Source organism: Gadus morhua, chromosome 11 (genome assembly GCF_902167405.1).
Source record: "Gadus morhua chromosome 11, gadMor3.0, whole genome shotgun sequence".
Taxonomy (NCBI): Eukaryota; Metazoa; Chordata; class Actinopteri; order Gadiformes; family Gadidae; genus Gadus; species Gadus morhua.
In genome coordinates this window covers 23225460-23330459 of record NC_044058.1, presented here as the reverse complement: position 1 = coordinate 23330459, position 105000 = coordinate 23225460, and the positions used below count along the sequence as shown (strand labels likewise).

The 105000-nt window shown below is 43.9% G+C and overlaps 3 protein-coding genes across 4 annotated transcripts; 2 read left to right on the top strand and 1 right to left on the bottom strand.

Annotated features, from left to right (window-relative positions):
- The first annotated feature begins 9640 nt into the window (after positions 1-9640).
- sntb1 (syntrophin, basic 1) lies at positions 9641-40298 on the top strand. 2 transcript variants are annotated; one of them, XM_030370329.1, is made up of 9 exons: positions 9641-10683; positions 15062-15311; positions 20790-20907; positions 23123-23212; positions 26601-26737; positions 29782-29981; positions 34823-34908; positions 34949-35071; positions 38301-40298. In XM_030370329.1, exons 1-9 carry the CDS (start codon positions 10110-10112, stop codon positions 38391-38393), a joined length of 1671 nt encoding a protein of 556 aa, XP_030226189.1. In that variant the 5' UTR covers positions 9641-10109; the 3' UTR covers positions 38394-40298. The 2 variants fall into 2 exon arrangements, with proteins under 2 accessions (XP_030226189.1, XP_030226188.1); XM_030370328.1 differs by having other exon boundaries at positions 9642-10683; positions 34823-35071.
- Positions 40299-45261: 4963 nt separating this feature from the next.
- Positions 45262-72052, bottom strand: mtbp (MDM2 binding protein). Its single transcript, XM_030370810.1, has 23 exons — positions 71782-72052; positions 71101-71181; positions 70913-70986; positions 70111-70262; positions 69912-69970; positions 67636-67780; positions 65615-65729; positions 63670-63777; positions 58590-58684; positions 58115-58181; positions 57516-57633; positions 57217-57396; positions 56740-56841; positions 54800-54946; positions 54241-54334; positions 53895-54059; positions 52633-52728; positions 51026-51319; positions 50411-50571; positions 48957-49069; positions 47791-47904; positions 46249-46314; positions 45262-46133 (listed from the first exon to the last, which is right to left on the bottom strand). Exons 1-23 carry the CDS (start codon positions 71846-71848, stop codon positions 46080-46082), a joined length of 2667 nt encoding a protein of 888 aa, XP_030226670.1. The 5' UTR covers positions 71849-72052; the 3' UTR covers positions 45262-46079.
- An 8919-nt stretch (positions 72053-80971) lies between these two features.
- On the top strand, positions 80972-103005 carry deptor (DEP domain containing MTOR-interacting protein). The gene is made up of 10 exons (XM_030370437.1): positions 80972-81317; positions 81539-81631; positions 83996-84174; positions 84905-85028; positions 88556-88734; positions 92225-92404; positions 93003-93140; positions 95032-95102; positions 96046-96150; positions 100127-103005. Exons 1-10 carry the CDS (start codon positions 81304-81306, stop codon positions 100253-100255), a joined length of 1212 nt encoding a protein of 403 aa, XP_030226297.1. The 5' UTR covers positions 80972-81303; the 3' UTR covers positions 100256-103005.
- Positions 103006-105000: the final 1995 nt, after the last annotated feature.

Genomic DNA, 105000 nt, shown 5'->3' with positions numbered 1-105000 from the left:
GCTCCCAGGTGTGAGTTTCCATGACAACCCCAAAACACCAAGACGTTTACCTCCACTACAGAGTTATTTGGGTGTGGCATGAGCATGCAGCATGGATTAAATCATGTAGCGAGAAGATATAAAGTTAGGAACTAAATAATTACAAGGGGATTATATGTTTGTTTCATGGTTTTTATATACACATGGACTTGTTTAGGGTGGGATGTTCCTCACAAATAAGGATATGAAAAGGATATGACATTTTGATTTAACTTCTTCAAGTTGTTTGGGAGCAAGAAACAAACAGAAAAACACAATTGTAATTTACTGTAAATTAATGAAATGTGCTCAAACTTTCAAGCCTAAATGCCTTTAGGTCCTTTTCTTCCAATGATGACAGGAGCTGTCCAGAAGAGGCAGTTAAAAAATATATAATTAAAGTATCTGTGCTCAGATAGACCTCCATGTAAACAACAAGCCCTTTCCCGACTCACTAGCAACACTCATAGTTTTGGCCTGATAATTCTGCTTCCTGCTAATGGAATGATCGCGCATCATTCAATCTTTATACTAGATGCTGCGTGTTTCCAATCTAGAAAAATCTTTGAACAGTGGTTTTCGTTCACAGGCATCTTTGTCTATAGGTTAAACAAAAACAGAAAATCCCATTAAAAAAATGCCTAATAGTACTCATCGTGTTCTAATATTCAAAATGATGAGAATACAAGGTCGTTTACCAGGGTTATGCGCAAAGATGTATCCTAATGAACAATAAAAAGTACTCGACCACAAGTTAGACACTTTCAGCCACAAACTAAAGAAACCCAGCCAAATGTCCCTGTTGTCTGAAATAAACATTGTTTTAATCCCTCTATCCACTAATAAGTCTATTGTGGCTCCACTGAATGAGAAAGTTAAATTTAGGGGGACTTGAGTCTACCAACTATCAATCAGTCTATCAATACTCCATCGAGCAACCCAGGTTTGATTCCGACCAGACGTCGTATGCTATACATGCCATTCTTTCACTTTTCCAGCCCACTATCCTGTATTCTCTTTGCTGTCCAGTCCATTGAGTTTATGTTGAAAATAAATTGTTAAGTTGTTAGTTATTTGCACTGATCAGCAACTAAAATGTTGGATTTTGGGGGTAATGCTGGCCTACTTCACAGGTGATGCAGTTGGCAATGGAAGCCCATCTACTGAAATGAAATTCACGCAGCAACAACATAGCACCAAGAGAATCCAAAGAGGTAGCGCCATATTACGATCTTAATTGTTTTGCATTTTTTGTCTATTCACTCTGAGGTACCAGACTCTGAGTCTGATTGATCTGGGATAATCTGGAATAAACTAGCCTAGTCTGCGAGCATAATGCCTGCTTTTAACCCCCCCCCCCCCCCCCCTTACTTTTCTGACGCAAATTTTCCAGACATTGCCCATAAAAAGGCAAAGGTCCCTTCAAATAAACACTCTTACATTACACTCTGCACCTCCAAGGGACATTTCAAGAGGAACGGGTGGGTGTGTGCATGTGTTTCTAGAAGTACTTGTTAATGTATGAGCCCCTTTAAATATCTTTATTTACTATGGATGTTGCTATGCCAACATAGTGTGACGTATGTGTGTGTGTATGTTGGAGAGTGTGTGTGCTTGCATATGCACGGTTAAGACCTAACACCAGCACACACCATTACATCATATTTCATAATCATCCTCTTATGTGCACATGCACTCACCCCGCCCCCCCCCCAAATAAGCTCTCACAGTAAAGAAGTGCAAAAAAAATAGAAAATATCAGCCAAATATTATGGGAGGAAAAGGATTGCACTCCTCTGGTTAATTTAAACTAAAAGACCTTCAAGATGAACAAAAATAATAAACTCTCAAAAAAGCTGCCCATTTTTTGGTGTGTCTGCAATTGGTCGTTGCTGTCTGCCCAAGGGTAACGGCACTCAACCACATCTACTGAGTGAGTGAAGCATTGCAAAGCAGAGAAATCTGCTTATATTACATTCTTTTAATATTGGCTACCAGATGATGCAATTCCGACACAATATTTACTATTAAATCCAGACAAAGGCAAATCTAGCTCTTTACCAATCTCCCTGGCCTGGTTTCAGGTCAAATCCCCGACACACGCACACACACACACACACACACACACACACACACACACACACACACACACACACACACACACACACACACACACACACACACACACACACACACACACACACAAACAAAGATATTCAGATAGACACCCATAAACACCCACTCTGAAACACACGCACACACACGCACACACAAACACACACAGCCACAAACACACAGATGTGCAGATAAACATCCATAAACACCCACACATAAACACACACACACACACACACACACACACACACACACACACACACACACACACACACACACACACACACACACACACTCTCAAACACACACACACACACACACACACACACACACACACACACACACACACACACACACACACACACACACACACACACACACACACACACACACACACACACACACAGACACATAAGGTTAGGGTTAGGGTCAACACCAAGGCAACAGGGTATAAACAGGATGAGAGATGACGGGGGAAGAGACGAGGAGTGAGAAAGAATAACAAGGAAACAGAGAAGAAGAAGGGGGACACCTGAAAGACAAATGGTGACCAGAAGGGGAGTCACAGATATCCGTCAGGTCCACTTGTCTCTCTGGGTGGCCCTGAGGAGCCAGGGGTGTTTCATGTGGACCTTTTGTTTATGCCACCGCTCTCCCAGGTCCAGGTCTCGAGGTTTGTTTGGATGACAGAAGTGCCGATGGCAACCTGCAGAGATAGCTGGTGTGTTTCCCAGAGTCCTCGATGGACAGCGGTAGATTCGTTTTCGGTTCGTCCTTAATCTGCGCTAATGGAGTGCGGCGGGTGTGATTAAGGTTGTCCCCACAGAGGGGTATCTTAGTATTAAATGACACCTTGGATGGATGATGATGAGCACTGATCGCCGCCTCGTCACAGACGGGTGACGGCGCTATTAAAGTTCTGATCAACGCCTCGACACAAGCACACACTTTGAAATCTGTGTTGGTCCAAGGACACGCACACAAATTGATGATGGCATGTTTGTTACCCATGAAGAAGGAGGTGGAGGAGGCAGAGATAATATGCTTACCAGAACCTTTCAGCTGTTAGAAGGTATTTTTGTTTGTTTGTTTGTTTGTTTCTCTGTCTGTCCCACACACACTTAAACTCTCTCCCTCTTTTGCTGACAAACACAACCACACACACACACGCACACACACACGCACACACACACACACACACACACACACACACACACACACACACACACACACACACACACACACATTCTCTCCGTGACATCAACACCACACACACACAAAAAGACACACAGACACACACACTCGCACATTCTCAAATACACAATTACACACACCCGCACACACTAAAACAATCAAACACACACATGCCCTTCTTCCTTTCTAATAAACACCACACACACGCACACAAACGCACACACACACACACACACACACACACACACACACACACACACACACACACACACACACACACACACACACACACACACACACACACACACACACACACAAACACACAGAGTCCCAGTGACACCTCCAGGGCTAAAGTGGGGGTGAGGTCATGCTTCTAGGAAGGGATGGAAGCAGTGTCCCACCAGCTGTGTGGCTGGTGTTGCTGTGTTTGGAGGCCAGAACCCGAGGAGATTCTCCATCTGAATTCAGCAGCAGGCTTTCTCAACCTTAACGGACCCCAAACTGAAACTGCTCTGCTGTAACCATACAGACCGACAGAGAAGGCGGAGTTCAACCGGTACCAGAAATAAAGATCAAGGGGTTGAATTGCAGAGTTCAAATAAATTACATTAGGAATTAGTTTGTACTCATAGTTTCATTGAGTGAATATTCTATTTAGAGGGATGGTGGTAATGATTCCAGATTGAATAGAAAATGTCATATATTTCCAATTATCTGTGGGTAACTCGTTAGACTCGTTAGACTTCTCTTTTTCGGATGTTGATGCTTTTAAGCCAAACAGTTGGGGGGATGTAGAAGCCTCAATGGCCTTCATTAGTACTTGAATTCACAACCTCCTACTCTTAGTTTACTTACTCGCGCCTTAACATTAAATACGATGGGAACTTGTTAACAAAAGAGGATTTGTTTAGAGTGGTAGCAGTGCTTTTTTTATCAACAGAAATAAACAAACATAAAACATTTAGACTCTTCTCACCGGTTGTAAAAAAAAAAAAAACAGGAAAAAAAGAAGAGAAAATAAAACGGTGGTGAAATAAATACTGGTGAACCGCTGATAGTAGGACTTGGAGAACAGCGATCCACCTGAAACATTATCCCAGAGCTCCACAAACCCGTTCTGGCACAGACCGGTGGGAGAAATGTCAGCGGAGTTCATTGACAGGGGGTTACACAGGCCAGACTGAAGGCATACCGGGATTGCATGCCGCTCATTGAGAAAACCAAAGTGTTTACTGCCACTGCAACGGGGGGGAAAGAGAGAGAGCGAGGGAGCAGTGAGGAGACAACTGAAGAGCGGTCCAAACAGACCACAATAAAGCACAGATTCCAAGTGGCCATGTTTCTATCGAAGTCAATAACTAGTTCACAGAGGACTTTTGAAAAGACTGAAACGCAACCATCTGCCCACTTGCAAAGTCCCAGCCTAAACATACACCGTGGTTTACCCGGTCCCTAAGCTTCTCCTTTAAACATGACAGAATGAGGAGCTCCATTATGAGGTTAGTGTGACCTCATACTACAGCTGCCGGTGCGATAATGAAAGGAAAAACTCTGGGCTACTCGTAAACAGAGACACAAAGACAGACACACACCTCATCTCATGGGCAGGAACGGGGTCAGTGCCGGGGACCCAAGGTGGCTGCCTGTATGCATACCAAGGGATTTCTCGTGGCGAATCTCTTCTTAAATGCCACACAAGGCATGGCACACCAAGCCAAAGAATGTTTTCGGCGTCGTCCAGTATTTCACGAACCGTGTAACTTGAGAAAAGGAATCGTATGATAGCCTAGGGGGCTTCAAGGTCCACTGCCGCACAGAGGAGACTCATCTGCCAAATCTGAACATATTCATAATCCGAAAATACACGACGAAAGTGTTTTGTGTGGTTTGTTTGTATGTAGTTTGTAATTTTTTTTATAATTGTTGTCGTTTTTATTTACAATACAATAAATTATCATTAAGAACGTTAATTAATTGTTCCAACAAATTGTATCTGGCTTGTGAAGAAGAAGAAGAAGAAGAAGAAGAAGAAGAAGAAGAAGAAGAAGAAGAAGAAGAAGAAGAAGAAGAAGAAGAAGAAGAAAATTAGAAGAAGAGGAACATTTTAAAAAATAAGTGGTGGAGAAGAAGAAGAAGAAGAAGAAGAAGAAGAAGAAGAAGAAGAAGAAGAAGAAGAAGAAGAAGAAGAAGAAGAAGGAGAAGTAAAAGAAGAGGATAAATGTCTCCTTTGGCTTGCATCCTGGTCCCCTAGATTGAAGGCTCATGCAACGCTCTCCTCTCCTGGCATAGACCAAGCTGTTTGGTTTTCCCCTTTGCAAGATTTCATTCACATCTGTTACCATGGCAAGCAGCAAACAATACACACACACACACACACACATACACACACACACACACACGCACGCAGACACTCACACATACAAACCCCATTATGCAGTACAGCTGCGAAGTACAGTAGAACGTCATCTATATATGTGCAGAGTGAGCCCTCTAGTGGGCGATAATAATCAAAACCAATGGATCTCTATCTTCAATTCATGTGAAAGAATCGCAACTCAAGTAGACCATGTGCTCTTTTAACAACAGACCAGATCAGTTGTTAAATTTGGTCAGTTGATAAACTGACCAGATTTTTGATAAACATACGTTTTTCGGTCAAACAAGGGGTTTATGGACATGATTGATTTGAAAAAGCCGAGAAATGCGCTCAATAAAATGGATGGGTGAGGCAAACAAAAACATAAATGCCTGTTTTCCATAGGCAATAAAACCATCGAGTCATAAGCATGAGCTACTGATAGTACATCCTTTATGTCCATAGAATAACATGGATTTTCTCCTTACTCTGTGTAAGAAGAAAAGAGGGACATATAGTCAAGCTGTGAGTCACTGCTAAAATTGAAGATGTTACAACTTATTTTTGCCTTGTTAAAAAGCTATGAAAGGAGAGGATGCAGTCATATATTTTTTGTAGTTATTGCCTCATCCACTAGATGGGCTATTTATTTATTTAGAGCCCTTGTATTCATTGATTGCGCTCCAGAACATGAATTAGTTGATCGTATCCACTATGTGAAATGAAGTTTCTAGTTTCATTCCCCTTTGTCAGTTTTGATTATGTCCTCTCTGTGATTGACAAGCCTTGCCCGTTCCTTATAGCTTAGTTTATTCAGTTAGTAGTTTTGCTACCTAATTTCGCATTGCCTGTGTTTCTGTTTTCCTCTCTGCTTCTTCTGCATTCGTGTCCTAACTCATCACCCACCATACCTTTTTACTACAGGTTTTAGTAAGGCTCATCATGGCTCCCCTCCGGCCCATCGTACATCCAGCACATGGTTCTCCAGCCCAGCCCGTGTATTAGGCTGTGGTGGGGCTGCCAAACGTCCTGCCTGTCCCTCTACTAGGGGAGCCCAGCTGCTGCCTTACAAAATCTCGATTGTGTGCTGTCCTGGCTCCACAAATGAGAAACAGGCTCCCCGTTGAGATCAGGACAGCAGAAACCCTACACATTTTCCGTCACAGACAGAATACTCATCTGTTCAGACCGCATCTGGCACATCTCTTGTTTCTATAATGTATAGCATGGGAAGCAGTTCGGCTATTTTATTCGTTTTATGTCCTCGTACGTTTTGTACCATTTCCATACATTCGATGTAGGACTATTACACATTTTCGGTTGCATCTTAATGATGGAATGCACTTGATGTAAGTTGCTTCGGACAAAATCGGTTGCTATAAGTGTAATGTAGTTGAAACATTATTTCTGTGTAGCTTAACTGTTTAATGAGGTGCTTCAGGTGCACGTTCAGGCATCGTCAAAGTCCCCCGTTGCTTACTTTCATCTAATGCATACTTTATAGTGGTCTCCTCCCCTCAACATCAACCATCTAACAACCAACCAACCAAACAAGGAACAACTTGCGCTGAACCCACGTTCCTACTCCACAGGGACGCAAGTTCTGCAAGGAGAGCAGAACCAAATATTGGGACCATGCCCTTCATCACTGTCCCATGTGTAAAAATGATGACCTGACGTTGAAGTGAATAGGCCTACTTTGTCTCTGAGACATCGAAACAAAAGCCAATAGGACCGTTTAGGGTGTTTGTCGCTAGGGGAGGGCTGGTATCTTTCCATGATTTGGAAGTAGCTCGTATCGACTCTTTCACAGGCGTGCAGATTCACTGTGAAGATCTTTCCTTTCTTGATTTGATGTTTTATTACAAGGGGAAGATCCCACAAATAGGCCTACATTGGAAAACCGACATGCCGTGTTTATGTGTATAGGAGAATATTGGTTTGCTTGTGCATTACAAATATTTCAAAATGTAAATAAATGCACACAAAAACATACATCACCACTTCCCCTTTGCATCATTCATCTCCTGTTTGTATGTATACGTATGGAAGAGATATGTCCATTAAGGAGAGATCAAAGCATACTTTTTGTTTTGGTTGTATGAATTTTACATTTGATTTGCTTCATAAAATGGAGCAATTCACAATAAATGCTCTTGGATACTGAAGTGAATGGCCAGCTTGTGGAAACTCCATTCAATTCAGTATCCAATGTCTGACAGAGAATCACAAACTGTTATTGTCCTTCTCTTCCTCTTGTATAATGTGGACAGGTAAATAAAGATTCAGAAAGGTACCTTATAACCTTTTCTCTATTTCTGTTAGTCTCATTGCAATCATATTTTTCTTTTTGAAGGTTGTTACCAGTACAAAGAAAGTCTATCTATTGGATGAGTCATTTGCATATGAAAGTGAAATAAATAAATATTCTGCCTCATTATATGGTAAAGCTTATTCTTAGCTTTGTTTTTTTTTCTAAGTAGGGCATACACACCTCTTTCTCAGTCTGTCTTATTACCTGAGTTTTATATTTTTCAATCAATTAAATTTGCATTCAATATATATTCAGTCAGATACACTCAATAATTGCAATTATTCCTATTGTTTATGGATTCATATTTTATGGTGCACTCGTGCAAATATACAATTATCCAAAACTGCACAATGATAAAAGTCGATAGTAGATTTCCTTGAAGAGACAATCAAAATAATTCGGTCACCCCTACTTTGTGGAAGGTCAAGCATGTCAAAAACTATCCTCACCAGTAGATGGCGATCCCACACAACTGAACGGTCAAGGCTGAATTGTATATTTTTCTTTCTGTGTAGGCATACCTGTTCCATGGAACACATCACATCTTTAGAAGTGGCCTTTCTCGCCTGTCATTAATGTATGACAGTTAAGTTTTTATTAGGGTGTCTTTTTGCTTTTATAGGGATGATTTCCTTTAGGCCTATAAGACTAAAATAGGAAAACTCTATAAATACAATAGCAATCTCCAATTGCTGATAGCAATCTTCTGAATCTCATACGGGTATGGCTTACTGTTGAAATTACTATTTCAACTTTGCCTTCTTTAAAGCAAACGACTGGCATCATTTCAACTAAACAGCATCAAGCTCAAGAGCTTTTTAGAAATTAAAACTCACTCAACAAATGTTGGATTTAACCCAATTAGGCCTATGGGCCTATCTGTTTAGAACATATATTTATTCTGGAGGAGTACTATATGTAAGAGATAATGTACAGCGAGTCAAGTTTAAAAAGTATTACTTTGCTGCGTTGTTATAATAGGCCTAATAATATGCCATTTGGTTGATGTATACAGTATTTATACATGGTATCATGGTATCATGGTATCATTATCTTAAAGACTATAACCATAAGGTATCTTCCAGAGAAACCCACAGCAAATAACTATTCAACCACAATTAAGCGGTTTCCTCAAACCTCTGCTACTACACACAAGTCTGCATAAAGCATGCAACCACAGTTTTTGAGTGAAGAATGAGAAAGCTGAAGTTCCACACACACACCTGATGTTAATCGAGAATAACTAACAAGTATGTCGATTACAAAAGTGCCACAAACAACGAAATACTACATCGCAGTAGCATTTCGTTTTTGGTCCAAAAGGCAGTAGCCTAATATGCAAAATCTGCTAATCAAACACTAACACAGAACACCCGCAGAATGCACTTGCGCTGAACATTGCAGGCATGTATTTTTTGGCATGTATTTCCGATCAGGGCGATACATAGATGTCAGATAGATGGATTGATGCAGCCTACATAAAATGTGCATGATAATAACAACAATGGGTACATTCAAATATTGCCCGGGGGCCAGATATCGTCAGGTCTGTTCTGTGTGCTCCCGAGCAACATTACCTGTCACGGCGCATTCCTTTACGCGCGCCCCCGTACCTACTCAACGTGCACGTGGATAAATATTGACCCGCACACAGCATGTAGAGAGAGGAGAGTTGGACAGTCACAGAAGATGAACATATAGGCGCTCGTGTGTCTATCAAATACTATTATTCAACATCGCTGTCGCCCATACATGGACGAAGCAGTTCAATTGTCGCCCATACTTGGATAACTACATTATGCCGTCTGTTTAGTGTTTTCATCGCGCCGGGTCCTTATTATTTTGAGTGTGTGGCGGAAAAACAGAAAAGATATGGATTACTGAAGATGGGATCGGCTAACGGAGGGGAACTAACTCCACCCAGCAGAGAGGGTTTGGGGCAGGCGGACCCGGCGGTGCCACAACACAGCTGACCATTCGACACTCTTGGCAAGTCCTCCGGAAAACTTCGGTGGGGCCAAAGTCCACTTCGGGGTGTGAGCCAAGTGTGTCGCACTGTACCGGATAATCACACGCGAGTTCTTTTTTTTTTTTTAAAGGCTTACTGTAAAGATGGCGGTTGTACTGACGACGGGAGTTCCAGGTAACGGCCGAGTTCAACAAAGTGGGTTTCTGGAAGTTTTGGTCAAAAGGAAGTGGCACAAAGTTTTGGCACACTTGAACGAGGAATCCCTGACTCTGAGCTGTGAGGAGGGGGACACCGGTACGACCGACGCCGTCCGCGCCAACAGCCTCATTAACGGATCTTATAACGGCAACAACAATACCGCCGGTCACCCCGGCGACCCCGGCACGGAATCCGACACGAGCCCCGAAACCGGGACCGAGCGGGACGCCCTCAAGGACCTACCTGAGCAAGTGTCTGAAGCAATAGCCAACCAGAAGAGGTGCGTCAAGGTGACCAAGCAAGAGGTCGGCGGGCTCGGGGTCAGCATTAAAGGCGGGAAGGAGAACAAAATGCCCATTCTCATCAGCAAGATCTTCAAAGGGCTGGCCGCGGACCAGACCCAGGCTCTGTACGTCGGGGACGCCATTCTGTCCGTGAACGGTTCGAACCTGCGGGACGCGACCCACGACGAAGCCGTTCAAGCTCTGAAGCAAGCCGGGAGAGAGGTGATCCTTGAAGGTATGCGGTGTGTGTATGTGTGACAAGGGGACTGTCTTTGCTGTTGGTTTATATGACAGATGGAGTTGGATCTCCAGCATGTAGAAACAACGATATATATATTTTTTTTTTTGTGTGTGTGTGTGTGTGTGTGTGTGTGTGTGCGATATAGAGCAGTATTATATGTGGTTTGGGTGGTCAAATTGATAGGCTTATCTAATGAGTTATCCTAATGACCACCTAATCTCTTTCTTGTTGTTTTACAAAATATCTGGCAACAGTTGCAAGGAAGACTCATTTTTTTATGTCAAATAATGTTCTGGTGTGTGTTTTGAGATCATTAGAGTCGCCACAAACTCTCAGGATCTCAATCCCATATTCCATAGCAGATGTGCTCCATTTACAAACAAATAGTTATACACGGATAAGGTTTAGGGCCAAGAAACAACCAGCATTCATCTACCAACGCAAATGAGCCAAGCTGGAACATACATTTCCTGTAAACTGACAGGAAATGACTCACTATCGGTTCTCCATGGTGAGCCAACCACTGATCCTGTTGTCATATTGTATGTGTGTGTCTGTGTGCATATCTAAACAGACATGTACGCACACACATACAGTCACCGGTGGTCCAGTCTAGACTCCGATGCCCTGCAGTGAATTCCAGGTCCTACTCATACAAGTAGAGCTAGGACTGAGCTTTGTTTTGCATTTGTATCACAGAACCAGAGACACCGGCACCTGTTTCTAGTAAATCAATGTTCATGCACCACCTATAATCATCTGATGAGGTCACTGAGAACATTTAAATGCTCAGTGACTGTTTTCTTGAGTGTTTCCTCATAGGTATTAGATAATGGCACCTATCCGGCTGGTCTCAGCAGAACTGTTCCATCCCGGTGTTTGTAGATAGACGGCGTGCTTTGGACCCACTTTTAGCTGAGACGGCAAATTTCTGTCATATCCAAAACACATTCATGGACAGCAGTTGTCATAACACTTTCCCCAATTATCGCACTGCTGATATGGCCGTGCTCGAGTGAATCCAAAACTTCACCAGTGGCAATGAGGTCTCTCGTAATCATGTCACATTGGTTATCTTGCTTTAAAGGCCAAATAATTATCCAACTACTTGGAAATCACTGAGCACAAGTGGTTGTCTGCTCGTGTGGAATCACAAATTGATTATATGATAGATTTTCTGATCTAGAAAAATCTACCTTTTCATTTAACCGAGTGAGTTTAAATGAAAAAGTTGATGCCACCAATCTTCCCAGGAGGATATATTATGTATCTATCTACCTACCTACATTGGTGTCTGTCCACCTACCTACCCGTTGGCCAAGAAAGGTTGCTGCAATCAGAACCAGCTCCTCCCCTGAAATGTTGTTGTGATTGAGCTATAGTGGTTATTCTTATTCTCTCCTCCACTCTCCCCAACCCAACCCCTCTCTCTCACACTTTTAAGAGAAAACTCCTAAAGTGAAACTTTTCTAACCCCTATGCATGCACACAGCGGTTCCCCTGTTTCCCCCGAGGCCCAACAGGGTTAGACCTGGCTGAGCATTATCAGTAGGAACTGGCCCTATCTGTCTGCCTGCCCTGTAAGGTCCCCAAGTGGCGTCTACTCACACTATGCCCTAGCAAACGTGCTGATGATGCTGCAAAACAACCAATATTTTGTGTGTGTGTGTGTGTGTGTGTGTGTGTGTGTGTGTGTGTGTGTGTGTGTGTGTGTGTGTGTGTGTGTGTGTGTGTGTGTGTGTGTGTGTGTGTGTGTGTGTGTGTGTGTACAAGCAAGCAATTTTAATGCCTGAACACTAACCGTACATTATTTGTATAAATTATTAACACCTCTGATAAACAAAGGGAAGATAACAAATAAAGTTTTTTTAACTCGAGCAAGTGTGTGAAGAAATGAAGCTCTTCAATGGAACTCTTATTGGCTGTGACTCTGGTATTGTCTGGGATTGTATTCAGCTTTAAACTTTTGCAATAAGCAATATCTCTGATGATATACTCTGAATGACTTAATACATAGAAGGAAACAGGAGGGACGCCTTTGGGTTTGTTTAACAACTTGCGTGTTTCTGTGCAAATCTGGGGTGGAGGGCGAAACCTTATTTAAAGCTTTCTATCCTTCATAATTGTGCAAATAAAGCTTTAATTCAGCCCCAGCTCTGAATAGATGGTGGAGTGGTCCCAAATCCCACCCTCTCTTCCCCGCCCGAATTTTGATATATATATATCGTGCAATATTGAGAATATGTTTGGCTCATTATCACAGAGTAGGCAGCAGCAGTTCATGCACACTTACTCCCATTCCCTTAATGAAATATCAACAGACCCCAGAGGACGTGCGCACACAGCCTAACGGGCATGCAGACCCCACCCCATCGGAGGTCTGCCTCCACGGGAAAGGAAAGACTGAGTCTCCTTCATGCAGAAATAAGCTTTCTATGCCCCCACTGTAGCCGACTAGCTGAGCCTGCCTATGTATTCTTTATGAACAAGTTCTGTGAGAAAAAAAAACATAACTTGCACAGCAGATTCAATGAATACCTTCTGTGTGAATTAACTCATTCTTCCTTTGTTAAATTTTTGTCTTTTAAAGACGTTGATGATTTTAAAAGGGAAATAATTTCTGCCTTTTCTCTCCCAGACACATGTAGTCATGAAGTCCATATGTTATTAGGATTCCAGTGTTTGGATCCAAGTACCGGTTTCGGGCCCTTCATCGTGTGTGTGTGTGTGTGTGTGTGTGTGTGTGTGTGTGTGTGTGTGTGTGTGTGTGTGTGTGTGTGTGTGTGTGTGTGTGTGTGTGTGTGTGTGTGTGTGTGTGTGTGTGTGTGTGTGTGTGTGTGTGTGTGTGTGTGTGTGTCCCCCAGAGGAAATTCACTGGGCCTTATCTGTATAGCAGACTCCCTTTCACTAGTCAGTCTGAATTCCTCCCCCTGCGCTGTTTGTGATTCACTGACCTTGGTTTGTTCATCACTTTCATGTGGGAGGCTCCTCCAGTCCATGTAGCCACAAACCATCTCCTCCCACAGTCCTTAAACATCCACCTCTTTAGTGATTCTTTCTATACACACTGGACATCTAGTCATGGCCAGTCATTAGGCATTACATCACATCACATCACTCAAGTTCACTTTCCCCATGATGCTCTCTTTAAATACTTTTCACCCAATGGCAAGGTGTGCGTGTGTCTCCGTGTGTCCTGCGTGTGTGCGCGTGCGTCGAGTTGTGATGGAATGTGAAACCGGAACGCGTCGTTCCTGGGGTTCGATTCAGGACACACTCATTCATTGTTCAGTGGCCTTGGTGCATCCTCACCTTGCTGTCCCCCTGTCTCTCTTCTGCGGGTTGGCACTGCAGTCACAGCCTTGTTTTATACGGACTGCTGTGGGAACTGACTCTCACTACTGGGTTGCTGCACGGATGCCCCTGCTGCCACCCAGAGGAATAGATTACTCGCTGGATCCACAAATGCCACCGGCATTATGCCAATTATAACTGGCAACTACACTGGGAAATGCCAATTAAACAACCGGGGCATTCTGGGAGTCCCAGAGAATTTAGGGCAACAAAACAAAACAAAAAAGGACTGCACTCTTTAGTTATTTCCTTCTTTTTTTTTAATTTGGCATCCTTTCCGAGTTCCCGTTTCCAGATATGGAAAAAATAGTTCATTCTGGTATAGATTTAATTTTCCAGGTTTTGAAGATTAAAATTACCACCTAATGCACTGAGTAAGCTAATTGAACTAGTTTGTGTTCAGATCAAACTGAATTCTAAATGATGTTCTTTAAAGAGGGATGCAAACCCTACAAAGATGTTCCGCCTTCCTCCGTGCACCAGAAAGTAGTCCTACTGAATGTTGTGTGGGTTCAGAAGATGTGAACGTGTCTGTCAAGTCTTCTATCTAGGGCAGGCTTGAATACAGATGTACGTGTTGTTAATCAAGTGTGTTGACTAGCGAGAAGACGCACACAAACATGTTGGAAATGTTTTCAATAAAATTGAACCTGGCCAATGACCTTCTGTGTGACTGTGGTTTCCCCCAAGCCCAATTAAATCACTGTAATAGTGCTAACCTTCAGAAAAGGCTTTTGCAACATTGAGGTTGTGGAAATGATTTTGATATGATTTATGATTTGTTTATTTTGGGAAAGTCATGTGTTGCATAATTAGATGAAGAATGGAGCGTTTTCCATGCACTCGAAGTGAGTTTGGTATCGAGGAGAAAGTCTGGACCATTTTGAGAGGAAAAGGGGTGAACTTTTTTGGAAAGAGTTCAGAACATTTGGAGAAGGAGAGAGTTTTAGGCAACAGTCGGTCACTCTCAAGGAAAAATATGAGAACTTTTAATTTGAAGCTTCCTTCTCCTTTCCAGTGAAGTACATGCGTGAGGCCACGCCCTACGTAAAGAGAGGCTCCCCGGTGTCGGAGATCGGCTGGGAGACGCCCCCCCCCGAGTCGCCCCGGCTGGGCTTCTCTCCGTCCTTCCAGACGCCCCCAGGTGCCCCGCCCGGCTTCGCCCCCACACCGCCCCGGTCCCTGCCCCTGCAGGGCGACCGGCGCTGCATACCGCTCAAGATGTGCTACGTCACCCGCTCCCTGACGGAGGTGGACCCCGACAAAAGGTGGGGGGGAGGCACACACACGCACACACCGACACACACTGAATCACAGACCCTGTGTTTTATTATTGTCATGATGCGTTCTCCAGTGGGACGTTGGCCTGGCATATATTGGATTTTTGGGTAGAATGCTTTCCTTCTGTAGCTCCGTGTTCTGTTACTTCTCCTCTGTCTCCCCCGTCCTATCCCCCTCTCCCCCTCTCTCTCCCTCCCTTGTGTATTTGTGTTCCCATTCGGGAGGTCTTTGTTTTCCATCACTAGTTAACTGAATATGTCCATCCGTACAAATCTGATCTTCTCTCTCTCTTGGCCTCGTGCCCTTTTGTGTTTGGTTTTCCTAAACTTCATGAAGTCACTTGACAAACAAATACCCAATTAGCATGGAAAGGTTACAATAACAGTATTCATCAAATCGGGGATTCATCAAAAACATACGAGACGGAAAGTGGATGAAATATTGGGTTCTTTGTATTGCTTCTTGCAATTCGGGTTGGTTTCTGATCCATCCACTGTTCGTTCACATCCCTCCTGTTCTTCCCAGCCATTTGCAGAGTGAGTGAGTGTTTGTACTTGCTTGCTTGTTGTGTCTGGGGGCATCAGAGCTTGCGTGCGTGTGCTTGTGCTTGTGTGTGTGTGTGTGTGTGTGTGTGTGTGTGTGTGTGTGTGTGCACCCGCGTCCTTGCATACATGTTTTTTTTGTTGAAAGAAAGGCACAGCCTTTAGATAGTTCAACTTCACGTTTCCTCCAAAGCTATTGGTTGACAGAGACCGCATCAAAGTCACGTTGCAACAATACACAGCAGACGCTTCAAAGTTACATTTCATGCCTGGCACGTCCGGGATTTGTTTAACACTTTAAATGTGCAGCAAAACAACGTAAACGTTTGCCGCACAATCACACACAAGCACACAAACACAAGTCAGGACTTGTGGGCAAGATGAGAAGGCTTCTCCAGAGATGCTGTTGGCATCATTTATGGCAAATGTATTTTAACAGAAGCAAAACCAGGAAATAAACACGTTGTATTTGTGCTGCATTCTTGCCAATGCCAATTTATATGAGTTATATTGTTTTGTTGCTGGCAAGGAAACACAAACTCCAGCTCAAGTAATATTTGGGGAATTTGAGAAGCAAGATAACATTTGTTAGGATATTTTGCAGCACCTGGGGTTTTTGTCTGTTCTGTATACCGTGAGTCATGTGACTGAAGTGACTACACCTGAGTGGAAGGAAATGGTCAAATACTGAACTCAACAATAGTGTGCAAATGCCGTAGAGCAAGGCTTCCAGTTATGAACTCAGTATCTTTGTAAAACATGAAGATAGAATTCCTATTTCCTAAATAATTTATAAAATTCATCCGACTTGTATCTTCTTTAGATGTGAATGCCTTGCTTTGGTTTAATCTGTCCATCATTCTATCAAGCAAGTTATATTTTGGAGCTTAAGTACAGAAAGTAAAGATAAAATGGATAATTTTTCTTTTGCCAAGGAACTTCGCTGTTTAAGACCAGTATTGGTTTCGTCACCGTGTTTTAAATATTGTTTAAGGTTGTTTCATTTACCAGTTGACTACTCGCTTCCATTTATTATGTTCTTGCTGTGGTGTTATTATTCACATTTAATCTTCGCTGTGCTAGGCTACAATTATGTCCAGTCAGCGTTCCGTTTGGTCAATGTTTAAGAGATACCTCACTCAGAAAACACAAAAAACAACAACACAAACCCTTAGGCTTTTGATGTTCGCACATCTTCATGTCAGTATCCTTGAGGGACAAAACTAAACTCGACTTCAACTTTCGGCGTTCACATGTTCGTGACACATTAGCCCCAACCGATTCATCTTAGAATCCGAGCCTTTGTATTTGATTCCCGTGTTTCATTCAACATTAGCCAGTGTTGGAGTTGGAGCGGTCAAAAGGGCGAACTCGCTCGGTTGAGCATGTGAGCCTCCGAGAAGGACATGGAACAAGAAAGGAAGCGGGTGCTTGTCTCTCCGTTGCTATAATTAGTAATGTTCTGCATTTCCCTGTGGAATAGCATCTTCCTCAGGGCGGCAGATGTCTGCGAGCACCCACGAGCATAAGCTGACAGACAGCTGAAGACAAGGCTGGGGTTTATTTTGGAGTGCAGAGGAGCTAAAGGAGAGAGGGCCAAAGCAAGCGGGGGAACTACACAGAAGAAAAAAGAGAATAAATAAATTAGTGGGAAGCTTGAGAACAGGATTGCAGAGGGGAAGGATGAGCATGGATAATATTGACATGAGAGGCAAGACCGAGAAGAACCCAGAAGAGACAATAAGGAAAGGGAAAGAAGTTGTGTTTTTTTTACGTCATTTTTACGTTGGGATAAAGTCCTTTCTATTAAGTTACTCATCGTTGGGCCAAGAATCTTCTTTACACTTCCACGATAACTACCCAGCATTGACGTCATTGAACTTTTGTACGGTGCCTTATCTAAACAACGATGCCACTGTTTGACATTTTCTCATGCTATTTAGACGGTTCAGTTTAGAGCTTACTTAAGGGTAAACATAGCCCAGAGCTTTCAAATACTGTAACCAGAGGTTGCTCCAACCTAGAATACTACAGCACCGTGTACAGCAGTCCCATTCACATCACAGTAACTCTTGAGTATCTCTGGACAATATGCTACGTTTTGGTGTATCAAACGTAGTGTAGTGTAGTTATGTTTTCACCAGTGAAAGAAGGGGCGAGTAGAAGTTGCAAAAGCACAACACGAGCAAGGACCAATAGCCCCATAGGGAAAAGATGAGAACACAGTTCTGATGTGGGTTTGACGAAACATCAAGGTGTGCTGGATATCGAGAGGTTTCTGGGCTGAAAGGACATGTGAAGGACGTGTCGTCTGAATGAAGTCCTCTATGTAGTCTAGAGGGTTCTGTCGATTCCTAAACGGCTTCCTCGCTGTCGTTTTTCCAGTGCTTCCTTTCAAAGCCTCCTGGGTCTGGCCCCCACCCATCAAGCAGTCGAAGTCCCACTCGGGGACAAGCACCAGCATTGACAGCCCACAGCACACACACACACACACACACACACACACTACAGAACTCCAGCGCAGACATCCCCCAGCCAAGACTGGTCCAGCCTCCCCCCCCCCCCACACATTGACTCATTTTAATCTATTTTTAGCCCGGGAACACCTGGAGCTCGAGAGAGAGAGAGAGAGAGAGAGAGAGAGAGAGAGAGAGAGAGAGAGAGAGAGAGAGAGAGAGAGAGAGAGAGAGAGAGAGAGAGAGAGAGAGAGAGAGAGAGAGAGAGAGAGAGAGAGAGAGAGAGAGAGAGAGAGAGAGAGAGAGAGAGAGAGAGAGAGAGAGAGAGAGAGAGAGAGAGAGAGAGAGAGAGAGAGAGAGAGGTCTTCCCCACACAGTAGAGGGAAAATGGGATGCACGTGAATTGTGTTTATCTTTTCCTTTTCTTCTTCCAGAGTCTTGGAATAATTACACATTAAAATATGAAGGGGGATGGAGGTTTGGGGAGCATGGAACAGCTATTACTTGGTTGGGTATTTTTAGCATCTGAGTCAGCCGTTTCTTTAAGTGTAAGTAAACCCCACTGTTCGAGCGGAGACTTCTAGGGAGGGGAGGTGCCCGGTGTCCCCATGGCCGGGACCCACGGTGACGTGGTGATATATTTCTTTAAGCTAGGCCCATTGTTGTATATCTAATGCGTGGGTGGCGTTATACTATAAGTGTTAGCCCTTCTACCAGATGCAGACATCAACATCAACCGCTGCCCAGACAGAGCTCCGACCGTCCACACACGCCTCGCCACCGGTGTCCCCTTCATCCTGAAGTCAGAGTGCCTCTGAAAAGGCACTTCGACGTCTCGAAAAGAAATCAACTTCAGTTTGGAGCAGAGTGCAGAATGTTCACAAACTGGTTGGTGGTGTTGGCCGAACCTTAGGATTTTACCGCTGTTTTCTCACAATTCTGGTCTTATTGAAGTAAATGTGGTAAAATGGCATATATTACCATGATGAAGATCATGTAAGACGTATTAATGCTTTTAAAAAATGTATTTGCTTCAAGGTTCAGAGGCCCTTTTTGAGAGTTTATCCCCATAGCAACAGAGAACATCGCTGATGGCTCCACTCCAGAATGTCAAAAGAATGTCTTATTTTTTATTGAACCTTAATTTATCATTTTTAGTTTATTAATAAAAACATTTTAGTTTTAAATCTCAGGAAGATTGCGGCATAATCATTGTCAACACTGTCAGTGTGTAGAATGTATCGACTGTGTTTGACGATTACTAGGAATAAAGGGAAGAATGATTACCTTTTAAGGTGATTTGTCAGGCCGGACCAAATTAATTTACAGTTAATTCCTGTCTTGGTCGCTCCATATTAGATCCTTTGGCAGTGGGTCCAGGTGTTTATCTTGTTGTTGTCAGGTTTTAGTAGGGGTATTGCCCTGAGGTTTATACTGGTAAAAAATGATCCCCTATAAGTCTCGTGGATGATATCTAGAAGAACACCCATTCACTCTTATTTGTGTTGCTCGCATCCCCTAACAACCGTGTTTTTTTCCATGAAACTTTACTTTCCTTCAATCGAGGCGAGTCTGCATGTAATTCTAGTTCTTACTGCAGCAGGCATTAGTATGCTGTAGTTTATTTAGCTGAATCCTGCTGAAAGAATATATTTATTCGCTACAATTGCTAATATCTGGCCACCGTCTGTCCGTGAGTGTTTTGATACTGCGCTACTAAATAATCAGTTGGCGTCTGTAAGACATACACATATGGCTCTCTCTGATTCCCTGATAGAGCCTTCTGCTTTTGTCTGATTGTAACTGAAGAGAGGTAGAATATATACTATTGTAAGAACCACCAATGGATGTTGTACATTCATGTATACTTGCGGATGATTAAATTGCAATACAAACCAACTAAACCCAAAAGCAGAAGATAACGATCAGTTTAATCGTAAATGATCATAAGTAGACTAATGTATAAAAATCCCAAAGCCCTGTCAGGACACACAAAAATACACCGAAAACAAGGTGCTAATTAACATCAGCTTCCTACCTCGACACCACACTGACAACAAGCAATTACTTGGGTGGCAGGTCTTTCAGCGCCATTGCCCCCCAACTCTGGAATTCCCTTCCTCAATCCCCCCGTGACTGTCCCTCCTTCCCTCTTTTAAAGCTCATCTCAAGACCTTTCTGTTTCAAGAACACTTCTCCTCTTCCACCACTGCATAGCCCCTTGTATAATTTATTATAATTTGTATATTTGTTGTTGAACTTTGTGTTGTGCTGTCTTGTTCCGTATGTGCTCATGACACTGTAAAGCGACCTTGAGTGTGCAGTAAACGTATTAATATTATTATTATTATTATTTTTATTATTATTATTATCATCACTTCTCATGGGTCAAATCACACCGTCTGGATGTGCACATCGTCTGAACTGCACATGTTTTGTTCGTCCCTGGTTCTGCGGTCGGCGGCAGGCACGTGGAGCTGCACTCCTCAGACGCCCGCCATACCCTGGTGCTGCGCTGCCCCGACCGGGCCACCAGCCAGGCCTGGTTCTCCGCCATGCACGCCACCACCGCCGCACTCACACAGGTAGGCTTCCACAGAGGGCCGAGGCCTCCTGAAGACACGCCACCGTGTGTGTTTGTGTGTTGCATACCTCAGACCTTACCCAAAACCACCCCTCCCTTTAACTCTCCTCTCCTCGCCTCTGTTTATGTTTGTTGGTTTTGTGTTTGTGTTTGTCCTGCCTCTGAAGATCAAAGCTGCTTTCGCCGCGGGCCTTTCTAATCACATCCGCTTACGGGATGTTATCGCTCGTTATCTATCTAACAGATTAAAGAGTTCGGTTTGACTGCGTCAGGCCGAAGGGTTTGATATATTCACAAGCTGGTGTTTAAATGGTTAAATAACACATCCCCATTCCTCCATTGTCGTTTCCTTTCTGAGCTGTCATTCGGTCATTCAGTGACGCGTGGATGCAAATGGGCCAGTATAGTGCGTGATCACTTTAAGTAAACATTGTTAATAGTTTGCAGTTGCAATGTGATCATAAGATAGGGTAATGCTTTCCATTAGTGACCTTGTTAGTGTAATTGCACATGTAATAAACAATGCAACGCCCCATAACCGCATGTACTTAATTTGTAACGTTATGGACCAGCCTAACCCAAACCTACCCTAGAGTGGAGCTCGTTTCTTTGGCTATTCCTTATCGTTACCCCTTTACCACAATGTGTGTATCGATGTTCTGTGCTGTTCCGTAGAGTAGATACTTTTGCATGATGTTACATTGCTTATAAGACAGTACCTGCATGCGTACAACTACATTGTAATGGAAAGTGTTGGTGTAAACCTTAAAATATTTTTTCTTGTATGATCCCAAACCCTATGAATGTATTATTGTACGATCTAGGGATGCACCGAATATTCGGCCACCGAAAATGTTCGGCCGAAAATGGCCCAAAACACCGAACATTATTATAAAATAAAATTAATAATAATAATTTTGTTTTACTCATTTATTTAAAGGTATATTGTTCTTAAATTCTTGCTATAAGGTCTGCTGGAATGTTAGAAAACGTTCAGTATTCAATAATTTTTTTTTATCAAATTTGTAATTGATTTTCTTTTATTGAAAAAAAGTTTATAAAGGACATTTAATTGTTTGATTTATGCAATGGTGAAAAATTAAAGCAAAATGAATGAAAAACAGCAAAAGCCACATTCGGTTTCGGCTTTCGGCCAAGAATTTTCATTTCGGTGCATCCCTAGTATGATCCCTACCCTATCCATGTATTATTGTACGATCCCTAACCCTGTCCGTGTATTATTGTACGATCCCTAACCCTGTCCATGTATTATTGTACGATCCCTAACCCTATCCATGTATTATTGTACGATCCCTAACCCTGTCAATGTATTATTGTACGATCCCTAACACTATCCATGTATTATTGTACGATCCCTAACCCTGTCCGTGTATTATTGTACGATCCCTAACCCTGTCCATGTATTATTGTACGATCCCTAACCCTATCCATGTATTATTGTACGATCCCTAACCCTGTCCATGTATTATTGTACGATCCCTAACACTATCCATGTATTATTGTACGATCCCTAACCCTGTCCGTGTATTATTGTACGATCCCTAACCCTGTCCATGTATTATTGTACGATCCCTAACACTATCCATGTATTATTGTACGATCCCTAACCCTATCCATGTATTATTGTACGATCCCTAACCCTAGCCATGTATTATTGTACGATCCCTAACCCTAGCCATGTATTATTGTACGATCCCTAACCCTATCCATGAGTAATTGTACGATCCCTAACCCTATCCATGTATTGTTGTACGATCCCTAAACCTGTCCATGGATTATTGAACGATCCCTAACCCTATACATGGATTATTGAACGATCCCTAACCCTATCCATGGATTATTGTACGATCCCTAACCCTATACATGTATTATTGTACGATCCCTAACCCTATCCATGGATTATTGAACGATCCCTAACCCTAGCCATGTATTATTGTACGATCCCTAACCCTATCCATGGATTATTGTACGATCCCTAACCCTATCCATGTATTATTGTATGATCCCTAACCCTATCCATGGATTATTGAACGATCCCTAACCCTATCCATGTATTATTGTACGATCCCTAACCCTAGCCATGTATTATTGTACGATCCCTAACCCTAGCCATGTATTATTGTACGATCCCTAACCCTAGCCATATATTATTGTACGATCCCTAACCCTATCCATGGATTGTCTCCCTATGCTAGCGGGGCCTGGCGGAGTTCGTCCATAACGCTACAAGGGCGGGTGTTTCAGGCAGCAAGGAGATACGCCACTTGGGGTGGCTCGCAGGAAAGGTACAGCTTCTGGTATCTGTGTGCGTCTCAGGTGTCCAACCACATTTTATCACACATGCACGCACGCACGCTCACACTCAAACTAACCTTCTGTGATTGTGCCTTCCATACAATGAATACCTATGCAGTTACTTAGCAACACATTCTTAGCATAATGTTTAACAGACGACCCATGAACTTTGAACTTTAAAATCCTGAAATGTAATTGGCTGAAACGTTGCTACAAAGGGCAGCTCTTGTCCTTCAGATGAGCTCAGCTCAATGCAGGTAGAGTGATCAGTGATCCATATAAGGCCGTGACCTTATATGGGATGTGCATCATGATTAACAACCGCAAACGGCATAGTAACAGGCTGTGAAAAACCTTTATTCTGACATATGCGTATTATATGACACATATGTGGTTGACTAAAGGCGCCGATGCAAACATACATACCATTTGGGCAATTGTAGCTGGGCCGATGACACCCATATGCTCATTTTGCTGTTCAATTTAATTGGTTGCGATAAAGATAGAGTGTTCAAATGATAATAGAACATATTAGAATTTTAAGGAAGTCATCATTAGGTGTTTGTTTTGTTTCCTGTTTTCAGGCTTGTTTTCAAAATCTCTGTCTCCAGGGTTCCACTGGTCCACGGCCCAGTATTGGTTTAAAGCCCGGTGGTTGAGAAATCACTGCTCCCGTTAGTTGGTATTCACGGAACTAACCTCCCTAATGAATCCTGGATAAAAGTGTCTGCCATTGAGGATTACCGTATTGCTCGTCTGGTTTCCGTGGTGATCTCTGTGATGTCTGGCGGCCAGAGTTACAGGGGATGATTATTATTTTAAGTAATGTTAGAGAGTAGAGAGTTCAGACACCCCAGAGTTTAACCCTGTGTGATCAGCTGTCACGTCTTTCTTCGTGGTGGGGTACACTCAGCTCCTGGCAGCCGCTCAGAAGATTGGCTCATCTTTTGTTTATTGCCTCTTCCCGACCTTATGTCATCATTACTCAGCGTCCTTCAGAATGCTCGCTTCGTGGACCTTGGTATTACTGTCTGCCTGGGGTCCCCGGCCGTCCCTGGTCCGTAGCGAGTGTGTTGCAGCCGTGTGATGCCCTCTCTGGTGGGTCTGCACTGAACCTCCCCAGCTCTCCATTAGAAGGTCTAGGCTTTCCTCAGAGAAGCAGTGTATGAACATGATGGAGGAGCTGTTTGTTCACTTGTGTGCAGTGTTCATTGTGTGCAGTGTTACTTTTATAATCTCATAATGTTTCCAACGTTTCTTTGTGCGTGTGGGCATGTGCGTGTTCGGAAACCCGGGCAGGGAGATTAGGTTAAACGTTAGGCGTCTGCCCGTGTACATAATTGCATTTGCGTGCCTGTATTTGGTAAACATTGTGTCAGCGTTTAATCATCTGCTGGCCCGTATAGTAAGACACAAAGTCATATAAGGGCATTTCCCTGTTATGCTGCGCTTAGCGCGTTCAGTGGCTGTGGTATCTTAGTGTCATGGCCCGCGGGCACAATGCAGTGGATTTTCCTTCCGGCCGGGGTTGGGGGGGGGGGCGTGGGGTGGGTGGTGGTGGTGGTGGAGTGGGCAGTGGATCACTTCCCACTGGTCTTTGTTGTGTCATTCAGCTGTTTGGATGACATCACACATGATCGGGTGGCAGCAGCCACTAACGGCTCTGCCTCTTAAGGGCTGAGGAAATCCCGACCATTCTTCACAGTGAAATTGGAGATTGCGTTGTCCGCCGGCCTGCAGATCCATTGATCTCCAATGGCCCTCCAAGGCCAATGCAGCAGTTTCGTATCAAGGAGCTGCCTTTTACTTTGATTGCACCATTAGACTTGGAATGAGGCTACCATGAGGCTAATTCATCAAGGGTTGATGAAGGGCATCTACTACAAAAAGAGGATTTATCTTTCACTAGTGAGTGAAGCCCTGTTTGGGATTCAAGTTCAATTGAATTTGCACCCATGTCTCAACCAGGAACTAGAGTTTGATAATGCAGAGTCAATATTCTCAGTTCCTCTATTCTTTGCTGCACTATTTTAAGCCCAGCGATGTTGGACGAAGGTCCAGCAGTTCTCTACAGTCTAGAATACGGTCAGGGAGAGTAGCAAAACCAAACTGCTGTAGTCTAAGTTGACAAATGTATGGTCTGTTGAAATGCTCCCAAGCATTGTCGAAGACCTTTCTGAATACGTTGTGAGTTTGTAAATAATTTTTCATCTTCCGTCTCAAGGATGGCATTATCCCCGTTCACGATCAAACACCGCACAAAGATTACCTACCCGGGTAACTGCCTTATGCACAGATCCTGACAAATCATGACATGCGAAAGATAATATTGTTCCGATTCTCAAGAGAGTGAGAGATGTATTATGCATCGGAATGAAATGAGAAAAAGCCCCAAAGTGGGTCTCAATACTTTCCGACACCAGCAGTTACCGCTGTGTGTATCAATGGAACAGACCCTCGGCACCGCCCTGCTTTGTACTGGGCCGACGGGCCCTTCCTCGGCTGTCATCTCTTGCTGTAGAACCCTTTTAACAAGGCATATTTCAATAGTGGATGTGGGCAGCGCCGGAGCAACTATATAATGTATTGCGACATTCAAGTTTTAACACATTTTTAAAAACAATGTGCTTCCTCTCACTTTCTCTCCCCATGGCACATCCCTCTCTGCCACCATGGATATATCTATAGATCATTATTCATTTATGATACAATAAGAGCACTTGGTTCATCCCTGAAGGGGAATGCCGGGGCTACAGCAGCATAGAAGTCGCAAATGCAAAGTAGTCTGGAAGTCAAGGGGCTTTATTAACAGGGGCAGAGCTAAATGCCTCCGGACACGATTGGATAGTCGTACAACCAATCAGAGCAAAAGGTGTGATGTAGCTCCGAGCTGAAATTAAACTTTGACCAAATCCAGTCAAAAGTGCGGAAAACGCAGGATTTTTTTTTCAAGAAAATAATATTCAAGGGCAGTTGTTCCTCTTTTAAAGAAAGGCTTTTAGATAAACGGTTGCGATTTGCCTTACCCGGGCCTGGTCAACCGGAGTCTGTCAGAACCGAAGGGGGACCGGACCATCTGCCAGAGCAAATAAAATACCAGCCCGCAGAATCTTCTTGTTCCCAGGCTAGCATAAGTACATTGACACACACACACACACACACACACACACACACACACACACACACACACACACACACACACACACACACACACACACACACACACACACACACCCTAATAAAAACTACACTAAAACACAACAAAAAAGTATTTACATGCATTTTAACTCTGCTAACTTGCATGAGTCATACGATGAAGCATATCATGTTTCACTCTGGGTGCGTGTGTGTGTGTGTGTGTGTGTGTGTGTATGACAGACGGAGAACGAGAAGGAGCAGTGGAAGCCCGTGCTGGTGGTGGTGACGGAGAAGGACCTGCTGCTGTACAGCAGTCTGCCCCGGAGGCCTGAGGCCTGGAGAAGCCCTGAGCACACCTACCCACTGTTAGCCACGCGGTGCGTACAGACAGAGAGACACACACACACACACACACACACACACACACTGGAGAAGCCCTGAGCACACCTACCCACTGTTAGCCACACGGTGCGCACACACACAGACAGAGACACACACACACACACACACACACACACGGAAACCCACACAGACAGAGACACGCAGACAGAAGCACGGAAACCCACACAGACAGAGACACGCAGACAGAAGCACGGAAACCCACACAGACAGAGACACGCAGACAGAAGCACGGAAACCCACACACACACAGACAGAAGCAAGGAAACCCACACAGACACACAGACAGAGACACACAGAAACAGAGAAAAACAGCGACAGTTTGATTAGAAATGAGATGGGCACCAGGTGCATTTTAAATTAAACCTTCAGGCCAAACACAGTTTGCTCAAGTATGTTGTTGAATAAAGAGCAAGTGAACCCGGCTGGAGTTCTAACACTGGGAGATTTAAAACGGGTATTTCTGTGTTTCGACCAATGGCAACTATTTTAGTACAGTCATTGTGTACGAGCGATATAGTGAGGGTTTTTAAAATGAAATGCGCCAGTCACCGTGGTGTTATACTGAGAAGATATTAACCCTCTCTTGCACGCGGACATCAAACTAACCCGCTGCCCAGACGGAGCTCCAAGCATCCAAACGCACCGAACCGTGATACCATAGGTGTCTGGGAAGCCTAACTCTCTCTCGGTCAACCACTGCCCAGAGAAGGCTCCACACTGCGACTAACAAGGTCATCACAAAAAGACTGTTACCCACGTACGATAGAAAGTGGAATTTTTGCATAGTGTTTTGGGGAGACACCTGTTATCTCTAAAATACAGTTTTATTTTAGTAACCGTGACAAATTGGCATACATTAATATGTGCACGATGATATAATAAGTAGGATATTATGCTTTGAACCATGTTCAAAGCAAAAAACAAATACAGCAGAGTGTAAAGTCGTCTTTTCAGAAGTGATTAATGTAAAACCATTGCATTTCAGCCATGGTTTGAGTGTCAGGATCTTTACAGGACAGAGGTGGCAAGACAGGGAAAACCTACCAATGTCTCCTAATCATGACTGTAGGCCTACCACATTAGGCAAATACACACACACACACACTCCTCCTCTGTTATACACAGGTCTACTACACAAACAGGTTTATTGAACACATGCACCTATACGTAAACCATCAGCCTCAGGCACACACACACACACACACACACACACACACACACACACACACACACACACACACACACACACACACACACACACACACACACACACACACACACACACACACACACACACACACACACACACACACACAGAGAGAGAGAGTTAGGTCTGTTAACTGTTACATACAGAAAAAACACATAAATCATACCTTAAGCAAATATACACACACGCCTATTCTCTGTTTGCTCTCTCACACACGGACACACGGACACCCCACAATACAAACCTACCAACTGTTAAACATAAGAAACCTTGAATTGTCTTTCGTTTGGCACTGATGGACTGCATATTTAAAATAAAACACTCCCTATCTTCAAAGAAACATGGATTTACTAAATCCTAAGAATAAAGGAAGGAACAATAAACAGCTCAACCAAAGCATCCCATACAACTTCCACAAGGCTTCAGCGAGACTGGCAAATCTTTAAATGTCTAGTGATGTTGAAAAAAAAATAGAATATACTTAAATATAAATCCAGAGCCCCTTTTCCCGAGAGCCGTGTTGTATCATATCTCAGAGAGCTACTTTGACATGCTGGCTCGCATCAGTTGTTGTTGGACAGGACACATAGCGGGTGCTAGGAAACAGCTGTTTGCAGGATGAGGTCATGTCTCTGTCATTATTTACTGCGTCTGCCATCCTACAATGCAATCCATTGTTTGGTGGGATTTCTCCACCGGTCTCATGGTAGTCCTGAGCAACATTTGATAACTTTGGAAACTTTGCTTATTGAGATTGTAAATCTTCACTCAATTATCGTTATATCCGTTTTTCGAATAAATTTTTGGGATTTGTGTATTGATCTCCATGACGTTGATCTTCACCGTTGTTCTGTGATTGTATGTCCACGTAAATGCGCTTTGGCTCCAAGGTATTTCTTTTGTATTTTTCCCCCACCGCCCCATTCCAAGCAACCCCAGAGTTAATTCTAAGCCCGGTCTATTCACGCTTTCTGCACACAGACAGGCTTTTATATACTTATACTAGTTGTTAGGTTGCTTCTGCACAAAACATGATTTGGACCTGTCACTCTCTGTTTGTGTTTCATCTTCTTCCCCTTTTCATTCTCATTCTTACGCGGTTATGGAAAACTCCAGGCAGTCAGATTAAAGAACTAAGTGCCGCTCTTTCCAAGTCTAGTTGGAAGAAAAGCGATAAAATCTCCTCTGCCTTCAGGGTACAGCTCGGTTCATCTTTCAACATGGTTATTCGGTCGATTACAGATAATTGAGTTTCGATTGCCTCGTCGATTGCTACACTTGTGTCGGACACTGCCATTGTTTTTGAAGTGCAGCAGACAGCGGTTCAGCGCTTCTCGCTTTGTCGGGACCTGAGATAATGACCCTTAGTCAAAGCTTCCCCCGCACTCACTGCTCGATCCACATTACCCGCTTGGAGAGCTGAGTTGGTGAGGACAGATCCTACGGGCCAGGTGGTGTTCGTCGAGAAACTTCAGTGTGAGAAATCGAATCTTAAGCGGGAAATGGAAACATGAACCGGCCAGATCAGACCGTTCTCGCGTGTCTAACAGTCCCCCCCTTCAATAAAGCTTCACCGTCTTCTCCAGCGCCATCCTGCTCAAGGCTCTCCCACACAAGTGTGCATCTGTGGGGCGCCACGCTGGCACTCCGCCTACCATTAAAGGCTCAGTCCTCACCGCAACGACCCGGGTTCGATTCCTGACCGTGGTCTTTTGTTCCTATACCTTCCTGTCTATCTTACTCTGCAATAAAAAAGGATAAAACCTTCAAAAATAAGTGTGCATGTGTGACGTGTGTGTTTGTGTGTGACAGACTGGTCCACTCCGGACCCGACCGGGGGGGGTCGCCCCATCGCGGCACAGAGCTGTCCTTCGCCACCCGGACGGGCACGCGGCTCGGCATCGAGGCCCACCTGTTCCGGGCCGAGACCACCCAGGACCTGTCGGCGTGGACCAGGCACATCGTGACCGGCTGCCACGCCTCGGCCGAGATGATCCGGGAAGTCAGCACCAGTGAGTGGTCCAGCCGCTGGGGCTCCTACCGTGTACAGTGTGAACTCTGTTCTTGAACCGTACAGGCGTAAAGAACGGGGACAGGAGTAGAAGGAGACCTTTTGGGTCTTAAGGGAATATTGGCGAACATTTCTGTGTTGTGTTGGGGGAAATTCTGTTAAATGCAATGGTTTCTGGCTAAAACCTCTTCTCCGGATTGGTCGTTTCCTATTGGATGCCCACCCTAGCCCAAGCGAGGGTAACGTGAGTTTTTAACGTTTGGCCACGCCCCCTCGCACTTGCTCCTATGGAAGCCATTGTGTCTGTTTTTAAAAACGCTAAAACTGTCACCACTTCTTGAATCGATTTTGTTTATTATTTTATTAGGCAGAAGCACTGCTCTAATGGGGGTTTACTTACCCTTAGAGAATGGACAATCATCTTTAGATTGGAGACACTTTAAAATTGCAAGGCAATATATACACTACACTTAAATGCTCTCAACACAACAATACAACCAAAGTTTGGTACAATTTACAACTGCAAAAAAACAAGCATTTCTGAGCCATATGGAGAATGTGGACAAAACATCAGTTATTTGCAGAAGGGGATTTGGGGATATCCTTCTATGTGTACGAGTGTCTTAAGTCTGCTTGTGCACTGCAGTGGAAACTGGCAGTCCCGGTATCTTTGACAATATCTTCAGTCTCTTTTTCTCTCTTTGTGTATGTGACTCTCTCCCTTGCTATGTCTTATGCTATGTCTCTCTCGCTCGCTGTGTCTCTTTCTCTTTTGCTATGTCTCTCGCTATGTTTCCCTCTCTTGCTATCTCTTTCCCTTTGTCTCTCTCACGATGACTCTCTCGCTATGTCTCTCTCTCTCTTACTATGTCTTTCTTTCTCGCTATATTTCGCTCACTATGTCTCTCTCGCTATGTCTCTCTCGCTATGTGTGTCTCTCTCTTGCTCTGTCTCTGTCTCTCTCTCTGTTTCTCTCTCTATGTCTCTCTCTCTCGCACCCTCTCTCTCTCGCACCATGTCTCTCTCTCACCATGTATCTCTCTCACCATGTCTCTCTCTCTCGCACCATGTCTCTCTCGCTCTCTCTCTCGCACCATGTCTCTCTCTCACCATGTCTCTCTCTCTCTCTCGCACCATGTCTCTCTCTCACCATGTCTCTCTCTCGCACCATGTCTCTCTCTCACCATGTCTCTCTCTCTCGCACCATGTCTCTCTCTCACCATGTCTCTCGCTCTCTCTCTCGCACCATGTCTCTCTCTCACCATGTCTCTCTCTCTCTCTCTCTCTCTCGCTCTCTCTCTCGCACCATGTCTCTCTCTCACCATGTCTCTCTCTCTCTCTCTCTCTCTCTCTCTCTCTCTCGCACCATGTCTCTCTCTCGCTATGCGTGTCTTTTCTTCTTAGGACATTGTTGTTGTGGCAGCTCTATTGTCTCCCTACGGTCCCACATCTCTATCTATAATTACACCTTCCCGAGTCACCAAGTCCTGGCTACGCAAGAGTGCAGCAACAGGTGGCCCGACCTTCTCAATGTTTCAGGATGTGATACATAACAACAAAATGCTCTCCCCAAATTAAAAAACAAATAACAAAAGTGAGTCTGTTGTTGCAAACTGCTTGTTAATAGCTCTGGAAGCTTGCCCGCGTCTTTGCGACTAGCGTAGCGTAGCTCCTCTCTCGCGCCGCCAGAGCTGATTTTTAAAATGCACAGATTCAACAGCAGCTGCTTTAGAACAAACAATGTTTTGCCGCAAGTACGTGTACAGGTTAGGTCTGAGGGAGCGTTTTCCCAACCGGCGCTTGGGAAGATTTAGACCCGTAAACATCGAGCATGACGCTTATTGTGCGTAACGAACACAACGTGGTGGAGACGGATCGTGAAATAATCGCCATGTATCCTTAAATAACTTTCTTTCCACCGGTCGTTATGGCAACCCACTTTCCTCCTCTAACCTAAAGTCGTGTTGTGCTCTCCGGAGTCCCTTTGCAATCACACTTTGTTTACCGAAGTCTTCAGCACAGCTTCTCCCAAACCCTTACCTTCACCACCCCCACCCTCAGCTCCTCCACCTCCTCCCTAACCTCCACCAACATCACATCCTCACCTCCACCACCACCCCCACCTCCTCCATCACCTCCACCACCAACTTCACCTCCTCCTCCTCCTCCACCCCCAACCTCACCTCTTCAAGCTCCACCTCCTCCACCACCTGCACCACCACCAGCCCCGCCCCTGTCTCCCCCCATTGTGATGATACAAGGCCCCTAGTCATTGCCTAGTGTGTGGGTGTGTCACACACTGCATGTGTGGAACTGTGTTGGTGTAGAGAGAAAGGCAAGGCGACTTTATTCAAATAGCTAATTTCATACACGAGGCCGGCTCTGGTGGCTAGTGTATTTGTGTGCCAGTCACACACAATGGATGTCAAACATAAATATAGATTGATAGAAAGATATTGGACATCCATTGTGTGTTGGTGTGTATCACGCTACAGCCATCCCAGCGTAGGGCTAGGAGACGATCAGCTGTCTGCTCCCGTTCATCTGTATTGCATTGATCAGCGGTGACATTAGCACAATGAGGAGGAGCTGGGAGGCTGAGGGGAGGAGCAGAGATCTGTTGTGTGAGGAGATCTGTTGTGTGAGGAGATCTGTTGCGTGAGGAGATCTGTTGTGTGAGGAGATCTGTTGTGTGAGGAGATCTGTTGTGTGAGGAGATCTGTTGTGTGAGGAGATCTGTTGTGTGAGGAGATCTGTTGTGTGAGGAGAACTGTTGTTTGAGGCGATCTGTCCAAAATACTAATTATCAACCCCTAATGAAGCCTAAACGTGGACTTCAGGGATATAAAATAAGCATTCTGGAACTACGATATCGTCTTATCTTGATAGCCAGTTTTAAAGTATCAATTAATTAAGATGAGCAGATATGGCAATATCGAATGATCAAATCTGAGGTTAGAAATTGAGAATAGGAAAACTAGCTTCAGTTTTAAATGTCTGTATACTTCAGTGTAATGACCCTCAGTTAGGCTAGCCTGAGATCGCCGAATTGCAAACGGCAATTAATCGATAAACCTCTCTGTTCATTTTCGACTTCCACAGAACATCACAGACGGGCACAGACCAAAATGCCTCTGGACACAATCAGATAGGCCTACTACAGCAAGTCATAGCAACAGTTGGACGTTTTAAGAATGGTCGGTTGAATTCATGAGCACATCATGATATTTAACAATTCTTTTGTAGAATTACCACTAGTGATCCCGATGGTACATATGTCCTTATTTGCAAGCACTAACGTGGTTGTCAAAGTGCGTTAGGACATTGTTGAAATGTTGTAAAGCAAAAATGTTTCTGTGTCTCTTCAATCCATCTCCTGTTGTATACGAGGAACGCTGTGTTCTCTAAAGCCTAGAGCAGCGCTTGTTTGTTTAGATACTCTCAAGGAGCAAAATGTTGAACAAATACTTCAAGTTCCTCAATTACCTTGAGGAACTGGAGACAAGTATCACTTCACTGGGGTAAACGATGGGTTTTTTCTAGTTGTGTACACACACACACACACACACACACCACACAACACACGACACACGACACACGCCACACACCACACAACACACACCACAACAACAAAAATGAAGATGTATCAGATAGGGGGGTAGAGAGTGAGAGAAGGCGTGTTCATGTGGTGGGAGAGCGATGGTGTGGTGATGACAGCTGGGCTGTGCACATGTCGATGGTCCCGGGGAACAATGCTGCAGAGTGAGAATGGCCACGAGGCTCCTACAGCGAAGAGAGAGCCGTCGGTTACACAGAGATTGCATCGGCCCGCACTCTGCAAGACCAAACAAGAAGACTGAGGTTACTGGAGGAGCGTGACAGAGACTGTCCGCCTCTATTATGAATGACACCCAAAGCACAAGGAGCATAAATTTCAGTGCATATTTCTAGTGCGAGCCGCAAAAAAGAATTGGAATCCTATTGTTTTTAATGGTGCAAACCGCACAGAGGGCCGACGTGGCGCCGATGTGGCGCCGATGTGGCGTGGCTGTGCCATTTCGCCCGCTTCATGAGGGACCCAAGTCTGTTTTTGCATTTCAATAAAATGCCTTAATTGCCTTCTGTGTACCGACACGGCCGTGGGCTTTGGGCTAGATGTTGCAATCTTGAAGGGGTTGTGTGTATGTGTGTGTGTGTGTGTGTGGGGGGGGGGGGGGGGGATAGGATGGTAGCCTACCATGCCACCCTACCGAGGCTTGCCTTGCATTGGTGGTCGCCTCCAGAGTCCAATCCATCAATTGAAACTCGATGGGGTCATTGTTTGGGTCAATCTAACCTTTTTTCCCAAGGTGTGCTCCACATGTGTTTGCTATTTTCTGTTCAGTGTAAGAATGGAACTGTGTTAGTTAGGACGAAGAGGGGGTGGAAGTGTCCCAGTGTTCATTTCAATACAGCATGACGTAATAGGTGGAGATTGTATTTGCATCACCTGTCCCGGGTGTCTGTCAAGGTTAAGTCTGGTCACATGACAAAATCCAAATTGTGGTAATATTCACACTATACCGACATGTTCCTCACAACGCTGAGGGAAAAGAAATCCTTGAATCGAGACAAGCGAGAACAACTTCGGCCCCAAGAAAAACCACTAAAACATGCGTTCGGGGCGTCCCGGTGGCTCACCAGGTAGAGCGCGTGACCTAAAGGACCCGGGTTCGATTCCTGCCCGTGGTCATCTGCTGCATGACCTCCCTTCCATCTCCCATACCTTCCTGTCTCTCTAACCCTCATCATAAATCACAAAAGTGCACAAATGAATCTTTAAACCCATGGGGTGTCTTCCAGGCTGCCTGTACCAAGGCCAGGAGTGTCGCCTGGTGGTCCACTACGAGCAGGGCTTCTCCGTGCTGGCCGACCCCCCCGCCGGGCCTGCGGGGGGGGGGTGCAGCGGCGGCGGCGGGGGGGGGGGAGGAGGAGGAGGAGGAGGGGGGGCGGGCGGCGCTGCTGGCCTACGCCTTCGAGAAGCTCCGCATGTCGTCCGACGACGGGATCCGCATGCTGTGCCTGGACTTCGGGGGCAAGGAGGGGGAGATCGTGAGTGTCCGGTCACCTCGGGAGTTGGTCCCGGGATTCAGAACACTGGCGCCATATAGTCGAGACGTTTATTTTTTTACGACCCATTTTTGCAACCACTGGAAAAAATGGGTCGTACAAATTAGTTTTGAATATATTGTGCCAGTGTATGGGGTGTTTGTTGGGGGATGCCACGTAAAGGCACCATGCATCGTGACCACAATGTATTGAAGAATTAATTTGTGCGACGTATTGCAGTGGCTGCAAAAAAAATGGGTTGTACACATTTAGAACGTTTGACAAATCGGAAAAATAAGCCCCTTCAGGGCGAACCGGGCCCCTGCTTCGCGTCGGGGCCCTCAAGGGGCTTATTTTTCAAATAATAGGGATAGCGTTCTATACGTTATCCCTTACATAAACTACATATTTGCATATCTCTCAGAGTGAGCTGTTACTTGATTTAATTGACGGGAGTAAAATAAGTAAATAGAAAAAGTAATCGGAAACTATCAAGCTCCACCAATTTAGGAATATTCTTTTTTGAATAATTTTGGTCTGGCAAAGTTGACTGGGTTGGCAAACAACGGGCAACATTTGTTAGTTAATAGTTGCTATTCTGCATTGGTTTAATAGGAATGGAGCCATAACCATGTCTGGAGACATAATTGTCGCTTTAACACCAGTGTGATTATGCATGTCAGGTGTTTCATTACAGAAACAACACATTTAGTTTATTTGACAGGTTGATGAAGCCAAAGATTTGATCTGTTTGGGAAAGAAGGGTGTTGATTTCGTTTTACTCTTTTTTTCGATTTTAGAAGGGTTCCTCATGCTACATTATAACGAGTTAGTGAAGAAATGTAAACCATCCTATTTTTTTTTTTATTACTTTACTATGAGCCGTGTGCGTGAGTGTGTGCCCCCACACATAGTCAAAACACCACAGATCTTCAATTGTTTTAGATTTCAATTTTGTATTCTTAAAGGATTTTAATGGTTTACAGCAGGGGACTTCAATGTTTTCCAGGCCAAGGACCCCCAAACTGACGGAGAGATGGAGCGGGGATCCCCTACTTATATATTGTATAAATTTGTGTTTTATATTAATCTGGTCCTATAGTGCCATGCATAAATGTACCTTGTTATTTTGCATTCAATACTAAGATATTCAAATAATACACAGGTTCATGTATTCATGTTTTTATTTTAAACATGTGCGAGGTACAGTGAGTAGGGTGGCCATGCCACTGCCATTCATAAACATAACATAACATAATAAACTGATACCTGCCAAGATCAACAATGTCTGTCAATTGCATGGAATCATGCATAAAAGCTATTCAAATAGACATTTTTAAAACATAAATGTTGAAACGAAAATTAGAGATGTTTGTTAGTGTCTTTCTTATCACTCCGCAATAGTCCGGTAATTGATCAACCCCAGTGTGTCCGGTTGCTAAGCGACGTCAACGTCTTTGGCAGATTATTTCTCTGCTGATCGCTTATTTTCCCGATAATGGCCGGCGTTCTCTACTTTATCCCTGACATAACAGCACTCTCTTTCTCCCAACAGTCTTGGCTGCGTACTCTCATCCAAGTACGCGTTGTTTGCGGCGGAGGAGGGGGTAGATTAAAAGACCGGACGAGAAACTGACGTCACATTGCTATCCTCAATTGAAGGAGCAGGCAGAGAAAAGCTCTCTCCTGCTGGGCTTTCATTAAAATCAAATGCATAAAAATGTCGCAGCAAGTCCTGATGTGTCAGGTGTGCGCGAGGGACATACGAACGTACGCTTACCACTTTTATAAATGCCAAATATGTAGTACATCCGGATGGATAGTAATAGATCTATTCCGATTAGAAATCTGATCAAAAGTGTCCGTGTAAACGCGGCTAGTGTGTTGGATACATGTTAATGTGTACTTTAAGACATTTCAATATGTGGAAAAAATTGCGGGGAGAATCTCTGATCAGCCAAACCTTTTGCGACCCCCCCCCCCCCCCCCCCCCCTCTGCGGACCCCCCTGGGGTCGCGGACCCCCTGTTGAAGAACTCGGTATTAAAGATTAAAACAAACAAACACACACATGCATTGTACATACAAAACCACTCGCACCATCAGCAATTCCACCTGCCAGGCATGGATGATAGTTTAAATCGCAAGGTCATAGCTGTGACTTCATCTAAATTCACATCCACACACGCTATACGAGTGCAAACAAAGCGTTGTACGTAAAGGCGATTGTCAGACTCTTCAAATCGCAAATTGAAAACGGCTGTGAGATAGTGATGCAAAGAGAAATGAGCTTCTTCCTCTAAGCAGGCACGAGATCCATGGTCTCTAAACCAGAGGTCTTCAACAGGGGGTCGCAAAAGTTTTGTTTGATTCGACATTTTTTTTTATATTCCCCCCGCAATTTTTCCAAAATTGAAATGTCTTTAAATACACATTAACATGAATCCAACACTCTAGCCGCGATTACACAGACACTTTTGATTCGATTTCTAATCGGAATGGATCTATTACTATCATGCGATCCGGATGGACTATATATAAGGCATTGTACAACGCCGGCCATTATCGGGAAATAAGCGATCAGCAGAGAAATAGTCCACCAAAGACGTTGACGTCGCTTTGCAACCAGACACGTTTCCACATTTATGTTTTAAAAATGTCTATTTTTATGCATGATTCCATGCAATTGACAGACATTGTTGATCTTGGCAGGAATCAGTTTATCATGTTATGTTATGTTTATGAATGGCAGTGGCATGGCCACCCTACTCACTGCACCTCGCACATGTTTAAAATAAAAACATGAATATATGAACCTGTGTATTATTAGTTAGTTATTATATCTTAGTATTGAATGCAAAATAACAAGGTGCATTTATACATGGCACTATAGGACCAGTTTAATATAAAACACAATTTTATACAATATATAAGTAGGGGATCCCCGCTCCATCTCTCCATCGGTTTGGGGGTCCTTGGCCTGGAAAACGTTGAAGTCCCCTGCTTTAATATAACCTGGCTCTGACTCACTTGGCTAATGCTTGACTTATCTGTTGGATTCTCTGTATCATTCTGTTCCTCTCTGTGCCCCGTGTGGGCGCCTTTGTGTTCAGCGCAGTACGCGCCGTTCTGTTCAAACCGTTTTCTTTAAACATTGATCTCTCGGATGGGCCTCCCCGCATCCCTGACCTCCTTCTTCTGCCCTCTCCCCTCCTCTTGCTTTGTGTTCCCAGCAACTGGACCTTCACTCGTGTCCCAAGCCCATCGTCTTCATCCTCCACTCCTTCCTCTCCGCCAAGATCAGCCGCCTCGGGCTGGTGGCCTGACCGCACCCTTCATATCAGAGGCCGCGGTTTGATCGGAAACGGAAGAAAAACGAAAAAGAACCACAGAAGTGACTTATTGAGAACCTCTCTGGACCAGGGGGGGGGAAGGTTGTGTGAGGGGAAGTCCACGTTATTATTTCGGTCTCGGACCCGTAGGATGTCGTTCTGTCGACCTCAGTCGTTCTGCTCTTCCCGAGGCGGGAGCCGACGCTGGGACCGATGGGTGGGCGTGCACCTCTTTCCCTGCGGAGCCAAGAGGGAGAAAGCAGGGGGAGGACAACAGCCTGTGGAAGTGAGGACGTGAGACCCCAGGGTCGCGTCTCTTCCCAAGGAGAGGAGCCGTGGAGACGTGACCGACTGACTGAGTTCACATCCACTGTGTTAAGGGTTCCACGACACAACTTGGACTTTAAGTGGTTTACTTTTATTTTTTTATTTAGAGAAACCGAATTTGTGTCTGTCTTTTTGGCGGGAGAAAGACTTGATTGTAAAAATGTATCGTGTACAGGATTTAATGTGAAGAGTTTGTTGAAATATTTTATATTCCAAAAACTGCAAACATAAATTGAATAGCAATGGATGATGATGAATAGTGATGCAGAGTTTCTCCTGAAATTTCAAGTAAATGTAGGTATTATCATTAGCCAACATCTGGCATAAATGTTTTGGATTTGAGTTATTATCGCAGGGACGGTAATATGAGAAATTGTTTAGCAATTAACATTTTGTGACCTTACAAAATGTTAATGATAAACATTCCCTTCTTTCAGCGAGGCACAAATTGCTTCAATAACCTCAACATGACATCTGATCAAATTAAATTGCTGCCAGGTTTTTTAGCACCAAGTTTATCTGACTTGGGGCACACAAGTGAAGTACATTTTGAAGTCTTGGCTGATTTATCATTAACCTTATTTAAATCACTCCGATTTTAGCCTATAGTTTTCTAAACATTCACCAATGAACCAATTGCAGGAAGTCTTGGATTATGCCTGGTATCGGGACTGCTCATTGATTAACCATGTATAATATTATTGATGAGAAATAGAAGAAGAAACCTTAACTATGCATGTGGCCTAGTCATGGTCTGACTAGACCTGAGGAAAGGAGAATGTGGAAGTAATTTCCTAAAATGTTTCCGACTGTGTTTGACTTCTGAATAATGAGTAATTCCCAAGTATGGTGCCGTCGTATTTCAAGTATCGTCCCTGATAAAATTCCAATCATAGCAACACTGTCGGTGCGCAAAGGGGCAACGGTCAAACTAGTTTCTTGAAAATGTGTGACAGAATAGTGTTTTGTGTCCTCAAAATATCTGCTGGCCTGAACATTCCTTGTGCCTTCCAATGGCTGTCCAGAGAATATTTCTGATATTAATATTCCTACTTAAAATGTGATGTCACAAAGTTGTAGCAGGTTCACCAGAGGTCAAAAGGGCGGTGTATGAGAGCGCAGTTTCAAAGGCAAGAACACAAATGATTTACGGTTTATATTTTGTTAACTCACAACTTTATTTAATGCCAGACAGATGTATAACAAATAAGCATTTTACGTTGTCAAGTCCCACCTGGCAGCGGGAAGGAATGGCACGGCTAAATGTCGACTCGTACCATTCATCACAGATCTGCTGAATAACAGTGGCTGGCGAATATACGAGTTTCAAAACGATATTGTTTCAATCGGATCATGGCGCGCTCTGAGACGCTCTGAGACGACGTTAGAGGTAATTGGATGTCGTTGGCAGCTGTTGTACCTTCATTAAGGATGTTGAAACCTAGCGTTTGATCCAAGGCTTTGCACAAAAATCAAGTATTTATCAAATGCCTGATTGTAAAAAGTTTGTCACTCATTGCAACCAATAATTAAAAAACATGCTGCGGCTAATTGTTTGCCAGGTGGAAAAGAGTTGTTGATCTGTGGAAAATAATGTTGTTTATTTGCCCTGAAAGAAGATTTCTGAAGGAAGTGCAATAATTGTACTTTTTGGGGGGATTATGCTGTAGGGAAAGAATTGTGTGCGGGAGTGTGTATGTGCGTGTCTTGTAAATGTGTCTTGTGTGCGTGTGGGCGTAAGTTGAACACTTGATTAGATAGGGTAGGATAAGCCAACTCAGCAGACTGTCCCCGGTCGAAAGAGATGGAGGACGAATGACTTTTAAGTAGACGATGACCGAAACAATCCACATTGTTACTTGATCACAATGAAACAAGGAGATGGATCAAACCTTCATGGATCAAACCTGGCATTCACAGATACATGTCGAATGTATCTGTGAATGCCACACACACACGCACACAACTCAGTGGGGAGCTTGCGTAACACAGTTATTGTTTCTGGATGATTATGTACTTTAATCATATCGTTGAGGGTGCAAAAAAAAGTGTTTACATACTCATTCAAATGTCTATCCCTCCGGCTCCATTCCATTCATTCCTCTTGATAACAATGGCTTCTGCTTGTGGGCGTAAACAATCACGCACACACAGACAAACTCACAAGGCAAGTATAAGTGCACACCATGCAAGGTATTCCCTCAAACCTTCTTGTCAAGATGACGCATCAGCAGAAATGCAGATATAAATTAAAAGTAGCATTAATGTTGCAGTTTCCTGTCCCAGTAAGAACTGTCTAAAAATCACTCATGTTCGATGTGATATATATCTTGTAACCTTTTACACACACACACAAATAATAGGCTACCATTGACTACTTTGGCCTACATTGTGCTGAAAGGACAGCAAAACTACAAATTGCCTTTGTGATTGGATCGCACTCGTTTTTCATTGTCCTGCAATTGATTTCATTACCAAATTTGAAAACAAAATTTTCCTCCAGGGGACAGCTGACGTGCGACAAGACCACCCGTTTGGAACACTGATGCTGGGTTGGCAACGAAGAGCGTGCGCATTTAGTCCAAACTAATGAAAGAGAACATCGCTGTGCTACTGAGCCAGAGAGAAATCCACATCCAAACACACCAGAGATCAACTCTGAAGCCTCACTGATAACACACACCCATAGCCACACACACATCAGTGTTTTCTATTGAGACGGGGAGAATAGGACTGTAAGCTTCTCAATTGGTGCATTGGGTAACTGCCAAATTGGCAATTAGCATAATAGAGTAGTCCATGTGTGAGTGGTTGTGAGTGTCTGTGTGTGTGTGTGTGTGTGTGTGTGTGCGTGTGCGTGTGTGTGTGTGTGAAAGGGGACACTTCAACAATACCCAGAGTTGTGCTTGTATCTACTTCCCCTCAAAGGGTCTCCGTTCGTGTGTGTGTGTGTGTGCGTGTAAGTGGAATGTGAATGAATGGCGTTTGTTTGTCCTCTGTCTCATGCTGCATTCCTCCTCAGTGACAGGTCCTCACAAGTCCCTAACACGGCGGGAGAGGATGTGTGTGTGTGCGTGCGTGTGTGTGTGTGCGTGTGCGTGTGTGTGTGTTTACGTAAGGTTCAATCACTGTATATCATACTCTTATCTCTATAGTCACTTTCATGTTCAGCCCCCATGTTGTGTTTTGAAGCTCCTGCTATTCCAAAGAGAGTTATTATTGTTGGGTCGTTTATTGTTTAGGTTCCTCCTCGTTTTACTACCTTCAAGCAAAGCATGCAGAACAGAGGACAGCCATCATGCCGTTGGGGATTCATTACTTGAAAGGTTTTCACCGGCTTACAGGCTTTGCCACCTTACCAAGTTCATCCCAAATATCTAAAGAGGATGTGAACAATAGATACTGTCAAAAGCTGTAATGAATCTCGGGTTGAAGATTTGAAAACTAATTAGGGTCTTTGTCAGTCAAATTATTATTATTATTTTTTTTTCACACTTTCTGTATTGTTTTCACCGTATGTGCAATATGGTAAAAAAAAAAAAAAAACTTTCAGAATGCGGTGCTCGTTATAGATGGATGTATAATTAAAATGATTGAAATGTATGTATGCATGGGAAAGCTAAAAGGCCAAAGCATAAATCATTCCCATGGGTCCATGTTAATGCAGGTGATGTAGGCCTCCTAGTCAGCTGCCTTGACATCTCCACTCTCTTAACTGCGAGGTCCAGAGACTCAATACGTTAGAATCTTCTTGAAGGAGGCAATCCTAAAATTAGCTCTAAAGAAAGATAGAAAAAACATAGGACGCTAAGAGAAAAATGTGCCTGCAGGCTAGAAGCGCAATCCCAGCCGATTTAGGACCATTCCGCCAAATCCTACACACTGCATCATTTGTTTGTTTTCACGCTGGGTGGGTTAAAAAGTAATTTTGAAAGACTGCTGAAAAGACACCAAGAAATATTTTGCTTTATTCATGCCAAGCTGAAGGATGTTTGAGCAAAGACCTTTCTATATTATATTATCTATTATTCTGCATAGCCGGCTCAGTTCATCTCCAGAGAACCCTAGGGACCAATGAATTATCAATTGACATTATTATTAATGACACACATTATTATAACACCCGACCCTCTATGCACATGCTCAGTAGCCCCTCAGCCAATGACTTGTCTTGAACCCGCAATCCTCTAAAAGTTTAAATTTTAGAATTCATCGGTATACCTTTATATAATAACAATAATGCAGTACAATAATAGACTCACTGGGTAGCACCATGCAGCGAAATAAGATCAACTTAGTATAGAGGAGGGGCTGGTCTATCATGTTTGATTAGAGCCCCGAAGCAACAAACTGCCTTTATATATGTGTGTTAACATATGTGAGCTTGGCGTGTGTGTGATAACAGGGGTCCGGACAGAAATAATAACAACTTGTAAAAAGAGAACGAGGAAAACATGGAAGAAGTAGACACGTGTGAAGACGTGTTTAAGGAGCCCAGCTGAGGTGCCCTTGTATGAGTTTACTCCACGTTGAGCCGTCTCTCTCTTCCTCGTAGTGAAACACAGCCACCGCGTGTCTTTTACAGCATGGCTCCCCGCCGTCTCCCCAAAGCTCTCCCCGTCTCTAATGATCTCTCACTGGTCCCCTTCACTTCAATCTGCCGGCAATACGTAGCTCAGCATTTCAGAGGCACTCACTTATATATTCCCTTTTAAATTAGGGTTTTATGCAGCCTTCTTAATTTTTCATTGCCATCCTTTTGCAGTTGCAGCAGCAGTAGAGTCGGAGTGATTAGTGGCTATGGCGTTAGCAGCATTGGAGCTACAGAAAAGTGAGAGGTTCAATGCTCATAATCCTATAAGGATTTGTCGAATTTGGCTGTATGTCAAAAGCAGAAAAAGTAATGGGTGGAAGATCTTATATTTTGTATTCTTAGTTTTCTTCCAAATGTATAATTCAGTCATTTATTTACTATGTTTAGGATTCGTTTATCTAGCAATATGCCTATTTCAATGTTGAACATGATATATATCATGTTACTTTTTTCCTTTTTGCTTTAACTCTATGAAATCCCCATTATCAGGAGTTGCCTTTTCCGTGTGTTGAACCCCCAAACCAAACCTGAGGCCCTGGTAAAACAACCAAGGGCCAACATCATAACATTGGTGTCATAAGGCTTTGGTCAGTAACACTTAACAAGGATGCATTGATTAAGCCTTAATGAACATTAGTTAATGCAGTCATATGCATTAACTAACAGGTAATTAGCAGTAGACTCATGGTGTAGTAATCACTGACTAATATGTTCGTGTTACCTTACAGATGAATAAGAGACACAATATGTGGGTCATATTGTAAAAGGTTAGCCTCTGGTCTTATGAGGCAGATTACAATTTTCCAGGCTGTGGTTGTCAAGTGGCCACGGTCGAGTCGCCACTCGGCAGTGAGATCTGACTCGGGGAGAGATTATCTTCTCCAGTTTCTAGTTTTTCAGCGGCAGACGCAGGTAAATCTTCTGTATTGTTTGTTGATTTCACGCTTGAGCTGACCCTCCGTGTCGGGTGTGTTGTATTATCCACCAACATAGAAGGAGAGGAGAGGAGGGACGGAGAGCCAGACGATCAGCATGCAGACACTGTGCTGCATATATATACAGAAGATTACACAACCTGTCTTTATGAGGAGAAGGATTTATGTTACACACTCGACATGTGCACGCACACACACACACACACCCTCTCCTGCCGTGTTGGGGACTTGTGTGAGACACACACACACCTATCTCTGACTCTCACAATTTATGTTACACACTGAAGATGTACACGATTATACTTCATAACACTTTGATAATACTACTAGTCGAGACACACACACACACACACACACACACACACCTTTGTGACTCCCACGATCTGAAAGCTTTCAAAGAGATGACAAGATGAGAAAGTATCGCTATTTCTCGTACCTTCTCTTCATCACTCTAGCATAATCCATTGTCTGAGCTTTTTTTTGTTGCATGCCTGCTCTTACTGCCAGTCACCATCATCTGAAGGTGAGAATGAAAGATAAATCCCAATATGGGTCAAATGACCATGAATCCCATTAATTTTACAGCACAAGTCAAGTCTGGGATCACGGTGGGTTTAATCAGGGACTTTATATTATCTTTATGGTAAGACTGGCGAAAGGCTTCACAGTCCAACACAATCAGTGCTATGGTAATGCGGTTATGAACATAAATGTTAACAGATGGATTTAAAAGAGAGGACCCCGTTATCTTATAAGGTCTTTCAGAGGGGGATGGAAAACATCCATCTGAGGAACATTATTTGTTTCATACATGGGGAACAACTCTCCGCAATCAGTCCCATGCAGTACGAATGTATCGCTGGGGAGGGCTGAGGTCACCTGGTTCAAACAGCTTGGAGCCACAATATGCATCAGGGTATGGAGAGATAGCACGAACAACGCAGATAAACTGATGACAGAAACGAAGAATGAGAATGAAAACAAAAATTGTTTTGCTGATAAAGACAACATTTAAAAAAAAACATTTTATTGTCGCCTTGAGGAGGGATAAATATGACACATCTGTTAGGATAGAACATTTAGAGCGGATAAAACCAGCGGAAATAACATCACAAATAATTGATAAAATGCTTTTGAAAAGCGAAAATAAAGACGGGGCATAAAAACAACACAAAACTAACAAAAACCCTGGCGGAAAACACAAAGGGAAAACAAATAATGGACATTGATAATAATGTTATAGTCTCCGGAGTAAAATAAATAGCACACAATTAAGGTTTGCATTGATTAAAACAGGCAAGACAAAACACAAGACAACTTTAAAAGGAGAACTTAAGAAAATGAGGCAATTACTCCCAATGGCTCCCTGCTGGTGCCATGAGTTACCGTACCACAAGATGAGTCTGTGCTGTGTGGTCATGTTTGGTCCGACTGCCATTCCCTTCAAAGTAACACATAAACACTACTGTGCGGAAGACTCGGAAATACAGTGGTAGAAGTTTCCGAGTTTAAGGTAGAAGAAGCCAGACCCTGGCCGGCTGACCAGACTTAATGAAAGGAGAAGCTGACCGTCGACGTTATCAAAGGGGTCTGGAGAATTACTCAACAGAAGTATTGTATGAGTCCTTGTTGTCGGGCCTCTCTTACTGAGAACGAAAAACAGCAAACGTCCTTAACGACACAAGTGGGTACGTTGTCGACGCAACGCCGCATTTCCTCCGACGCGAAGCGCTTGGAGGGGGCGCTTCGAGCGTCCCGTTGCCACGGTGACGGATGGAGCCCCGTCTTTGATGACCTTTGAAGGCTAGTCGTACGAAATGTTCTCTATTTCCCCGCTTTCTGCTTCTTTGAGGTCTTCTCCAGCTCCCAGTCGATAACCTACAGGGGGGGGGTGGTTCAGTTCAGACCAGAGGGTTTGCGGTTAGAGCGCTGCATAGGGACGGCTCAGTGACAGAGCTACCGGGACCAGGCCCGGGAGGGACGGAAGGCCTACCTGTTTGGCGTTGCTCTTGGCCGCCTTCTTCATCTCGTCGTGCAGACCCCGAGACGTCTTCAGATCCTTGGAGCAGAGAAGCACTTGTATCAGACGCAGAGCTTTGGACTATTGTCTTACATTGTCATTTGATTCTAACTATTCTGGATGTAGTACCAGTTTCATTTTAACTATTCTGGATTGAACACCGGTAGCCTTGTTGTTTCCAACGCACGTTTGAAGTGTACACTCTAAGCTTGAAGGTTAGCTTGCCATGGGTGTCAGTTTGGTTTGAAATGTGCTGGGGACAGAGACGCATTGGGAAGGGCATTTTCAGAAGTGCTGGGTACAATGAGGATGCACTCTTTTTTCTCTCTTTAGTGCCGGTAATGAAAGGTTCTGAAAGACAGCATAGCCATGTAGTCAATTACTGAGAAATAAAATTAATACAAAATCTGTCTGGCTCGTTCTATGAAGAAAACTTTAAAAAGTTTTCTTCATAGAAAACCCCCCCCACACACACTTATTCCAAAATTCAAGCAAAGCAAGAATGGCCAAAAGTCAATTTGTGTCAACAAGAGACTGACTCCAGCGACTATCAATTGCAAGTTAAAACAGCCGACCACTTGAGTGGAAAAAACACAAAAGACCTCGCCACAGCACCAGCAAATCTTAAGCAATCAATATTGCATCTTACCTTTATTTATGTGGCGGTGGTCTGCAGATGCATCCCGTGGTGTAGCCTACCACATCCATTTAGTTCAACGGGGATATCGTTCTGATACTGTCCATGGTACTAGCAGCCTGCACTGGTGTTTCTTACCTATGTATTCAGGCTAAAATGACTTGATTGTCTGATGCCTCATCATTGCATCCCAGCCAAAGAGTATTGGTATTATTAGTTTTGGCTAATTGCAGCAGAGGTTGTACTGACATGCTGCTGCAGTTTCCCCCTCAGGGATGGAGAAAGTATCCATCTAATCTCATATAACCACCTGTGTTTCACCTGAAGCTTTGCCTTTACTTTAACCCTTGGACTTCAAACTCTTTGTCTTTCTGAGCATCCATCCAACAGCCTTCAAGGGGCATTCAATTAACTAACTTTACTTAAAGGTTAGTTTACTCTAACCGTGGATATACACGACCTTCAGTTAGTTGCCCAAGAAGCGATGATGGCTTTATTGCCCAACCTGAATATGTTGTATTCACCGCACAGTGTTTTGTCCATTTACCTGTCCACCACCGGCATAAACGGGCTCAGTTTAAAGGCTTGGTTATGGTCCCACGTTGACGCAACGCAAGGTGGTTTATGGATCCATTATGTCCTTGCGGACTCTACTTACGTCCACCGCAAGGGCTTGACGTGCACCTCCCCAAATGTGTAACCTTGGGTCGAGGCGACGCAGCAGAAAAGGCTGTCATTGGTCCGCTCACTAAAAACCGACGTCAAAGCGTCTGCGTGGTCATTGCGTCGGGTTGACGTGGAACCACGACTGAGCCTTAACTCAAGAGGGGAAGCGGAGCGAGAGAGAGAGAGCGCCGGCGGGAAGTGAGCGTGCAAACCTTGAGGTAGAACTTGGAGATCTCAAACAGTCTCTTGCTGCAGGCGCTGAAGCAGGGGTGCTTGGCGGTGACACCGTGGGCCTCGAGCGTTTTAGCCACGACCTCCATCAGCATCTGGGACGCACAGGGAGACGACAAACACACGCCACATCAAACAGGCCGTGTTACTCAGGTTTACACGTCGATGTGTTGACACAAGAGCTTGACGTCGTGTTGGGCACAGTGTAACCCCAGCCTTATCGCGACTATCACTGGTGAGTGGGGGGGTCAAGTGCAATCACTTGTATGTATTGCAGGGCCGACCGCGTTCTCTGCGCGGTGTGAGTGCTAGACTCCAACAGGGGTCGTTATCGAAAAACATAAAAGGGATAGTGTTTTTAGAAAGAAAAAATAACATTTCAATGCGTCACTGAAACCTGCAGACTCAAAACGCTGCAATTTCTCTCGACCAAAAAGGGTCACAGATTCCTTTTTATCTGCGTCCAAAATAATCTCATAGCGCCGCATAATTCGTTTTTTGGTTGCTCTTTTCTGAACTCATGTCTGGGTGATAAGTGTGTTTGCACAATAATCAGCAGAACCCAAGGTCTTCCACGTCTGCCTCCAGATTGTGGAACCGCATGAGGAGCTAGTGTGTGTGTGTGTGTGTGTGTGTGTGTGTGTGTGTGTGTGTGTGTGTGTGTCATCTTGGCAGCTGTGCGCCATCGTTCACAAGTCACTGATGTGGGCCGGCCTTTTGTCTCACGCTCGCAAATCCTGTTCTGTTTAGCTTGAGGGGACGCAGTCCTGATGCAATTTATTCAGTCCGCAGAACATCGAATCCTATAAGAAATGCACTTCATTATGCCTCGGTGTGCCGGAGTGAGTGTTACAGTGCCACCGAGCATCAGTGTTTAATGTGTGTCTATTTGAAAAGGAGCAGGACCTGAAATGTGCTTTATATCCTGATCACCAGCTTGACAAGAGAGCAGATTTGGAAGCAGAAAGAAAAGGCCTCCCTATGACAATGTGCGACTTGTGAGGAAAACTCAAGGGAACCATCAAACATTTCTTTAGAAGCAAATTAAAACACGGTTCTCCAGCGTTAAAACTCCATAAGACACACACGTTGTTCATACAGATATCCTCCCCCCACGCCTCCCTCCCTCCCCCCCTCCCCCCCCTACCCTGTGGTGCTTCTGGGAGCGGGACTCCTTGGCCTGCTGCTCCTGGCTGTGGACCTGGAGCGGCCCCTGGTGGTCGGGTCCGGTAGTGTCCGCCGGCGCCGCGGGAGGCTGGCCTGAGGGGGGACGGAGACGGGAAGGAGGGGCAGCCGATGGGGTGTGAGCGATGGTCAGTCAGCATGGGCAGTCTCGTCTTCCATAGGTCCCATACGGGTTACGTGGTTTGTTGGATGAGACGGGTACTTCGGAAACTTTTGTTTGTAACCGCGGCAGTAGAGGACTAAACGATATATCGGATATAATAATGTGAGTATATGAGTACAAGGCAAGCCACAACTTAATTCGAATAGTGCATGGCGAATAAAATAATATGTTAATCATCATAAATATTGATGTGGTATTTCTATTAGCGTCTTCTTCTGAGCTCTTTGGTGGGTGAAAACCACTTTCTTTGTGGCCCCGTAGGCAAGGTCTCAGCGAGGGGGATTTTAATCTAACAGAGACATCTTCTTAGGTTTAAATAAACCCCCAAATCTCTGTCGGCTTCTGAAGTGCAAAGAAGGCCAGCTATAAATGGCCTTCCCTACTCGTACTCTGTTGTACTACATTCGGTCGCGTTTCGCAGTATTCAAGCCAGCATGCTTTATTGGCGATCCTTCCCCACAATCCTTTGCTAAAGCAGAAGATACATCACATCACCTGAGCCTACGACAACGTGTGTGCTAATCGGTGAAAGCAACGGTAGTGTGTCCCAATTGTACGCGTACTGTGTGTGCAACAGTGCGTACTTTGTAAGAGCTGTAATACATAAGTAGCTGCAATACGTATTAAAAGGACTATATGCGCGGATAAGAGACACATCTACAGTGCATTGCGGGTGTAAAGTCTGCTTTCTGTAGACCGCCGCTTTTTCACATTTATAATGAAAAAGGAGGCTTGGTAATAATTTGTCAACACTGATGTAAGCCAGCAAGGTCTTCTTCTGGAGCGTCGTTTGGTTAGGGGTCAAAGGTGAAACGCTTTGTCCACAGCCCATCGACCAGTAACAACCAAATGCATTAACGGTTCGTAGAAAAGTTAGAAAATCCTGTCGTACGCACTCAATTCTGAACGAAAAAGTTTGGATCTCCAGCATTCATATCTTATTTTCATGGTCAGAGCCCGTTTGAATTCCCTTTTATGATTACTCTGCTATGAAATATTTGAATGCAGAGGGATATCTTTCAGCATTTGAGCATTGAACTGTAGTTACATCAAGTCACATCAAAAAAGTATTAATTTGTATAAAGTCAAGTCACGCATTAAAAATAAATCTTAAAATGAAATGGAAGTTATAAGAAATATCAGCAAACAGGAGAGAAGTGCTAAACCTGTAGCATGTATGTCCAACATACTGCCTCATTTTCTTTAATAAAATGTTGAAATAAAAAAATGAAATCCCAGATTATTCTCTCTACCTGAAGATGGACGACTGGGGGGAGGGGCCAAAGAGCTGGGTAGAGTGGAGGCAGACTGGGACCTGATTGGCTGCTGCCTCAGTGACCTCACCGAGGGGCGTGTCCCACTGCTGCTGCTGCTCTGGGAGCACAGAGAGTCACTGCTCTCTGACTTCACCAGCCTGGGGGGAGCGGAGGCGATTAGCACCGCGATAACACAGAGGAAAAGTCTTGATTTGACACACACACACACACACACACACACACACACACACACACACACACACACACACACACACACACACACACACACACACACACACACACACACACACACACACACACACACACACACACACACACACACACACACACACACACACTTTTTATAGACGATTGAAAAGACAGACACACATACTTCATGACACGTTTATGATACAAATATTTATGGAACAAACACACACACACTCACTCACTCACAAGACACAGATAGACACACACATACTTCATAAAAAGCTTATGATACCAATATGTACAGAACACACACACACACAAGAAAGACACACATACTTCATAACACATTTATGATACAAATATTTATGACACACACACACACACACACACACACACACACACCTCTTGCGCGGCCCCCCCAGCGCGGCGGCTGCGTCCGCCTCCCGGGACCGGCGCTTCAGGCGCGCCACGTGGGCGTTCTGCAGCTGCAGCAGCGCCTCCCCGTCCGGCACGCTGCCCGGCTCGGAGGCCACGGCGGGGGAGGGGGCGGGGCCGAGGGGGGCGGGGCTCAGGGCGAAGGGGAGGGGCTCCTTGGAGCAGGTGGTCTGTGTCTCGAAGCGGACGAGGCGCGACTGGAGGCGCACGAAGCCCAGGTCGCGGTCCAGGGCGCTGAGCTGCTGCTGGTCCAGGCAGAACCTGACGGGACACGAGAACACCACTCAGGAACCGGGGAGGGCTCAACCATCCGGGGCAATTAACGAATTGCGAACATTTCGAGCAATATGGCGATGGCGATTTAGTATGCGATTTTATTTTTTAAAGTTCCTTATGTTCCGTGTTCACTATCAAGCGATGAATCATTGTATGACCAACACGACGTTGGAAGCAGTCAACGTATAAAACGGCTCTTTCCTTTGGGCCAGGCCTATGTGTTGAGATGAATTGACCTCTATTCAACTATTGACTTGGGAAAGAAAAAGAAAAATCGGACAGATCTCCAGTCAGTAACAGTAACAAATCACCCCAAAAAAATCGCAGCCTTCAATTACGGTCGGTTTGAATTCGATCAATCGTTCAGCCCCGACAACCAACCCGACTACGGCCCTGGCCGACGGTGTCTGCTGCAGACTTGTCAAACTTCAAAACCCTCACAAGTCGCCAATTCACCACCAAGGGGTGAATCGGACTGGCCCACTTGCACAAAGATTCCCTCTTTCATTTCCAGCAGTGGGTAAATGCTAGATTTATACATTTATGCATTTATACAGCGCTTTTTTGTCACCAGTGGCCGCCCAAAGCGCTTTCCATTCATGCAAACATTCACACACCGACGGCGGCGTCAGCCATGCAAGGCGAGGTGCCTTGCTCAGGGACACCATGACACTCCGAGGAGGAGGAGCCGGGGATCGAACTAGCGACCTTACGGTTACCGGCCAACCACGTTCTACCTCCTGAGCTGCTGTCGCCCTTGATGATGCAGAACCTACTTCTTTTTTAGTTGCGTTTGTATATCTGGCCGAGGGAAAGCTGCACTACTCTGTGGTCAGGGGGTAACCATGTGCTGCGTCCGGCCCAGAGCCCCGTCGCTGGGTCTGTGATGCGTTTATCCATCCCCCCATTGAAACGCTACGCAGCGCCGGCGGTAAAGAAATAAAACACGCCTGTGACTGTGGCGCGTGTTCAAGGCCCAATATTCAATCCGCCTCAAAGTGAATCAATGCTCTGTCCCCATGAATTGGAGAAAGGAGGAAGAGATAGAGAGAGAGAGTCAAGAGACAGAGACAGAGAGAGAGCGATGGGAACCATCTCTCGCACGCTGATTGGGAAATTAGTATTCGGTATATGTTGCCAATCAAAGGCCCATAATTATTTTCTCTGACAAATTTGTGCTTCTGCAGGTCGACAGGCAGCGACAGGATAAGACATCAATCATGTGGCGCCAGCTGACCCACTGTCGCAGGGCGGGACTAGGCGGGCGAGCGTCCATGACGGACATGGAGGGAGCTTACTCTATCCCGTGGTAGTTGGAGGCCGACGCCTTGCTGAAGGGCAACTGGCTGGCCCGCCCGGGAGACAGGTCCGGAGACATCTGGAACGCGTTGCTCCTGCCAGGAGAAGAGCAGAGGCACGAGAGAGAGAGAGAGAGAGAGAGAGAGAGAGAGAGAGAGAGAGAGAGAGAGAGAGAGAGTTGAAAGAGGAATCCACACAGAGAGAGGGCGATCCACAAAATTGGGGAGACCGAAATAACTGTTGAGAAGATGGGTATGGTCGGGTGGGAGGAAAGAAGGAGACAATGGAGAGAGAGAAAAACACCAGTTTTAAATGCAGTAAGGGCAGATTTATTTAATAGTTTAAATATTGTTCAAAGGAAGACTTTGGGATTTTTTTTACCTGCATCGTATATTGAGCCTATGTTGGGACTAATGCAGATCATTTTTTGGGGTGTCAAGCGAAAGATAAATGACCACATTTAATTACTCTGTAGGAATACTTTCCATGTTAGAATAGAATTGCCCGTCACTGGCAAACACAAACCCTTTTAGAGGACGTACACTGCCTTGACTATGGCTCCTGCGTTCTGACTCAATACTGGACCCCTTCCAGAAGTTGCTGTCTGCATTAGTCCCTTACATCCAGAATGAGTGTTTTCCTTTAAGGCAATCTTATCTCAAGCCTTTCAAGGAAAATCCCCCCGTGCGCAATCAACCTCTTTTAAGGCCCATCGCATTAAGGTTGCAGAACAACAGAAAACCCATTACAACGTCTCATCAGAACCGCCTGTAGCCCCTGCACCGTGAACACTCGACTCACAGTCACCGTCGTGTACGCACCCGTCCATACATCCCATCCAACGGCTGAAGTTACGTTTATGAGGATCATTTATGAGTGGAAGTGGCGAGTCGACTGCCGGCGTTTGCCATCGAGGAACTGAAGCTCTGCGATTAACTTAGTAGTTGATGACTATGGAAGCGCATCGACTCCAAGTCGCACACGATGCGACTAATGAGGTACGTGCTGCAAATATGGATTTGTTGTTTTTTGGGTGGGCATTTTTATGCCTACCGTAATAATATACTGAGATAGAGAGGAAGGTACGGGAGATAGAGGGGAGGACATGCAGCAAATGACCACGGGCAGGATCCAAACCCAGGGTCGCTGCGTTCAGGACTGGGCCTATATGGTACGCGCTGCACCCGGTGAGCCAGGGGGCGCCCCCAGATAGGGACGTTATAAACGGGAGGCCGACCTCCTTCTGTGTACATAGACCCACCCCCTGCAGACCACCAGAGGCTGAAGCTCCCCAGCGGGCGTGCCGTCTGCGCTGAAGTGCTTCAGCAGCTCCTTGGCGTCCAACAGCGCCGCGGACACGCGCTGGCTCGCGTCCTTCGGCCCCAGCAGACTGTCGCTGGAGCCCGGCGCCGACAACGGACCAAAGCTGAGAGGGAAGACAAAGACAAAGACACATCTTAATGGCCTGGTGGCTTCGACACACCTTTCGCCATCTTTACACACGCAGCACAGAAGTGCGTTCACGGTGGATCAACTTTGCGCCCCCCCTGACTTGAAATCATCCAGTAATCAGCCGATTTCTCCATGATTGTTGGAGCGGCGCATACCGGTTCTTCTGGCGCCTTCTCCGGAGGTTCTCCACGTTCCGGAGCACGCTTCTCTCGGGCCACTCCGACGGCTGGCCGGCTCCTCGTCGGGACTCTGCGCGAGCGGAGTGAGACGTGTTGGAACAGGAAGTCGGGAGGGGCGAATTTGATGCGTCACGGTAACTAGGCGCGCAGCCACCCAACGGCATGCCCGTGGACCCTCGGGTTAACATTTTGGTTAAAAACATCCAAACCCCATTCGCCACATCATCAGAAGCTAGCAGTGTTTCCCCCAGCACTGTGTTGTTAATGCGGCCGCCTTATCAACAATAGGGCCCCGCCTTGACTACCAATGTATATAAAATAAATCAAAAAAATTATCCAAAATTTTTTTTGTTTTTTTAATTATTATGCATTAACAAAGTAGAAAACTCTCGTAGGGAAAGAAAACATACTTCCATCAGGTGTAAAAATAAAGATCAATAATGCATCGGTGTTCACAACAATGGTCGTGACATCAAGCTTTTTTAATTGAATTTAACCAGGGATTAGGGCCGAGTGCCCGGTCCAGATAGCCTACCTGGAGTCGTGGTGACGCTGCCCTGTTGGTCCTCCGGGGGGGAGGGGTCAGTGGTTAATCTCAGGTACTGCTCTGCGGCCCGGTTCAGCAGGGTCTTTATGAGGCTGACCGGTATCGTGGCCGTCGAGTGGGCATCCACTCGCCTCTCTGAAAGAAATTATAAATATAAAAGGTCATATCTCAATTTAATTAGACTCAATCGTTTCGCTCGGCTTGCAAGAGCAAGGGTCTCCAAAACTGCTGGTGTGCAATTACACCCTGTTGTTACGAGTTTGAAGAGTTTATTGGATTCTAGATCCAATAAAATATAGGACGTACTGCACAGTGTCGATATTATATTACATGGCCCATGGTAAGGAAATCCATACATTCATTATGAAAATAAATATTTCTAAAACATATATATGTTATTAACTGTTCTACACTAAACAAAACCATAAATAGGAGTACAAAGTTAAATGGCGTTTATTTTTTTTTTATTGTATTTGGCTCCTTCTGGTACAGATTAATCGTCCCAATCCTAGAGTATAAAAAGGCGATGAAAGACGCTTTGCCTTACGGGATAATTCCCTCCAAAAACCCAAAGTGTTGGCGAATGTGTCGTGAAGTGTGGGCTGGCATTTCAACCACAATTAATATCGCTACACTGTTGGGACGTTCTCCAAGCACAAAAAGACGCTGCCTCCAACCCTAGCGGTGGAAGATCATCAATCCCCCCGGAACCCAACCGGCGCTTTGATGAGCCCCTGCATTTGTTTGGCTTGTCTGCACCAGACTTCCAGCCAGGGTCTTTGGAACACTAGGAGGACACAATGGGGGCCTGCTGAAATAATGATGTGCCCACAGGACGTTCCAGAGACGGTGTCGGGGAGAGACTGAGTGCCCCCTCCCTCCCTCCCTCCTCCACCCTCCCCCCCTCCTCCTCCCTCCCCCTCTCTGGTGTGAGGGGCTGAGTGCCTCAAGTTGGATCCCCTCTACCCGTCTTTCTCCTCAGGCGACGTCTTTAACAAGCGGCGCAGATCATCTGAATCCAATCTAAACAAGCCGCCGCCGCCATAAAGCAAACCTCCAATATGTCCCAGGCTTAGGTAGCTGTGTAGCTCGGGGGGGGGATGAAGATTGAGATATGTGCAGCTGCCAGCTACTATTGAAAGCAAAAATTTTTGTTGTCCATTTCGGAAAACACGCATTCGTCCGATCGCATTCCTTTCTTCGGCGGCATTCTGGCTGCTAGGAACGACTGCGTTTCAAACACGAAAATAAAAACAAACAAACGTGCGTCTATTGAAAACGTAATAATATGAACATTGAGGGCGTTTCCTGAAGGAGAACGACAGGCTGAAGATCCGACGGATCTTCAGCCTGTGCCATTCCCCCCATTGGCTCTGCAGGGCCAATGTTACTCCAACGGGGAGTAATATTTCATATCAGATATGTGAAAGGAGGCTAGAGCCAACAGCTACAGCGTACAGAACAGGTGAGCGTAAGTGAGTCAGCTTTTCGACATTCTGTGGAGGATTTCAAGGACTCTGCCGTCGCATTCGCCATTGGCTTTTAAAAGGCAGGAGGAAATAGAAACCTGCCAATCAGCCGGCTCAATGGGCGGGGCATCAGTTGACGATGTTGTGAAGTTGCATCAAGACAAATCCAGAAAAACATCAACGCAACACAATCCCCCACAGCTGGGCTTTAAAACACCGTCTCCTTCTGCTATGTCTGTAGTGGAAATGCCCAAGGTCACTGGCAGTCTACAAATCAATAACGCCGCGATGGACTCCATGTGCCCCCTGACAAACTTTAAGGAAGAATTTATCCTTCCAAAATGGGGGCGACCTAGGTTCCTCGTCTCACATCGACATGGGTTTAGCAGCGCGCCCCACAGGTTCTGCCATTCAACATGTACAGAGTCTAATTGGGTGTCAGGAGGATAAAGGACTCACTCAGGCATTCCTTAAGAACCAGCGTCTGGGCCCGGCTCGCCTGCCGCACGTCGTCTCGGCGGAAGCAGGGCAGCGAGTCCAGGAGGCGTCCTTCTGTCTTTCCTGCTCGCGCCGGGGGAGGTAGAGGAGGGAGGGAGAGGGGGGAGGAGAGGGGGAGGGAGAGGGGGAGGGAGACGGGAAAGAGACGGGAAAGGTTAGAGTGAAAAATAGCCAGACACACACACGAGCATGCGCACGCACGCACGCACGCACGCTCACACACTCACACACTCTAGATTTGACCAGGATTTCAGGCCGATGCATTTCCATAAAAGATTGCCATACATGAGTGCATTCCAGTGCTTTTTCACGAGATTAAAAATGTTCCTCTCTGGTTTGCAAAATGTCAACAACAGAAATGTCAAGGCTTTCGAGTGGAACAGCACGGGCAAGAAAAGGAGTAAAGCCCACGTGCACAAGTACACGCGCACTAAATACCTGATGAGAGCAGAGACTTTTCTCTCAAGAGCCCATTTACGGTCGCCACGGCAGCAGCTCCATTGATCTGATTGGCCGAGTGGAGCATCCGGGCTCTGCAGGCTCCACCTCCACCTTCCTCCGAGCCCTGGACCAACAGGAAGTAGTGGGCGCCCTCGCCTTTGACCTCCACCTCAGGCACTACACCCCGGAGCAAAGCAGGACCCCAGAGGTGGAGAAGTTAGTGTCCAGCCTGCCTGCCTGCCCTGGGAGTCCCTTGGGTGCGTTCTGCAGTGTGTCCATGGGCGAGGTTGCGTTACCAGGCAGAGAGCTGGGCCTCTTGGCCAGGGTGTCCCTCCATCGCTGGGAGCTCAGCTGGCTGGCTACTGGCTGGGCCATGGGGGTGACCACACAGGACAGGCAAAACAATGCTCCCACCTGTTGGGGATGGGTTGTGTTTATATGTGTACAAGATATATGGAATGGTTATTTTATGTTAAGGTGTAGGAGATTAAATGCAATGTCAAGGAGGCGCAATGAACAATCTGAAGTTAATGACTAAAACAAAAAAAACAAAAGGGTGGATTTTATCCAACCGGGGCTGAGTGTGAGCCATTACAGGCCGTTTGAGAATATGCCTTTACTTGTGCTTTAGTGACAACACGAGTCCACCTAAATGCAAGCTGGATAGATCAGTCCAACCAGTGGACTGAAGCAATTGCTGCTCATCTAGCAATCACACATCTAGGTGGACACGCCCACTTGGGATGTCACTGGAACACAGGAAAAGGCAGAGTTTCAAACTGCTTGTAACGGCTAAACACACTCACACCTGGTGTCATGACATCACCCCTTTAAGCAAAGAAAGGCAAAGTACATCATGAGTCCCGTAGCAGCAGCGACCAGAGGGAGCGGTTACCTCTCCACGTAGGGACGACAGCTGATCCAACAGAAGCTTGCACTTCTTGGACTTCCCAGACATGCGACTGTGCTTGTGAATGAAGGAACTATACACTGTTTGAAAAGGTCTGCCTCAACTACAGACATTCTGGGACTATTATTATAAATTGTTATTATGAGGCCGAAAAACAATTGTATGTAAATTATTAATACTATTATTATAAACGAGATGTTTACAGAAGATTTTCACAAAAAAGGCTGTGCCGTATGATTTATGGCCTCTCAAAAAGGGGGTGAAAGGGACTGTAAGAGTGACCAAATTAAATTTACATGTACCACAATAAAAGCGTGGATCTTCCCAAATTGCTTTTGCATACAGAAAACTGGCTGCCCCACCAAACCGCCACACACACCACCACACACACACAGACACACACACCCACAGACTAACAGACACACAGACACAAAGAGACACAGATACGGCTTCAGGATACAGCTGGAACTCCGTGTTGGACAACAGAAAGTCAGGTAGTTCTTTCAGGGAGACCATCTGCATCAGGTCCAAGACATTCCTGTAGTAATGGAAGACCTAGGGATGAAGAACAACGCTGCATTATAATAAAGGGGGGTCGGTGAGGGGGATGCATGCATGAGGGCAGCCAAAAAATACATCGAATCATTTCCACATTATACTAATCATCGTGGCTTGTTTGTTCTAGTTTTTGGGATTCTGTTTTACTGTATGCATGCATCTTTTCACACAAATACGATTCATCATGTAAATATCTTTCAATGGATCAGGTCTCGTTAGGAAACAATGAATCAATCAAATCAGATAATTATTACCTCAAGTTGCACTAGGGCGATACACAAAGCTTTAAAGGACCATGCCACCTGTGTGATTACATACAAGTACAGTGCTTGTGTCCTAGATCCCCCTCTAGCCTGAAAGGTCAAATATCGGAGTCACTGTTTGATAAATGCACGATTGTCTTTCACAATAAACACCCAAGAGGAGAGCTGCCAAGACATATACTCTATGGACACTTACTGTGGCAGCATTTGCTTTGGGCCTATTTTAACAGATTGTGCCACCTTACCCTTTTTTTTTTCAAGTTTCCAATTAATAACAGCATGTAATTGACTTACTAGTCCAGAGGTAAGTTTGCTAGAGTGGAGTTTGATGAGCATGAACTGAACACGCAGGACCGCCATCAACCTTGACACGCATCCCCCTGTCCTCAGAGTACAAGATCAGCTTTGTCCAAGCACCACTAGCCTGCTATGCGAGGGCCTGTGTGCGTGCATCATCACTAACAATGTGCAGGGTGTGAGTTCTCTCCATATATCCAACAAACTTTATAGACAGAAAAAAACAGAGAGGGAGGCAGCGAGCGGCGAGGCGGGGTAATAAATAAATATATAAAAAGATGAATAGCAACCCAGAGAAAATTAGATAGAGATCAATCTCGCAGGCCCTCAAGACAAGCCCAGAAGATTGGGAGCTGTTGAAGCGGAGCCAAACTCGCTGCCAATTTACTTTGATGGGGGAAACGCAGGACGATACTGGAATGACCATTCAATCCCTGTCACTGTTGCTAGATTGCATCAGAGCCCGTGTGCGCCTGGCTGTGTCTCCCAGTCACACACGCGTTCTCCCGCGCCGCGTCCACACTAATTGAATCCTGTAGCTTTTCTTGTCATGTAGGGAGTGGTTATGAAACAGGAGAGGGCTCAGGAGAGCAAAAATAAAAAATATGTTGCGCCACAAATTACCTTATATTCCAACTAGTTAAACACACAACCTGGACATTACAATATGCTAAAAAATCCACCGCGACTTGTTTTTCTCTGGCGTTGTTCTAAGTTACAAAAGGTACTAGAGTTACCCTGCGTGAGGACATCTTGTACGAAACTTTACAACCTACCGAGCTCTCGGAGTAAGCCAGAAAAATGTCACTGACAAAAGCACCCATAATGTCCCTTGAATAAAAAAAGTAATAAACGCATGCCTTGTCGATGCACAATAATCATTTATAAAGCCTGGTGTGGAAACAAAGGCATGCAAACGGCAACGCATTCTAAAAGCGCTCTGCTGTCAATCAATTATTTATTGTTCACATTGTTTTTTAGGCTTGGATCAATAAAACATGGGGCTACTCTCAGAGCTTGTCACTCACGATGATGGAAGGAGATCTTTGTCTCGTTTGGTCCATGATAAAAAGGGACGGCTGATCCCTGGCTGATCGGCAGCAGGGTTTCAATGAGATCAGGGTCATAGGGGCGGGAAGCGGGAACAAATGTGCTTTTGCAATTCTCCAACAGCCAAAGCATTCACTAGTTATAGGGCTCGACTTCAACAGACCAGGGAAGAGGTGGCGATGCACAGGCTAAACAATCCCACCAATTGAATAATAAAACCCCAAATCCCAACCTTTTCTCTAACCGGATACAATATTACCTCAGCTAAACGGACAAGAAAGTTGCAAATCATGGACGGCAGTAGTTCAGGAGGTAGAGCATTTTGGCGGGTAAACGCAAGATTGCTAGTTCGATCCCCGGCTCCTCCTAGCTGAGTGTTGAGGTGTCCCTGAGCAAGACACCTCACCCCTCCCGACGAGCCGGCTGTCACCTTTCGTGGTTGACGCTGCCATTGGAGCAGCACCTCCGATGAATTTATGCATGAAGAGGTGAATGTCAGGCAATATTGTAAAGCGCTATATAAATGCAGCCCATTTACCATCATGAAAAGACCATGGTTTCTGCCTTGGTGGTTAAGCAGACTGGATTCATATGGTCTGTCTGTGTTGGATGTTTTTATTTACCGTCAGAAGAGGAAAAGCTTCAATAATAAAAAAAAACACTCTTGACTGCGAGCCGTGACGGGAGGTATTCACTGCCCACGCATCGCCGACCCCAGCAACCGCCCTTTTAAAGACATTCACAGGGGCACGTCTTTACTCCTAGACGCAATTATGCCTCAGACAGGACGGGGGGGGTCTTTGATTTTCAGCAATGGGTATTTTTTATTTCACACACACACACACACACACACACACACACACACACACACACACACACACACACACACACACACACACACACACACACACACACACACACACACACACACACACACACACACACACTTTATGTGTGATTCTGGGCCATCTGCAGGCGCAGTGGGGCATTACGCTTAAGAGCAATTAGTCTAATTGATACTGTGACGTCATTGGACGGAGATAAACACAAAACTTTCAACACATGTTTCAGGGATATGTCCTCTATGTGCATGGACAGTTTCCAGTTCCTGCCTCCTTCGGACTCAGACTTGTTAACGAGTCTGGGCATATAGCTTAGCATTTATTCAAAGTAAATTTTTTTAAAATATCGACCCAAAACATTGACGTTTTTAAGGGGGGGGGGGGCCTCTATGTCCCTAAGAAGTTTCCAGTCACTGAACCACTTCTCAACAGTAGTTTTAATTGATTGAATATTGAACAATTTAGATTTCCTTATAAAATTGCCATTTTTATAAATGTATTTTAACTCTGAGTGGGGCGTGTCCATAGAGCATGGGAACGTCACTTTGGGAACATAGACAGCCATTGTAGGTCCGAGAGGCAAAATTCTTGAGCATGCAAATAAATGACAACTAGGTATCCACAGATACTCTGTTGTGAATACCTCATTATAATAATACGCATGATAATGAAACATCAATGTAGACTCTACCGGATCCCCACCCTTTAAGCTAATCCCTTTGGTTTCATACAGAACATATGCTTGGTTTCTTTGTAAATCTGAAGAATTGTGGTGCGGTACATAGAGAGTAAGAAGAGTCAAAAAGAGACTTCCCTAATGCCAGACTGCAGAATATAATTTGTTTTTTTAGATCACGGCTTTTGTGTTTTCCTCTCAAGGACACGACCTGAATGCAGACATGACAAAACAGACCCGACTGTGAACGGATCGGCCCACTCCCAGCATACCTACTGTATCTCACTCCAAAGGCCTGGCAAATCCGGGCCTACCTATTGTGTCTCACTCCCATGACCTGCCCACTCTCAGCCTACCTACTGCGTCTCAATCCCATGCCTCTGTGGCGGTCTTCCCCCATTGATCGCTGGCCGAAGAAATAGAAAGATGAATAGAATACATAATCTTTGAGTCTTATTTCCCTTTTCCCACAGTTCAAATAGTATTACGTTTGGTTTTGTTATCAACCCCTTGAGTGAGCCCAATCTTCCATAACCATTTAGCACAAAATGAAAGCAATGCATTTAAAACAGCTAACCATGCATTTAAATAGGATATTTCTCCCGTGTCTTCCCTTGAGCAGACTCCAGCCCTAAACAGCGAATTTAGGGTATACAGGGTGGGGAAAAGAAATACAGAAGATACATACATAACTGTCAAAGTGTTCCAATTTGCACACGCAGCAAATCATCCCTGTAATGAGGCTGTGAGTGTGTGTGTATCTGTCTCTGTGTGTGGGTGTTTATGTCTTTCTGTCTAAGGGTACAAATGACATAAACAGCTCCTCCATGAGGGAAAAGGTATTCAATTGAAGGTGGTTGAGAAGACTGTCAGAGTATGTACCCATCATTGGGTGCCAGAACAAAGCCATCTGGCGGGTTGCAGATCTAATGAAATACCTTTTGCGTCAACACACACACACACACACACACACACACAACACCTTATCGCATGAATAACCCACCTGCGGTCACATAGTACTCTGGCTTGAACACATAGTGTGCGCGCACACACACACACACACACACACACACACACACACACACACACACACACACACACACACACACACACACACACACACACACACACACACACACACACACACACACACACACACACACAGTTCTCCAAGTTATCATCATGGTAAACAAATACTTGGAAACAGGCGATAGTTACATATAATGCATACAGACACGTTTATGATGAACACTACATATTGTTAATCATGTCATTAGCATTAGAATTCTGTTGTTGAGGATTGTAAGCCAATTACAATTCCACTGAGGAGTCCCTGTGGGTGACTAGAAATCGATGTCCGAAAAGTTTTTCAAAACGGCTAATCACACTCACACCTGGTGGTATAATACATCACCTTTAAACCTTTGGTATGTAAACAGCAGGAACTGGCTGCTACGTCAGAGTGCTACGACAAGTTGTGCTCGATTACAAGCCTGTCACTCATTGACTTTTTCTCCCAGACGGCTACAGTGTACATACTCATTATTAGAACAATCGTTTATGTGTTATGTGGATAACACACGCACGTGTGTGTGTGTGTGTGTCAAAATCCGGAAGGGAATGTCTTCAGGGTATTGAGAACAATTGTCAAATGCTTTATTTTCTAATAGGAACTGCCAAGTGTTGTCTTTTTTTAACGAGATTGGTGTTTATCACAACAAAAGTAAAGGAGTATGAAAATGGAAAACGGGAATTGCCAACAAACCAATCCCAGTGAAAAACCTTTTGGCTACAATAAAACCGGAGGTGGAGTCCCTCAAGGCGTGGGGGCCGGACGGACTCGTTCAGACTCACCTCGGGTTGCAGGCGCTGGGCAGCAGGGCCGGAGGAGGAGCACCTGGTCGGACCGTCACCCACTGCAGTACGGAGGGAGAAGCCCCCGAACCTCAGCTCTGAGGCACACTGAGAGACAGGTGGAGAAAGAGACAGAGAGAGAGGGACAGAGAAAGACAGAGTCAGAGAGAGAGAGAGAGAAAGAGGGACAGAGAGAGAGAGAGAGACAGAAAGAGAGACAGGAGAGAGAGGGAGAGAGACAGAGACAGAGACAGACAGAGACAGAGACAGAGACAGAGACAGAGAGAGAGAGAGAGAGACAACACACGATAGAAGATCAACTTAATGAATCAATTAATATATTGAGAAAACGTGTTCTCTGCATCTAACCCATCCTAACTGGCTACAGGAACAGTGGATTGCCACACAGCGTCACGCCCGGGGACCAACCCCAGTTGTGGGCGCCCTGCCTCGGTAATGGGCGGGGAAGCGGAATCTTGAACACTTTGAGGTGCGGGGGGGGGGGGGGGGGAGGAACCGGAGCTGCCAGAGGAAACCCAGCACTCAGAAAGACACTCCGATTTGAACGGCCTCAAACACAGAGCCTGCTTCCTCCCCACAACGACGGTGCTGACTGAGCGACTGAAGCACCGTGCACGCTCAGTAACTCGCCCCCACACACACACGCCCACGCCCACGCCCACACACACACACACACACACACACACACACACACCTGCAGCCGTCTCTTATTATATAGGGGACCGCCTCGGTGAAGCGCGAGAGAGCTTTAATCGCGGCCGGCTCCTTTGCATCCGGTGTTGGGGGAGTTCTTCTTCTTTGTTTGGAAGCGCTCTCCCGCGGTGACGCCCAAACTGATTGACTGGCAGGCGGCCCGTGCGGCTGTCTCCTCTTAAAAGCACGCCTGGTGAAAAGGTCACCCCGGCAGGGACCCTAGGAGTCTGTCTGCCTGCCTCAGCATCCCCGGCTCAACACCTGTACGAGGGAAGCGATGGCGCGAAAAGTTTGGCAACTAGACAAGGAAATGGCTGTCTCTCGGAGCGCGGGCAGAGATGGACGCAATCCTGAAAAGCTGTGGGAGTTTTTTCTGCTCAAGCAGGTAGACTCCTGTCAACAGAGTTTAGGGAAGTGGAAAGTCCCTTAGCCGCTCTTCTCCAGTAGCCTGGGTTCATTGAGGGAGCGGGATGGAGCCAGAGTCACTAGAGCGGAGGCAATACAGGGTGAACCCGTGTCAGGCCGAGACAGGAAGGAGTCCGAGCGCATTGAATGTCTTTGAATATGTTGAATGTTGTGTCACTGTTGAAAACTTTTTTTTTTCCTTGACACAACATGCAAGGTTTTGTTCCTCACACCAAGACGCACACACGTTATTTATTCTAATGAATCATTTTTAAGATGTTTGGTTGCTTTCTTCCCTACTCAAACTATCTTAGTCCAGAGGGGCGTTTAAGGTCAGGTGAGAGGTGGCGCTGATAGGGCAGAGCAGTTTATCACGCATCACATGGACTTACCTCCGTTCATTCCACTTCGCATGACCTTTATATTTTGTATTCATTTTCAATCAGACCCCTCTATTCAGGTCAAACTTCTTTACATAAGACTAAATCCATAATGCTAATCATCCTCTACATGTCCTAGCAGCAGAGAGGGAGGCACACTACCACGGGTGGCCACAAGGGGGCACAGAAAGGTTATTTTATGCAGGGTTCCTCTCTCCTTGTGGACCCTCCTTGCATCCACCGCAAGGGCCTGACATGCACCTCCCAAAAATTGTAACCTTTGCTCGAGGCGACACAGCACTAAAACGCTCACTAAAACCCGACGCAGAACCAAAACAGGTTCACAACTGCGTCGAAGCGACTGCGTGGTCATTGGCGTTGCGTCGACGTCCGACCATAGCCAAGCCTTTCGCCCTATGGCCCCCCAAATACGACAAACAACTTACCTTTTTCTCCCTGATCAGCAGAGCTCCTCTCCACTGCTCCTTGTGGTCTATGCAGCTGTCCATCTCAGCAGGCCCCACCACAGTGGCACCCAGAGAGGCAGCCACCGTCTGCCACCTGCACACATGATAATACGGTCTGGGTTTTCAGTTGTATTCATGAAGGGATCCCACAGGCTAGGATCCAAACTTTATCATTGTGTTAAGGGACTTGGATCGGTTGCTTGACAGGCATGCTATAGGGAATGGAGGCAAAGCTCACACTCAGCGTGGATACTATTGGAACTATTCAGGCTTGAAAGGAAGGGCTGGTTGGGGAATTTGTGGTTGGATAAATGGTTATCCATTTTTGATCAGACAATAATAAAAATGCAGAGGAAGCTGAAAAAATTAACTACCCAACCAAGCCTCCTTTCCAATATTTCCAAATCATTTACACGTGTTAATTAGCCTGACTCAAGCCAGACTGATGGACTGAAGTCAAACATTTCCTAAAGCACAAACAAAACCAAAAAACCCATAACGGGCCTTTTTGCTGAACAGATGGCACTGCTCGTACCGTTTTGGGGAAAACATACCGCTCCCTAAAGACGGAGCATGTGCTCGTTGTACTCATGACCACTTCTGATATGCTTCCAGGAATGGTAAATATGTATATAAAAAACAGAATGAAACAAGATATTGGATCTTAGGAAGCATAACAAAAACGTCTCTGAAGGAAAGGCCAGATACTGTGCTTCAATGAACATTCCCTAGAAGCAGGAGGGTTCTGGGAAATAGCCGGCCCATACAAACTTCTCCTTCCATTCTGGGCCATTGCCAGGGATAGTTTCAAGGTTTGAAGATGAGAAGGTGATGCATCGGGGAGAGCAGTCGATGCTGGTTTTAGGTACATTATTATTGTGTTCCATGGAAATAAAAATATATGTTTTGTTTACTTTTAGATATTTTTACATATTAGAATAGGCCTAAATCTGTAAAATATGCAAGTCTTCAGTTACTTTCCACAATCAGATGTAGCAGCTGTTAAGACGCTCTTGCCACTATTCCGGCTATGTCAGCTCAGGCATGGAGCATTTCTGTACAGGGACCATCTTTTGAGTACAAAGTCCCTCGAGTTAATTGCTAGAAAGCCAACTTAAAAAAGAAATTAACAAGGGTTTCTCAGGGTCGTATCCATTTTATTTATGACTTGAAGCCTTCCTGTTTTATTTAAAATCGGCCCTAGCATATTTTGGGTGATTATGCTGTGAATTTTGTATCATTATGAGCCATATTTAATCCCCTGTATTGGCAGCTGTTTGCAATGCTGAAGTAAAGTTAAAGAAATTGGTCTGTTGACTTTGGGTGATGATTGACTTTATTACTGTATACATCTCACGCTGCTTGGCTTTTACATAAGGCTTACACCAGCAGCCTTCCCCAACAGAACATTGAATCCATCTCAGCTTATAGGAATGACGTTCAAAATGCCAAAATGACTTGCTTTAACAAAGACGGATCACATGCAATGAACTTTGCATTTCATTATCCTTGCAGCGAAAGTGAAGATCAAGCTGCATACAAAAGTGAACATTTTGTGTATACTAATGTGGATTGACATAAATACAGTTTAATGGCCTTACTTATAATTAATGTCCCCGAATAATACACTGGAGCTGAAGGGCAGGTTGGGAACCCATAGGTTTATGAACATATTTCCTTCTGGCATTAAGTGTTACTAGAAATATGACCAATGCATTTGACGGCAGCTGAAGTTAAACCAAAAAAAGAAATGCAGTTCCCAGGATATAGTTTGCTTCAGTTGCCGGGAGAGAAAATGTTCCTGTTTCCAGGAAAAATAGAAGACCACAGCCAGTACACATGACAGCTTGGACAATTGTCTATCAACTGAAAGTTCAGGAAGTCATGCAAACAACTTTGGCACAGAGCGAAGGTAAATCTTAAAATCACACCCATACAGTAAACGTGGCCCACAGCCGGTTAATCACTACGTCCGTGTGTAGTGCTGCGTGTTCGCTCACCCTTCGGCATGCGGGGTCACCAGGGTGATCTTGGCGGAGTGCCAGCACTCCATGTGTTTGAGGGCACCCATCAGAGGCAGCAGGTCCCTCAGGGAGGTTGGAGGTGGAGACCCGCAGAGCACCAGCACGTCCACCAGGGCTTTACCTGGCCACAAAGACCACACGCAGCACCCCTTTAGACCTGCACTCTGTCCCCGTCACCCTTAGCAGCCTCTAATGGGTGGAGATATAGCTATGGTTCTAGCTATATTGGATATCGTTTTATTTTATGTTTGCTTTAGATTTCCGCTAAATCTTAACCACATTGCACTTTCTATTTAACTTTGCCTTTGTTTCCTTTAGTTATCCATTTTATTTTATCATTTGACAATGTTTCAATGTGAAGCACATATGAGTCTGCCTCATGTATGAAAAGTGCCATATAAATAAAGTTGCCTTGCCTATATCCTTTTCTAGCGTCTGTCGTCTGAGATTTTCCCAACTTGGGGGTGGTGGTGGGGGGACTAATAAAACAATTTATAGAGAATAGCTCCGTTGATGGATTCAGTTGTTGATGGGCATATTGATCTACAGTAGAAATTCACAGTGCAGTTTTTATATTAATGTATTTTTAAGACAATTTGTAGTGTATAAACCAATCTCATTATCAGCATAACGAGGTCATGAAGGATGGCAGGAAGGTCATTCTGGCAGGCTGTGTTGTTGATAACAATAACACGATAAGCCAAGTGTGTTTAATGTGCTCTAGTTCCTGAATGCTAACGTATAGCAGTCAGCAAGTCTGCGATTGCTGATAATATACCACTAGAACAAGTTATTTATTCACAATGGCTGGCAAGCAACATAGCAATTAGTCGTTTCTGTCATCCTTGAAAAAAACTAATTATGCAACATTTTGACTTGATCTGAGCATCAAATGCACCTCAACACAAAATACATTCCAACTGTCTGTTTAACCACCTCCATATGGATAGTTATTGTACCAAAACAAACTTGGGAATTAAAGCAATGACAAACTCCTCCCTAGAGTCAGATGAAAGTGTGTGCTGGAATATAAACAAAAAACAATGTTCTATCTTAATCTAAATAACATTTCTAAAGCTTATCTAAAAAGTATAAATGGCTGAGTCTCAATTTCGTCCCAGTGCCCAGTGGAGTGTGGCTTTAGCATTTGAAGAGAACACCATTCCTAAAGGGATTAGGAGAGCCGGCTTTTAAGGCTAATGGCTGAAAGATTGGCCCGGAGTCCCAAACACTGCACGGAAGAATTCCAAACTGTTGTAATTCTTGTTGTTTGGTCACCCCAAAACTTAAGTTAAAGTACTGTGTCAGCACTGTGATGGTGCGTTAATGTCCACATTAGGGATGTTTTCATAGATCTTCTATGCATATCTCAAGCTGATGGGTTTAAATAAAAACGTTTTACCCATGTTGTCACTTAAACCAGCAGAAACACTACAACGATGCTTCTCCACTACCCACACGTAGAGGAGGACTGAAAATCCAATTATTAAAAACAAACCTATTTGTTTATTATGCTCACACACATCACGTGCACTATTGTGCCATGTTATTGTCAGTAAATCTTCTGAAACTACTACTGGACAAATCAGGTGACACAGTGTCACATTCTTCTACCCACCCCATTACAAGGGAATTTTTTTAAGGAATGACATTGTGTTCAACCATGTGTGACTTCTAATAGAACAGCAGATTGAGGTTAAACTCTCCAGGGGTACTGCAAGGCGTTTGGCCCCACGATCAATCAGAACCTTCTCAATATTTCAGGGATGGTGGTGGAAACGCATGTCTAACACACCTGTCCAAAATCAATTATCCTCAGAGGTTTTTAATGGAGTTCTCTTTTGGACATTGCATAAGCAGTGTTTGTTTCACCAAACTCTTTTAAGTAGTAGAAAATAAGTCACTAGTTATATGCAAAAATGTTAGAGACCAGCTAACTGGTCTCTGTTCACTGCTTGATGCACTCAGAGTTTTTACATTATAAATATGTTCATGTTCTCTTCCCCTTGTAATTGCTCATCAGCTCCACCAGGAGGCTCTAAAAGTCAACTAATCATAAACGTTGCGGCTATTTTAAACATCTTATGAGAGCCTATATAACCAAGTCCCCAAGAGTACCCCAGAGAGAATGATATTGAATTGTTTTGCGAATGCTGTTTGCATAAAACTGCGCCATATGGCTCAGGCAAAGTAAAGTACAGCAGAGAAGACGATAAAGTTGAAGACCTTACTTTTTTTTTTTTTCTACATACCTGGTGGTGGTAGTTTGTCTGACAAGAGATGTAGTCCTTCTGCTGCCTCCTCAAACAACCTGTCAGGACATCAAAACTCAAACTCAAACATCAGGAGAACAGACTGTGATCAAATACACCATGTGATCACACACATTAGCACACACACACCCACATGCCCATGCGACACAACCATGCACAAAATGAAAGAAGAACTTACTCTGCCAGTGCAGACTGCTCATCCTGTGTCTCCCCTTCTCTTCCCTGGTCCTGCAGAGAGCTGTGACACAGCTGCCAGGCGCTTGGGCTCTCCTCTTCCCTGTCCCCCTTCGGTTGGCTGGCTCTCCCCTCTTCCCAATCTGAACTGCAATACTAACACAAACACATGTGCACAGAATGGCATTGTGAACCTACACACTCGACTCAAGGCAATTCATGGAAAAGAACAATGTTATTAGTTCCTGAATTTGGTCGCGCCACTGAGTCTTGCACAATGTGGCACTTATAATACAGCTTAAAATGATTGTCCGCTCCAAGGAGGGACGGATGTTTCAAGCTCTTCTTAAATGGGTCACATTGTTGTGTTATAATTTTGAATACATGTTTTTGGAAAAAGAGCTACAAACAAATAATCCTATAAGGATAATGATGTATATGTGATAAAGGCTAGTCATTATGTGTATATAGTCAACATACTAGTGCATGCATATTGTCGTACAGCAATCACATGTTGCCATGGCAACATCAGAGAATAACCTATTAACGACTTTGGCGGTTAATAGCCTTTATATTGAGGTATAAAGAAGCAAAGCCAAAAGGTTGTGAGATGTCAGAAATCTAAACCAGGACATTTCGTTTGGGAGAGGAATAACCAGTCGTCTGACTTTCCTACTGCCTTGAAAACTATTAATTAAGCATTTATAACCACACACAGACTTTAAAGGTTTCTCCAAATGTTCAGGGGTATAACTGCCTGCTGGTGGAATGTGGGACTCAATTATTGTATATCATTTTGTAGTTACCTGACCAAATCCATGGACAGCCTGGATGGCAAAGAACCATCTCTGCCCTGATGGGTAGCCACTAAGCGAACAAGCTAGAGGAAATGAGAGAGGGGATTTGAATATATTCACACAATGGGTTTGACAGTAAAACGAAAACTGGACAGATAAGTACGACTGGCAGTCAAAGTATGCATGCAGAATCCTACCTGGGAACGCGGAGACCCTCGGAGATTCGTCACAGGAGATGCCCCTTAGACCATCATATATTTGCTTCACTTTCTCTAAAGCTGGGATAAATGGCAGGGCAGGTATAATCAATGCAGTAGTTGTATTTGTTTGAAGCACAATCATGCAATCATGTTATAAGTGAAAGAAAACATAAATAAAGAAAAAAAGTATATTCGTAAGTGAAACAGAAATACTAATTGTGCAAACTAGTGTATGCCGTGGATCATAACAATAGCACAGTGTAATATACGACCAAAAATAGCAAGTCAGCACGAAGTAATCACACTACATAACAGTCGCTCATAGACCACAAAACACCATCAAACAAATAATGTGATATTTCACATATTCTGGAGTAGCAAAACATAACCTACAGCAATATCTACCATTACTGGCGACCATGTACCAGTACGGTGACCCAGTTCCACTGTAACGTAAAAGTTAATTGGTATAGCTGGGCGAGTTAACATTGAGGAACAACCACTATGCCGTAATAGATTGAACTACTCACAACAATCGTAATGCGTCTACTGCATTGATTACATCATGATATTGACAGACATATTACTTCTATCGACTGAAGTTTCGAAGCTCGAGATAACGTGATAGCATGTACGGTTAAGGACATTGTCAAGAGCAGGTTAGTAGCTATGGCTTACGTCTAAAATCATCCAGACATTCCGATAACCGAGGACAGAAGGATAAAAGCATCACGTATTTATCCATGTTAAATAATTAAAAAATGTATGCTTAAAAAATTGCGATTAAAATGTGATAAAAGCCTTCTCGTAGGGTCAAAACTCCCGCTAAACTTTAAAGGCCTAAACTAGCGGCAGCCGATCTACTTCCGGACCGAGATTTTCAAAATAAAAGACATACGACTTTCTACTACGGCGGGCTACATGCTGGAATACAGAGATAGCGTAGTGCTTTGAAAGGGTGCAAGCAATGATAACTACTTAATATGAACTATTCTATTCTATTGACTCCTTCAAAAAGCAACTAAAGACCTATTTGTTTGCTCATGCTTTTGCTTAGCTGTCTTGGGGCTGCTATGTCTGTCACCTAGTTGTCTTGGCCTTTTAAACTTAAATTTGTATGTACTTCTTAACTGTGTATTGTTATTGTTTTTGTTTTAACTGTGAAGCGCTTTGTGACCCTGGTCTGTGAAAGGCGCTGTACAAATAAAGCTTACTTACTTACTTACTTACTTACTAACTATGCCCGAGGAAACATGCAGTACTTACTTATTAATATGAATCGAAGTTTGTATAGCTGTTAATCGTTATCATAGTTTAAAGGAATAGTATTTAAAACTGAAACAGATCAAACACAATGCCGGAACTTCGTTTCCAAGTTTCGCGCAATATCTTTTGACGGACAAATGGCTCTATCCAACCCATTCTCAGCGAGTTACGTAGAAGGTGAACTGTGTCGTAATACTCATATCGAAGTTTGCAATGTTATATGTACAAAGATGCTACTCAGCATCCTGCAACTGTGTACCTAATGTACGACTGCCGGGATCGAACCAGTTGTGCTGTGTATAGGTTTGTTATTTTTACAATGTATAAAAAGCTAGTTACCTATTCAGAGAATTGCGCTGGTTTAGCTCAGTGGTTACTTCCTACAAATAATCTGTTCGATTTCCTGTACCATCCCATCCCGGGATCGAACCACGGGCGCTGTCCAGCGTTTTTTTATTTATTTTTTCTCTGTATTCCAAATAACGTTTTTGATTAAATCCTTAGTGTTAAAGTAATAGCAATCCCTCAGCAATGCATAATATAGGATCCTGTGTACAAATTTTTGTCAAACCATCCCTTACTTTCCTCTGGTCCATGTCGCCGCCATCCCTGTCCACTCCACCATGACGATATTTATAAACTAGATCTACATTCCAGAAAAAAAAAAAAAAAAGTCTCCAACCAAAATGTGCACGTAGTATAGAATGCATGTTACTGCTCTGACAGTGCGCGCTGGTGTAGCTCAGTGGTTACTTCCTACAACAAATCCGATTGGGTTTCCTGTATCATCCCACGTGGGATCGAACCACGGGCTCTCTCCAGTGTTTCTCATTCACAATAATGTTAATGCATAACAATTCTCTCAAACGGCCTAATAGAAATCCGTCCACAATGTGTAATATATACATACATATAGGATTGTTTGTGTGGTGTAACTGTTTTAGGTAGAGTTTGGGAGATAACACGACAGTTTGCACAAGAATTTGTCAAACCAGCCCAATTTTCTCTGCTCCATGTCTCCATCGTCCTGTTCAACTCCCCCATGACGACATTTATAAGCTAGACAAAGGCTGCTTTCCACATATAAAAGGCTCCAACATGAAGACATTTATGACATACTTTCCAGAAAAAACAAAACAGTTTGTACGTTGTACATAATGCAAATAACCTCTTTAAAGAAGTGAACTGGTTTAGCTCAGTGGCTACTTCCTACAAAAAAATTCTTCTGATTTCCTGTACCATCTCTACCCGGGATCCAACCACGGGCGCTGTCCAGTGTATTTTTATTTTTCTGGCCAAATTTTTTTTTATAATTAAATGCTTAGTGTTAAAGTAATAGCAACCCCTCAGCAATGCATAATATAACATCCTGTGTACAAATGTTTGTCAAACCATCCTTAACTTTCCTCTGGTCCATGTCTCCGCCATCCCTGTCCAGTCCACCATGACGATATTTATAAACTAGATATACATTCCAGAAAAAAAGGAGAAGTCTACAACCAAAATGTGCACGTAGTATATAATGCATGTTACTGCTCTGTCTGTACGCGCTGGTGTAGCTCAGTGGTTACTTCCTACAACAAATCCTACTGGGTTTCCTGTATCATCGAACCACGGGTGCTGTCCAGTGTTATCCATTCACAATAATGTTAATGCAATACATTCTCTCTGACGGCCTAATAGAAATCCGTCAACAATGCATAATATATATATAGATATATATATATATACATAGGATTGTTTGCACAAGAATTTGTCAAACCAGCCCAATTTTCTCTGCTCCATGTCTCCATCGTCCTGTTCAACTCCCCTATGACTACATTTATAAACTAGATAAAGGCTGCTTTCCACATATAAAAGGCTCCAACATGAAGACATTTATAAACGACATACTTTCCAAAAAAAACAAAACAGCTTGTACGTTGGACCTAATGAAAGTAACCTCTTTGAAGAATGGAACTGGTTTAGCTCTGTGGTTAATTCCTACAAAAAATCTCTTGTGATTTCCTGTACCATCTCTTCCCGGGATCCAACCACGGGCGCTATCCAGTGTAATTTTATTTTTCTGGCCAAAAAAATGTTTATAATTAAATTCTTAGTGTTAAAGTAATAGCAATCCCTCAGCAATGTGCTTGTCAAACCATCCCTAACTTTCCTCTGGTCCATGTCTCCGCCATCCCTGTCCAGTCCACCATGACGATATTTATAAACTAGATATACATTCCAGAAAAGAAGAGAAAGTCTCCAACCAAAATGTGCACGTAGTATATAATGCATGTTACTGCTCTGTCTGTGCGCGCTGGTGTAGCTCAGTGGTTACTTCCTACAACAAACCCGACTGGGTTTCCTGTATCATCCCACCCGGGATCGAACCACGGGCGCTGTCCAGTGTTTTTCATTCACAATAATGTTAATGCAATACAATTCTCTCTGACGGCCTGATAGAAATCCTGCACAATGCATAATGTATATATATATATATATATATATATATATATATAGGATTGTTTGAACAAGAATTTGTCAAACCAGCCCAATTTTCTCTGCTCCATGTATCCATCGTCCTGTTCAACTCCCCCATGACGACATTTATAAACTAGACAAAGGCTGCTTTCCACAAATATAAGGCTCCAACATGAAGACATTTATAATGACATACTTTCCAGAAAAAACGTTGTACGTTGTACATAATGAAAGTAACCTCTATAAAGAAGTGCACTGGTTTAGCTCAGTGGTTACTTCCTACAAAAAATCTCTTCTGATTTCCTGTACCATCTCTTCCCGGGATCCAACCACGGGCGCTGTCCAGTGTATTTTTATTTTTCTGGCCAAACATTTTTTTATAATTAAATTCTTAGTTTTAAAGTAATAGCAATCCCTCAGCAATGTGTTTGTCAAACCATCCCTAACTTTCCTCTGGTCCATGTCTCCGCCATCCCTGTCCAGTCCACCATGACGATATTTATAAACTAGATATACATTCCAGAAAAGAAAAGAAAGTCTCCAACCAAAATGTGCACGTAGTATATAATGCATGTTACTGCTCTGTCTGTACGCGCTGGTGTAGCTCAGTGGTTACTTCCTACAACAAATCCTACTGGGTTTCCCGTATCCTCCCTTGTTGGCACAAGAATTTGTCAAACCAGCCCAATTTTCTCTGCTCCATGTCTCCATCGTCCTGTTCAACTGCCCCATGACGACATTTATAAACTAGACAAAGGCTGCTTTCCACATAAAGAGGCTCCAACATGAAGACATTTATAAACGACATACTTTACAGAAAAAACCAAAACAGTTTGTAAGTTGTATATAATGAAAGTATAACTCGTTAAAGATGTGCACTGGTTTAGCTCAGTGGTTACTTCCTACAAAAAATCTCTTCTGATTTCCTGTACCATCTCTTCCCGGGATCCAACCACGGGCGCTGTCCAGTGTATTTTTATTTTTCTGGCCAAACATTTTTTTATAATTAAATTCTTAGTTTTAAAGTAATAGCAATCCCTCAGCAATGTGTTTGTCAAACCATCCCTAACTTTCCTCTGGTCCATGTCTCCGCCATCCCTGTCCAGTCCACCATGACGATATTTATAAACTAGATATACATTCCAGAAAAGAAAAGAAAGTCTCCAACCAAAATGTGTACGTAGTATATAATGTATGTTACTGATCTGACTGTACACGCTGGTGTAGCTCAGTGGTTACTTCCTACAACAAACCCGACCGGGTTTCCTGTATCATCCCACCCGGGATCAAACCACGGGCGCTGTCCAGTGTTTTTCATTCACAATAATGTTAATGCAATACAATTCTCTCTGACGGCCTGATAGAAATCCGTCAACAATGCATAATATATATATATATATAGGATTGTTTGCACAAGAATTTGTCAAACCAGCCCAATTTTCTCTGCTCCATGTCTCCATCGTCCTGTTCAACTCCCCTATGACTACATTTATAAACTAGACAAAGGCTGCTTTCCACATATAAAAGGCTCCAACATGAAGACATTTATAAACGACATACTTTCCAAAAAAAAACAAACAGCTTGTACGTTGGACATAATGAAAGTAACCTCTTTGAAGAATGGAACTGGTTTAGCTCTGTGGTTACTTCCTACAAAAAATCTCTTCTGATTTCCTTCACCATCTCTTCCCGGGATCCAACCAGGGGCGCTATGCTATCCAGTGTAATTTAATTTTTCTGGCCAAAAAAAATGTTTATAATTAAATTCTTAGTGTTAAAGTAATAGCAATCCCTCAGCAATGTGCTTGTCAAACCATCCCTAACTTTCCTCTGGTCCATGTCTCCGCCATCCCTGTCCAGTCCACCATGACGATATTTATAAACTAGATATACATTCCAGAAAAGAAAAGAAAGTCTCCAACCAAAATGTGCACGTAGTATATAATGCATGTTACTGCTCTATCAGTACGCGCTGGTGTAGCTCAGTGGTTACTTCCTACAACAAATCCTACTGGGTTTCCTGTATCATCCCACCCGGGATCGAACCACGGGCGCTGTCCAGTGTTTTTCATTCACAATAATGTTAATGCAATACAATTCTCTCTGACGGCCTAATAGAAATCCTGCACAATGCATAATGTATATATATATATATCTATTTAGATATATATAGATATATATATAGGATTGTTTGAACAAGAATTTGTCAAACCAGCCCAATTTTCTCTGCTCCATGTCTCCATCGTCCTGTTCAACTCCCCCATGACGACATTTATAAACTAGACAAAGGCTGCTTTCCACAAATATAAGGCTCCAACATTAAGACATTTATGACGACATACTTTCCAGAAAAAACAAAACAGTTTGTACGTTGTACATAATGAAAGTAACCACTATAAAGAAGTGAACTGGTTTAGCTCAGTGGTTACTTCCTACAAAAAGTCTCTTCTGATTTCCTGTACTATCCCTTCCCGGGATTCAACCACGGGTGCTGTCCAGTGTATTGTTATTTTTCTGGCCAAAAAAATGTTTAGAATTAAATTCTTAGTGTTAAAGTAATAGCAATTCCTCAGCAATGCATAATATAACATCCTGTGTACAAATGTTTGTCAAACCATCCCTAACTTTCCTCTGGTCCATGTCTCCGCCATCCCTGTCCAGTCCACCATGACGATATTTATAAACTAGATATACATTCCAGAAAAGAAAAGAAAGTCTCCAACCAAAATGGGCACATAGTATATAATGCATGTTACTGCTCTGTCAGTGCGCGCTGGTGTAGCTCAGTGGTTACTTCCTACAACAAACCCGAACGGGTTTGCTGTTCAAAGCTTTCGGGATTGAACCCCGGTCGCCATCCAGTGTTTTTCATTCACAATAATGTTAATGCAATACAATTCTCTCTGACTGCCTAATATAATTCCTTCAACAATGCATTGGATAGATGGATAGATAGGATTGTTGGCACAAGAATTTGTCAAACCAGCCCAATTTTCTCTGCTCCATGTCTCCATCGTCCTGTTCAACTCCCCCATGACGACATTTATAAACTAGACAAAGGCTGCTTTCCACATAAAGAGGCTCCAACATGAAGACATTTATAAACTACATACTTTACAGAATAAACAAAACAGCTTGTAAGTTGTATATAATGAAAGTATAACTCTGTAAAGATGTGTACTGGTTTAGCTCAGTGGTTACTTCCTACAAAAAATCTCTTCTGATTTCCTGTACCATCTCTACCCGGGATCCAACCACAGGTGCTGTCCAGTGTATTTTTATTTTTCTGGCCAAACATTTTTTTATAATTATATTCTTAGTTTTAAAGTAATAGCAATCCCTCAGCAATGTGTTTGTCAAACCATCCCTAACTTTCCTCTGGTCCATGTCTCCGCCATCCCAGTCCAGTCCACCATGACGATATTTATAAACTAGATATACATTCCAGAAAAGAAAAGAAAGTCTCCAACCAAAATGTGTACGTAGTATATAATGTATGTTACTGCTCTGACTGTACGCGCTGGTGTAGCTCAGTGGTTACTTCCTACAACAAACCCGACCGGGTTTCCTGTATCATCCCAGCCGGGATCAAACCACGGGCGCTGTCCAGTGTTTTTCATTCACAATAATGTTAATGCAATACAATTCTCTCTGACGGCCTGATAGAAATCCGTCAACAATGCATAATATATATATATATATATATAGGATTGTTTGCACAAGAATTTGTCAAACCAGGCCAATTTTCTCTGCTCCATGTCTCCATCGTCCTGTTCAACTCCCCGATGACTACATTTATAAACTAGACAAAGGCTGCTTTCCACATACAAAAGGCTCCAACATGAAGACATTTATAAACGACATACTTTCAAAAAAAAAACAAACAGCTTGTACGTTGAACATAATGAAAGTAACCTCTTTGAATAAGGGCACTGGTTTAGCTCTGTGGTTACTTCCTACAAAAAATCTCTTCTGATTTCCTGTACCATCTCTACCCGGGATCCAACCACGGGCGCTGTCCAGTGTAGCCCCCAAGCCCCGAAGTAGGCAAGAAAAACTCACTCAATCAACAAGGAAGAAATGATGAGGAGGAACGCAGAGTGGATCCTTCCTTCCAGAGATGATCCGGTGTGCAATTGGTGCCATATACAGTACACTGGACAGCTCCTGGTGGTTCAGTCCCGGGAAGGAATGGTACAGGAAATCAAAATAGTTTTTTTTGTTGTTGTTGGAAGTAACCACTGAGCTAAACCAGCACAATTAAGTTCTCAGTGACACCCTGATAGCAATCCTCCATCAATATATTATGTTGTTTTGTTAGATAGATAGATCGATTGATACTTTATTCATCCAAAAGGGAAATTTTAGGCATCCAGTAGCATGAATATATATACACACACATATCTCACACACATAAAAGGAATCTAAAACACTCTCAAGTACATACAATTAAAGGGTAAGGAGTACAGAGCATGTGGAGTTATTAGGCCTGATAAAAGCAGATTATATTATACATTGCCCATGAAGATAAGGTGCTATGGTGGAGGAGTATGTGTAGTGGTGGTAGTGCAAAGGTAAACAGTGTAGGGACATAATTAGTGCAAAGTGTAGTCGCTTGTTAAATTTGAAAAATAATATAAGGAATATATATATATAATATTGATATAAATATTAATACAGTGAGAGTATAACATGATATGAACTTAAATGAACATACATTGTTTGACAGAATTATATACCTTAGGAACAATGATATACTTTAAGGAAAGTAGAACAACAGAGAGTTAGAATACATTTTTAAGATAGATTAAAAGCCAGCAGGGTTTATGAAATCAGTCAAGATAGGGAGTAATGTTGCAACCCAACATATCCTGTCAACTGTAGTGAATGAGAGAGAGAGAGAGACTCATGCTGAGAAGTTCAATTCTCTCGCTTTTTGTGAGTAACTGCGCCGTGATGTGGTGTGTGTTGATAAAATGTTTGTCAAACCATCCTAACTTTTCTCTGACATTTATAAACTAGACATACTTTCCAGAAATAAATGCTCCAAAAACGGTTTGCATTGTTTTTGTATATAATGGAAGTAACCACTTTTAAGTAATGTTCTGGTGTAGCTCAGTGGTTACTTCCTACAATTCTAAACCGATTTACCTGTACCATCCCTTACAGGGATTTAACCATGTGCACTGTCCAGTGATTATGTTCAAATTGATGTTAACGCAATATAATTCCCACTGAGTTACTAATACAAATCCTTCAACAAGGCATAATATGTTAAGTAGGCTATGTTGTGCTCAAATATTTGTCAAGGCCGTACCTACAGTAGTACATGTCTCCACTCCACCCTCCTGATCAACATGACCTCATGACATTTATAAACATTCTGGTCCAATAATGTTCACAATTAAATGCTCACTGATATACTAATAGCAATCATCCAACGATGGATAATATGTATAGGATGTTGTGTACAAATATTCGTAAAACCAGCCCGTACTTTTCTCTGGCCCATTAGAAACTAGACATACTTTCCAGAAATAAAAGGCTCCAACAAAAATGTGCACGTAGCATATAATGAAAGTTACCACTCTGTTGTAGTGCGCTGGTTTAGCTCAGTGGTTACTTCTTACAACAATGTAATCTCTCCCTTCGCGGGATCGAACCACGGGCGCTGTCCAGTGTTTTTATTTTTCGGCCAAAATAATGTTCACAATTAAATGCTCACCAAATTGTAACATCAATCGACGGGTCACATAAAAAGGTAACAGCGATCCCTGGGGTCACACTCTATGTTGGGTCACAGAATACGGTGTAACAGCGACCCCTGGGGTCACACTTTACGATGTGTCACAGAATACGGTGTAACAGCGACCCCCTGGGGTCACACCTACTGTGGGTCACAGTATAGGCTACCAGTGGGATCGGACCACGGGCGGTGCGGTGCCCAACGTTTTATGTTATTATTCTGAATAATGTTAAGGCGAATAAACGCACATCGATCTACGAATAGCAATTCAACAACAGTGCATAACATGTTGTGTACAATTATTAGTCCAACCAGTCCTAACTTTTCTCCGGTCCGTGTCTCCGCCCTTCTGGTTGCCTCCCCCATGACGACATCTGAATCCTCCCAATGCTGTGGCTTTGTGGATGTGAATTAGTGAGCGGTGGGTGAAAAGCATGTATTCATCCTGTGGGGTGTGAAAAACACACACGACGTAATGTATCAGTCAGCGGGTAGACTGCTTTTTAAAACAGTTCATTAACATGAACCGCATTGTGTCTACACTGTAAAAAAAGAAGTTGCTGCTCCGTTTATTTGCCTGGTTTCAATGGAATACTGCAAATGGTTCATTGGCAAATAGGACTGCTATAGCTGTCACTTGTGAGCGTGTGCATTGCTTCAATCGTGGTCTGGAATGTAATATAACCTAATCCAGAAGTTAAATACTGAAGACGACTTATCTTCCGATGGTACTGCAAAGGTAAGACCTTTAACGATTCTACACATGTAACCTCTGCACCACCCAATGCCGCTCTGATTTAGTGTTAAGAAATCCCATCTGTCAGAATGAAAACTAGTTATTTATTGGCCATGGTGTGCGTTTCACATCATGTGTCAGGCTGTCAGACATAAAACAAGTTCTCACACGATGCAAATTTTCTGCGTCATTTGTTTTTTTTAACGTGGACATGTTTTTGACAGAGAAATAATGGATGGGATCGGCAACACGATGCAAAAGAAGGCTGCCGAGCTGGAGCGCATGGCCGAGGTGCTGGTCACTGGAGAACAGCTGAGGTAGGCTGACCACAAAAAAACAAACGTTTATACGGTGAAAAAAAACACATGTTTTTCTGTCCCGAATGGTGTTTCAGGGGTTCATTTAAAGATTTCTGCATTTAAAACGCCCAGCGCTGTGCATACGCTTAGCATTGAACACGAATGCATTCAATGAATTTTACACAGAATGTAGATTAAAGGAGCTGAACGTCGACGTTGAGTACTACCCAACCCCAATGCTGCAGTCAAACAAAGGCGTCCATACGTTACGCACAAGCCCCTCCCATTCAGTTCACCACGGCTACATACATACATACCATGCATGTATGTATGCATTCACTATCCGCTGCAAGCCAAGGACTACGGCTTGCGTAACACTGCAGCGCCATTGTATTGTAACCGTAAACCCGTCACTAAATGCCAATGTTGTGTTTATTCAGTCCACTGCAGACGCTACAAGTTGAAACTATTGATTGGATACATCCAAGTTTAACTTTAACGCATGCAGTGGCCATGCCAATGTTGTGTTTATTCAGTCCACTGCAGACGCTACAAGTTGAAACTATTGATTGGATACATCCAAGTTTAACTTTAACGCATGCATTGGCCATTCAATAATCATTCAATTCACACTCAATGACCTCCACTTGTGTAGTACAGGCTATCTTTCGTGTGCGTGTGCATGTGTGTTTTATACCTCCCAGCTGGCAGGAATAAAGCAGTTTTTTTCAGTAGGGGTGGCTGTCCCAAGCTTCCAAGAGATTGTGTTCTGTCAGTTTACTTTTCCTGGGGCAAACTCCAGAGAGGGGGGCAGTGAAGACAAGCTGACAGCTGTCACTCAGTAGCCGCCTTATGTGTTTTTTTTACCGTCACCGCTGTGTAGAGGTGCATACTGTGCACCACTACCACATGAGTGCCTCACACAGGTATACTCCTCCGGCTCCATCCCCGACTCTGCCAGCAGTTTAGACCAGTTTGAAGTCAATATTGAAGAGACACTCCAAATCCCACAAAAAAGCAATATTGGTATCAATTGGGATTTGAGAGGATGGCTAGGCGTTCCGCGGTCTGTGCCATGGTCGGAGCCTTGTATCACGCCTTGGACCCACGAGGCCACCTTAACTGCCCCTGATAACAATGCCCTGATAAGAGGCAGCCAAGTAGCCCGTGTGTTCTGTAAATACATATGTAACTGTCCCGACCCAGCCGATACAGGACGGAAGCACTGATTAAATCTGGGCTATCAAAATGAATGAATGAATGAATGAATGAATCATACTAAAAGCAAGAACAGGACATGTTTAATTGATGCCTAGCTACAAATGGTCGATGCCTCGTTGTTGCGCATGCTACACTGAGTGTGTGCACACTAGCTTAATGTTAGTGTATTTTAGAAGGGTGGGGTATGCTTATGTTTTTTTTTCTAAATGTTTTTTTCTAAATGTAGACCTTGTTGCATTTCATGCTCTGTCTGCTTTGCAAAACTAGGATGTTTGCTGATAGGTTGTTAGGATTGTCTGCACGACAGTGGCTATGACTTGCAATGTACTTTGTAAATTAAACCGTTGCATTGTTCAATTGATTTCCACTTCATTGACCTTGTGTTTAATCTAATGATTCAGATGATTACAAATAGCTAATGATCACAATGACATATTTCGTTGGGGGCAAAGCCGCACAATTTTCTAAGGCGCAAAGGAGAGTGTACATGTAGAAAATGTAAACATGAAACTCTACATCTGGCTTCAGGAGGAAGGAGGATTTAGTAGCAGGGGTGTTATTACTGGTGTTGGTCTGGCCCGGCCAGATGCAAGGCAGGCGGTCGGTGCTAATCCTTAGTGAGGCTGCCCTCCGCCGCGGAGCTAGCCGCGGAGGAGCTACCGGCAGAGAATTTGGCCCAGGCCGGAGATGGGCTGTTTTACTTGGGTCAGGAAGAGGTCACACTGTGTGGGACAGAAAGTGGTTTTCTTCTACCTTAACCATTGGCTGCAATAATGGGAAGGAATACATGCATCATGTAAACGCTTGATTTAGTTAAGCGGTGGATAAGATATATTATTAATATCGGATAGGAAATGCAGGTGTCACAGCAAAAAATTCAGATCACCAGAATTAAAAGGCATAAAAAATAAAACAACTATGCAGAAAATATGTCGAAAATAAAAACATTAATAGTAGAAAGGTTGGTGCAAAAATATATGTTTACATATTATTGACGGGGGAGGCAGACATTTTATGCTACATTATTCCATAAATGTATTATCAACCATAATACATAAGCTTTTACATTTTCCTTAAAACGTCTGTCCTTAATCGGAGCACCCTCTTAATGTGTGTACTTTATACATCACCCTTCCTTTCGACACGTGTTGTGTATCTTAGGCTGCGGCTCCACGAAGCGAAGGTGATCAAAGATCGTCGACACCACCTAAGAACCTACCCCAACTGTTTCGTTGCCAAGGAGCTCATCGATTGGCTAATGGAACACAAGGAGGCCTCGGACAGAGACACGGCCATCAGGATCATGCAGAAGCTGCTGGACCAGAGCATCGTTCACCACGGTACGGCTGGGTGGAGACGTTAGGACTGTTTGCTCATGTTGCTCTGAGATCCACACAAAATGGGGAATATTGACATAACCGAGTTGCACCGAATCCAGCAATGGTAGACTTATCACATAACATCTCCAACGGAGGCCAGATAATGTTCCAGTGTTTCTGTTAGGTTCACTGTTATTCTTTCACAGATGCGTAAATAATAGTTACACAAATAAATGTGCGGCAACTGATACCACTGGATGGATTGCTAGCTCGTAAAGATGGAGTCATTGCGAAACCGCAACGAGCTGTAGAAACGCTGTAGTAAATATTCAAGGCGCTGGTTCTCCCCGAAAAAAGTGGAGCGCATCAAGCCTGCGCGCTGTATGCGAAACCGCATAGATCCGGATAGCTCTGAAACCACCTCCGAGGGTGGTTTCAGAAATGGCCGGCTCCGGTTTCACCAAAAAATCGTCTCCGTATGGACGGGGCTTAAGTAGATATTCGATATATTCGATATTTTTAACAGCAACGTTTTCTTTATACTTAGTTAATTGTAATAGTATTACGAATCCTGTAACATGGGATTTGGTATGTTGTTCCACTCCTGCTTTGTTCTATACTTTAAAGTCAGACAAAGACCAAGTAGATCCTTTTTATTTTACTTTGTATTTTGATGGATCATAAAATAACTATGTGTGTGTGTGTGTGTGTGTGTGTTTCTTCGTGCCTGACACATTTGTTTGATTTTCAGTATGTGACGAGCACAGGGAATTCAAAGACCTGAAATTGTTTTACCGCTTCCGGAAAGATGATGGGACCTTCCCCTTGGACCATGAGGCCAAGGTCTTTATGAGGGGACAGAGGATTTATGAGAAGTATGTCAAAGACACGCACACACACACACCCACACTCATGTACGCATGCACGCACGCATTTGACGTCAATTGTTTATTGGAAAATGTAAGCACAAGTGCTAAATCTAGTGGATGGGTTGATGTCAAATGTGTGTGCGCCGCCTTTTTAGGAAGTTGAACACCCTGTCCACAATAACAACAGGTGACTCATGAGCCCTCTAGTGTGATGACAGAGGCTACTGCTTATGCCTGCTTTTTATCTCTATATATTTTTTTCGGATGGATGTTTTTGTTTATTTCACCGGAAATGGATGATGTTGCTTATATCCCCAAGGATTATCTCTCCTTCTCCTCTAAAGTCCCTCCCTCTCACGGTTCTCTGTCTCCTTCTCTATCTTGTCAATCTTTTAGTGCCCAATGGCTCCATAGTATAGATAAACACACCACTTTAAACTGAATATATACATTTAAAAGTTGTACCTAATGTTATTTTTTACAATCTTCTTTTCATGACCTCTGAGTGCCTAGGCTTCAAACTAATCACTTAAAATAATCGAATGTCCCAAATGATGATCAAGTGTTTCAAAATACCATTTAAGTAAAGTCACACACACGCACAGACGTGTGTAGTTGTTAGCTGGGACATTATGATAAGAGCCAGTCTCAGCTCTCTTTCGTGTCTGTTTATGTAATCGCCATGGTGCATCAGGGGACAAACACACAAACAACCCCACTCTCCAGACGCAATGGCCGCTTGCCTTGAGATCCTCCCAGAGCTGCTGCAGCCAGGGTCACAGCTCTTAAGTAAACTCAGTTTGAGCAATACAAGTATAACAAAAGATACCCATGTTGGAAACATCTACATACAGAAACGGAAATATTTAAAGAGTCACCAAACCTATAGAAATATCACCATTACTGAACTAACGATGACAAAACTTGCTATGATAAAGGATTATGGCTGTTCAGTGAGAGCACAATGGTAGATGTTCTTCCTCAACACATCTGGTTGGACAGGCCTGTGTGTGTGTGTGTTTGTGTCTCTGTGTGTGTGTGTGTTTGTGTCTCTGTGTGTGTGTGTTTGTGTCTCTGTTTTTGAGATAATGCCAATGCATGTATTACATCTGTGGTATTGGCTAACTATATGTTGACGAGTATGAGCATGTAGCCCCGAGGGGAAAATCTATTTTGAACCGATAGAAAAAGAACACCATCTGTCTCCATTGCTATGGCAGCCATTAGAGTCTTGACGTCTGTCATTGTCACACATGCAGAAAAATAAAATCATTAAAAACGACTGTGTAAATCAAAGTTGTTATACTGCCTTCTCTTATCGATTCAAGGGGGAACATCTTAGAAAAACCACCCTATTTTCTCCTCCTATTCGTTAAATGTTGTTTAATTCAGTCTCCCAGTCGATCTTAAAAGATAAATGCAAGATAAGATGCTTTTAGGCTCACAGTCCAAAATGTAGTATTCAAGATTTTAAATATTCAGACTAAAACAGGATCAAAGTGTCTTTACTACACGTGGCTGGAGAGCTGCCTGCTCACCGGCTACGGCCGCTAGCTCACTGGATTGTCCTCGGACTACTAATGTAGGCCATGGCAGCATGCCGTGCCACTCGTATCGGGTCGTCCTAGATACGTGCCATTAATGCTTTTATCCAACTGCGAGTGTCTATTATTGGAATGCAAAGACCTGGTTTGAAACGTCACCTTTTTACGACGTATTGTTCAAGCCGGGCCGATAGAGACTTGTTGAGCAGAGAAATGATTTTTATCGCGTTGTTCAAGGACCTCATGTTGTGACCATCCCGTCGACTGCCATGAAGTCTGCATCCGTCTCATAAATACAGAGAGCTGTTAATAGTTTCTGCAGTGTGTGAACTTTTTATATCGCAGAACACGTTTGGTGATGCTGGGTGTGTGCGGGCGAAGGGGACGTGGTTCATTTTATACCGATGAGTGCAGCTTTTTGCATTGGTGAGGCATGCAGCACCGTGTACCAACTACTGCTGACATCGTCAGCATGAATCCCCCTCTGAAGGGAAGGGCTTTAAGCCACTCGGTTGAAACTGTAGAGCGTGTCCAGAGGTCCATAAGTTATGTATCAAAAATGAAATATTCAATTATGTGGTATTTTCATAGATCTTTCCTGGAAATAAAGATCTGTTAAATCACTATCTATCGCTGAATGAGATGACACAATGAAGTTATTGAGCCTAGCTCACTGATGAAAGCCCTTGTATTTGCAGATTGATGAAGGTTATGAACTTGTCGACAAGACTGTTTGGATCCCTGGGGAAAAATAGATCTTAGGTGTCGGCAAAGAGAACGAAACAGAAGTCTTTGAGATCACCACTTTAGATTCATGACGGAGGGATTGGTACTAAATCAGTGATTCCTAAGTGGGGCTAAGTCAAAGCAATGCATTGTTCAACCTACCTGAAATGACGGTTTTAAATATTAATATTTGAGTTTAATAAATATTAAACATATGTTTTTTTATTTTGATTGTTGAAGTTGAGAAATATAAGTACAACTCAGTTTTTGCCAAGGTCAGTATACAGTATTAATTAGTTCCCTATTTTAAACCAAAAATCCCCAAATCATTTCCCCATCTTTATCTTGCGTAATATTCGGCAGTATCACACATTTCTTAATAATTCCACCTCAGGCTTCACTTATTGTGGTAGTCCTTCCACTGAAAACCACAATCTTCTTGTATAAAGTCCATCACCCACTCCCTTGCTTGACATCAATGCTGCTTTTTTTTGCTTCTGTTCAGGAAATTAGATTTTAAACAAATTGACTAAAGCCATATCCAGGGTTGCTGCCTGTTGTTTAGGCTGCCTGGTTCACTGAGCAGACTGGTTGATAAGGCTGGGCCAGGCTAGATTACAGACAACTGCACTAAATTAACTGAGGAAATATTGAACTGTTGCCATGTCAGTTCTAGTCAGACCAGCTGTAACCGCAATTATCCAAGGGATGCAAGGTACAAAATAAATCCTTGTCATCAAATAAATAAGGCTCCTTAACCCTAGAGTAATACAGTCTATATAACTATTTAAACTTTTGGATATGGAAGTTTTAGTGATGATATGTGTTGAATGTTCGCTATGAAGGAATACATTAAGAATACAACATTAGTAGCTATACCCGGTTAGCTATGAAGCTAGCACTTGTGCCTGGTTGTGTGAACTTGGGTAGCGGGGTCAAGCCTGGACATGTTGCTTTAGCACACAAGGTCCCAGACAAAATAAAAAAGCTGGTTGTTCTAGTTCTCCGTCTCTCTATTTACATTATCTGGAGAAACCGACCTAAAGTAAACATTTAATCTTTCAACATGATTCATTTTGTTTTAAATGGTGAAAATCCACTTTAGTCGAGTGTCTACTGGGGGAATAAGTTGCATACCATCCACTTTCAGCATCGGGCCGACTAATGGATGTAAAAGCAAAGAACACAATTTCTTGTTTTTTAAATGTATTTTTACGTGTTCTTGGTGGTGATTGGATGATCAACCGTCTTTCTCTCCCACAGGCTGATGAACATGGAGAACAACCTATTGCAGACCAGGGAGGAGGAGGACGGGGCCTATGAACAGACCTTGGTGGCCTCCGAGTTCATCGATTGGCTGCTGCAGGAGGGAGAGATCGCGACCAGACAGGAGGCAGAGCAGCTAGGCCGGAGACTTCTAGAACACGGCATCATCCAACACGGTGAGGGGTGTGCGTCATGGTAACACGCAGGCTATGCTTCCCCCCCCCCTCCCCAGTTTTTTTGGTTAGCAACTCGACATGAGCAGCCATGTTGCTTCCCAATGACAATCTGCGGTTCACTTCCACAGAGAAGCGCACAATAAAAGCATTGTTGTGTTTGGGCTGCTTTGTAGCGCTGCTGATCTCAGCATTTTAACACACTACAGTCACACGTCTCAGACACACTTGAGAACCGGAAGGTTTTTGAGGTTCATGTACCTAAAGTGTACTCAAAACGCAAAATGTGAAGTTCCACTCTAATTCCGCACAAACATTCTTGCATATGTCAAATCAAATGCAGTGATGTTGATAGGTTTTCAATGTAGTGAGTCCCCGGGACCCACAGGTGGCGAGTTGGGTGGGTCCCTGAGAAATTCAATGGGTCCCGAGTCGATTCCCCAGTTTAAAAAATGTGTTTCTTTTTTATTATTATTCTATTTCTTAAATTAAATTAATAGTGTTAAACTCCTTGATGGTGGTATGATATGGTTAGAGCTGGAGTACTCAACCGTTCATGTTTAACACTAGAAACGCCGGGCCATTTTTACTTACTCCTAGCGCCGCAAGAGGGGTCAAATGACCCCTAAGTCATTTTAATGAGAGGCTGTGCATTTGCACATAATGATCACTAGGTGGCGCCAATGAGCTATTACCGCGCGAGCGCCACATTTGTGTGTGTGTGTGTGTGTGTCACAAGCCTAGTCCTCACGATTTTGTCATAAATGTACATATATTCAATCAGAAGGATTGCAAAAAAATCCTGTTTGATTTGCTCATTCGACACGAATGAGCACAGCATCGAGCAGTGGAAACGTGGGTTTATTTACTATGAAGTTCGTATTTTTAATTGTTGAAATGAAATCAGCGGTGACGAGCTATTTGTTTTGGTAGCGGCTAAATTAGCATGTCGCGATACTTTGTACAGGGGATCACGTCTGCGCCAAGTAGATGCGCAGTGGGTTGAAACAGCGCTTGTCCGATCTGCTCACAAGAAGGTTTCTTTGGCCAGTTACTGTGATTAAACACGAGTTGTTTAATGTTCACAATGTATCGTTTTTCATGGGGAAAATGAGATGCGTCCCCGGGACGCATGGATAGTGAGTTTAGTGCGTCCTTTCAGATTTTAATGCGTCAGGGACGCAGGACGCGTACCTAGCAACATCACTGCAAATGTATTCATTTATAGGTCACATTGCGAACAGGGAAATGTGGTTTAAAACTGCGACGGCTGCCTCCTACTTCGATCTACGGTATTGACAGATGGGTGGCGTCCAAAACCTGCTTTTCTTTGTGCCGTATCAGGCACCAAAGAAAAGCACTCTGCCCTCGCTGTTTGCCATCGTTCTGGGGCATGCCGCCTTACGGAACACCCGGTGCCGTCACGCCTGCCAAACCCACAGCGCCGTGAGCTATCTGCAGCCCAGACTGATACTGGAGACGTGATCCATGACCTTCTGTCCTAAATGATGCTGCGAGAGTTGAGCTGTAACGCTCCTGCTATAGTAGGAGTTTGAGGTGAAACGCTACTGCTATGGTAGAAGCTGGTCCGAAACGCTACTGCGATGGTAGGAGGGTGATCTGAAACTCTACTGCTGTGGTGGAAGTGTGATCTGAAACTCTACTTCTATGGTTGTAGCCTGATCTGAAACTCTACAGCTATTGTAGGAGTTGAATCTGAAACCCTACTTCTATGGTAGAAGCTGGTCTGAAACTCTACTGCTATGGTAGGAGGGTGATCTGAAGCTCTACAGCTATGGTAGAAGTGTGATCTGAAGCTATATTTGCTATAGTGCTGGAGTGCTTCTTGTGGGTTGAGTCCAGTTGAGTTGTGTGTAAACCTGGCAGAGGCCCAGCTGGTTGGAGCAGGCTGTGTTGGCACATCATTCTTCTTCTCAGGGAAAGCGACTCCCCGAAACGTCCTGAATCTTGGCAGCCAGCCCCCTCTTAACTCTCCCACAATATATCTGATCTTCTCACTAGCCGTCGTCATATTTCAACTGGTACGTATTGTCCTGTGTGAACAGGACAGTACATTAACAATAAGATAAAAGCGTCGGTTATAGCATGGTTTTTTTAAATTTTGGTTTCCGTTGTTAAAGACAAATGTTTTTAATTTAAATGTAACATTATTTGTAAAACAATGAATGAGGCTAATCATATAATATATCCTTCAATGGTACAATCCAATATGATAATCTGTGACAGGAGCATGTTTATTACACCTTTTGTGTCCGTTGCGGTTTCCAAAACGACACTGTGCTCACATTGAGTGTAGTCGTGGTCAGCTGGAACATTTGGTGGAGGGTTTATTGTACCAGCGGGGGACAAAGGTCTGTGTTGCTCAAGGACACCTTAAAGCGGATCGCCTGCTGTTGGCACACGCGTCGCGGAGAGTAAACATACGTGACCGACGTATAAAGCGATAAAACGATGTTTATTCATCATGGAGTGAGAGTGAGTGAGTGAGAACGGGAGAGGGAGAGAGTACACAGTGGAACAATAGCTTGGCAGCTCCAGATGAGTCCACTTTGTTGTGGGTGGTGTTGAGAATGTCCCCATCACCAGCACCAGCCTATCAGCATGGTACCTTCTTTTTGTTTTTTTAAACACTTTCCGCTTCTCCTGCCAGGTAGGCTGTCATTTACATTAGCCTGCATTATTGAAACAGAACACAAGCAGCTGAAACTCAGGAAAAACGCATTTAAATTCAGAGCAGATTTAACAGAAGAAAGACACACACACACTGCTCAAAATACAACTAAATCCTTCTTGTTTGGCTGTGCAAAACCATTCTGATGACATACTGTCAAACGGTCAATCTGAATAATAGACAAACAACCCCCACATGACACCACTCGGTACACTTGGTTAAACAGAGCTCGTACTGAAAATGGGTTACAACCTCTGTAAAGGGGTCAAAAGAGGTCTCAACGGTAAGCAATCGCTACAATTTAACCCACAGCTTGTATGGTAAGGGTACCAGCATTTAACCTGAGATCTGCTTTTATTGTTTTTTTTTGTGTCCATTCCATACACTGTGTTGCTGTAATAATTTTTTCTCTTATGGCTTCGTTATGGTTCCATGTTGACGCAACGCAATGACCAAGCAGTCGCTTCGACGCCGTGGTGAACCTGTTTTGGTTCTGTGTCGGGTGTACGTTGGCGGTCCATTCACAGTTTTTGCTGCTGCGTCGCTTTGACGCAAGGTTACGCAAGGAGGGTCCGCAGGGACGTAATGGCTCCGTAAGACCCCCATGCGTTGCGTCGACGTGGAACCCTAACTAAGCCTATACTACTCCCCTAAAGTCTGCTAACTTTTCTCCTTCCTTTTCGTCTCTTTCCGCCGTCTTTCGCTCCCGCTCCACCACCACCTCCACCTCCACCACCACCACCACCTCCACCTCCACCACCACCACCACCTCCATCACCACCACCGCCACCACCTCTCCAGTGAGCAATAAGCACCACTTCAGCGACGGGCCCCTGCTGTACCAGTTCAGGATGAACTTCCGCCGGCGCAGGCGGCTGATGGAGCTGCTGGCCGAGCGCGGTCGGATCCCAGAGAGCCACGACAGCCCCTTCTGCCTGCGGAAGCAGAACTCCGACGGGGGCAACACCAGCTTCCTCTCTGGTGGGTGTGATCCGCAGTCAGGGGATCAGCAGGGATGGCACTCCGCAGCCTGCCATACGTTCTAGCTGTTTAACATTTCTTGATGTATTGTTGGGATTATTGTTGTACTTTATTTTTGTGTACGTATTGTATTCCTATTCTAGCGTTTGTTTATTTGTTGTATGTCCCGAGGCACGCGGACGGGCGGGACGGACTCAAAATAATATTATTTTAAAGGTTACATCTTATACCACCTAGCCGTTTCAGGCCGTTTTGAAAATCTGCCCCCTGTGACATCACAAGTGGGCGTGTCCACCAAGAGGTGTGCCAACCCACTTGTGACGTCACAAGGGGCAGATTTTGAAAAACGGCTTGTAACCTGGTGGTGTGATACGTCACCTTTTTTTTTAATTTTCGATGTTTCCAAAATAGAATCGGTTCCTCTACGCAGTGAGAGAGCGCTACTTCCACGCTTTCTGTGCTTTTCCTTGAAACAGATATGAAACCAAATATGTGCTCTGTGTGCTCCCGGCGTAACAACTGAATCCCCCTCCCAGGATTAACGCTAACGTCTTATCTTCTCCCCCCCCCCCCCCCCCCCCCCCCCCCCACCCTGCAGTGAGCCCCACCAAGGAGATCAAGGTGGTGGTGGGGGCGCGGCGCAGCAGCATGAGCAGCAGCTGTGGCTCCAGCGGTTACTACAGCAGCAGCCCCACCCTCAGCAGCAGCCCCCCCGTCCTCTTCAACCCCAAGTCTGGTGAGAGGGAAGGGGGGGGCACACGCACACACACACACACACACACACACACACTCACACTCACACTCAGGGGTACAATTTAGGCCCAAGCCCATTTCTACCCCTTACCCCTTCCCCTTACCCCTCCTCCTTGTTTTGAAAGGGGTAAGGGGTAAGGGGACGCCCCTTACCCCTTACCCCTTCATTTATAAAAAAACATTATGATATTATTATTATTATTATTATTGTTATTGTTATTATTATTATTATATTTAAATTAAATGCACTGTTTTGTAGCAAGAATTCAGTTTTTCTGCATTTGGAGAAAAACGATAGTACACAGTAGTCAGTTTCACAAACACACATCATGCATTCAACAGGTCCCCTGAGGGGTAAAGACTGATCAACAACAGCTTAATGTTGTGGCCTGGCATCTCGTGCACACGCGCACACAAAAGCAGAAGTGGAGGCCCCTCTAGCTCAAGGGCCCTCCTACTGCGAGGCCCCTCTGCCCAATGAAGCATCCTTGACCTTTAACTGTGTGTGTGTGTGTGTGTGTGTGTGTGTGTGTGTGTGTGTGTGTGTGTGTGTGTGTGTGTGTGTGTGTGTGTGTGTGTGCGCGTTTACCTGGTCTTTGATGTGTAATTCGGTTCCTTCCCAAGTTTCGTTCTGGGCCTTGGCCAACCGAAAGTAACAATAGGCAGGAAAGGAATGAAAGCAATGTCTCACACACGCAAACACACTCAAACTCACACACTCACTATCCAAGGCTGTTGCTGTGACCTTAACATTGTGTTACAGCATCCAACATCCAGATGTAGAGGTTATTCAAGTGGGAGGATCACTTTCTGTCGGTCGGTGTAGATAGACTGGCTCACTCTCTTCCATTCTGCTTCATCTCTGATTCTATATTGTAATATAGTCTAGTGTTATTTTCATCACACAAGCCGATGCCGGTGTAAATTCCCAGTATTGCTATTCATTTATATTGATCACGTAGGCCAATGTTGGCTTTCCCGCACGTCACAGTGGTCTTTAATAGACCCAAAATCAGGTGAGTTGTCTCTGTAATCCCTCCCTCATCTGCCTCATCCCTGCAGACGCAATTGTCCTGGACAAAATGCGCTGTTGTGCGTCTTGCGAGCTTACTGGCTTTTCTTCCATCGATGCGTAATGTCTCAAGAGTTCTACACTGACCCTTATGTTCCATGCAGAACCACATAAACACTGTCTGAAATGTCTCCATTGGATCTTTACACGCCTAAATAACACCCAATACAATATCTAACATGAAAACTGATTCTGAATAACTGGAAGTTTCCATGGTAACCCAACCCAATCTGGAACCTCAAATTAGAAAATGCCTGCCCCAATGCTCGCCTCCGAGGCTGGACGTGATGGCAGCTAATCCAGTCGTCTGTTGTACTTTCCGGGAAAATTCCGGTTCACCTGAGAAAGAGCTCAAATCGCCTGAAACATGGGTGAACAGAAGAGATCACAGAGGACCCGAGTGGGTTGTGAGGATGTTGAGGGGCCCTGATGGCAGGTTGTGAACGTTCATTAGTGGGTCAGGAAGTTGTCTGCCTCGGTGAAGCCACGTTGGCACTCACTGACTCACTCGTAGCTATTTACGACTGCCACTTATACTTGGTTCGTCTTCAATTTGTCGAATCTATTAAATCTATTTATAACGTGCCTTTACAGTACCATATCGGGCCAGGCTTTCAAAACGAATTGAACTGGGTTGGTTATGTGAATGGCTTTAGTTTTTTTGAACACTGATTAACAAAGTGCTCAGTGTGGCTCACCACTCTCAAATGACGGCGTCCGTTGGGTTTGTGTGTCGTACACCTCGTGATCTAACTGTGTGCCTAGTAACCGATGCGTGCGCTTTTCTTCTGTTTCTGTGTAGTCTTGAAGAGACAAATCAGCCCCGAGGAACTCCAGGCCCCGGGAGGAGCTTTCACAAAGAAGACTGTCACTGTACGTGCACACACATACACACACACACACACACACAGGGTTACTTACTGTACGTACACACACACACAGGGTTACTCACTGTACGCACATACACACACACACACACACACACACGGGGTTACTCTCTCTGAAAATGTCGGTGGATTACCTATTTCCTCTGGGGACGGCACATGCGCCTCGTCTGTGCACACGCACACACACCCACACACACCCACACACTCGGTCACCCATTGGACAAAATACACAATACGGTTTGAGTGATTGCTATAATCATTAACCCGGGTTAATATTGGATAGTGTGTGGGGACGTCACTTAATACAAAGCTCATGTCATCCAGAAGATAGCAGCTGTGTGTATGTGCATGTGTGCGAATGTAGATGAACCCTATCCACTGACTCATTTTAAACGGAATGTGCATAAGCTGAACTATAATGTCAAGAGTCAAGAAACACACCTGTTGGTGTGGTTGGACTCCATGTCTAGCAGTTAGTCCTAAAACAGGAACAGGTACAGGAAACTCAACCCCTGATTGTGCACGTCGAACATTAATGACGTCGAGACTCAAATATATGCATTGAGACAGCACCATGCACAGGTATTGTAACGTCCGAGTGGTTCATGAAGACCAGAAAGTCTTGATGAGAAAATCGTAACTAGCATGAAAAAATTACTAGCATGACTTAGCTTAACGCTTCCACCATTAAAACTCCTCAGTCGTCCGTAATTTTCTGCTTGGTTTAATTCAAACCAATAATCTAAATATGAGTCTTTAACGTTGCGTTTTATCAAACCAAGTCAAATTCCTCAGCAAACAGCTTTGAATCCTCAGCACATAGATTGGGATAATATTCCAGTCATAAATTGTTATCGGTTTTCCGCCTCATCGTGTTCATTGCCTGCCTGGTTGTCACACTGCTGTGCTTATGACCCCCACCCCCTCAGATCGTGGGGGACGCGGTGGGCTGGGGCTTCGTGGTGCGGGGCACCAAGCCGTGCCACATCCAGGCGGTGGACCCCAGCGGGCCGGCGGCAGCGGCCGGGATGAAGGTAGGTGGCCCTTTTGGGGGGCACGGGTTCCGGGACCCCCACGTGGTTGGCCCCACCTGGACACTTGACTGTGTCAAGAGAGTATCATCAATGAATAGGTTCTAGGTAGGATGTAGGCTATAGGATACAAGTAGAATAGAATATAAATGATAATTATATGATGTATGGGTAGGACATAGTATACGGGACATAGGTTATAAGTGGGAGATAGGGAGAAACCTTATATGTAGGAGATAGATAGTTCATAGAAGATATAGGTTATATGGTATATGCCCTGATGTAGGATATAGGACAGAGCAGCAGAAAGAAGGAACACAAAGTCGAGACTCACCTGTTCAGAGTTCACTAGACACTGCATAGCCACCCGGTCCTTCCTCTTCTACTTGTTGTATGTTGTACGTCCTGGCACTTCTGTATGCACTTATTGTATGTCGTGTTTAGTTATAGTACCTAGTTATGTAGCATCTTATCCTAGCTATCTTTGTTGTATACGGGGAATGGGTCAACCTAGCGATTGTTGGTGCTTTGCACTTGGTTCTGTGAACATCCTTACTGTACCGACAGCGATATATTGTTGATCTTTCTTATGACAAATTTACCTTTGGATAAAAGCGTCTGCTAAATGCCCTAAATGTACATTTAAATGTAAAGTGTTGGAAGCTAAGTGCATGGCATGGGTGAAGAAAAGAGATCTGAATGAAAAAGGGGTGAAGATGGATGGAAATCACGAGTACAGTACCATGATTGTCATCGTTAATAACCTTTCGAATGATGGTGGAAGAGATAGTTGAGTAGTGAAAGTTGTTAAAAAAAAACCCGGTTGAATCAAGAAATGGATTGGAAGAGCAGAGGAGGCCGGCTTGGAACAGAAGAGGCCCTGACTTCACCACAATGCTGGCATGAAGGCATGCACACACATTGGCAGCAAGGAATGCTGGGAATGCAGAGTGCAGTAGCGGTCACCGAGCCCACGGCATTAAGTAGAAGGGAGGTAGGGAGGCCAATCTAATGATTAGGAAGGATGGCCGGGACAGAGAAGTATTGAAGGAAAAAGAAAAGAAACACAGAGACAGCAGGATGAAGTTGAAATTGGAAGAGTATAGTTTAACAGAATGGGACCATCTTGGAGGACGTTGAAAGTCCTGCTTGTTTGACACATTACAGCTACAGTATGTGTACGCTGTGGTTTGCAGTGTCTGTGTTTTTCAGTTCACTGGCGCGTCGGGTGTTTTTAATGCCAGCCGGACCAATGAGTGCGGACCTGGTCTGGGTTTTTGAAGGGGATCAGGAGACCGATCATTGAGCGACACAGAGCGACTTGGCAACATTTTCGGGTGTGAGGTTTACTTTTATTAAACTTTACTTCAACCCAGTTATAAAAAAAAAAAACAGGGAAGTGGTGTATAAATAGGCTCGGAGTGTGTGTGTGTGTGTGTTATAATCAAGAGGCAGCCATAGCCAGCTGGTTGTGAAACCCATGCAGAAGGGCCTAACATGTAGTTCACCTAACGGCCTCTAGGTTGCTCGCAGTGGTTGCATGATTGCAAAACGAACACCATTGTCCATTCTTAGTCAATGAAAAAATAATCAGTACATAGCAAATAGATGTTTTTGTTTGTTTTGATTTCAGTAGCTTGTTTATCTATATATCTAAATATAGATAGATTTTTTTTATAAAGACATTTAGATATACTTTTTTAATATATTTTTACTTTAATATATTTTTGTATAGGGCTATAGATATTTTATAAAGATATTTTTATCTTCCTTTTTAGATGGATATTTTTTAATATCGCCTATATTAATATTTTTTATTTTAGAGGTCCCGTTTTACTTGTTATTATCAATGCGTTTTCGCCGTGGCCATTCCATTTCGACCCTTGAATGTTCTGGATCCAAAAGAAGAGCAATGGCGGTGCCCATAACGTCAAACATGTGAAGAAGCCAATTCTTCCTATGCATCTGTGTAAACCAATGGGGCAGCTTAGGAAAGCTGTGTGCATATCATTTACAGTGTATGGTTGGAATAGAGAGAAGCCAGCAACATGAGGACTGGTAGATATCGGTGGCGGTGAAAAGCCGAAGACGATTCGATCAGAAAGAGGAAACAGGCTTTGGGGGGAAAACATATCCCTCCCCCCCTTCTTATGTATGTTCTGCTCCTGTTATTGTGTCACGTACTGAACTATACTGCGGTTATGTTCATCTTCCAACAGCTCCTTACTCTTTCACCTACTTCCTCCTGCCCCCATATCTTCCTTGTGTTTTGTCACTGGGACACAATATCTCCAGTCACGCGTCCAGAGTTGTAAAACAATTCTTATTCTCTCTCGTGCATTGGTCGAGGCGTTCAGTGGTGACAAAAACAACCCGGGGCTGGGGGCGTGGAGGACTGGCCCGGGACCATGCCTGATGGGGGAGCAGTGTGTTAGAGGTCTCCCATGGGCGGGGAGACCTCATGGGAGCATTCGGCTACGGGGTCTAATGCAAGACCCTGTAGCCGAATGCAACAGTATGTTTCTTACCTCACTTAACCCTTAAAGGCTCTGCTTGTGAGGCATTTCTGTGTCCTGCTGGACCGGGGCCAAGCCCAACATGCAAGCCCGGCGGAAACGGGAAGGGAAGTGATATGAGGGAGGGGAGGGGGGGGGGGGGGTTAAAAATATATCATTTTCTTAAAGAGCGGAGAAACCAAGGAGGTCCTGGGGGGTCCGGGAACAAGCAGTGTTAAGATAAGAAGACGGTGGGGGAAGGGAGGAGAAGGCAAGAGTTTGCGTCTGCTCACGTACAGGACAGTCTGTTTGCGCTGTGCAACCGTGAGCATGATGTGAAGATCGGATGTGATAAGGATTTACTAGTATTAGTACTCGCACTTTCTCTACGGGACATATCTGTGACCCCCCCCCAACTCTCTCATTCTCCTCGCCTTCTATCTTCTCTCTTTGACCTCTGCTTCTGTGAACAAGCGCATTCAAGTTGAAGGGGGAGCTTTTTTCAAGCTGAAAACCTTAATAATCGGTGCTCCTTTTCATTAAGTTCGTAATGAATGAATTTCAACCTTCTTTCACAGACTGCAGGTCTTGCCCCCATAAAAACCATGTAACCAGAAACACACACACATGGACCAGCCAATACATACACACACACATGCACAACGTTGAACCCCACTCAACTACGATCCTTTTCAGCTTTCCTTGACTCTTATCTCTGACAGTCCTCCATATTTCTAACCACCAGCGACCTTACTGTCGCTGAAGGAATTAGAAGCGTCTGCGGGCTCCCATACCTCGCATATCTCGCCGCCCTGTATCGACCCAACATAGGAAGTCTTTCAACCGGGTTTTTAACCAGAAGCACACGTCTATATGTCTGTCTGTTATCTTTAATCAGAGCTGCCCTGTTGGAGCCCTGAAGACACATTGATAAGGCCTCGGGCGTTGCTGCGGAATGCTCATGTTCACCTAAACAAACTTGTTGTTTAGGTTGTCTCTAGGACACTGTTCCAAATGTGTCGACGGGTTCAAACGATTTCTAGGAAAGGGTGCAACTCGACACTTTGAATTTTTTGGGTTGTTTTTTTAGTTAGACTATCTAGAAGAATACATTTATCTGCCTCAGCTGACTGAAGCAGGTTTTGTGTGTGAGGCACGTTTACGTTCCTTATATTTTGGGTGAGCAGTTATCTTGACGTTACCTTGGAGAGGTACCTTGATTGTTTGGAAATGGCGAAACTGGCTGAAGGCTGTTGTAGAGAACCCGTGAAATCGTCTTTGTGTTTGCTCGTTCGTCATGCATGAGAAGTAGTTTGCGGTTAAAAAGGTGTGAACCCACGCCCCCCCCCCCCGACGACCTCTGTACACCCCCTTGTGTCCTCTCTATCGGACCACAGCCTTTGCTGTGCCGCCCACGCCACTACAATAACACACGACCCAAGGCGCCGCCGAAAGGCTCCTGACTCGATTCCCCCTCTCCCCAGGTGCGTCAGTTCGTGGTGTCGGTGAACGGCCAGAGCGTCCTCTCCCTGGACTACCGCACCGTCAGCGACCTCATCCTCACCGGCCCCCGCACCGTGGTGATGGAGGTGATGGAGGAGCCGTCCTGCTGAGAGATGGCCGACGGGGATGTCGTGGCAGGCAGCACTTCTGGTGGTTCAAGGGAGCAACCTTTGGCAAAACCTTCTGGACTAAAAGTTATGGACCACCATAATCGTTTTTTTTCCCAGAATGCTATCTTTTTCAAGAAACGCTGGCGTATGAAGGTGTATTTAGACGGTAAAAAAGACCCGCCAAACCAGGTAACTTTATAAATCACCATAAACAATGAGGTAAAAGGCTGGTGTCTCTTTAATGGCCGTAAATGGTCACAGAAGGCCATACAATGTTGCTCATTGTGTTCCTCTCTAAGAATGGAGATTCATAGAAAACCTCCATAGCCTTTTCATTGTATTCTGTGGTTCACTCTCTCAGAAGGTGCATTTCCTGCCGCCTCCCCCTCTCTGTGATTGGTGGTACTCAAAACCGTAAGTTCTCATTCACCTTTCAGGGTGGAAAGGTTGAGTTGACCTTCCCTCGGAAAAATGGCTCCACACTGCCCTCTGCTGGGCATATACACAAACAGGGAGTAGGTGTGATCTGACGGTTCCGCTTTTTATTGAAGCTTGTCACCAAATGTATCGCACTCCGGAAAACACTGATTGGTTTTGGGGAGTTTCCACAAAAGCTCCGAAGATATTTCCACTCTCGGAGTCAATCCCAAGTATTAATCCTGAAGGGACGATGTATTAGAATAGAGACCGAAGGAATCCCTTCATATTGAGACATGGCATACTATTTTGACATAATAATCTTCTAATCAATTTATAAAAGACGTCCATACAGAAAGACCTAAAGCACTTAATCCAAAAGAAAAAAATCTCTGAAAACTTGGTTATGTGAATTTTTGGAGCAGATTTGTAAAGTAGTTATACATAGTTGATGTGGTTCCTTTTTATATAAACTTTAATCGGTGAAGAAATGTATGGTTTTATACAGTAGCATTAGTTCTCCTATGCCATTCATTTAATGGTAAAATTTAATGGTAAAATGAATGATAATTCCAATATTATCTGTCCTTGTATGTTGGGCACTTTCAAATACATTGGTTTAAAATCTGTAGTGCAATTTTTTTTTTTCATACAGGTTTGTAAAAAAAATCTCCTATCCTTGATTGTGGTAGGCTTGCAAGCCAATAATCCCCCACACAAAAAATAATCTAAAATATCTGAATCTGAAAGCTTTTGTGGGACAGATTTTTGTTTTGAAACAAAGCACTTAAAAGTCAATTTAGCATTTCAGGTAATTGGCTGGCTATAATTAGATAATTATTGTATCCAATATTCAATTCTGACTGTTAGGATGAATATATGTAAACGTGTCATTGGAGCATAACAAAATCTTTCTACATATTCAAAAGCTTCCTAAAGTTGATTGGTCTTGATAAACACCATGTAGACAGAGCTTTTTTTATGTTTTTTTATTTTTATTTTTGCATTAGCATTAGCTCCCAGTGTCATGCTGCGGCTATTAGCATCGTTGTAGCGTATTTTTTGTATGTTCATTAGCATTTCCTTTAATCATTCAGGGGGACGAATTCATCTCCAACTGGATTTAAGAATTTGACGGGAAATAAAGCAATTATTTGTTGATGGTAATAACGGATTCCTCCCATAGTGGGGGTTCAGAGCACAGGAGGGGTACAGAAGGACTTCTGCAATTTATGATTCAGGTAGATTATTTTTTTCAGTTTTTTTGCTTTTAATTCAAATCCAACTATGTATGTGAGGTGCGCAAATACACTGTACAAGCTATTCATAGGACCGTTGAATGTTTTGGTTGTTTAATGTTTGCTGATGCCAAACCCGTCCTCCATTTTGTTACAGCTGTTGGGATACATTCCAGCATATTCTGGTTAAAGTTCCACAAATCGCAACACTCTGCTTTTGCGGTTTTACCAATGCTAACCTATTTGAAGTTTATCTTTTGTTTAAGTTTGCTCTGTAGTTGGTTCTGATGATTTTTATAATTGCTGAGGCATACCTTTTTTAATGATGAAAGGAGTTGATTTGTTTGTTATTGTCTAACCCTATGAGAGAAATATCACTGATATGATTTTGGATTATTCTTTACTAGAATAGTTGTGTGAATGCAACCTGTGCATAGCATACTGCGAGCAATTCATTCATGAATGGTAAAGACATTAAACCAGTAGTTTGAGAGACTTTTGAAATGAGAACATCCACATTTAAAACTTAACATTTGTTTTTCATGCTAAAAAGTGGATCTAATTTTTTATTTTGGATCATTCATGTAAAATAAGCTTTTTGGAAGTAGTATTTAGTTTGTTCATTGCTGGGTTACTGTAGTTTGGAGAGCTATCAGATATATTGCTAAGCTTGAGAACATTTGCCTTAAGAAATCCTAATTTGCTGCTAGTTAGTGTTGATCTACACTGCTCCTCCATGTGTCTCTCTCTCTCTCTCTCTCTCCCTCTCCCTCTCCCTCTCTCCCTCTCCCTCCCCCTCCCTCCCCTCTTTTTCTTATTTCTTGTATTACGTACCAAATGTATTTAGACAAATGTGTTGAAAGAGACTCTTCCTGACTGGTTGAGCTGGGGTTTGAGCATTCAGGCAGCGCTGTTCGCGGCTGTTTGATCACTATCAGAGTGAGGTGAAGACAAGGATCTCACGGTACCATAGTCTGTTTTTAATGAAGCAGCTTCAAGGCATTCTGACGTTCAGATGTATTACAGGTTCATCATGTGTTTAATAAACATACCAGTTTGATCAGTATGTGATTTGATTGGGGTTTTTGAGTTCAATATGCTTTGTATTTGTCATGTTTTTGATTTTATAGACATTTTACTTCGCCACTATGTATTCTTTTAGTAGAAGTAAGTCTTATTTCTTAAAATAAACAACTTTATAAATAATTGTAAATGTACAATATCGTAGAATGGGCCGGTTAATTACTGTTAAAAGTAACATCTGACGTACAGATTATTAAAGGTCCCTTTGTGATGAATAATAATTGATAATAGTAATATGTAACATGGCACCTATAGTCCTTTACCTTTCATGATGGGGGGGGTGTTATCGGAGCATGTAATCCACTTCCAGTCTGGTGGTGGTGATAAAAGGCAGTGAACGCTCACCGCACACGGGTCAGTGGAAAGGTGCGGGAAAATAAACACTACCACCAGAGAGCAGTGTTGTACTATTGTCACTCCCTCAGTTGAACCCATTTTATGTCTGCTTGGCAAGCGGTCCTTCTATAGGCCTACGTCACACAAAATAATTGATTGACACCTTGCACTATACGGTGCTTAAAAGCAATAGTCAAATTATTGTTATATTATTATTGACTATATATAGGCCTACAGGTAGGCCTATGTATGTATATATGTATATATGTATATGTATTTGTATATATGTATATATGTATATATATATATATATATATATATATATATATATATATATATATATATATATATATAAACTTGACTTTGGACGATTTGAGTTTAAATCTGCGAATCCAAAACTTGGGGTATGACAGGAAACTGACTGAAGCCATACAAACCATAGGCCTACACAACAAATAATAACGAAGTCTACAACTGATACTCCGGTGAAATGCTGTTATCACTTCCCACAGGCGGCAATCCTTCCCCAAACCCACCGCTGTGTTCCTTTCTCCAATCTCCACACCTCTAGTTCTGCACTCGCCTTTCTCACATTTTTCAGCACCATTCGTCATAGGAGAATAGACCCTTATCGGACATATATCAGACAGGGCCATTTCTGTCAGCCATTCATCCATCCATACCCACCCACCCAGCCGTCCATCCATATCCACCCCATCTCTCCTGGTCATTTATTCAGTCTGATGTCCATCTGTCCAACCTGCACTCCTCCGTTTGTCTGTTGTTCCTCCACGCTGTCCATCGTCTCTGCTTCATGTATGCCGGAACGCGCACGCACGCACGCGCGCACACACGCACACACAGGATATTACTTTAGCAGTTTCCCACATTGCTTTCCCCGCAGGCACAGAACAAGTCTTAACCGACCTGTATATATTCTTAATATCCGTATTTATCAGTTATTCTGAATTTGAGTAATTTATGCTTTCCGTCGTGGATACTTCAGTAGAGCCGAGGCAAGGGAAACAACACGAATGTTATCAGACGGCTCCAGAGGACTTTTTGTTATTTTATATGAATAGTCCTTGGTAGCCTTTGTTGTTTGGACTTGTAACTGGCTTTAAATGAAGATTTTCTCAAAGTTGTTTCTAACAAAATGTTACTGTATACTCATCAGCTGTTCTGTATGCATTTTCTATATATAAATAATAAATTATACACAATAGATGCAAAATAAGTATATAATTATAAAAAAAATGCTCAAATTAAATAGTGTCAACCATAATAAATATCTCTTCATTCAAATCAAAAATCCCAGTCTAATCAGAAGTTCCTCTCAACGAGGAGACGTAACAGTTTGAAACTATAAAAGACGGACGAGGCTGCTTCCTGAGGTCGCTGGCCTTAAAGAGCCCTGGAACGGGATCACAGGAGGGCATTTTCCACTCAATTGTCGCTCATCTCCTGTCCTCCAAATTCCTGACCGGAGTGACAAAGCTGTAGGACGGGTTGAGACATGACCGCTCAGGGCCACCTGCGGAGATCCCACAGGATTTCAGAAGGTTTTTCGCAAAAAATGCGTGTTCACCGCTTGCTTATCTGCGTCTTGTAATTTCAGTCAGGCCACGATCGAGAGGACTCCCGTTCGCACTTGCGTTAAAATGATTAAAT

Excerpts from the sequence above, each read along its gene's own strand:
- sntb1 (XM_030370328.1), top strand. The coding sequence starts at position 10,110 with ATGGCGGTTGTACTGACGACGGGAGTTCCAGGTAACGGCCGAGTTCAA. Across the intron at positions 15,312-20,789 it reads GAGGTGGACCCCGACAAAAG|GCACGTGGAGCTGCACTCCT; the intron begins GTGGGGGGGAGG and ends GGTCGGCGGCAG. Across the intron at positions 35,072-38,300 it reads GGGGCAAGGAGGGGGAGATC|CAACTGGACCTTCACTCGTG; the intron begins GTGAGTGTCCGG and ends TTGTGTTCCCAG.
- mtbp (XM_030370810.1), bottom strand. The coding sequence starts at position 71,848 with ATGGATAAATACGTGATGCTTTTATCCTTCTGTCCTCGGTTATCGGAA. Across the intron at positions 71,182-71,781 it reads ATGTCTGGATGATTTTAGAC|CTTTAGAGAAAGTGAAGCAA; the intron begins GTAAGCCATAGC and ends CATTTATCCCAG. Across the intron at positions 46,315-47,790 it reads TCTCCAAGTTCTACCTCAAG|GATCTGAAGACGTCTCGGGG; the intron begins GTTTGCACGCTC and ends CTCTGCTCCAAG.
- deptor (XM_030370437.1), top strand. Across the intron at positions 85,029-88,555 it reads GGACAGAGGATTTATGAGAA|GCTGATGAACATGGAGAACA; the intron begins GTATGTCAAAGA and ends TCTCTCCCACAG. Across the intron at positions 96,151-100,126 it reads CGGCAGCGGCCGGGATGAAG|GTGCGTCAGTTCGTGGTGTC; the intron begins GTAGGTGGCCCT and ends CCCTCTCCCCAG.